At 34.9% G+C, this 138,685-nt stretch overlaps 4 protein-coding genes across 8 annotated transcripts; 2 read left to right on the top strand and 2 right to left on the bottom strand.

Annotated features, from left to right (window-relative positions):
- Positions 1–1,114: 1,114 nt before the first annotated feature.
- Positions 1,115–27,552, top strand: LOC149080087 (proton channel OtopLc-like). 2 transcript variants are annotated; one of them, XM_089239063.1, is made up of 7 exons: positions 1,115–1,329; positions 12,002–12,191; positions 12,546–12,669; positions 15,454–15,643; positions 18,638–18,792; positions 25,319–25,565; positions 26,496–27,552. In XM_089239063.1, exons 2-7 carry the CDS (start codon positions 12,013–12,015, stop codon positions 27,428–27,430), a joined length of 1,830 nt encoding a protein of 609 aa, XP_089095189.1. In that variant the 5' UTR covers positions 1,115–1,329; positions 12,002–12,012; the 3' UTR covers positions 27,431–27,552. The 2 variants fall into 2 exon arrangements, with proteins under 2 accessions (XP_089095189.1, XP_089095190.1); XM_089239064.1 differs by having other exon boundaries at positions 1,116–1,329; positions 11,988–12,191.
- Positions 27,553–28,246: 694 nt separating this feature from the next.
- On the bottom strand, positions 28,247–59,921 carry LOC149080086 (putative protein FAM10A4). Of its 2 annotated transcripts, none has more exons than XM_089239065.1 (12): positions 59,797–59,921; positions 58,548–58,672; positions 58,375–58,423; positions 50,392–50,485; positions 47,620–47,690; positions 43,027–43,093; positions 41,638–41,722; positions 38,616–38,726; positions 37,686–37,788; positions 36,915–37,028; positions 35,081–35,140; positions 28,247–28,666 (listed from the first exon to the last, which is right to left on the bottom strand). In XM_089239065.1, the coding sequence occupies exons 2-12, from the start codon at positions 58,667–58,669 to the stop codon at positions 28,508–28,510; spliced, it is 1,035 nt and encodes a 344-aa protein (XP_089095191.1). In that variant the 5' UTR covers positions 58,670–58,672; positions 59,797–59,921; the 3' UTR covers positions 28,247–28,507. The 2 variants fall into 2 exon arrangements, with proteins under 2 accessions (XP_089095191.1, XP_089095192.1); XM_089239066.1 differs by having other exon boundaries at positions 59,776–59,918.
- An 8,378-nt stretch (positions 59,922–68,299) lies between these two features.
- On the top strand, positions 68,300–100,769 carry LOC149080085 (uncharacterized). Of its 2 annotated transcripts, none has more exons than XM_089239058.1 (8): positions 68,300–69,453; positions 82,570–82,671; positions 83,076–83,143; positions 83,863–83,925; positions 90,176–90,306; positions 90,973–91,024; positions 93,552–93,620; positions 100,414–100,769. In XM_089239058.1, the coding sequence occupies exons 1-8, from the start codon at positions 68,559–68,561 to the stop codon at positions 100,561–100,563; spliced, it is 1,530 nt and encodes a 509-aa protein (XP_089095184.1). In that variant the 5' UTR covers positions 68,300–68,558; the 3' UTR covers positions 100,564–100,769. The 2 variants fall into 2 exon arrangements, with proteins under 2 accessions (XP_089095184.1, XP_089095185.1); XM_089239059.1 differs by having other exon boundaries at positions 68,462–69,453; positions 93,552–93,660; positions 100,414–100,551.
- LOC149080084 (zinc finger TRAF-type-containing protein 1 homolog) lies at positions 86,434–125,953 on the bottom strand. Of its 2 annotated transcripts, none has more exons than XM_089239060.1 (6): positions 125,532–125,953; positions 121,885–122,123; positions 117,572–117,783; positions 112,037–112,223; positions 108,086–108,278; positions 86,434–87,326 (listed from the first exon to the last, which is right to left on the bottom strand). In XM_089239060.1, exons 1-6 carry the CDS (start codon positions 125,739–125,741, stop codon positions 87,213–87,215), a joined length of 1,155 nt encoding a protein of 384 aa, XP_089095186.1. In that variant the 5' UTR covers positions 125,742–125,953; the 3' UTR covers positions 86,434–87,212. The 2 variants fall into 2 exon arrangements, with proteins under 2 accessions (XP_089095186.1, XP_089095188.1); XM_089239062.1 differs by lacking the exon at positions 86,434–87,326 and adding an exon at positions 101,868–104,680 and having other exon boundaries at positions 125,532–125,943.
- Between the last annotated feature and the right edge of the window lie 12,732 nt (positions 125,954–138,685).

Below are 138,685 nucleotides of genomic sequence, written 5' to 3'. Positions count from 1 at the left end.
CCTGTTCAAAGTTTTGAAGTAGTTCTTTGTTAAAGTATTCTGTGGAACCGCAGTTTGACTGAAGCAATTGAAAGCTGACTGAGGCAAGAAAGCCGCGGGTGGCAAAAGTTTAAAGATGAATCTTCAATGTAAAATGCTCTCCAGAAGTTATAAAATTATACCCTCAAATAAATATAGAATTCTATTTCATGAAACGACTGCATATCAGATAACGTGAGAAACGGCACTACTAAATATGAGGAACAAGAGAGGAATTGACAGAAGAACGCATTTGCGTTTAAAATGTTTTTGATCATTTTTCTCGCACCACGGTCATTTTCTGCACACGAGGATTAGTTAGATCGGGAACTGCAATTTATTGCCGATTCCGAATTTCCGCCTTTTTTTTTATACTCACTGAGAGGTTGGTGCGCTAATCCCTCGATGTGGGACTCCCTGATAGCAATCTTTTTCTGTGTCATGTCGCCGTTTCTGTTGTACCCGTGTCAGGAAAGTTTCTGTCAAGGACGAACCAGGTATCGAACTCGCAACACCTCTAAAAATCCTTTGGTACTTTAGGCGAGTATCTTATCGACCTAGACTACTGCGCCCATGATTTATTTTTTAAGAAACTATTTATGCAATTTGAAATTTATCCTCTGCCTACCTACAGCTTTAATTTTTTTCCGGGAGCTTCAAATAGTCTTAAACAGCAGTCATTGGCATTCACCGTCCTGGAACGCACTATTATAGGAGATTATCAATGAAGATCTTTCTCTAAAGCTAGAGAAAAGGCTATGGTCTCACGAAAAGTTTCTTTTTTAAGTAAACTATTTTCTCGTGAAATTCTGGGTTAATTAGGGCATAATTTCATGAATTACATTCTAATTCAGTGAGTGGTGATATATATATAGCATTCAAAGCCTGAGTGTGGGGAAACATGACTTTATTGCTTATATATAATTCCTTGTTATTTTTATATTTAGACTAGTAGGTTTTTCGTAATTTTTTTTTTGTTGAGAAAAGTTTAAAAAATCTGTCAAGATACATGTATATGTTCTTTTTCGCTTTCGTAAATTGCCAAGGTTGAATGTATCTACTCGTTTAAGAGTGTAACTGCGTTCGTTGATTGTTCCATTTGAAATGTCAGCAATTTTGGCGCGTGATGTGCCACTAAGATGATTATGTAACGTCACGTGACATATGAACTCTTAAGATTGACTTCTTAAAGAACTGGCGCGAATGTCGACTTGACATTTTGTTGTCAAAAATTTCCACGACTAGGAATAAATAAAAAAATATTCAGTACAGTTTTTCTTGTTCACATTGCAGCTGTAAAATTTGGAATGGGTAAGTTCGTTGCCTTTTCTTCTTTTTTGATGTATGAATTCTCAAACAATTTTTTGCGTAGCCTAATAGACCCATATAGGTAACTCTTCAACAGGCGGTTTAAAACTTTTGTAAGTAACTCAACTTTTTCAAGAATTCATTCCAAAAAAAAAAAAGTAATCTATATACAGTATATAAATAATCTAGTTATTTAGTATCTTGTTATTAAACGCGGCTTCGCTCGCGTCGATTTGGTAATCTGAAAATTACTCGGCGATGATTCCTCCATATAACATTTGAACCCCTCATGACTCTCTTGGGGGTTGAATTTTCAGAAATCCCGTCTTAGTGTGGGTCTCTACATTATAAAATATGATACTGACTGAATTTCATATTTATAGCTTCATTGTTTCCGGGTCAGCCATGATTACCACATATAACATTTGAACCGTCTTATGACCCCTCTTAGAGGTTGAAATTTGAAAAACTCCTCCTTAGGTCGCCTGGCAGTCGAGTAGTTAGGGAGCTAGCCTCTCAATGTGCAGATCTGGGTTCGAATCCCGGTTCGGGCATGTATGTCTACAAACACTAACAAATTCTCTGGATGGATCATGCTGATCCCTTGGAAATACGTGAGGATAAAGAAAATAAAATTTAAAAAATATATAGTCTCTGTATATTTACATCATATAAAAATAATATTACTGACTAAATAGTTTCAACAATTTCGGCTCAGCGATGATGAATCAATCAGTCAGGAAATGTTATTTGAAATACAGAGTGCCCTGTAAGTACTGATACGGCCTTCATCTCATCAACCGTCGGTCGTAGAGGCATGATTCCAATTCAAAAAATGCTCAAAAGGCATTAAAAAATTACCCTCTACCAGTTCTGAAAATACAGTGTGTCACTAAATAAAAAAAATCTAAATTTTTATGCGGTTCCCTCGTCCTCTAACTTTCAATCAGAAAGTTGTTGTGTCCTGTCTCTCCTTATACCAACAAAAAAATTTCAAGTTTCTAAGTACAATATTCGCTGGGAATAGATAGCATAAATGAGGGAAAAGAGCGTTGTCCGTTAGTTTTTGCTTTCTTTCATAACTTTTCTCAGATTTTTCAATTCAAATATCTTAGCGAATATTGCAATTAGAACAATGGAATTTTTCTGTTCAACTCAGGAGATACAGAGCAACAACTTTCTAATTGAAAGTTAGAAGACTAGGGGACCGTATAAAAATTTAGATTTTTTTATATTGTAACACACTGTATTTTCACTCTCAGAACTGGTAGAGGGTAATTTTTGAACGCCTTTGAGCATTTTTTGAATTGGAATCATACCTCTACGACATACGGTTGATGAGATAAAGGCCATATTAGCACTTACAGGACACCCTGTATATACACTGCTCAAAACAAGTAGGGGAAGCAAGCAAAAAAGTGAAGAAAACCGTGCGAGACAGCCACGTATTGGCATACAATGGATGGTACACGCGTATCAATGCGCAATACAGAAAAAAGACGTAAAAAAATTTGGAATTAAGCTTTAATTCTTTGAAAATATGGAAAAAACATGAAAAGATGATTTAGGGCAACAATTTGGTTACATGTAAACGATAAAAAAAAGTACTGTTTAGACATGATGCATGAGTTTTAATAGGGCGTGGGGTCTCCTCGAACAGCTAAGACTGCTGCACACCTGTTTGCCATGGATGCGATCAGGTTATCGATCAGACTTTGGGGAATACTGTTCCACTCCTCAAGAAGTGCAATCTGCAAGTCTCGGACAGTAACAGGCGGCCTTGGTCGCGAAGCAATGCGTCGTCCAGGAATCCTTCCGATTCAGGTCAGGAAAGCACGCTGGCCATTCCATACGCTGTATTGTTTCAGCTTCAAGCATGTTCTCCACCAGACGAGCTCTATGCGGTCGGGCATTATCATCCTGGAAAACAAAGGAATCTCCAATGGCTCCAGCGTAAGGGATGACATGAGGTCGCAGTATCTCGTCTGCATACCTTCGGGCCGTCAAAGTGCCATTCCGAATGATATGCAGGTCCGTACGTCCGCCTATGTTGATTCCACCCCATACCATCCAATCAGCTCGTCTGTATTGTGACCTTTCACGAACGAATGCGGGGTTATTTCGAGTGCCCCTGTCCCTCCATACCAGAACACGTCGGGTGTCACACTCCAGACTGAATCGGGACTCGTCTGTAAACAGCACTTGGCTCCAATCATGTTGCTCCCAATCTCGATGTTCAGCAGCCCGACTTCTTCGGGCCGCACGGTGGCGTGGGGTCAACGGAATGCAGATCATTGGCCTACGTGCATAGAGCCCTCCCTCATGAAGCCGATTACGTACTGTTTGGCTGGACACCCTTCGTCCTGTTGCCAAGAGCAACCGTCTTTGCAGCTGCGTAGCATTCTATGTTCTGTATCGACGGGCTGTTAACCGTATATACCGGTCATCAGTTGCTGTAGTGGCGCGTGGCCGACCTTGCCCTGGTCGACGTCTAACATTTCCTGTTTCTTGGAATCGATTCCACAGCCTTGCAACAACACTTCTGGCGACTCCAACAGCGTCCGCGACACTACGTTGTGTTTGCCCGGATTCCAGTCTGCCTATAACACGCCATGCCATGGTTTCCGGTAAATCACGTTGTTGAGACATCCTCAAGTCACTTTGTCTCAAAAAAAAAAAATACTGCGCAATCGAATTTCACAGTTACGGCAGTAAAACAGACGTTTCTGTAACATCCCGATTTCTGCCCTTATCTCCTTTTTCTGGTTTTTGACGTCATGAACTTTGATTTGCATATGAAGTTTTCTTCTTCCGTTTCCTGCTAGGCTTTAAATTATGGATGATTCATTTTATGTTACTTATCGGTATACATCTTTGCGTAATTTTGTGAAAACCATGTGCTCCCCTAATTGTTTTGAGCAGTGTAGATTGATATTACTGTTTATTTTCATAGCGCTCGAATTCAAAGCTACGCTGTTTGATCTCTGATCCAAGTTTTGATAAACGTCGATGAATACCGAAATTTTAAGCCGGTTATAATTTCTACTGCGAAAATTTTAAACGTCCAGAGCCGTCTAAATGCATGGACCTACCTGGGCATGGAGGTATTATAAAGCACGGTAGCATACGCGGAGGATTTTCTCACGGGAAGGAAGGGGATCGTTTTTACCATGAAAACATCATAATCTTAGCTCAGCGAGGGGGTGAACCCCAAATCTCCACCCCGAAGAAGAAACCGTATGCAAATCTGCATGACAGTGAATAAAAGGCGCTAATGCCAGCGTTTATTTACAGTGACGTAGATTTGCATACAATTTCTTCTTCCCCAGGTTGCATTTGCATGCATGGTGTTTTTTTTTCTCCCGATAAATTTCAACAGGAATGCCGTTTTAACGTTTGTGGAGCGGCAGTTTCGAAACGCGCTACTGCGTTTGCGTTTCATGTTAGACCATGCATTCTTTGATGACAATCGTTTGTATTGGTGTGTACTATCACGTCTTAAAGTTTTTCTCATCTTTTCTGAATTACCCTGTGTACATATATATACGTATATTCTATAAAATCAATCACTAAACTTGCCACACTGGGCTATAATCAGCACCTCCTTGGAGAAGATAGAGCGATAGTACTCTTAATTTCCAGGAGGTCTTGTTATAGCCCACTCAGTTCCCCCCCCCCCTCCTAAAAATACGTCTCTGAGAGTTTCATGAATGCATTGGTTACTGTCTGTTTTCTCATGAGACCAATAAAAGCTCAACCGTGCATATTTCCGAAGATGGTACCTGTAATGTAGTCGATCTAAAAGAAATTATGGCAACGGCCAAGTTTGTTGGACTGTTTTGGTGACATGTTAGTTTCATACTCATGTAGACCAGTGTTCCCCAAAGTGGACAATATCGCCCCTGTGAGCGATGGAAATGTCCAGGGAGACGGTAGAAGCTTTCGGTTTAGTATAAGATCCTATGGATTGGTGTGAATTGGGGGCGATAAGAAAAGCAAATTTTTGAAGAAGGGGATCGATGGGCCTAAAAGTTTAGGAAGCTATGATGTATAGACCAGTTAGTGTGTGTGTGTGTGTATGTGTTGAAATGGTATTTTATATACGAATATTTACAAATAGATAGGGTTGGGAATCGATTACAATTTTTAACTGGTTAATCAAAAAATTTTAATTGATTAATCGACTGATTCATTTCCGCACCTATTTGCTAGCTATAAACAAATATAGGAATAAAATGAAACGTAAGGAATAAAAATAATTAAAGATAAAGACTTCCCGCATGAAACGATTGAATATGCTGAACATATTTGTCAAATTCTGATTCACTTCAATCTGGTCGTTTCTCCAAAAATTCAGCTATTCTAGGTTGTGTGGTCATTGATTTCGGAAACTAATTTTGATCTTCATATTGTTGTTTGTTTCCCTTAGAAACTGCAGGAAAATATCTGAGGGGATTTATCTAAATATTTGAGGGGGAAAGAAAATACTATAATACTGGGGAAGCTGATACTTCCCGAATATGAAAACTGTTGCTCACAGTGGAGACAATAATACTGTCTTTGGTTTAGTCTTTCAAAACTCCCATCAAACTCAATCTGAAACTGATATCATCAGCAGTGTGCGTTGAATCGACTTGTATTTCCCCATGCAGAAAATTTTGATCGAAACATGAACATTTTAAGAGTACGAATTTGAGAAGACTGGCGTAAGAATTTAAAGGCAAATGAAAACAGAATTTTCCTACCAACTATCCCGCCAAACAATTCAATGAAAAGGTACGGAAATCGGACATATGCGTCTTTTTACGCTTAACTTTTTAAAAAATCACCCATGGACCTTACTCGCGGACTCATTATTTATCTTACGCTAGTTATCTGGGTGTATATATAGTTATACGACATTGAAACGTACAATATTGTGCGTTTTATGGTATGATGATACGTAAGTGCATCGATGAAAAATGCCCGTTCCTTATAAATATGGTCACTTATTTAGAATATTATGCATAGGAACGTAATTTAAGACGTAGACATCTAACCGTTTTCGTCCAATAAATCAAGTTAATTTACAAACATTTAATAAAAAATTGTAATCAAATTGATCGAGTTGATTAACGCAACTGAAATTTTTAAATGTGATTAACAATAGATAGATTAATCAGACCAGACCAGTCCTATAAATAGAGCAACTAAAACAAAACAAAAAGTAACTGAAGTTTGCCGCAGACGTTCTTTGTTATGTGAATCTACTTCCAGTTCACGAATATATCAATGAACAAACATTTTCAAATTTTTTTGCATCAAAATCTGCACATATGGCAGTGACAGTTTCAGGTTAAAATAATATCAGCCAACTGTGATGCGTGTGATATTTTGTAAATACAGTAATATTGTATATACAAGTAGGAAATGGCAATAATGTTCATGATTGCCAACTGGTATTAGTAATTAATCTATAGCAGTGTTTCATCAAAGTGTGCGTCGCGGCTCCTATGGGCGTCGCCAATCTTTTTTCGGGGGCGTTGTGACGAGCTGGAGATATTGATTTGTGTCCCTATGTTTATGCATCGAAGTGGTTCTTTTATAAGTGAAAATGTCTATTAAACTATTCTGGGGAGCCACAGATGGGCCATGAATTGGGCAAGGGAGCCGCGGATGACAAAAGTTTGAGAACCATCGGTCTACAGCATATATGCCTAATGCATGGCCCTTGGAGTCATCTGATCTAGCCCGCGACCTCAAACCTAATTTTATAAAAATGAACTACGTGGCGCATTTATAGATCTCTTCAATGAACTGTGGTACTATTGCAGATAACCCAAGCGGCCCACTGCATACTTCCACATGACTTAAGTGGGCCGCGGCACATTCTCAGACAACTGAAGTGACACGCGGCATATTTACATATCATTTTAGTGGCCCGCGACGATCACTTACAGATCACCTGAGTGAACCCGCGTGATACGTTTTCAAACCAATGAAGCACTCTCCTAAAGGTTGAGCACCCTTGGTGTACAAAGTATCCTGTAAGCTGGGCCGTATCTTGAATCCTGCGAACAGCGTGGCCACAGAAGGTGCCAACTGAAGGAGGGCGATTTTTTAGGACGCCAAGTGAAGGGGAGGGGCGATTTTTTATCACCAAAATATTATTCGTTTACTCTTGAAAAATGTCCACAAGTGGCCCTCCCTATATGCCCTAAGTCGGCCTTTATCTCATCAACCGTTCGTCGGAAAGGTATAGTTCCAATTTAAAAAATGTTCAAAATGTATTCAGAAATTGCTCTGTACCAGTTTTAAGAGAGAAAATACAGTGTGTCCCAAAACAAAAAAATTAAATTTTTGTACGGTCCCCCGTCCTTTAACTTTCAATGAGAAAGTTCTTGGCCTGCCTCCTCTGAGCCCAACAAAAAAAAAACATGTTTATAAGTTCAATATTCTCTGAGATATTTGAATTCAAGAGGCTGAGAGAGAGAAAAAGGGAAAGAACACCATTATATATATACATAAAACTAATGGACAAGCTCTCTCTCTCTCTCTCTCATTGTTCTTTCCCTTTTTCCCCTCTGTTTTTGAATTCAAATACATGTATTTCAGCCAGTGCCGTCTTAACGCATGGACTCACCCGGACACGGCCCGGGGGCCTCACAAAAATGAGATTTGGTTGAAATTTTCTAGAATTTACCCGGTAGGGCCTGAGAAAAACTACTTGGCCCGGGCGCCCGTGATGCTCTTAAGACGGCCCTGATTTCAGCGAATATTGCATTCAGAAACATGGGATATTTTTGTTGGCCTCAGGACATACAGGACAACAACTTTTAAACTGGAAATTAGAGGACGGGGTGGGACCGTGTAAAAATTTAGATTTTTTATTTTGTGACACACTGCATTCTCACTGTCAAGACTGGTACAGAGCGATTTCTGAACACATTTTCAGCATTTTTTAAATTGGAACCATACCTCTATGATGAAAGGTTAATGAGATAAACGCCGAGTTAGGACTTATAAGATACCCTGTATATTAGGTTGTTACTGCTTGCCATCATTTAGATTGCCGCAAGGAATTCGAAATTTTAATCTCATTTACTTTTTCCCACTTAACAAGACTGAGTGACCATTAACGAACATTACTTCAACTTGTTAACAAAATTTTCAGTTAATAAAAGCAATTTCACCGTTGCGCAAAAACGAAAAGATGCTTATATAGTTTCAGTTACTACTAATTTCTATTGATATCGTCTTTAAATAAATACACCCCTTTAACAGTCCTGCTTAAAGTTGTCCATAGATAAAATAATAAAAAAATGTAGACGTAATTTTTAGTCCGTTGATTTGTTTGTGAGTAATACGGTAACGAAGAACGTGTTTTATCAAGTTTCTTTCATCGTGCAATTAATCATCCATAATTTTCATTTGCTAGTCGCAACATAATACGCACAGAGCATTTTTAAAATCCAATTACTGTATATGTATTAAAAATAGAGCAAATTATTTCATACTGCTGAGAGATACCCATATTTTTTGAAACAAAGAAGTTTCTCTGATACAAAAATCAATATTATATACTTAATATTTCAGACATTCGTATAATTAACACCAAATAATAATTTAGATTGAAACTTGGAAAAAATAAGCTTTTAATAAAGAAGCTTACGACAGTTTGTAGGCCTATATGTGAAACATGGCCACATTTGTTTCGAAAACAACATCAGCCTAAATTTAATTTGAAGGTCGTAAGACGGATTGCTTAACTGGTAGGAAACGCTCCAAAGCGAATGATCAAATAAAATTTGTTTCTTTGTTGTGGGTGAGATAAAATTGTTCGGAGCTTTTGTGGCAAGGTCATTTTAATCATTTTACCAGAATTCCCCAATTGAAGATTAAAAGCGACTGAAGAAAAAAACTTCTTATGCTATTGGTGACGAAGATGTGCCCAATAATTGAGATTTAGTATCTTTAAACAGTTTTCTTAATTAAATGCATTTCTCACACACATTTTTTAGTGTTACTGCGTTTGAAAATACGGTTTTATTCCTGTTTGAAATGCAATCGCTCTATTCGGACGAATGAAAACTTTTAACTGAATTCGAAGGTCTAAAAATTTTGGCTGTTAAGTTAATAATGTATCATTCATATGACTTCTAGAACCGTTCGCATTTATGTTTTTAAAGTTCGTATAACTGAAGCATAACTCAAAAATTTTGAAATTGAAACTACCGCATTATGAATAATTACCTAATTTGAATATGAATTTGATTAGAAATAATTTATATCCCTCTATGATATGATCACGTAAAGCAAAATTGAGTTTTCAATTATGGTTCATGATTTCACTCGTTTTTATATAAGTGGTTAATTTTATTTATTTCCACAATTTCATTGTCAATCACGAGGAAATTGCATTTGTCTTTTACGAAGATATGATTGTTAGTTAATCGGTTTTCAGATGTGATTGCTAGACTTATCTGTTGTTTTGCGTTGTTTTAGGGTAAGTTTTAAAACAACCATCTAAATAGACTCTAGTTACTCATATTTTGTATAAGAATATCTTTCACGAAAAAATTGAGGAATTAGACTTTATACAGCTGAAAATGAAAATTCGTTTGGTATCATGAATCAAAATGAGAGTAATTAAACTATTCTGTCACTGATTTAATCATTTATCTACCACATTATGAAAAGTAGAATAAGGAGAAAAAATACATATAAATATATAACGATGGTAATAAATAATTATCGTGTGAATTATTTGGTAGGTCATTTTAGTTCTGATTGAAGACAAAAATAATACATATTTATAAAATACTGTTTTTCAAGCAATTAGTTAGTACGCACACAACAAATTATCCAACCTGGTACTTTTAAGGTACCGTCGATATATAAAGGATTAATATCATAGCGTTGAATATTTTTATGGGTTTTATTTTTATATTCGCCAGAAAGCCATTTTTTTTATTTTGTTTTTGCGATTGGATGCTATATTTCCATAATTAATATATATACTTGAGTATTCATACATTTTTAATAACAAGTTATTAATATAGAGACTAGCTCATTTTTCTCAACGCTAATGTGGGTCCAAGTTGTTACTCTTGCCGTCTTAACGCATGGGCCCACCCGGGCACGACCCATTGGCCTCAAGGGAAGAGGAAGGGGCTCACACAAAAATGAGATCTGGAAATTAGCCAGCTAGGGCCTCTGAAAAATCACTTGGCCCGGGGGGGGGGCCAATGATACTTTTAAGACGGCCCTGCTTGGCGTAACCCTATCCGTATATGGCAGTGGTTTTTTTCTCAAATATTTTCCCACCCGTTTCTCCCTTGCCTTAGTCAGTTTATCCCCGACTCCTCAGATTAGCTATTTTTTGACGGAACTTTGGAGCAATATGGTGAACCGGTCCTATGTCAAAGCATAAAATCAAGGGTAAGGAAAAAGATGTTTTGTCTGTTGCAAAATTCAAACTCTGAATGTAACATCGAATAAATTGCAGAGAAAACTGCAGTTTTTGATGCATGTGCATGGCGTAAACATATCTGTGAGTTTCTCGGATCATTTTACTGGTGCGGTTCATACGCCGAAGAGATGTTTCGCACGGCTGTGAGAATTTGGTCTCGAGCCATAGACGGATAAAGGAGGGTAATAAGGGCGATCGCCCCTTTCCATTCAGTGAAAAAATTGTATTATATTGGCATAGGTGATAAGGCGGAGGTGGGCATTTGCTCCCCGTTTACTACACACACCCTCGATGATTCGCCCCCCACGTACGAGGAGTCTGTGTTAGCTTATCTCTCGAGCCACCAACGGGCATCTTAGTTCTAAGACAATAAATGTACCGGGAAATTGTGTGGTGTGTATATATATCCTAACGAACCTTTATATTTATACTGTAAAAAAAAGATTTTGAAACGAAAAGTATTGTTGAATATTTATCATTTTAGACTAGAGCTGAGAAAGCACTTCGAGTGCTTTAAAATTCAGAAAAAAAATATTTTATTTATTTATACAATATTGTTAGCCCTAGGCCTATACAAGAGAATGCGGTTGAATGAGACAGATATTGTTTGATGTTGTGCAAAAAACTAGTGATAGTGGGGAAGTTCACAATAGAAAAACTCGGGAGTTCATTCCATTCACCAATGGTATAAGGAAAGAAGCTGTATTTAAAGCAGTCAGTGGAAGCAAAAATAGGTTTTATTTTAAGGGGATGGTCAAGTTCTGGAGATGCGGGTTGGTTTGGCTGGAATACCAGAAGCATCAAAGTTAAGATGACCATGAAAAATCTTATAAAACAGGGTTAGTCGAGAAATAAGACGAATAGTAGAAGTGGAGGAGATTAAGTTCGTTTTAAGTTCGAACGCGGGAACAAAAGGTGACTAGCAGATGTGGATCAAACGGGTGGATTCAGGGCAGTAACTGCCCTAAGGTCCCGAGTCAAACAAGGAGCTCCCAAAAAATTTGCACTTATTTTTCATAATAATAATAATCCTTTCAAGAAAGGCCCCCACAGAAAAGTCTTCCCCGGGCCCCGAAAAGGCACACTACTGCCCTGGGTGGATTTCTTTTGGATTGATTCCATTTTGTCTATATTACTAATAATATTACTAATAAAAATTATTACGATAATTTGTCATTCTTGCGAGAGTCTTTTTAGACAACGTTTTTAGTTCTTTTTTGTCAGGGTAAGTAATAATGGCGGAAGACTCGACTCTCAAAATGGGCAAAAGTTCCTTCAAACCTGGAACACACCAAGTAACCATCCGGGAGACGGTGGATGGAGAAGGAAAAGAAAACGTATCTAATATGACTTCAGCTGATAGTGAAGGTGAAGATAGCAACGGTGTGGAAAACCGACGAAGAGTTTTTCCCAGGTAAATTTTTTGGATAAATCCAAATCGCGCGGAAAACATCGAAGCTTTGATACGAGAAAATTTCACCTTTTCTTACACTGAAACAGTTGTACAACTTTAATTACTGCGTGTAGATTTTCATGAATGCAGAGGCGTCGGAAATGTTTGGAACCTGTGGGTGCTCGTCCTGGGCTTTATGTAAGATATTTTCATTTCCCAATCAATTCTGGGGGTGCTCAGACCCGTGATAAAAATTATCGTGGTGCTCGAGCACCCACAGCTCCAACGCCACTGCATGAATGAAACAATAACCCTTACAGGGTTAACAATTTACATTCACAAACTTTTCATTATGATTTCCTCTATCCATTCCAGATCAAACAACAATGGTACATTTCATGCTCTCAGTGGACTCTATGCACAGATAATAGTCGTAATAGCGGCGATTCTGGTATTTACCGAAGTTCTTCATGGTCCACTTCCCCTTCTTTTCTTTCACGTAAGTGCAAGTGCAAAGTCACTGTTGCTGAAGTTTTAAATATATAATTTTAAAAAATCCCGCGAAGCGTAAAAATAATTAATAATAAGCTATCGTGCACTGATGAAGAGATTTCGTGTGAAACTAATATTTTTCAAAATAACAAATAAAATATCTGTGAAAAAAATGTTTTGCAGGGTTCCGCTCTAATTTTAATCGGTATATTAAGAAAGGTGTAGATAAAATGCCTACATAATGTACTCGTAGATTCCAAAAGTCAGTTTTAATAAAAACAAAGGCAACTAATAAATAGATAATCATCTTTTAATTTTCTCATAACTTCTTTTAAATTACAATAAACATGTTTTCCGAAGGACACATCTTGTACAAGATAGAAACTAAGGAAAGGAATTTGTGATATAAGCCTATTTTCAAAACACGAAGAAGTAGTATCAAGGTGCAAAAATAAATATTTCATGGGAAAAATTGCATAGTGTTGGGCCGTAGTGTTGCGCATAAGCTTATTCAAAATCAATTGATTCAGATTATTCGCATCATATAGGAATGCAAAAGTATTTTATGAAATCTCAAAGTAACTTTCATTACTTGTATTATCAGTCGAAATGAGAGAAAATTTTCTTTATTATTTACCAAAAAATAGGCAACCTTTAATCATTTGAATTTTAATAGGGGGGGGGGGGAGAAATCGCGAAAAATATTGCGATGAATAGTTCGTGTGGAAACTAAAAACTAAGGAATTCTATTACAGTCGAATCCCGTTTTAACGAGTACCGTTATAGTGAAAATCTCGTTTTAACGAACACTTTTCTAATCCCTCAAATACGTTTACATAGAAACAATGCAAACAACCTGAAATTTCGTTATAACGAAGTGATTTCTCCGGTCTCTTGGAGTTCGTTACAGCGGGATTCGACTGTGTTTTCAGCATTATGATTATCTGGCTACCCAGGGCCGTAGCTAGAGAAGGGCAAAGGGGTCTGGTGCATTGAGCGCTGAATCAGGAGCGGCAATGAGTTTACTTTTTTTCCCGTTTAAAATAACGGAGAGGTTGCCACAAAATGGATTTTGGGGCCGGGCGACAGAGTAAATTTTCGTTTCTAGTTGCGGCCCTGTGGCCCCTTCTCTCTCTACCGCTGTTTTTATAATATCAAACAAAAAAAAACCTAATTACATGACCTATACAAGGTGATTCGAATCTCCTGGTACAATTTTAGGGGGGTGGGGTGGGGGGTAGAACATCCCCCTAAACTAATACGCCTATATTATCAAGAGCGGTATTTCCAGGAGCTCTAACTTCGACCTCTTAACAATCACTCTTTTCGCCATAGAATAATTTAGCAAAGGCGTTAGAGGTCGGGTCAAACCATTACCTCCTAGATGTATCTCCGGGAGGTAATGGTCAAACACGCATTTTGGCATCCCAGTGTGTGACAGGGCCGGCACCAGGTATGAGGCACGGTAGGCTTGCTTCTCTCCTACGATGCCCTGATCCATTCTGTCGCAACTTCTTGTGGGGGCAATTCGAGAGCTTTGTTCACAAGCCTTCATTCCACGTTTGTGTTTTACCATTTGGTCATTCATTCTAAAAAAAAAAAAAAAAATAATAATAAATTATTTATTACCCAGATGCAACTAGGGTCACCGATTCGGGAATTCTCATTGACGAGCGGCTAAGGTTTTCTGAACATTGTTCAGCGGTGGTCAAAAAAGCGAATAGAATGCTTGGTTTCATTTTCAAAAAGGTATCTTCGCGTTCTCCTAAAGTCATTCTTCCGCTTTTCCGAGGCCTACTTCGTCCTGGACTGGAGTATGCTGTAAGGTTTTAGAGACGATATTTACGGTGGGACTCAATCCATATTTATTATGGGCATTTTGTCTGTTGTGGCGTTGTATTTGTATATAAATAGACTTGGTTGAAGGGGTGCAGAGAAGAGCCACGCGTGTCCTTATTGGCACACCACTCAATGAACGCAGGTGTCAGGGAGATATGATCGAACTGTTCAACATTTTCAACGGGTTGGATAGGACGGACCATGAATTATTAGTACATCGTCAATCTACTGCTTTTACTAGGGAACACCAGTATCGATTGGTAAGAGACAATGCGAGGTTATGGTGTCGCAGGGAATTTTTCTCTAATAGGGTTAATAAATGGAATAGCTTACCCCGGAGGAAGTAAATTCTAACACAATTGACACGTTTAAAAAGAAATACGATAAACATGTGTTGGGGTAAATCGAGAAGTTATCCATACTTAGAATAAGACAACCATAAGTATTCTTATAGGCATTGTATATTTATTTCATCATGAATGTATATTTTGTTTGTAAGTTTGTAATTGCATTTTTAATTGGGTTGCCGTATTTTTGAAATATACGACATCCATATTTTTTATGGGCATTTTGCCTGTTGTGGCGTTGTATTTGTATATAAATAAATGCTTATTATTTAGGTGCATTCTGTCATCCATTACAGTTTATACCAAGAGTTTTGAATCACCCGGTATGAGGAATAATCCGAATTAACGGGAAAAAAAAATCCGAACTGGAATTTGAAATTTACCTGCACATCCGAACACTGGTGTGTGTTGGCCTCGTGACTACCAGGATATTTTTTTATGATACGAAGACGTTTTGTTGAATGGTTATAGGTTGAAACGAATGCACCCGATATTACAGCGGGCGACTAAGTGCTGTCATAGCTTAAATTGGGATTATTTTTTAGTGCATATATTAAAAAATCTATAAAACTTGCTCTAATATATAAATTGTATGTTTTTTTTAGGGATATCTGTTCACTTATCTTGTAGCAGGTGGTATAGTATGCATTATAAGTGTATACGTTGGTATGTTGCGGAGTAAATGTCCGAAACTTATTAACAGCGACAGTGAAGAAATGTCGAGCATATCAACACCATTTATACGCCATATACTAGCATCGGATATAAGCTTGTACTTACGTATAGGAGCTGCGGGTAAATATTGCATTCTTTATCATGTGATTTCATATTTTTCAAGAAAAGTTAAAATTGTATAAAACTGTATAAGAATTTTGAATATAAATATTACAGAAGATTTTAAACTATATTTTACAGGGCGCTAGCGTGCCTTTTTTAGGCAGACTTTTTCTTGGGGTGGGGCCCCTGAAAGAGTTATTATGCAAAATGCGTGTACATTTTCTGTGATGCCCCGGTTGTCCCAGCCTAACAGTTACGGGCCTGGTATTTTATCATGATCGTTATGAATCATCTAGACGGTGGAATGGATGTGTTTCAATTTCTTAACAAAAAAAAAAAAAAAAAAAATTTGCAACACTTTCAATAGCACCAATAAATAATCTTTTTTGATCGCATACGTATGTTAAAATAGGCTACTTGAAATAATTTTTCAAAGGTTTTTATTCCGTTTTTTTTTTGTTCCTGGACTGCTGATATAGCAGAAAAAAACATTTTTGCCTCATATGAGAGCATACGTATACGCTGTAGCTTGTTTGGATGATAATAACCGAATACAGTAAAACCTCGCTACAACGATGAATCCCTCTAAAACGATATTTTTTTAAGTCTAGTTCAGAAAGCCGAATGTTAAAATGCCGCTTCTCGATATAACGATGCTTCTACATTTTTTCTTGGTAAACAGCGTATCGTTATATTGAGATTTCACTGTATATCAATTGGGATCATGGGCGGAGTTACGCCCCCCCCCACCCCGTCAAATGGAAAGCCGACTGATCTAATGTATTAGCGTATACATGAATTGACATCATCGTGCCCTATCGGCAAGTCTATCTCCACCCATGATTGGGATCCTCTACTTCAAGTAACTATTAATACTCTTACTGTGTACAACAGATTTAAACTAAAAAAGGATTAAATAGTGGCACCAAGTATAATCAGGCTACAAATACTGTTTTTATCACCGTAGTAGCCCAAATTTAAAAAAAAAAGCAAAAAAAAAGATAGTCAAAGCAAAATTACAGTACTTAAAAATTTGTTATAGCTATGGTTGCTGCATTTCCGTTGTTGCCATGAGATGAGGTGTGTATTAACATTAATCTCTTATAACCCTTATATAGTGGCTATACTCAGAACGGTGTCCCCCCAACATCTTTCGTCGGAAGATCATGTGACTCAGCGAAAACACACACAATTCCCCCGTTATTTTCTTATGGCATCCACAGTAATTTAAAACAATAAATGAAAAAGTAATAATTTCAGCATCGATGAGATAATTCCAAAATTAATGTAAGAGCTAATTTCAGCATTAATGAAAGAGATAATTCCAAAATTAATGAAAAAATTCTAGAATTAGAGATAATTCCAGAATTAAGGAAAGAGAATTCCAAATTAATGAAAGAAAAAATTATAGAATTAATGGAAGAGAATTCCAAAATCAATGAAAAAGGTAATTCCAGCATTAATGAAGTGATAACTCCAGAATTAATGGAAGATCATTCGAGAATAAATGAAAGATAATTCCATAATTAAGGAAAGATAATTCCATAATTAACGAAAGATGATTCCAAAGTTAATGAAAGCAATAATTCCATAATTAAGGAAAAGATGATTCCAAAGTTAATGAAAGCGATAATTCCATAATTAAGGAAAAGATGATTCCAAAGTTAATGAAAGCGATAATTCCAGAATTAATGATATATAATTTCAGAATCAATGAAAGAAATAATTTCAGCATTCCAGAATTAATGGAAGATCATTCAAGAATAAATGAAAGATAATTCCATAATTAAGGAAAGATGATTCCAAAGTTAATGAAAGCGATAATTCCATAATTAAGGAAAAGATGATTCCAAAGTTAATGAAAGCGATAATTCTAAAAATTCAAGAATTGATGAAATTATTCCAGCATTAATGAAATAAATAATTTAATATTTTTTCATCATTAGATGAGTTCTCTATCCTTTTTTAAATTTTTAAAACCCAATATTTAGAGACCGAACTGCACGTTTCTATTTGCAAATTGCCCGGGGTGAACTTTAGTTTTCTCCCAGTCACGTGATTTCCTTGCATTTGATGTCGCTGCCGCTGCGGCGGCTGTGGATGCTCCCTCCAGTAATATAAGCTTGATTGTAACCACTCGTGGCATGCAAAATTTTCCTGTTCGTACTAACACGCCTATAAATAAGAGCAGAAAGCATCTCCCATCTTCGACCAAAAACACAGGTTTGTGCCTATCCAAGTGATTTCTCAGAAATCGGTGGAAAAAAACCAATATAGGTAAACAGCAAGCAGCTAAGGAACCTAGAGAGGCGGGCGGACACACCATCCTCCATCTTATAAGAAAAAACAGGTTTTCCCACTCCATGTGACTAATCGTCCAAAAACAGCAGGACAGAGAACCGCAATTGGCTAGGGCTCTTTGAAACCCCAGACTGATTAATCAGTAGGGCTCGAATTTTTATGCCCCTAAAGATTAAAAGTTATTGATTGGTAAATTCAGGTTTTTTAACCTATCAGCAACGACGTTTCAACTTTAGGGCATAAAAATTCGAGCCCTACTGATTAATCAGCCTTGTTTGAGTGAAGCGTAGTGTCAGAATTATTGCTAAAGCCAATTGCTGTTCACTATTTTCCTTTTTTTAGTGTCACTTCGAACAAAAAACTGATTTTGCTGTTCTACAATGAAGGACAATGAGTCCACTCAACTCTCTCTGGGCACCTTACAATTAGCTATAGCAATTATAATGGAGTCACATTGCCTGATAATTTAGCCAAGTATTTCATGGAGCTCTAGCAGACTAGAAAGCTAACAGACTATCATAGCAATACTAAATTTTTGAACAGTGTTGTAATAAAGCACCTGTGCATGTGTGCTGAACACTTCTCTGTCACAACAGAGTGCACATTTTTTTCGTTGTTTCTCTATTTGTTTTAACTTTTTTCTAAGGATTCTCTAAATATTTCATATTTTGGTATACATCCTATAGAATATAATTTTATTACTTTATCAAGTTTTTGGATTAGGAACATTGGTTTCAAACTGCCTGGAAATTGGATCAATTTTCACATCGAAATATACATGCATGGATGAATTGAACATGTCTCAGACGGTGCTTCGTTGCATTTTTACATTCATGCAACTCCACTTCTTATTCATGAATGCCAAAGTAAGTTGTAAACGAATGAACATTATTTTTGAGAAATATTTTAAAATACTGTATATAGTGGTTCATCCATAGCAAACATGCACAAATACCTCCAAAAAAATTCCCCCTACGGTGATTTTGCACTGAATTCAGATTGAACAGTATATGAAATAATTCTTACAGCAACATAATACAGTTGGACTCACTTATAACATGCAGCTCTTTTTAGCAAAAAATACTTGTTAAATACGGTCATTCCATAAATCTGTATTCAAGTGAAAGAAAACAAAATTTCTGAAATTAAGTGCTTGTAGCAAGTATACAGGGTGATTACTTGATTCCCCTTGCCACATTTTACTGGCAAAACTGTTGATCCTAGAGGCATAGTTCCCCTTAGAAAAAGTATTTAAATAATGTGCCGAACTCAGATACACCATTTTCGGATTCTGCCAAGAAGCTGGGGTGGAAGAGATCTCAGTAACAGGATAAGTCTAGTGGAAAGTTTTGCCATTCATTCATCCTGATACGCCATTCATGTTGCAAGGGGATGCATGGTTATTAAAAAGTTTAAAAAAATAACTTTTTATACGGGCAACCTGTCCAAAGAAACCCAATTAAGAAGTTGTTGCTTTGTCTCTCCTGAGGCAGACAAAAACTTCCACGTTTAAGTGCAATATTCGCAGAAATATTTGAATTAAAAAAACGAGGAAAGTTGGGACGAACAGCATAAATCAGCAAAACATTATCCATTAGTTTATGCAGTTTTTTTAATCTTTCTTCCAATTTTTGAATTAAAAAATATCTCGGTGAATATTGCACTTAGAAACGTGGAATTTTTTTAGGTCTCGGGAGAGACAGGGCAACAACTTTCTTATTGGGTTTTTATAAGGACAGGGTGCCTGTTATAAAAAGTTTTTTAAATTTTAATAACCATACAACCCCTTGCAACATGAATGATATATATCTGACTACTACACGCAGGGCTCAGCACAGATCGTGGTCTCAAAACTAGTGAAAATAGTGACCAAAATGTTTTAGAAAGTGACCAAATAGTGACCGAAACATTTTTAGAAAGAGACCAAATGGACAATAAATTTTGATTATCACCAAATCAAATGAATTGAAATTGAATTTAGTTTTTACTAAACTTTATATTTGAATGGAACTCTTCGAAATTGATTTTTTTACATAATAGTGTGAAATAATTAAATCAAACTCAAACCCATTCTGCTAACCAGAAAAGTTTTGAATAACTTATCAAATTTATCAACAACTATGTGTGAGAGAGTAACTACATTACGCCATTTATAAGTAACAGTTGCAATGCCTTTCACCATGTTGCTTTCCACAGCCCATTTTAAAATCAATTTAAGCAGGAAAAATTTCAAAACAGGAAAAAGTTTTCACATTCAAAGAAGGCGGAAAAAAAATATAACACAAAGTTTGATGAGAGAATTTGTCTCATCTACATTCTAGTGTATTTTTCATTGATGTTATGCTATGAATGACAGAATACAAAATATACTCAAACTTTTTTTAACTAGTACAAATTTTATTTACATACCTAGGTTTGTATAATGTTCGACAGATGTTTTTTTTTTAAAACTCTTTGAGCCATTACAGCACAATTAAGAGAAGCAAATATTTCTTATATTTACTGTTTGATCATCACTGATTCTATATCCCAAATCGGCTGTACATTCAACAATGACATTAGAATCTTTTAATGAACTGTTCAAACAATCTGCAAAAAATATTTCACGATTTAAAGTGTTTCAATCCAGGCTATCACTGCTAAACCATCTTTTGAAAATTCAGATTTGGTGGTAGAAATATATTTATTTTGTGAAGCAAAGTTTATTGTATCTATGTTAAGCACTCAAAAAGTAACGAAGATTGGTAATATCAGCAAAACAGATATATTCAACACTTATTAGCCATCTCCTGTTGAACATCAAGAATATTTTCACAAGAACTGCATGTATGATAACAATCCCATTTTTTTTTTTATTTACCCAACCCATATACAAATATACATAGGAAAGCCCTCTCTCTCTTTTGATGTCAAATAAACTGAAAGTGGAAGGAGCTACATACAGGGTGTTCTGTTAATGGGCCGACAAACCTAGAGGGTTGTTAGTAGACATGGAGAGGGTGAAAATCGCATACAGGCAATAAGTCCAGAGAAGACGAAACGAAAGGTGGATTCAGTTGATCGCTGAATACATTTGTGGGTTCCTATGGGATCACCTTAAATCACTCATTTATGCAACGCCTGTGGACACACTGGAGCATCTCATAGTGCAGATTGTTGTCACTGCGGCAGACATCAAAAGCATATCTGGTATCTTCGAGCGCATCCAGGAATCATTTTTACGTTGTTGTAGACTGTCCAATGACGCCATCGGCCGCCACTTCCACCAACTCTTGTTTTAATTAATCAAATAAATCCTTTTGTAGTTATTATTGTGTTTTTGTCATTCCAGCGTCCCGTCGAAATCTGCATGCATTTTTCGCGACACCATGTTCCATTGAAATCTTTGTTCCTCTTGATGTCTACTAACAACCCTGAGTTTGTCGGTCCATTAACAGAACACCCTGTACATGCAACTTAGATAACACTGGAGTAAAATGAGATAAAAGAAATTCTCAATTTAGAAATTTTAAAAAAATACTTCGTTTTGGTTGGATTTAAGAGAATGAGTGAAATGCTTCACTACACAAATGTCTAATTTTGAACACAAAATTAGAAACAGCTTAATACTTTAAGGCAATCAATTTTGGGCAAGAAAAAATTTTGTCAAGATTATGTTATAAATCACTGAAGCCTTTCATTCGTAGACAAAAAAGTACACAACTGCAGGGGAGGAAAATTAAAATTTGTAGGAGGAAAAATTTTGTTTTTGTAACAGCATTTATCAGTTTTGTAGCACTTTAAAATTTTGGCAGTAAACAAAATGCACAGCTTTTATATACATATATGCAGTATATAGCGTACACTGTATTACTTTACTCCAAAAAAACTGTGTTATCTCAGCTCAGAAGGGAGTGTCCCCCCCCCCCCAAGGCACAAAATAGATAAAACTTTCTAGAAAAATTTACTTTTTAAATTTTTATATCAAAAAAATTTAGAGATGCTTCTTGATAGGCCTATTTATATATGTTTACATTTTCTATAATAATCAACAAATGTAAACAAATGCTAACACATATGGCATTTCGGATTTCAAAAATAGTTACAACAAAGTGAGTGTTTTTAGATTAAGCTTAGAGATTTGGTAATCACTAATTTAAAAAAAAAATCGCTACAGGAGAGACTTGAAACACTCATTAGAAAAGTAATCTCATTTTTCTTTTTTACCACTGACGCAAGTCTAAGTTGCGCTTTTGTTCTCTTCAGCTTCAAGCATTTTTGAATGTTTGATTTTGCTTCTTTTACCAAAATTTACCCATTTCATATTTAGCAGAAGTTATTTCTGTTGAGAATTTCTAATTTAGCATAAGTGTTTCTTTTTGAGTTTGCTCTTGATCATTACCTCAGTTTGATTCAACATAATTTGAGATGACTTCTTTTGCTGGGTCATTCTTAGAATATTTATTAGAAATTTTAAGAAATTTAATATGTTAAAAAACTATCAAAAAAAAAGTTTTAACAATATTATTTTAAATTATTAAATTGAATAAAGTATTTAAATTATTAAATTGAATAAAGAATTTAAATTAAATTGAATAAAGAATTTAAATTAAATTGAATAAAGAATTTAAATTAAATTGAATAAAGAATTTAAATTAAATTGAATAAAGAATTTAAATTATTAAATTGAATAAAGTATTTAAATTATTAAATAAAAATTATTTTAATTATTATACATTGAGGAAGAGACAATCCACTCTCCCCTTATCGTCAATGGCAGAGCCTACTGATGTATATATATATGATGTATATTAATATATGAATTGACATACATCATTGTGTCACACCCCTAGGACCTTCAAGTCCATCTCCACCTATGGCTGGACTGGGAAGGGTGGCAAGTCTACTCTTTTCCTGATAAAAATTATGGGGGGGGGGGGATCATCAAAATAATAGTGTCTTAGGGTGAGGGAGAAAATAAACCAGTTTTGAAATTGTTTGGTTTTTGAGAGAACATTTTTTTTTCAAATATTTCTTTTTTCTTTTACACACAACCATACGGGCCTGCAAAGAAATTACTCTATCACCCAGAACCAGTATAATTTTAGCGAACCCCCCCCCCCCCCATAATTTTTAACAGAAAAAGACTCTGCAGTCTCCCCTGGTAAATTTCCCATTAACCATGTAAGCGACTTCGCGCCAAGGAATCTCAGTTTCGATTTCAGCATTAATGAAGTGATAATTCCAACATAGTTGAAAGCAACAACTCCAAAATTAAGGAAAGAAATAATTCCAAAATTAATGAGTGATAATTCCAGCATTAATAAAAGCTATTTCAGATTGATGAGTGATAATTAATTCCAAAATTAATGAAAGCGTTAATTCCAAAATTAAAGTAAGATAATTTCAGCATTGATGACAGTGATAATTTCAAAATTAATGAAAGAGATAATTCCAGAATTAAGGAAAGAGATAATTCCAAATTAATGAAAGAAAAATTATAAAATTAATGGAAGAGAATTCTAAAATTAATGAAAGTGATCTAAGTTTATCAAGCACATCTTATTTCCACTGTGAATAAATAAACTCAATAGGCTGCTGAATCACTTTTTGATGAAAGGGAAAAAAGTTTTTTTTTTTACGAAAATAGAAATATATATTTCTCTAGCTGGCGGATCCTGCCTATAAAATTTTTGAAAAAATCATCATGAAAACCATTTTTAGCGGAAAAATGCTTGAAATGGTGAAATCTTGAGTATTAGTATGAATAGGGACCTTGTACTAAGCTCTACAGGCTGTCCCAAATTGTTTGCACAGCAGATATCTCAGTAACAGTTGACTTTCGAAACATACTTTCAATTACAAAAAGTTTTCAAATGATGTGCAGTTACTTTTAAAATCTGAAAATTTATTTTAGGGGTTGTACACATAAGAAAATAAAGGAATAAACTTTTTATACAGTCCTTGTGTGCTCAATAACCCAATTAGAAAGTTGTTAAGTTGTTGCCCTATCTCTCCCGAGACCTACAAAATCTTTCATGTTTCTAAGTGCAATATTCGCAGATATTTGAAGTGAAAAATTGGAGGAAAGTTGGAAAAAAAGCAGTATAAACTAATGGATAATGTTTTACTGATTTATGCTAATCTTCCCACCTTTCCTCGATTTTTGAATTCAAATATCTGAGAATATTGCACTCAGAAATGTGGAATTTTTTTGATGACCTCAGAAGAGACCGGACAACAACTTTCTAATTGTTTTTGAGCACACGGACTGTATAAAAAGTTAATTTGTTTTTTTTTTTGTGTATATGACCCCTCAAACAAATTGAGATTTTAAGTACTGTATCATTTGAAAACTTTCAAACTTCAATGTAATTGGAAGTATGTTTCGAAAGTCAACAGTTACAGATATCCGCTGTGCAGACAATTTGAGACAGCCTGTATAGTCGTACTAAGTGGGAAAGTTATAGCATGAGACCACTGTATATGGCTTTAAACATATAAAAAGGGAACTCATTTTTCAAGTGATAGCTTTTTGCATCATTTTGTTGCTTTTGCTCAAATCTATTTATGTCCAAGACCTTTCACTATCAAGAATTAAATTTTTTCTGGCCTATGCAAATTTCCTAAATGAGGAAAAACTTGAATAATAACACTGAAAAGAAATACTACTTCAAAGAATTTTTCCCAGTCTTCAGAGGATTCTATCATGATTCAATTTTTATGAACACATAAATTGTTGGAAAAAAGAGTTGAAACCTGCAACAGTAAATATCTGGTTGCTTAAGCAAGAAACTTAACCCTACCAAGCGGCAGAGCAGAAATCACTAAACTCCCAATAAAATATCATATCCTTTTTAATGAGAAAGGTTTCCTTCTTATTTTCAGTGGGTGTAAAAGTAAGAAGTATAAGCGAAAAAGTGTTCTATTGAGAAAATAACTTTACAAAATATCTGGGCTTGCTAATGTTTAGATAAGAGACTTAACCCTTACAGGACCATGAGGTTGCTAAGAGTAAATATTAATATGTAACTGTTATTTTAGATTATTATTGAGAGAAAAAAAGATTTGACAGTCTTTTTTTCTAAACATTCCCGTTTACGTAATTGTGTTCGGCATATGTTCTATTTTGACATTCTGTATAAAAATGCAGATAAGGTTATAATTAAATACGACAATCACCAATTTTAAAATGGGGAAAAATGTTTCCCTTAGTCGTGAAAGGGTTAAGGAGATGAGATATGTCATCAGTGCCACTTAAAGGGTTAAGTTTGAATATCTTTTAACTGTAATTTTATGTTCATTAGCATCATTCTTATCTAGCTTCACCTTTGCTTTCACCTTTCATATATTTCTCCACTTATTCAAATTTATTATTTTCATTCCATGACACAAGTTTGTTTCTTCCCCCAGGAAATATTGTTCTATTTAGGCTGGTTTCGCCATGCAGCTTTAATGCATCTAGTAGCAACTAATGTAGCACTGTGGATTCGATTAGTTCTTTGGGAAAGTTCAAGAGACTGGCTGGAAGCAAACCATATCAATGTGAATGCAAGCGAGAAATATCCTCAAGATTATTATAATTTTACTTTACATACCATCACATCTGACATAAAGTCTCAAGACATAAATAAACACATTCCCAGACATATAACTCATAGTGAGTATAGCAGTATTTATACTGAATATGCATACATAAGTATTCAGACCTATTACCAGAGACTGGGGGATAAAATTTTTTTTAATACTATTGGGTTAACTGGAAAATTTGCAGTTAAATACAAATATAAAAGTGCAGTATTTTATCACCACCATATTACTAATGATTTATAATCCTCTAGTTAATATCACTTTTTTAAAACGAATATCATGTACAGACACCATTTGGATACAAGCACAAGTATCTAATTTTACGAGATGCTGGGTGAAACATTTGACACTTCATAGGAAAATAAATTTGTAAAATGTTCAGTAATTTTCAAATCCTTGAATCAAAATTCAATGACCTTCAATCAATAATAATTGATTTATGAATATTAATCCTTCAAGCCCGAAGGAAATTTAAATGAAACCCATCTCATAAATCAGAGATTTAAATGGAATTGCCAGTTTTCACTGATGTTTAATAAAATAATTATAACTTAAACTAATCATTGATATAATTTCAAATTTTTAATGTTTATAAAATGTCTTTTATTGCTATATTATTATATATTATCACTTGTGTTACCTAAAGTTTATATTTTCTTTGGTAAAACTGTTTTTCTTTTCTCGGCAAAAATCAGATTTTGCAATGACTACTACTAATCAGTAAAATAAACCTACATTTTCTCACGACAGTCATTTTCAGCCTTTACATTGACGGAAAATTTCAGCCCTGATTTCAAAGATTGTGTGTGCATTATTGTTGAAGTCAGGGCTGAACACCGAGGTAAAAAAATATTGAGAAAATAACAGCAAGAAAAAAACAACCCTCACTAGGGTCTTCCCAAATGCTCTGGGCATGAAAGTGATATATTAAGATTTAAATCTATGATATTCATATTTGTTCAATTACTATTTTATTTATTATTATTATTTTGTTTTGCAGCTGGAATGAGATGCTCCTGGTTCCTACCAGTAGAAGGAAACACTGAAGATTTGATTCAGCTTCATTTGTGCCTTCAAAATTCAACCATAGGATCAATATGGGAAAAGTCAATGCCATACTTGTATCCATTTGTTATACAATATTGCTTGGTTGCTGCAGCAGTGATCTATATCATTTGGTCTAGTTTGCATTCACCTAGATCTCATTTGCAACATCTAACAGCAGTTTCAGTTTATGGTAGAAACCCAGGTGCAAAAAATGAAAATTATTGCGCTGGCTCAAACAAAGGTCTCTTTTTAGGGCTCCTGACTCTTGTGGCAGGAATAATTTCACTAATTCTATTTTTTGTTTTAGCAGAAGCCAAAGATCAAAATGCAATCATCATTATTGGAGCACTGAGATGTGGAATATTAGGAGTATCAACCCTGACTCCTGCTCTGGGAGTATTGCAAATCAAAAAAATGAAAAGCAAGACTAAACGCCAAAGCCGTTTAGCTGAATTACTACAAAGAATTGGCATGCTGGCAGTTTATGTTATAGGTATATGCAACATGATAGTCGGTGGAATAGAAATACATGCTGCAAAGCATCTTGTACTGTTCCTTGATGGCATACTCATGGTGCTTCAAGCTTGCCTCCAATCCCTTTTCATTCACCAAATCTATAAGAAACGCTTGGGTCCTTCTAATGAAAATGATAAGCCAGGACGAAATGCAGTTATGTTTCTTGTTTTTAATAACATGGTACTTTGGATATTTGAATCCTTCAGTACACAGCATGAAATGAGTAACATTCTTCAAAGGAAATTCTATGGGGATATTGCATGGTCGGTAGTTAGCAGAATGTTTTTGCCCCTGGTCACATTTTACAGATTTCATTCAGCTGTTGCTCTTATGGAAGCTTGGCATAAGTCTTATAAAGTGAAACAGAACTAACAGAAGCTTTTAAAATTTCAGATTTAGTTCCACTTTAACATAAAAAGGATAAAAAAAAGATTGTTTGTCAAATTGAATCAACTCACAAAAATTGTAAAAAATAAATCATTTTCAGAGTAAAATATCTTTGTCTTGTATCAATCTTTTTTGTTGCTTATCTTTTAGTTAAAAAATACCTTTCTGAAAATATAAAAATAATCTAAAATGTACACAAATTGTATAAAAAACATATCACACTTAAGCCATGTTCCTCTCTTTTCACCAAGCATAGAATATTCCACTTGCACCAATGGTTGCTTAGTGCAAAATGCGAAACAATTTACGAGTTTTTCTTGAGGTAAAGAAAAATACTTAGACGTTATAGTTTAAATAGGTTTGAGTAATTCAAACAAGTTTAAACATCAGTTCTATTGTACTAAATTTCAATATTTACAAATTTCTTTTTCGTAACCAGATGTCATCAATGTATAGAACTGGTAGATAAAAATCTGTTTCATTATCGATGAATGGTAATACTGACCAACTGTGATCTTGGCATTTAAGCTAAGATCAGTTTTTTTTTTGCAGTAAAAACAAACACCCTCCCCCCTCTGAAAAAAAATTAACCTCTCCCATGGAGAAAATCCTTCATATGCCTATGATGAAGTGAATATTGTGTTTAGAGCCATATTGCAAATGAGTTGACAGAAATTAACTCATTCAAAAGTTTCCAATTCCTATGATCTTTTCAGGCAAAGAACATATTTTCAATAACGGCAACTTTCATATCAAAATAAATTCAATCTATGCAAAATAACTTACAAAAATTTACATTCATAAATATAAACATTTTTATATTGCAAACACTTTAATCAAAATATACCTCAAAACATCTTACATCCTCTTGTAACAAAGCAACTCATTTTTGGTTGAGTTGTATCCATCAATTTGAAAATAGGGGAAAAAATTACAAACTTGAGAACAAAAAAAAAAAACTGCACATTACAATTGGTTTACAATATGAATAACTAGAAATGACCTTTAAAAGGCAGAAAAAGTATATTTGGCTACTTGAAAATTTTTAAAAAGATGGAAAGCTCAAGCAACTCCAGCATCACTTTGATGTTCGTCAGACTTTTTTTCATCCATTTTTGCCCTGACTTTTGCCATAACTTCCGCAACTTTTGGATGGGAACAAAACCTGCTTATACCATCAGGTGAATTAAGTCCAGCAGACAATGCAGCTATTTCAGGGTCCTTATAAAAATGAGAACACATATGGATCGATATCAATTACAAGTAAATGTGATACATGAAGTGTTAAGTGGACATACACTTAACCATGATATTCTATACCATACAGGGTGCATAATGGGGGGGGGGGGCATCGTTCTATGTAATTTTTTTTTTTAATTTCTATCCAGCACAGCATGAAAAGGGTGCCAAATGATGTCTTTAGCTCACATATAAATTTTTTTAAGAATGGGTTATCTTCTGCCTCCGGATTGACTAAAGAATACATATTTTGAAAAAAAAACTTTTTTTGATGATTTGTCACAGTAAGGTTTTAAAATTTTTTTTGTGTGTCTATAAAACAAATACAAATCACATGAGTAACATTTATTACAAGAAAAAGTTAACAAAAGTGGCATTTATATTATCATATTTTGAATAGCGCAAAAATCCTTCTTACTGTTGAATTTCAGCACAGAGTTGAGACAGAGTTACTTATTAACCAAAACGGCGACCCAGTCCATATTCCAAACAATTTCTAACCGATAGGTCACCGCCGAGGTAAAAAAAAAAAAAAGAGTATGACAGTGGATCAGATATATTCTACTTCTACCAGTCAATGAGATCGATGTAAGATGATACATCAAATTTTACAATAGGGGAGGTTGAAACGGTCCGATTCAATTTTTCTGAATATGGAGGGCTGCTAATTCACGGATGTGCAGTTCAGAGTATATAGGGGATATATTTTGCCTTTCAGTTCGGTGGGCAAATACCTATTTGCAGCGATGAGCTTGAACAGGTGCTATGTTCTATCTTTACAGGAAGGGTGAGTTTTCATAGCAAACCAAGTTGGAGTGTGAAACTTGATGACACACATTGCTAGAATTATTAAATTTTCAGAAGGAGATTCCATAGAATGTACAAACATAGAATGATTAGCATGCCTTTAGCCATCGGGCACGAGACATTTTGCTTGGCGATTCGTTGATCATTTTTGTTGCACCATATATAGTCATTTATCTGCACACAAGGGCTAATTAGACCAGGACCTACAATTTATTGCTGATTTCAAACGGCAGGCTTGTCTTTTTACTCATCTAGAGGTTGGTGCGCTAACCCCTCGATGGAGGACTCTCTGCGGTAATGTCGCCGTTTTTGTTGTACCCATGTCAGGAAAGTTTTCTGACAAAAATGAACTGAATATCGAACTCGTGTCACCTCTAAACACTCTTCGGTTTTTTAGGTGAGTATCTTAGCGACCTGGGCTACAGCGCCCCCTGGCGATTTGTTTACTAAATCCTTAGGCCTTTTGAAACTGCTGAGACTATTCTTTACTAATGTTTGGTCTGTGCTAATACCTTGAACAAAAAACTTGTGTAACTCTGTTGAAATAACTTGTAACGAAACACTGTTTTTTTTTTTCACATATTTCTATATCTCTGCCAATTCTCCCTGAAAGTGTTCCGATGTGCTGCCGTCAATATGTATAAACAAGTTTTGGAAGGTAATTTGTTCATATGCAGTAAACAGATAATCCACCGCAACGACTTATCTAACCCTTTTCAAGCAGACGTATGAAACCTCCATATTTACCAATGTTCACATTAGTTCCATGTCACACCCAACTGCCACTAAAGACTCTATAGATATTTCATGGATTACTCCATGGATTCCAAGAAATCAAAGATTGCTTGTTCTATGCATTCAGATGTTCTAGAAGCCAGTGCTTTGACGATGGTTCCATTATCAATGGAATATGCTCTTCAAGAATATATAGTCGAGTCTATAATATATATAGTCGTGAAATATAAGAAGTCTATAGATTTCTCAGCCTTTTTCTGATATAATTAAAGTTTCATCCTTCCGTCCGTCGAAGTATAAAGCAGTTATTTGTAGGACTGATCATTCGTTGGTCAATTAGGAAGCTTTTCTCTCTTACAGGTATATTTTATATTTGGGGCAAATGCACTCTTCGATGTTCTTACACTTGCAGGATGAAATAAATGTCAAACAATAATTTACGGCAAAACTCTTCTAACTGCTTCTTCGATATTTTAGGGTGTGATTGTAAAAGATTTTTGTAGTTCGTACATGATACGCCTTTAACATAGCTTTCACTCGCTAATGTTGGACAGAAGGAATGGAAGCTATTGACCATATCTCTGCAATTTTTGCCCGACAATGTCCTCTAGTTCTTTATACACACACACGTGGGCTCTTTATCAGTTTCATTATCACGGTTCGACTCATAGAACTTCATAACATCTTCATAGGTTGGTAATATATTGCATTTATCGTCACTTGAATCATGAAATAATGGACATTTCCACTTTCAATGAGTACAATCCATGATGAAATGGCACAAACAAGCGCAACACAACCTCACCTTATTTCAGCTGGAGTTATACTGGAAAACATGGGGTCGCATGCACACATGTATAGTCTTCCTAGACTCTCCCCCACTCTACCCACCCCTTCACAACTACAATGTGCAAATTGTCTATGTTTGTAGAAAGTAACATAATTGGTGGAAACCCTAACTGAAACCTATCTTGAAAAAAAATCAAAAATATCAAAAAAATCCAAAAATCGATATCAATCTGGAGGCAGTTACACTAATCAGAACGTAAACAAAAATCACAAGTGTTATTTTGAGACCATTTAGCATCTTTTTATTGCTGTGCCCCTTAAAAAAAATGTGAATTTTATTTTTTTGACCCACCCTAGTGCATAGGTAACAGGGCAGTTGGTATTTTACTGGCAAACCATTAATCCTAGATGCACAATTCCAATTAGAAAAAGCACACAAATAACGTGTAGTACTCAGATATGCCATACATGTTGCAAGGGGTTGTATAGTTATTAAAATAAAAAAATTTTCTATGTATGCAAGAACCCAATTAAAAAGTTGCTGCCCTGTGTCTTCTGATGCCAACAAAAAATTCCATGTTTCTAACTGCAATATTTACTGAGATTATTACCCATATATTTTACATTTTTCCCCAAGTTTCCACTATTTTTTAAATTCAAATATCTCAGTGAATATTGCACTTAGAAATGTGGAATTCTTTTGTTGGCATCAGAAGAGACGGGCAACAACTCTGTAATTGGGTTCTTGAGTACAGGGTGTCCGTATAAAAATTTTTTACTTTAACCCCCTTTTACGATCTGGGACATATTGCATTCAAATGTCAGTGGAATAAATTCAATCCAGCTAACAGTTTTTTCAACATCTTTTTTCCTCATTGCAAAGCTTTACCATAAGAATATGAAATAAAGTTGTGTGTGCATTTTGCCCTCTGCTCTCCTCAGCTTCCCCCCCCCCCTCCTTGTTCTACATGGCATCCCCTACACATAAACAATTTATTATCTCAGAACTAATCCTTCTATTATATACCGTACATGGAAATGATAAAGAGGACACACATAGGTGAGGGTGAAAAGCAAGGCACTGTACATCTCTTTTCTTTTTTCTAATTATCTACTCTGTACTGTGTGTGTGTTCCTCCCAACCCTTACAGCTTTATTTTTCTTTCCCTTTCTTCCTTTTTTTAATGTGCGAACAAGTCTACCATATTTACTGCCTATACGTCTAATACAGATCATTCAAATTAATCGTCAACAGCTTGTACGCGAAGGGGTTAATAACATACACATTGCAACATGAATGACATCTGAGTACTATACATTGTTTGGACACTTCTAGGATCAACACGGTTTGCCAGTAAAATACCTTACGTCCTATGCACCCTGTGTATTGGTCATTCCCAAAAAATAGTACATTCCTCATTTTTAAAATGAAAAATTCAAAGTTGAGTTTTCAAAATAAAATTGATCTCAAATTATAGCAAATAAACTGAAGTTCAATATTTCATAAATATTTTTCACTTTTACTTTGTAATATTTTATTTTTTGGGTTTTATGACTGAACATGTATTTTGTCCACTCTGTTACGAAAAAAAAAATATTGCTGTAAAAAAAATAAATACTATTTCTGCCATTTTATATCTCTTAAAATAACAAGAAATCAACTTATTTTTTACTTATATTATGCTAGCAATTTTTTTTTTCAAATTTGTCGTTTTGATGGGTTTTCATGATTTTTTTGAAAGCACACAGAAAAATTTATTTTTTACTTATTATTTTTTACTTATTATTTATTATTTATTTTATTATTATTTTTTACGTATATTTAGCTACTTAAAATCATTTTTTTTTTATTTCTGACACATAATGGGTTGGTAATTTATAATTTAACATCTTAATTTAAAGTTTCCTTAAATTGTTTTGCCTGTGAACTTCAAAAATGCTTCCAGTGACTGAGTGCAAAGAAATTTTTTTACTGAGAGAATACCTCAAATATTCTAAATAGGCTATGCAAATACACTTTTATTGTCTCAAACATTATATACAAAACATGATAGGTGACCCAGAGACTCCTCCATAACCTTTGAAAAACATTCAATCCACAAGGAAATTCAAAACACACAGGACCCCAGTTTGAATTTTGGTCTGGTAAAATGTTTAAAATCTGGTCAAAGTAGACAACAAAAAACTTTTTGTTGAAATTGAATAGTAATTTGATGGTGGTATAAATCTCACATTTATGCCTCTCACATTAATGATCCAGAGTGGAGTGGGGGGAATGTAGCCTGGAAACCAAAATAATATAGGAAAATAATGTCCCATAAAATACAGAATGTATTGTCCATATAACAACCTTTACTAAAATGCCCCTTATGACACATTTCTCTAGATTTATGCCTGGCAGTGATTTTGATCTGTACTATTTAACTTCTGTATTTACCTGAAAAAATAATGTGATGGAGAATGTGGTAAAGGGTTTAAATTGAATACATAACTAATTAAATTTAACTTACAACTTCAAACCTCGTAACTAAGAAAGCTTTACTTTAAAACATAGATTCCATTCTGTTGTGTTACTTGAGTTTTTGGAAGATGTAACAGAGTGGACAAATTAACCTAAATTATTTTTTTATTATAAATTTAAATGATTGATGAAAACTTTTATTACATTTTGTAGCATATCTCCATGAAGTATCACTTAATGTTGATATAATGACGTAACAGAGTGGACATTCTATAGTGAAAAATCTGGTACTAAAGACCTAACATGTGAATCTTAAGTCGTTTTTCAAAAGTCAAATCCAAAAAAATTGATCAAGCATTAAAAATGAATCTTTCGATGAGCTCTAAAGTGTTATCAGATTTACTCTGGTATAAAAATATATTTTCCAAATGACCATAACACTTTAAGATGAGAAAAATTTTGGGACATGAACAAAAAAATTGTTTTTAATAAGAAAAACATTTTTTTTCTCAAAATTTTATTGTCAGTTTTATTCATCTATGGCACACATATAAGACATGATTCCAAGTTTTTGAAAAAAAATTCCAGATTTACACTGTCTTTTTGTTTGAAACTTTTTCAAGCTGGGACAGCCAGATTGAGGTTTTGCTACAAACAATGATTATTTTTAAAAAAAAATTAGATACCATCTGAAACAACTTAAGGAATACCATGACAGAGAATTAAATGAACTAGAAAAAAATTTAAAATTACTCCCAGAGTGCTATGTAAAATTTTGTAAAAAAAAATTATGAAGTCTCAGAAATGGTTTGCACACTTTTTTCAGGAATGACCCATATATATCATTTTCAAACATTTCAAAGATGCCAGGTAATTTTTTTCCCAAAGGCCATGATAAAAATTTCATATTCCTCCAGCATTTGTTCTGTCTTTCCAAGTCAGTGCACTAACCACTGAATTTCAGTGTAGACACTTTTTTCAGTAGCTAAGTATTATTTTAGTAAATATTTTTCTAGCACAAGTGGATGTAATACCTGTGTCAGGAAAGATTGATACAGACTGAGTGGCTTTCAAACACTCAAAGCCTCAGAACACCTTTTGCTACTGGTGGATGTCTTTATTGACCTCATAGCTCTCGTGCACTTAATTATAAGTTTCACAAGTAACACTGTATGATAACTAGGATAAACCTGTGTTTCAATTTAACACAGACAAGGCAACATGATTTTTCGATTCTCATGCCCATGCTTTTAAATTTTATACGGTAGTAGTTACTTGTAAAATATTATCCTTTTATTCACAAAACATTGTCTTCATTAAAATTAATCTTTTCAAAATTTAATGTCATCATTTGTCAATTCAGAGAGTTATTAAATCTTCAATTCTCAAAATTTAATATCAGTTGCCAATTTACTTGATAAAATACATACCTTTATAACTATTTTTAGTAGACATATGAATAATTATCAAGTTTCCACCTTTTGCATTCTGACATAAAACACCATCAAATTATTAATCTTTTTTCAATAACCCAAATTGTGTTCCTTTATTAGAGATATAATGCACAAAAAATTTGAAAAACTTTCAAAGCAAATAGAACTCACTTTTAAGAGCGCCACGAAGCCCGGATCATTCAAAAATTCAGAAACATCAGGTAGAATATCCTGTTTCAGCATGAAAATTTTTTAAATTCTACTGATAAACTATCTGAATACAGAAAAATTTCTATAAGAATATTAGTTTATTGTCAAATAAGGAAAATATATACATTTAAATAGGTCATAGTTTTTTTTAGATATTAGTAACATGACAAAATTAGTCATACAGGCATAAAATATTTTATATAACATTTAAAATAAAAATGGGACAGAAATGTCCCATAATAAGGGACAAGTGGCTCGTCGAGTTGTTTCAGCATATTACTGGTCCTTGGGTCGAGAAAGATTGAGAAATGCGGTTTTATATAATAAGAACAGCATACACTGCAAATTACTGGCAAACCATTGATTTTGGAGGTATACTTCCGATTAGAAAAAGTATCCAAATAACGTGTGAACCTCAGCTAAGTCATTTATATTGCAAGGAGTTTTATAGTTAATATAACTTTGATACGAACACCCCATGCTCGAAAACCCAATTAGAAAGTTGTTAACCTGTCTCTCCCAAGGACTACTAAAAAAATTCTGTTTTTAAATGCAATATTTGCTGAGGTATTTGAATTAAAAAAAATAGAGAAAAGTTAAGAAAAGACAGAATAAATGGGGGAAAACATTTTTTACCCCATTTATCCTGAGTAGGGGCACCAAGTTGTCTGTATAAAAAATTATTTTATTTTAATAACTATACAACTCCTTGCAATATGAATAACTTATGAGGTCTACAAATTATTTGGATACATTTTCCAATTGGAACTATGCTTCTAGGATCAACAGCTAGCCAGTAATTTGTGGTACATTGCTGTTAGCTGTGTGCCCAGTATAGGAAAAGCTGTCTAGGTTGGACACCTGTGATCCCATTAAAATTTGTCCGAACTAGAAACATGTTCAATATATAGAATATTGGGAATGTTATACAGAATTACATGTTTCTTTACTTGTTCCAATCAAATCACAGTCTAATATAAGGTGTAAATGACACAGAAATGCCCAATTTGGCACGTTTACTAGCACTAACATTAATGGTCATTCAATTATTTTTAGTCATTTTCTACGTATGAGGGCTAGTTAGACTGTGACTCACACTTTATAGGTTATTCTGAATGGCAATGTTTTTAAATTTTCTTCTTTGACATTGCTTACCTATTGGTTTGTGTGCTAACTGTTGTGAACTTTTGGTAGCGATGTGCTCTAGAGCCACTTTCTATTTTCGTCATAATTTTGCCAGGAAAGATTACAACAAAGAATAATAGGTATCTAACAACTGACACCTCTGAACATCTTTTGGCGCCATAGGCAAGTACTTTATCAACCTGTGCTACTATGTCTTTGTTATAGGAATTATACTTTTAAAGCTTGGAACACTCATGTTTATGTGACGCATATCATAAGCTTATATCTTTTGCTTGTTCTTTTTTCCAAAAAAAGCAGTTTCAGAGAAATAGACAAAAGAAAAGCTAAAGAATGAAATAATATGACAATGTTTTTTGACTCATCGCAAGTAGACTATGAATTTAGTATCCTGCTGATTTCAATTGATTTGGACGTAGAAAAAGAAAATTTTTCTCTTGCATGTGTGAAGAGGCACACCTGACTATTTGCGAAAGTTCAAGGGTTAAATATACATTATTCAAATTGGATTTTGGTTTAATTTCTAGAAAAATAGTTGAATTTGGAAATGATTTTCATTGTAATTATTTTTTACACTTTCTAATTAAAAGTTCTTTTATTTGGATTTGATGAAAAACATTATTTATATATAAAGTTGTGGAAAATCAAGTACCTCTGATTGAGTTCTTTTTCTACTTTCTGTTTTTGCCTTAGATTTTCTATGGCGATGCATTTTCTCTAAGCGTTTTCTTTCATACTTTCTCTCATGTTCTTGGAGTTTTCTAACCTGAATTAAACAGAAAATATAATAAAGTGAATAGTAATAAAAAAATTGTATCTAAACTACAAAAATAGGTCATAAACAGATTTTTCATTTTTATACAACAAGGGTTCAGGCTTCAGTAAGTAAACCTATTTGATTTCAGATACATAATGGTTCAAAACATGAGTGAATTTTTTGTTAAATTCAAATTTATTTTACTGCAGATTGGTTAGAAAAAAATAACAGATAATAAATATTTTTTCTGATCCTGTGGGACTATTATTAAACATCAATTAAAAAATACAAGTCACATTTATACTTAGAATAGAATTTTTGTATGCTTCCTAGAACTTAATTTTGATAAGTTTCTTATTAAAACATTATTTTCAAAATTGAACATAAAACTGAAACAAGAGTTATTTCTTACTCTTTTTAATTTGAACACTGAATGTTTTCAAATTAAAATATTTTTTTTTATGAAAACACAGTACAAGTCAATTCAATGGAAAACAAGAAAAAAAAATTTAAGTTAAAAATCATCGATATAATAGTTTCTTTCTGAAAATTATGTTAGAAGTCACAATTCATCCAAAAGATTAAATACTTCCCAGGTCACATTTTAAAAAGGCTAGCACAGTTATTGAGAATGAAATAAAATGAAAGAATATTAAAATAACACACATTAGGAGTAACTTCTTTCAGCCATTCATTTGCTTCTTCAGTATAATCAAGCTTACAAGCAAGTGATAAATCTTTTGCCGCAGCTTCCCAATTTCCAAGTAATCTAAAAAATATCAAATATTGTATATTCATTCATAATGCTATATAGTGAATGCATATTACATAATAAAACTTTTAAAGTATGCTGGCCTAAAAAAAAGTGCAGTTGAATAATGCAAAATGATTCCTTATTATAAAGGGATATATTAAATTTTGTTGATAAAAATTAAATATTTTTATACTGAAACATTTGGTTTAGTTCTTGGAACTCCTTGAAATTCCAGTCGACCTATTTTTTCTTTCATACGATATTTTTCTGATTTTTCATACAGAAATGATGTAAAGTTATTTTGGTGATGATGAAAATTAAGAATTTAACACGGTTTCTTGTAGAAAAATAAATAGAAACCACCAATGCCCAGAAAAATCTATTTATGAGAATCAAGGTCTCTCTTAATAAAGGTGTTAAAAAAGCTCAGCTAAACAGTACAAAATATCATTGAAGGGGAATTAAGTGAGGTTGGCTATATCTTCAATACTGGACATCAATATATTTTTGGCACCTCATTACAGTAAGATATGGCAAAATCTGATATGGAAACTAAAAGCTGCATTCACTTCAATAGTCCTCACCTTCAGGAAAAATGGTACTCATATTGCTTTTATTGAATAAAATTTTCATTGCATTTTTACATTTTCTCTCATATTTTTCATTAGTATAAAAACTGATTAATCAATCATGGGTCTAATATTTTATTTGCCAACTACTAGTGTATGTTAAATTTACATCTGTTTAATATAAAGCCATCTCAACAGCACTATTGATATAAGGGGGAAGAAATGCAAAAATAAACTTTTTAAAAAGAAATTAATAAGATTATTTGCACATACCTGTGAGCTCTTCCACGATATTTGTATGCTAATGCTTGATCTGGATTCAAAGCAAGAGCTTTATTACAGTCACGTATAACTGAATTTGGTTTATTCATAGCCAACAGAACACTGAAAAATGAAATGAAACATAGTTCTTTTGTATAAAAAAACCCAAAATTATAACATTGAATTCTAATCCTTAATTAAATTTCATCTCAGTTGGCCATGGTCTCAATTTACTTAATTATTAAGGATATCTACTGTATTTGATTTAAATTTATTGTATACTTTTGTATTAAAACATACTAAGTACTAAATCTTGAAAAAAACCTCTGTGAAATTGGCTATGAACAACAAAGAAACCACAAAAAACGGGAAAACAAAGAAAAATGTGTGAAAAAACTTAATACAAAGCATACGTGTTTATATAAATTTACATTTAACCATCACACCCCGCATATTGCAATCACATAAATTCAACATACACAATTGAAGATGATGGCCCTACTGTTTTAATTACACCATTGTGTTGATAACCAAAGCTATCTTAATCGTTTAAAGGCCAATGTTCCATAAATGGAATATATAGTTTTCATTTGCGAAAAATATGACAAAAATAAATTCAGACATTTCTAGTTTTTTATTGTATGTAGAGAAGAGTTCAAAGTATTTTTTATATGTTTGGAAACTTCAGGTTGATATAAACTTTTTGAAAAAATTTTGAAATTTGATTTTTTTAGCATTTTTCCCCTATTTTGATTAAATTTCTTCAAAATTTCAATTTTGAAGTAAATTGAAAATTATTTTGTGTGTACCACGTAATATATCAAAGTGAATCGATTAGTTTCTTTGTATTGTCGCGTGTCAAGAAGCTATGTGCATTCAAAAATGCATGTTCCATTTATGCAACATTGGCCTTTCAAGATTCTAGTGATATCTAATGTGCAGTGTGCGCTGCTTCGATTTTCCCATTCAAACCACAGGATGTTGTCATCATTCAACGTGTGTATAGGGGCAAATACAGGGTAATATGACAGAGGAATGTGCTTTCTGGGGTGGATTGTTTATATTGGGTGAGTACTTTATTATCACATTATTAGAACCGCATGTTTTTCCGAACCATAGACTAATCAAACCAAGATAGGCAATCGTAGAGAGTCTTGTTATATTCAGCTGTGTGTAACCATGTTGAAAAGATACCTCACATTAGAAGCTGTAGGATATTTTGTGAACTTTTTCAGATTCCAAATTAAAGGACGTAGATGTATGCGAATTACCTGCTAATGAACCTGGGAGCATCACGGATGAAGAAGATTTTGTTGAGAAAGTAGCAGTTCCAACTGATGTATATGGAATAATACATAGATATATTTTGCAACAACGATGAGTATGAGGTGTTAGAAACTCCTGAAACATGTTCTCCACAAGATGTAGGGCAGAAAACAGGAGGAAAACATAAGCAACACTCATGTGAAAATTTCAAGGGCAAGGTTTTGAGCAATCCGAAAAAAAACTATTACATGGGATTAAACAAAATTATTTCAAGAAAGCTGTGTATTCAATTAGAAAAAGATTAACCATGTGACCATTATAGACCATACATGACTGTTATAGTATGTTGGATAATTCATTCAGAGTTGCGAGAAGCAGATCATATTTCGCACTTGGAATTCCGAAGAGAAGTCACAATAAACCTTCAACGAAGGAAGGAGGGTTAACCATTCAGCCACGTCCACGTTGTCAACTGAAAAAAGATGCCAGGATATCTGATGGCCATTATATTGTGTCTGAGATGCAAGGACGGTATGCAGTTCGTTAAAAAAAAAAAGTTTGACACCATAATCATATAGCATAATAAAAAAATCCCCCCAAAAAAATCTTTTTTTTTCTTAGCACTATTTCAGTATCCTATAAGATTGACTCAAGCCAAAGCAAAATGACATAAATGACTTGGTTACAAAAACAATTTTTGGTCAAAACACAGATAATTCTTTTCTGTATCTCCTCATATTTACTACATTTTTTTTTTGGAGTCTTTTACAGTCCAGCCTGTCAACTCTCTTCGACAATGTACAGCAAATTATGAAGGCATGTAATTTTTTTTAAGAATGACTCTCGAGATCACTTCAAAAAAGCACAGTGGAAAATTTTTAAATTACAAGGCCCAATGTGTATGTGTGCAAATAAGTCAAAGTGACCCAGATAGTTTTACTGTATTGTCCATCCTTTTTTTAAAGGGTATTGTTCACATTTTACTGTTATGCCAGTGTAATCGTTTTTAACAAATGAGGCCCTTCATTTCTAGATCTTTGCGGAACATTGTAAATATTGTTTATGCCTCTTCATGCCTTAAAAATACAGAAGACAATTGAATGCTATTGGATAGCATCAGAATCACCAAACCTAGAATGAATGGGCTTATGTATCCAACTGCTTTGTCATGCAAACTGTTGTTTCACCTATACACAAAATGTGCACCATAATTTTGAATGAATGTTACTGTCCAAAGACCATGAAATAGAAAAATTATTTATTATTACATAAATACAAAATTACTTTTCCACCCAGACAGAAGTTTTTAATTTATCATGGACATTAGAAAAAAATTTGAATTTTCTGCACACAATTTTGTGTTTAAAAAAACCGGTATGTGTTGTGAATTTGAATTCGCAGTATAAAAAAAGAAAAATTTATGTGATAACTGTATTCCAGAAATAATCGTCAGACTATAGGTAATACCAGTTTCCACTTTCACCTCTCCCCAAGTGCCAATGTTCCATTTATGGAACATCGGAAAAAACAAATAAAATTTTTTTTCCCTCAAATTTCAAAGTTGATCTATGTATAGATATGTAAAAGGACCTCAAATTTCAAATAAGCGATTTTGTTCACAGTTCAGCCTTTAAATGGTCAATCAATACTTTTGATTATAACTTTGGATAAACAAATGGGCTTTATAACAAATGGACATTATAACTTTGCTTGAAGTCTGAAAATGTGAAAGAATGAATAATGCATATTTATAAATGTGAAATGTTACCCAGCTCTCTTGGCATAGCCAATTGCGCCTTGTGGGTTGGCAAGAATAGAGTCAGTAAGACATTTGATTGCTTCTTCTTTCTTTCCTATAGTCAGAAAAACACACTTTAATTTTTTTTTTGTCTTCTGTTCATTGAGAATATACTAAATTTTACTTGATAGAATAATTGTGGGTTAATTTTTAATCATCATAGTTTTATTAAACTTGTTAAGAATTGCCTTTAATCCAGAATCATGTATGTCCTTGGAGGAGTCTGAATTAGAGAGGTTCTACTGCATATCTACATAGGATGATGTGGAACTTGTGGGCAAAACTTTAGGGAATGATAGAGCAAATCTAAACAAACCATTTTCATCATACAATGCATGGTCGCAATGTAATAAGCATGAGCCACTATACGCTGCTGTTGTCAGACAGATAAAATGCGGGTTCTGTCACCTATCATTTCTATCCCTCTATTGGGGACTGCAGAATGAATGGTTGGTTTCACAAATCAGGAGAAGGCGGACATGTATTTTATGTAAACGTATGGTGCTACACATGGGAATGCTCTGGAAGTCTTAAGACACTGCCAGGAGCTTTATTCTTAATATGAAGATTCCTCATGTCACATTTCTCCCCATTAGGCAGCATGCCATAAACTCTGGGACACCAGCTTTTTGAATGGTGGAGACTGGTCAATTCCTGGAATACTGGGAAAAGCGAGATTTTATATGAGAATAAATACTTCACAATCCACTTTTGTTTCCATTCAACTCTAACCGAATGAATGTACTTTCTATCCAACATTTTTAATGAATCAAGATTTATGGTAAGAAAAGCATGAAGCTTGAATGATAAATGTATAAAACAGAAAGAATCCTAAAATATAGGGAACAGGTGATATAAAAACCAGCAAATTCAATTTTAGAGTGCAGATATCTAAAAATCACTCGAAATCAGTGATTCAAATTTACCGGCATACTAGCTTATGCAAGGGAATACAGTATCTTTAAGAATAGCTGTTTGTCAGCACTACTCCTCTCCTTATGGCTATGGTTGGAGAAAGGTTTTTGCCAGGGCATTGATTACTAGATTTGAATACATCATTCTACATCAAAATAACATTTCTGGCATTTTTTATTTGAAATATAATTATGATTGATATTGTGAAATTGGTATGATGCTCCAAAAATGACTGGTAAATGGCAGCAATAAATATCAATTATTAATGCAGTAAAGCTTTAATTACAATTCAGACTTACAACTTAGTTATCTTCATAAGTGTTTTGCTGACTGATACCATGGTAAGATATCAGGTGGTAGATCAGCATACGAAAAAGAATTCTTTGCTGAGAAATAAGGTGCACAATAATTCAAGAAATAAAGTACTAAAAAATCTTGAAATACCTTCATTTAGAAAATGCATTGCTTCAACACGTTTATCAGAACTTTCTGTTAACATTTCTTCTGTAACCTAAAACAAAGTCATACATAACTAACTACATTTTATGATAAAAAATTTAAGAATTGAGTCAATGAAAAACAAAATGACAATACACACACAACTTTTTTCAAACTCCAACTACTATTAGCATATTTTTTATATAAATAAAAAAACCTACATATGTGTACACTGTAATTTCTCTTTCAAAAGTCATTTAAAAAAAGCATAATTATTTGTTTTATCACCCTTTATAATTGATGTTAGTTTTTTCCAATATGGGTTCAAATAAAAATACCTTCATACTTGAGTTCAACATACATCATTGTGAAAAATGTTCCTTTTCAACTGAGCAGTTTTTATTAATAATACTTGCAAAACTATTTCACCAGATGTGCCAACTTTTCGAATCCAGAAATCCGAAGATTCTCCAGAGGTACCCCCCCCCCCCAACAGATCCAATCAAAAAAATTTATGGATTTTTTTTGGAAATGATTTTTAATCAATTCAGAAAAAGTACTCCCCCCTCCCCCACAGGTAGGTCCTGCATAGACCCTGAGCAGAATATAATCATAGCAGATGCTATTAGTGATGGATAATCTTCTGTATACCAACTCTTAAAAGCAGTTGTATATTTTCTTTTTGAAGACATTTGATCAAAGAAAACAATTTAAAAAAACTTCAAAATATAAGGCTACTGACAAAAAAAGTACTGGTAGTATCACATATCATGTGGTGTACAATCAATCCGTTATTGTGTTTGGCGCATGGTTATTAGCAGAATAAAATAATTATACAGAGTTGTCTGCAACCACGACCACCCCCCTGACAAATGGTTGACGATAAACGCTCAGTAAACAAACTCGCGCCGTACTGGAGTAAACAACGCCAGTTTGCTTAAATGCAGTCATCAAGACAATTTTTGATGGTTGCTTGACAGAAGTGACATCGTCAACTGAGTAGGTAGGTAGGTGAAAAGTAGTCATTGATGTCATGAAATCGTGATACCTCAGGAAAAATCAAAAAAAAATTCTATCTAAAAGAAATTGAAAAAAATTATCTTCTAAATCTAATTTTCTGCCAAAATCCAGAGAAATTTTTAACAAATCCAGAGAGTGGGAAGAAAGACAAAAAATCCAGAGTTGGCAGGTCTGTTGTATCAAACTACTATTCAATCATAAATTTTAATCAATGTTCTACTAAATCAGCATAACTGACATGTTATGCAAATGCAAAGTCATGGCCACAACAGGCAAATTGCCAAATGAGGAGGCCGATAGAAATAATTTTAATTGATTATGCCTCATAGTTTTGCATATATGAACTGAAAATTTGTGGCAAATGTATACCAAAACACCATATTTCATTCTAAATACCTAGCTAGACACAAGTAAATATGAACATTAGTGATTCTATTAAAAATGTCAGCAAATACGATGCTATAAGATAAGGACTACATTTCAAGGCTATGGCAATCAATCATTCCATCAAGTATCAGCAATATAAACAAAATTTATCAAGCAGAACTGTTAGAGTAAAAAAGGGTACTACTACTAACAGATGCCGCTGACGTGATATAGCACGTCAAATACTGGGAATTTTAAAAAAGGATGCATAAAAATTTGGTTCACGTGTCCTGTTTCCCAGTTCCAAGAAGAAAAAGTACAGAGAAAAACCTTCAACTTTTTTCTCCTCTTTCTACTATCATGATCATGTGACCTTGAAAAGTAGGTTTACTACTTTGAAGTACAAATAAAGCATTTTACTGCACTGTATCGATACAGCTGTTCCACAGGTTGTTGAAGGTGACAAGATATCTACTTGCATCCCTGAATGAGGGGCCGTATACCAAATTTTAAAATTTGAAAGTTTTTCCTCCTGCAGGTTACATACAGGAAATTACAGTACTTTCGCAGCTACCTACCGACATTCAAAGACAGCTGTGGTGGTTGAGTGGTCATAATGACAGACCTGCATCGTGGGGACCCGGGTTAAAGCCCCACCATTGCCACAATGGTGGTCGGCTGAAGTTGGTTTTCTGTAGTTCTCAACTTTGAGATGCAAATGAGAGCCGATCTCCCTGTTAAAAAGTCTAGCCGCAGAGAGCAACAGGCCTGCAAACAGTACAAATATTCAATCATTACACTTCACTTCAGAAATATAGATGGCAGCACTGAAAAATTAGACAACACTAGATACGCATTCAGACTGTTAGGTACACACACACGCTTTCTGCACAACTCACTATGTAGTAAATTGCCCATCTCGATAGACCTGAGTTGTGCTTGGTTTGAAAGAAAGGCATTCAAAGACAGCATCTCTCTACATGCCATAAATTTGCTTTGTTCCTACAAGATTGTGAATGGATATTTTTTTTGAAAAATCAAAGGATTGGATCGCCTGTTCAAATTGTAAAAAAATTCTAAGATCATTTGGGGGGGGGGGGGAAGAGAATCGAATCTGTAAAAACTTGAATATCTAATGATGGCTTGTCATCTAGTTGCTAGGGGGTGTGTACACACAATTGACCTTTGGAGGGAAACCGGAATTTCTTTCACAGAAATTCTGGGTCACTAACACTTAAAAAGAATTTTAAATTAACAGATAGTGAAGGAATGCATTTTTTTATAGTTTAATTTCTAAAAAAATATTTGAAAATGTATAATTTTTTATCTTCTTGGAAGGGGGGCCTCATACTTTCCTTGCATTTTGCCTTTGGCAAAAATCTGGGGTTGGAACCCGCGATTGTGCAATGGTAATCGACTATATACATTTTACACCACATACTATATACATTACATTATGCACTACATACTATATACATTACATTATACACTACATACTATATACATTACATTATACACTACATACTATATACTTTTACAAGATTTTCCAACTTTCAGTTGGCTATCCCTTTGAAAAAAAACTTGCCATGATCATCACACAGACCTACAACACAAATATGCATACATTGAACTTCAAATCCACACATTAGTAATTTGGAGGATAGATGGAACCACCTACTGAATACAAAACACACCAAATACTGGACATACACAAGCACGCTGTCAAGTTTCACCAACACAAATATGACAAAGCTCCCATATTCAGGTGTGAAAATATGTGGCAGTTAAATGGTGGTGGTTAAGAGTTGTGGATCATTGAGGGAAGGAAAAGAAAATCATTTCACCAGGAAATTGTTTTGTAAGGATTTATATGAATAGGGAATCAGAAGATAAGCGTCTCTCTCTCAGAATCATTTACTTTAAATTTAATCAATCTTACTGAAATGGTTTTTCGAAATGGTAAATAAATCAGCAGAAAATTAATAGATTGATTTATTAGTAAATATATAAATGTGCTAACTTAATTATATTTGTTTTAGATGTGTTAAATTCCATGTGTTAATTCTCAGTGTTAATGTGTTTCTTTGCAAGCTTTCTCTACTAGCAGATAATGAAAGTAAAAAAAGCTTAGTTATAAGCTGGGAAATTAACCTTTTCTTCAATGAATCTTTGGATTGAACATGCTTTTAGAAATAATTTGATTCACAAGGATACCAGTGAATGATTGGGGAAAGGGGCACACTTTAATTTTTTTTGAGAGGGACCCACTTTCACTCAAAAAAGACCCAGATTTGCCAATAACCTTGGTTCCAGGGCAATTAGAGTTTAGTGGCATCTCTGACTATTAACTATATAGATGCCACTTATAATGTACCCACTTCGAATATTTCAGCGCTTAGTACAATTCATTTTCATGGTTCCAACTCTTACTAATACAGTAAACCTCACTACAACAATACTCAATGTAATGATAAATCCTCTACAACGATATTTTTGCAAATCTTGTTTGGAAATACCTATATTCTAATCTTCAATTGTTGCCTTTCGATATAACGATAATCCCTCTACAATAATATTTTTTCTTGGTCCTTAAACTATTGTTATATGAAGATTTCACTGTACTCATGGAGATTTCCCATTTAAAGAGTTTTTCTGCTTACATTTTCCATGATGGTTTTTGAAAAATGTTATAAGCAAGAAATGAAGAGAACATTTTTTAATCTCCCCTTTTAATTGTCAGTTCAACTGACATTGAGAAATAGTCACAGCTATGTTTTTTTTTCATTCACATTTTGATAATAGAAAAGAAACACATTGAATTTTTTACTTTGTCTATGTCAAATTTAAGGTAGTGAAAGAATGTGTGAATATAGAAAACAGAGTATTTCTCTTCTGGGTTTATTTTTCTCTGAGTTGGGGGAAGACACTTGCACCTTCTGAAAATTGAAAGACTTCTTGAAAAAAGATGTGGCATTTTATAGAAGGTATAGTGATTTATACTATGCTATTTCTAACGTAGATCAGAAAAAAGAGTTATGCCAAAGAATAAGGTAAATCCCCGGAAAAATAATGAATAAAATTGAATGTCATATGAACAAAATGTTTTTCCATCAAAATGCACAGCCATGAATTGAAAAATAGATAACTCAAACTATGCACAAATGTGAAAAGATGTTAAATATAGGCAGCTGTTTCACAATATCAATTGATTACCTCAGTGTTTTCATCACCTATAGGAAGAGGTTCATCTGATTCTGCTTCAATAACTCCAGTAGTATCAAGTTCTTCAAGGAGAAAAAAAAGAAAAAAAAAATATGAATGGCAGGTGTGAAATTTTTTCTAAAATTTAAAAGCTAAATAAATGATCTCATTCCAACAATGGACATGCACATTAATTAAGACAAAATTTATTTTGCTACTCAACAACCATTCGAGAAGGCTAGAGTATTTTCATAATGATATAGAGTAGTAAGGGATTTTACTTGGGAATTCCTGTTCCCATTAGCCCTGCTACAAGAGAGCGAGACAGTCTGTCATAGGCTTGTGCTATGAATGTTCAATCCCATAGTCAGTGATGTCTTAGTAAATGGACCAAAATCAAACAAGGGCCCTCAAACTATTAAAGAGCTTAATTAATATACATAATATACACTATTTTTTCAATTGTGTCTTTCATTAAAATAACAAAAAGGAGCCTCAGGAAATGTTAGAGCCTGGCTCCATAACTTGTTCAGATGGCTTTGCTTGCAGTGACAGAAATGTGTTCTCAAGGTCTTCCACTTAGCTGTTGTATTCCGAGGATCAGCTGCCGAAGTGCTTCAGAAGCTGGCAGCCAAAAGATGATCCAGCTATCAAGCCCAGGCGAATGTGCTTGAGCTGAGGTTCAGATAAAACTACCTCAAGGACTTCCACCGGCTACAACTGAAGACTAGGCAGCAGAGAGAGAAGACCGGAGAAACCTTACAAGAACTGGCCATGGACATCAAGAAGCTCTTACAGTTGGTGAACCTCGCTTGCCCGCTAGATATCAGGGATGGATTGACCCTGCAATGCTTCGTGGATTCAGTCAAGGATCCAGACATTCAACAGGTGTTGTGTCTGGGAAAATACAAGGGTGTGAAGAGTGCCCTAGTCTGCACTATGAAGTTTGAAGCAGGCCAATAAAACTTTGAGGAGAGTGATGAGTAGCCCATAGTGCAGGACTCATCAAACATCAGAGAGATGAAAGAATCTGCCGGAAACAAATTTGGCAAAATGTTACTTCTTCCAGTCCGACAACCAAGAGATATTGGGTGCTATGGGACTACCTGGAAATAAGAAATAGCATTTTTCACTGCAAATGGAAGTCTGAGGACTTAGATATTCAGATGGAAACTCATCTTACCAAGAGGTTGAGTGAAAGAAGTTTTGAAAGAGTTGCATGGAAGCCTGACCAGTGGACATTTCGGCATAACCAACAGTCTCCAGATGGTCTGTGAATGATTCTGTTGGGACAAGTTCCAGGACTGATGTGGAAAAGTGGTGCAAGAATTGCAATACCTGCACCACTCGCAAAGGACCTCGGAAGCTCATCTGGGCCCCACGATGGTCACAAGTACAGTGGAACATCGGTTAATGAGTTTAATTAGTTCCATGAACATGCTCATTATCCGAATCGCTCGCATAATGAATCAAACTTTTCCAAGGAAATAATGTAAACTCTGATGATTCGTTCCACAATTATTCACATAAAAATGACTACCAAAAACAGCATTTTATCAATAAGACAATACAATAATAATTTATAAAACAATACAATAACACCATAATGCAAAAATACGATACAATAATGTTGCAAATTAACATACTCTAAATGACCAGAGAGAGGACTATTTTTAGGATTACATGTAATCTGCTGACTGTCCACTATTTCTTTTTGTGCGAATCTGAAAAGGAACTAATGCAATGATGCTTGCTTTCAACTCCTTTTCAGAATTTCGTGGAAATGGGAAATTACATTTTTATTGGACAAATTCATTGCTCGCATACTGTTTTCTACAAAATTTTGCTTGGCTTTCCTCATCTCTAATCTCATTTGAAGTGAGGGATTCCCTCTTCCTTTGAAGAGAAGCTGTCCATAAGCTCTTGCTGTTGCGTGCAATGGAGATCCATCAGTTCAACATTGGCTCAGAGATGATGAAAAACCGCTAAACTGCTACGATATGAAGGCCACATCTCATGACTTCAAGGAAGGAGACCTCGTCTGGCTCTGGAATCCGAAGCACCAAAAAGGACTGCCTAAAACTCCAGATGTCATGGGAAGGACCCTACACAATTGTGAAGGAACTGAATCATGTCATAGTTTAGATTCAAAGGACACTGTCTTCGAAGTGCAAGGTGGTCCACTTCCACAGGCTAACTCAGTCTGCCAAACTTTTTGTTTAAAACCCTTCTTTAGAAAATTTTTATTCCCATTGCCTCACGACTCAAGTCAGTCCATAGAATCCTATACTAAACCCATTTAGCTTCTAACGCCCCCTTGGACCAATCCAGCTCCAATAATTTGACATCATGATGCCAGAGGAAGGGATGGGATATCGTGAGTATATCAGAGAATGTTCTTGAAACATTTCCTGGTCTGTATAATAGCACCGACAGAGTGGAACTAAAAGCAGTTTGAGTTTTTAAAGATGAGATGCACATACCAGATCTCTGGTATGTGAGAAGTCACTTTCTGTTTAGCATTTTTCATCAAAAGCTCTGCTCATAAATACATGTAAATAACTGTTCTGTAAAAGAAATGTGTTGTCCTTCAAATTGCTTTGTACTTTGCCATCCCGAGAGCTTGTGAGGCATTGTCCCGAACAATATCAAATTATTTTTTATCAATGTCATGCTAAAAAGGATCAATGTCTCTCCACAGGCCAATTTCTTAGTATTGTCAAAAGTTTTGACACTGTGATATCAGTAGAAATTTATTAAAATTACACATATGTTTACGCTCACCAATTTCACTCTCATCTGATTCGTCAGAACTACTAGTTTCATAAGACTCTCCAGCTACTTCATCTTCTTCCATTTTTTCTGATTTGAATGTTTTCTGAGGGATATTTGAATTTTAACATCATTATCAAAACAATAAAAAACGATGTTATTTGTTTTAAATTACGTTACTGTATTTTTTATTAGGAAAATAAAAAAATACATAAAAAAATTAAATTTCCTATTTTAATGCATCACTATTAATTCAATTCAGTATTGTATCACTATTGTAATGGGACTGCAAATATAAATCATGCAAGATTGAATTTCAAAGCATATAAGCCCGCCGAGATCAGGCGGCGTTATTGCATACTTAAATAAAAAATATTCATTTTTCAGTACTATCTTGAATATGAATACAGCTGAAGGCTTATATTTGTACAGTGAAATGTTAGATCTATGCATAATTTTAATTTACAGATCCCATGATTTTTCTCGAATGGATTATACTAATGAGTTCAGATCAATTATTAGCAATTTAAGGTATAAAAATATTATCTATACTGGAGATATTAATATGGATATATTGAAGTCTGACACGGACAGTGATGAATACATGAGTCTCATGTCTGAATTTGGTTTTTTTCATACATAAATACACCAACAAGAAAGTCAGCGTGTTTAGATCACGTTTTCATTCGAAACGAGAGGCTAAATTATCAATTTGAAACAGCAGTATCAAAATTAGAGAACGGATCATTTACCACTGGTTATTAAATGTAATCTTGGAACTGATACAAAACTTTTAAATAATAATCAAAATAATAAAAATCGGTTTTGTCAAAATGTGGATTATGATAAGTTTGAAATATGTGTAAAAAATTATGAATTTGATGAAAACATTTTCAATGAGACTGATGCAAATGTATTATATGACAAATTTCTTGATATTGTGTTTAGGCATCGTAATTTCTGGACAAAACAGTCTAAATGCAAAACAGGAAATAATTTGAAAAGTGAATGGATTACATATGAATTGAAATGTATGGTCGATACTAAAGAAAGACTTTATAAAGTTTTTAAACGAAATTCTTCAGATCGTGATAAGGAAAATAATTACAAAAACTATAACAAACAGTTAAAAAAGAAGCTAAAAGCTGCAAAGGATGCTTTTCACTATAATAAATTTATAAAATGTGGTAACAACATCAAGAAACAATGGAAAGTTACTAATGATATCATAAATCAAAAAATAAAATAGTACTTCCAGTAAATACTAATTTAAAACAGTGAATGAAATGAATGAATTTTTTATTAATTCTGCAATAACTGAAGATTCTGAGTTAATAGATGCATTAGAGCTTCTAGTACCAAACCAGTATAATTCTATAGTTGTTACTGAGATAGAGGAAAGGAATGCAAAGAATTTAATAAACAAACTTGAGAATAATAAAGCGGTTGGTTATGATGGAATCACTCCAAAAATGCTAAAAATTGTCAGTAAATACCATTTAAAGTTTATAATCCACATTATAAACTCTTCAATTCTCAATGGAGTTTTTATTGATAAATTAAAATGTGCTCTTGTTATACCCATTCATAAATCAGGTAATGTCAATGATTTCAAAAACTATCGTCCGATCTCTATTTTGCCTGTTTTTTCGAAAATTTTGGAAAAGATAATGAAACAGAAAATTATAAATTTTCTAAATCAATTAAATTTCTTTTCGAGAAATCAGTTCAGTTTTCTTGAAAATAAGATTACCGAGATGGCAATTTTGAAATTTTCAGAAAAGTATATGAAAGTATTAATGAGAGCAAAAGAACCCTTGCTACGTTTTTAGATTTAAAAAAAGCCTTTGATAGTGTCGATCATCCAATTCTTATGCAAAAGTTATATTGTTCAGGTCTGAGAGGCAACACTTATCACTGGTTTAAAACTTATGTCAAATAGAATGCAAGCAGTTAAAATAAATGATACCATAGGTACATACAGGATTATTAAAACTGGCGTCCCACAGGGTTCTATTCTTGGACCAATTTTATTTCTAATCTTTGTTAATGATATCAACAACCTGGATCTACATGGTGATTTGATTAGCTATGCCGATGACACAGCTATTGTTTTGTCAGAACAAACGTATACCATGCTGAAATCTGATACTGAAGATTTAACAAAAATTAACACTTGGTTGAGGCATAATAAGTTAACCTTGAATCTCAACAAAACTAAATACATAAATTTTCAATTATATAATAGAAATATTGAAACACTTATAATTCGATGCCATGAGTTGGGATGTTCTGATGACCAATGTTTTTGTCCGATTGTCTCGGAAACTGAAGAGTATAAATATTTAGGGGTCACTATAAACAAAAATTTGAAATGGAACTCTCATGCAACTGCACTTAGTAACAAAATAAAATACATGAATGTTCGTTTATATTGCTTAAAAAATATTATATTTCCTCAATTTATTCATACACTTTATTTTGCTTGGTTCTACTCACTTATTCAGCATGCTATATGTGTTTGGGGAGGTGATTATGAGTCCAATTTAAATGTTTTAATAAGTGCTCTGAAAAAAACTATAAATATTATTTCCTCTCGTAACCCTACACCATCTGCCTATAATTATAAATCAGACTATAGATTTAATATTGAAAAATTGTATATATACCGAAGTCTAATGTTTATTCATAAAAATCCTACTTGGTTTGAAATCAAGCAATGCCCAACAAACACATGTCTACGTCGAGGTTTTCAATATAATATTATACAACCTAAAAAAACATTAACCCAAAAGCAATTCATATATTTGGCTCCATTATATTTTAATAACCTGCCAAATGAAATAAAATATGAAAATGAATTAAGAGCTTTCAAAAAATTATCAATTATATTAATATTTTACTACAATAGGAAGGTACTTCTCAGCCCCCAGTATACAGTGTTGTGTCACCTAGGCCTTTGAAATATTTGTCTATCTGTATACTTGTATTTTGCTTAGTACTTGTTAGTATATCAAAGTGTTTGCCACCACAGAAAAATTTATGTTTGTATACTCTGGACAGATCAAGCGATCCCTTGAGTAGAATACTGTATTTATATATATATATATATATATATATATTTGTTTTTTTTCCTTTTTTTTTTAATAATAAACTATTTCAATATAAAATTACTTAAAGGAAAAAAACTGGTCATGATAGAACCTTGAATGAGAATAAATTTCCTTATATTAGGATGAAAATTAAAGTAAAAAATTTGAAATTGAAACTATTCCAAAAAATAACAATTGCCTTTGTTCAAACCCTTATACCCTAAATTTTATGCAATATATTTGCAGCTAGTTTAATTTATGGGTGTATGAACTATTTGATAATTTTTCTACACAATGGGTCTTTTTAAGCACACAAGGACCAATTAGACAGAGACAGTCTGGGAATATGAATGACTGTTTAGAAACTAACAGGGCAAAGCCATGACTCGAACCCTGGTCTATCATACCAAACTCTAGGGCACCAATTATATTGACTGCTAGGCAGCTAAACAGCTCACAGATGTGTTTTTAAAACTATTGGCAAAATAAAGTTTACCCAGTAGCTATTGAACAGTATATTTGAAAGAATAAAACACAAAATTCTCTGATCAATGAATGATTCATTCTGTTCAACAATTTCTAAATGGAACAAGCAATCTGAGCAAATGAAAATTGAGTACGTTGTGATTTTCATCATAACCATATTATGCAAGAAAAGGTAAAAATTCATTTTGATATAACTATTGATTAAATTTAGTAATGATAAAATCAATAAATTATTTCTCCATTTTTTTAATGTTTATCCACATCTGGTACACAATTTATATAATTTTAGGATATATTAAACTATAGAGAATTTATTTCAGAAATATAATTTTAAATGTAAATTAATGAAAACATTTTCAGGTAAGAATAGTATTTCACAGAAATTGGATATTTGGAAAATTTGTTGTAGTTCTTAACAAAAAAATCTTTCCTGTGACAAATATTTATTTTGCAATACATATCATTAAAGCATTATTTATAACAGTGATTTTCAACCTGTGTGATAGCAAATTATGCAAAACATCACAATACACAGAATCGAATAAAAATCTATACTTCATGTATTTATCTATACATATAATTACATGTCCTGACCGATTCATCATCGCCGACTCTGAAGCTATATTTATGCAATTTGGTCAGTAGTTTTATTCCATGACGTAGACTCACTAAAAAGGTTTTTTTTTAGTTTGACCCTTACAGGGTTCATAAGGAGGTTCAAAGGTGACAGAGAAACTGCTGAAGCTATAATTATGAAATTTGGTGAGTAGTTTTATTTAACGACTCAATAAGTTTTTTGAAACTGAAGTTACAAATATGAAATTTGGTTATTAGTATAATTTCATGATGCAAAGACTCACTAAATAAAGGTTTTTCGAAATTTCACCCCAACAGGGTCACAAGCGGGTATCACACCGAACCTAAATTGCTGAAGTGAAAAATATGAAATTTGGTTAGTATTTTTATTTTGTAATGCAGACTTAGTGAAAAGGGATTTTTCGAAATTCAATCCCTAAGGGAAGGTATTTGAGGTTATATGGTAACAATTGTCGCTGAGCCAAAATTGTTGAAGCTGTAAATATGAAATTTAATCAGGTGTTTTATTTTACGATGTGAAGACTCACTAAGGAGAGACTTTTGAAATTTCAACCTGTAAGCGGGTCACGAGGTGGTTCTAAGGTCATATGAGGCAATCATGGAGCCAAGCTGAAACCGCTGAAACTATAAATACAAAATTTGATTAGTATTATATATTGTAATGTAGACACCTACTAAGAAGGGATTTCTGAAAATTCAAACCCCTAGGGGATCACGATAGGTTCAAATGCTATACAGGTGAATTGTTGCTCAATTTTAAGATTACCAAGTCCCCAGGATCAAAGTTGAGGGTAACATCTACTATACTGATATGTGTTTATATTACCTTGACAGACTATTCAAAATTTTACCAAATTACATAAGCCCAAAATATGTATGATTGCGCCTGTAACTTTTTACCTGTCTAACATGTTGGGCTGGGGCCCTCTTTTTTGGGGTTTTGTCATTTTAATTTGAGAGTTGTATACCTTTTAGACACCTGGGCCTCTCAGGTACAGAAACCCGGAAGGTCTGGCTATCGTATCATCACAGGCTAGCTTGTTAAGTACCTGAACTGAAAAGTGGGGTCTTCTAGCTAGACGAGAACGAGACTGGATGTAGGAATGCTGATGTTCCATCTAAATTAATCTCTCATTCCTCAGTAATTTCTCTAAGAACCCCCAGGTGAAATATCATATAGTCTTGTTGTTTGGTTAAATTGTTTTTTGTAGCATTTGTGTATGTGATATAATTGTCAAAATAATGTAAATTTACCTTTTTTTTCTTTGTGGTTGGCCGCAGACCTCAGCCAAGAACATAGACTTTTTTTTGAATATTTGATTCATCATGTAATAGGACTATTAAATGTATTGGGAGAGCCGGGCCAGTTTGCTCGGTACTGTTAGGTTGCTGCCATCTTGAAATTGAATTTTTCTTTAATGTTCAAAATGCTGTGAGAACATGCTAATTTTCTTGATATTTTCATTGTGACTTGAATCCATAGCTTCTGTCGGCCACAGGACCATTCCATCTCCCACCAGGGGTGATATTGCCCACTTTGGGAAACACTGGGTTACGTGTTTCTATTTTACTCACATGCAGGTATGGTCGACTGGAACTGGTGTCAAAGAACATCTTGGATGGTAATCATACTTCAATGACAGCTGTGAGGATTTGGTTTCCCAAAGGGGATCTATGTCAGTCCATAAGAATTTCCCCTATCCAGAGCTCGGGATTGCACTGATGCTTGGAAGCCATAGCGTGGAGGAATTTCAAAGCATAGAATTACTCAATCTAAGTCTATCATGTAGATTTCTACCATCAGGAGCTTGGACACGAAAGCCATGGAAAGTGTAGCATGGAATTATGCAATCCAAGTCCATCAAAAAAGGTGATTTCTTGGGACCAGTAAGCGCAAAAGCATTGCTAGGGAATGCTGTCTTTTTCAGTTTTTACATTATGGACCTACTTAATTTTTACTTTAATTTTTTGGAATAAATTATTGATTTGGTCATTAATGTTGAGTACTTGATCATGCTTGCCAACTCACTGTCTAGTGTCGAAAACCAGAAGACCAAAATGAAACTCTTTCTGCTTGTTTCATGAAAATAGGTTTCAGGTGCCAAACCAGCCTCCTGGTGACAGCGAGAACTTGTCTTGGCGAGGATTGTGGCCTCTTTATAACAATTATGTCTGAATGAAATTTGTTAGGAAAAGTGTTGTACAAAAAATTTAATTGTTAACGAGTACAGTCCAGACGTTTAGGCACTAAAAATGGTTGAAATAAGCAGGCAAAAAGGCACTAAAAATACCCAAAATAGGTACTAAAAAAAGGCATTTATAATTTTTGGAAGGAAGAAAAAATAACTGAAAACAAGGGTATTAAGAGTCCAAAAACTAGCTGAAGAATCGGTTGCACTTAATCCGTCTATTGCTTTAGTTATAGTTTATAATAACTGCATTATTATCAGAGTTAAATTGATTTCAAGTTGAAAATAAAATGTTACCAGACCCTCACACAGGATTAAGCGAATTCCAGGGCACCATTACCGGACGCGGAGCCCGTAAAGAAAATGTGTGGGGCTCCCTTGAGGTTCGAATAATTCTCATTTATTTTTTGTATTATTTATAATCATTTTTATTTCTATCGTTGAAACATAGCTATCTTGTTCTATTTTTGTAAAAAGAAAAAAATTAACTTTTTTTTATTCATATTACCACCTATCAGGAAATCCTTTAAGCCCAGGGAACTGTATGGCCACATCTGTGTCACACCCCTGAGAGCGACTCTTGTCAATTTAATCGAATACTAAATATATGTTTAATAAATGCATTATGGTTTTATGCATATTATTTTTGCATTTATGGTACAAAAAACAATCAAAACGTGGGCCTCAGAGCTCTGTCTGCTCCTACTCCACTTTATGTGAGCCATGACGTAAATTCAAGACCTATAGGGCCAATCATTGGTCCGCTATACACATACTACACAGTCCAATGTCTGAGCGAGACATCATGTGAAGCTAAACAAATTTCTAATTTTCCAACACGGGCTGCGTTCAACTGAAACAAAATCATTCATGTCTAACACCATCCCATCAAAGCAAAGTTGATGCATGGCAACATCAATCTCTCAGATCACTTGGCTGCGTCTAAATGGGGATGGAAGAGGACGGGCTTTCTGATGGTAAATTAATACAGAGTTTTCAAAAATTTTGAAAAGAGCAATTCTTTCGAAGTTTTCAATTCCCAAAATTTATAAGTTTTACAGATTAAGGCCTCCTGAAATTTACTAATAAACTTAAAACTGTCTTAAAATAGACATTTTATGACATGAAAATGTTGAAAGACATTTTTACCAAAAAAGTTTGAAAATAGGCAAAAAAAGGCATTTACGGCATTTTGCCTGAACTTCCGGGCTCTTTAATGAGTTTAGTTGTTATTGTTAATTGTAAAACTAACTAGGTAAATATTAAATGACTTGTGGTGGAAAAATTGTTTTTTGTTTTCGAATTTGTTGAACTTCAGATAAGTATTTAGGATCTGGGAATGTTGTGGTATGGCATCTGGACCTGTTGTTAGGTACTCGGCGCATACAATTTTGACATCTGCCCAGAATGTCAAAACCATGTGGTACCATACTATACAGCATATTTTCTTCTACAGGGTAAAAACTGTGTACTGAAGCAGTTTCAGCTGTGAGAAAAGTTTGAAAACGACATGCCCCCATCTTTCAGAAATAGCATTAGGTATATTTTGATTAATCTAAAAAATATTCAGCTTTTCAAATATTCACTTTGAATTAAGAGGTGTTAAAGAAATAATTAGATGCAAAACATACACCAGAGGCTTCATCACTTGATTCGGCAGATGGAATTGTTGCTCCAAGGCTAAGAAAAATAGAAAAACAAATTGGTTACATTTGAAAAACAGCACACGATGCCTGTACACATCACCCTTTAAAAGAAATGCATAAAAGTAAATAAATAAAACAAGGGAAAAAATACTATGTACCTGAGCAAATAGTCCTTGAAAAATTTCAACGAAGGATTATGAAGATGAGATGGGTCTTTATTACACATCTCAATGAAAGTCTTTAAAAGCACCACATATTCTTCAGATATTGGAGCACTCATTTTCTAAGACATGCAAAAATATTTGTCGCTTAAGCAAATAAAAACATCACAATCAACAATGAAATACATATATGGAACAAATACAGTAGTCCTACGCTGGTATTACACTACAAAAGTTTTATAATAGTTCTTTTATATATAGAACCTGACAAACACAACCCATGAGCTTATCACTTATATTCGAGCAAATGCAACAGCTCGTTGATTGCATTTGTCCAGTTTTATAAAACTTTGTAGTTTTTAATAAAACTACAAAAACTACTTTTATAAAACTTTTAATACTGGCCTTACTAATACGAGGGGCTGAAATTTCAATTTTTTTGTGAAGAGAATCTTTCTTCTCCTCCCTCCCCCCCCCCCCAAGTCAAAATAAAATCAGAATTTTTCTATAAAAGAAGAGTTCATATTCAATCTACTTTATCTTTCATATTTCTGTTAATTGAATTAGAGCAATTAGTAAGTGATCTATTTTCATAATAGTCATCAAATTCCTGGGCAAAACACATTTGCAACAGTGAAAAACTATTATTTTATACTCATTTATTCAATATTTAAGCTAAATTGATGTCTTTTGAATGTATTCTGTGATCCCTATAAAACTTCTCCTGGCATGACAAAATGGACAAGATTTCAACATTCAAAAAGCTGGTGTCACCCGATTTTTATAGCATGCCGGCTAATATGTTCAAATTGCAAATCTATCCTTTGAATTACTATTTGAAACTGAAAGTTAAATTTTCTGTTTTAAAATTGCAGAGTAAAGAAGGGAATATTTATTTCAAAGAATTGAGCTCACTTTGCAGTGAAACCAATGACATTGAATATTCAGAAACAAATTGCAACACATAAAACAAAATCCTACACAACAAACACAGTGTGATCGACTCTAATATCAAGCAACGTTAAATTAATGACATTATTTGTGTGAAAACAAATTAATTGGCGAGTTGTATGTGTCATCATTACACTGAATGATTTGTATTACAATTTTATGGGTGAACAAAATGTGGACCCCCATAACGAATAGCAAGTGCATTTTAAAATTTTCAAACATTCATAGAAACATTTGAATAATTCCCTCATATTATCAACGAAAAATTACTGACTATGACAAAAATTGCAATTACAGCAAAGAAAACAGAAATATAAACGCCGACACTAGAATTTCAACCACTATTATTTTGGAGTACAAATAATCGCCACTCTCATACTAAATTTCCGGCCATCTCGATAAACAGAAAGTTCTAGTAATGCTACTTTTGACTTGTCTTGACACCTTTTGCTCATCATCCACTAACCAAGAGATAAGAAGTTCTGAATTTCATGACCATACATCCCGTTTTTTGTTGTTTCTTTGACAATCTGGTTCTTTTAATTGAAGAACCACGCATATATAGAACATACCACCCATTCCATTTTAAGTGATAATATGACCCGTATTTTATTTTATGTACATACCCTTTACTTTCCGTACATGCTTTTCGCAACAAATTTGGATGATCTGCATATGAAGTATTGGCGATAAATCTAAAAAACTGGTTTCCTTGTTCGGATGTTAAAAACTGGAGGGGGAAAATATGAGTATGTCGATTTTTTTTCTCTTTCCTGTTTTTTGAGAAAAATAATAAGTCGAGTGGGAAGCATAAAAATATTTTTACAGCTCCACAAAGAATGACGATAAAAGGGGGAAATTGCTGAGGTGAACCATCGAGGAGAAATATAAGATATCTCTATTTCTCCTCCAAGACCCTAACGGGGAAAAAAATAATTTCTGTTCGTAGTACTACGAACGGAATTCATCATTGCGAAACTTAATTGTAACACGTGTTACTATTAAGTTTCGCAATGATGAGAAAAAGTTGTTTAAGATGCAAACTTTCGATGACAAACAACTACTATCAACGTTTGTTGTCATGATCAACGATTGAAAAAAGTTTGTAACTTCTTCATTAATACATAAGTGAAAATAGGCTTGGAAGTCTGGGGGGGCACGGCCATTATTGCTGGGAGGGGGGCAAGATTCCCTGGAGGGACAGAGCCTGGGTCGTGACTGGTTTGTCGGGGGGCAAGATGATGATGATGTCGATTCATCTATACATATATGCATTAGATCTGTCGACTTCACCTTTGATGCAGGGGGGGGGGGGGCAATGCCCCCCCCACGCCCCCCGTAATTCCGCCCATGCATTAATATAACTTCTTCATTAATATGACTTCTTCACTTCTTGCCCATTCACAATTTTTGACGTAAAAACGTTTTTAAAATAGATTCCTGTATAAAGAGACAATTGATGCGCCCAAATGAACGACAGTTCCTGTCGAAGTAATTTCAAACGTCAATAACTCAGCTAAAAATAAACATACTCATTTGGGTTTCGTTTTAACTAGTGTGACCATACGTCCCGTATTAACCGGGACAGTCCTGGTTTTTTTTGTTGTTTTGGACATCCCGACTTTTTAGCGAAACTGTCCCGGTTTTTCCCGTTTTTTACACGAAGCTTGAATTTTTATTCTTTATTGAAGTCAAGGCAAGGGCGTAGCCAGGGGGGGACTTGGGGGTCTGGTGCCCCCCCCCCCGAAATGTGAGAAAATGACCGAAAAAAGGGAAAAAGATGGCCAAATCTATTGTTCTGTCACTTTGGTCCCCCCCCCGAAATGAAAGTGGTCCCCCCCCGAACGAAATTTCTGGCTACGCCCCTGAGTCAAGGAATGAAATTATTTTACCACTCATAAATTATATTATGATAATTACAATTATAAATAAGAATATTAATGTCTCATATTTGTCTTGGTGAACGTTTTATTTCGTGGAATTCATTTAAATCCACTGCAATTTGCAGTAATCTCCAATTAATCTCCAATTCTCCAATATTCGGCAATTTTGTTCACCTTTGGCGTCATTTTTGGCGATAATTGGCGATGTCCCGTATTTTCCTGTATTTGGAGTCCCAATTTCCGTATTTCTTCCAAGGAAATATGGTCAGCTTAGTTTTAACTGAAAGTTTAATTTTTTTCGATGAAAGTTTGTGCGAGAGCAAATTGAACCCGCGATTTTCGACTTTCCTTTCCAGATTCGACATGTGTCCATAAATAGATCATATCTCAGACACGAATTATCCGAACCGAGTGGACCAAGTGGTATTTAAAAAAAAGGAGTGTATGTGTTACAACTTATTTTGGGTGTGAGGTCTGTATCTCAAAAACTCAAAAAGGCTGTAAATTTGAAAAAAGTTTGAAAATTTCCCGATTTTCTTAAAATGTCACGATATATCAGGGGGGCAAAGTGCAATTAGAATTACGAAAATTGGGCACGAATGCATAGAAAACAAAATTCCAAAGAGAATAACACCGAAAATGCCGGTACTGAACCCAAAACTAACGCTTAGTGCTACATGGAATATACAGGGTGATGCCTTAAGTCCCTTGGCCGCAAATTACTGGCGAACCGTTGATCCTCGAGGCATACTTCAAATCAGAAAACGTATACAAAAGACGTGTAGTTTTAAAACACGTCATTCATATAACAAGGGGTTGTATAGTTATTAATATTTCATATATGCGTGATTTTCAGCTACTATCATAAAACCGTTTTATTCTCGCTTCCTGGTGAAATTTTGGCACGATACTACAAATAGTGTAACCGTGTCCAGAAAAATATGGTTTTTTTTTCACTCATACACCCCCATCTTCGTCTTCTTGCTTTTTACCCTGATCTTATTCTCGTATTTTTTCCCCTCCATTTTTTTGTGGCTGATGTTCAATTTGGTAAATGAATGAGATTGTTCATGTGTGGGAGAGAAAAAAAAAAAGTTAGGCAGTGTGGAACACACTGCTGCAGTTTCATTTCTTGAAAATGTCAATACTTTATAGTAAATTTAAAATTATAATTTTTTTAATCGTTTAATTCATTTGCAACTTACATTTATTGAATACAGGGTAGTGATATGAGAATATGAGAATTAGGATACGCATGGCTTTTTTTTTTAAATATTTGAATACCTCTTGCAAATTTCAAATCTATACAAGTTCTACCCCACTTTGCTTGACTGATTTGTCCATATTGTTCCAGATAATTTCTCACAAGTCCTTGAAATAAGCAGAGGATGAAACAATTTGTAGGATTTCACAGATTTATTTCACAGAAAACAGTTATTTACACTTATTCACAATAAGCAGAGGAAATGCGTTAAACAGATAACGTCTCTTCTTCAGAATCCATTCTATAAACCGATCTCGTTTTTATTGACACATCGAATTTTCCAGAAATTCAGTCTGGTGGCGCCACGGTATGGAGGTCAGTGAAAGCTTTCTGGATCTTTCCACGCGATTCGAGTGTTTTATCTTTACACTTCCGGTTTGGCATCACCCCAACGCTGCGGTATTTCTCAAGGGATTTTTAACAAATTTTACTACCGATAATTTTCGTAACACTGCCCCTTCTATTATAATTGTTCGTCTCGACAATTGAATCTTCAAGTCGGCGGGTCGCATCTTGTCACCCACTGCGGTAGGGAACCAGTCTGTTGAGGTGGACCACCTTGCATTTTGACGATGGAATTCATTGAACCCGAATTACCACATCGTTCAATTTTATTTCTTCACGACTCTGTAGGGTCCTTCCCAAGATGTCTGGAGTTCCGGGCAAAGTCCTTTCCAGCACTTCGTGTTCCAGAGCCAGACGAGGTCTTTTTCCTTGAAGTCGTGAGACGTAGCCACATCGTAGCGGTTCTTCATCCTTTCTCTGGTAATTCAATGGACATCCTGGAGGCGCTCCTGGAGTCACTCGAAGTATTTTTTCTGTGCAAGAGGAGCATCTGACAGTCGCCCAAACAGCAGGTCACCTGGTAGTCGATTTCGTCCCATGAGCATCTGCGCTGGTGAAAATCCGGTGCTCTCGTGGACGGCCTGTTCGATAGTGCAGCAGGTTTGGCATCGCCCCAACTCAACAGTATTTCGAGGGTTTTTTTTAACAAATTTCACTACCAATAATTTTCGTAACAATATCATTCACTAGTTTAAGTTTAAAGAATTTCTGAAGGTATACACATAAGAGTTCTAAATTTTCGTCTAATGTAAGAGTCTAAATGTAAGTTGCAAAGGAATTAAACGATAAAAAAAATTATAATTTAAATTCACTATAAACCATTGACGGTTCCACGAAAATAACTGCGGCAGTGCCCGATACTGCCTGACCTTTGTTTAAAGTATACTTTAACAAAGGTTAGGCGACGACAAACCTAAGGTTAGGTTAGGCGACTGGGGACGACAACTCGGGCCCCCGCCGGCGCATTGGTAATGCCAAGTGGGTGCAAGGCCATAGCGAGAGAGGGGGACTTGGAGGTCTGGTTTCCCCCCACCCCGAAATGTGACCAAATGACTGAAAAAAGGGGGGAAAAGATAGCCAAATCTATTGTTCAACTACTTTGGTACCGCCGCCGAAATGCAAGTTGTCCCCCTCCGAACGAAAGTTCTGGCTACTGGCTTGAGTGGGTCCAATGGGTCTGGGTCGACATCTATTGCACTGCTCATTTCATCAGCAACGAAATTCACAGCCAAACTTGATCCAGCCCCGTCAGATGCCACCAGAGTTGCTTACATTCGCGGCAGTACTGCGCGTTGTTTTTGGGTTCGGGCCCGACGTTTTTGTGTGATTCTCTTCATCATTTTGTGTTCTATGCATTCGTTTCTGATTTTTCTGATTTTGTTTGTGCTTTGCGCTCATATATCGCGACAATTAAAAAATCTAAGAGATGTTCACACTTTTTAAAGTTTACAGCCTTGTATCTTTGTCTGTTTCAGTGTTTAAGATACAAAATGAAATTTTAAAATGAGTTATAGCGCATATACTCCTCTTCAAAACAACGCTTGGTTCATCGGAATAGGGTTAGTAGTTTCTGAGATATGATCCCGTTTATAAACACGTGTCGAATCCGAAAACTGGAAAATCGTTGGTTTACTTTGCGTGCTCGCAGTTTCTGACGTCAGGCTACCACAAATATCAAAATGATACTAGCGCAAACTTTCATCTTTCTTCTTTAACATGAAACCAAGATGGCTGCACTATGTCTATTCTTGATGGAATAATTGAAATTTGAAATTAATCAGACCCGTCATTTAGGGGAAGTCGGGGAGGGGGGGTGGTGGTGGTTGCCCCCGCTATGAAAAATACAATAGAAATGGAAAACAAGGTGAATTGTATATATATATATATAGCATAATATAACATAGCGACGGGCTCGCATCGCGAGGACTCGTGTTCGAATCCCACCGGCACCACAGTGATGGGCAGCTGAAGTTGGTTTTCTGTGGTTCAGAACTTCGAGGAGCAAATGCTGCCAATCTCCCCGTTAAAGTCTCGCCACAGAGAGCAACAGGCCTACAACGGTAGAAAGATCGAATCATTACACTTCACTCACAATTTGAAATATAGTTGGTAGCACTAAACGTTTGCACACAACACTAGATACCTGTTCAGGCTGTTAGGTACCCACATGCACTTCCGGCGCAACTCAATTGGTAGTAAATTGTCCGTAGACCGGATAATTGCGATAGACCGGAAGTGTGCTCGGTCAGTAAAAAAGACAGCCTGATGAGTATCCATATTAGTTTATGCTGTTCTTTCCCTCATTCTCAACGATTTTTTAATTAAAATATCTCAATAAATATTGCACTTAGAAACACAACATTGTTTTCGTTAACCTGAAAAAAGGCAGGGCATAAACTTTTTAATTGGGTTTTTTGGGACAAGGTAACCTGATGAAAAGTTATTTTTTTATTTTAATAACAATACAAACCCTTGCAATATCAATGGCGGATCTGAAATCTACACGTTATTTGGATAATTTTTCTAATTGGAAGTATTCCTCAACGGATGATCAGCAGTTTATGGCGAGAGGAGTTAGCTATGCACCCTGTATATAATATAATTTCAGGCATCGCCCTGTCTCAACTTAAGCGCACTCGGACAACTCAGGTGCCATCTCAGGGCCATATAACAATTACTGTCGCTAGGCCTTTCATTTGGGGAGGGAGGGGGAACATATATTGAGTATATGTTCTTTGCCCCCCTCCCCCGGAAAATGACGGGTCTGGCTGTCTCATGAGATGAGACAATACGCCAGAAAATATACAATATCTTTAGTGTGTTGTTGGATGAAGCACCGGAGTCGGTACCAGCTGATGTCACGCGTGATGTCATTCCCTTGGCTTTGGTATTTTGTTAATTACGACAGTTTGCACAATAACTACTGCCCACATTTTACTGAATTATTTCCAAAATTATCTTTTCGATTAGGCCATTAGTATTTGTATATTTATTTGCTTTCTTCATTAAACCGTTTAACATTTGAAATAAATACCGTATTTGCTTATGAGTAGGGTGACCATACGTCCCGTATTTCCCGGGACAGTCCCGGTATTTTCTGTTTTTTTGGCCGTCCCGACTTTTTGGCAAAAGTGTCCCGGTTTTACCCGTATTTTACACGAAGCCAACTTGAATTTTTATTCTTTATTGAAGTCAAAGATTGACATTATTTTTCAACTCATAAATTATTTTACGATAATTACAACTATATATGAGAATATTAATCTCCCACATTTGCCTTGAACATTTGTCTTTGGTGGAATACATTGTAATCCACTGCAATTTGCATCATTTCCCGCCATTGGGATTTTTCCGTAATTTCAACAATATTTGGCAATTTTGTTTGGTTTTGGCGATAACTGGCGATGTCCCGTATTTTCCCGTATTTGGAAACGCAATGTCCCGTATTTCTCTCGAGGAAATATGGTCAGCCTACTTATGAGGTAACTTCCACTAAGAATATTTTACTCGTATCTGTTTCAGTTGAATCACGTACGTTAGTTGACTTGTATTGGGTTAATTGAAAGCCAATTTGAGACAGAAAATTTCAATTATCCTTTGAACTTTCTCAGGATTTCAAGTATCTTTTTGTTTTCATTTCAAATAAGGTGTAACTTTAAGAAGAGTTGAGAGAGATTTCCTTGTTAACAATATAACTGCAACATAAAAACAGGGAAAGCCATTGACGTCGGAGCAGAGCACGTGCTCGAGCACTATTCGTTGGTAGCTTCTTAATATGGGTTGGTAAGTACCCAACTAAATTGATTCAGAAATCTAAATTTCCTGTGTAAAGATCAAGACGAGAAAGATCCACAACCATTGAAGCATTGCCGCAACTGGGAAAGCGGGGGGGGGGGGGAGAAGCAGGCGGATCTGGTGCTCCAGGCACTGGACCAGAAAAGGCGCCGAATTTACCCCTTAACTGCTTCTTCTACATGGCAAGGGGTGCCAAAATGCCGGTTTAGTCCCGGCTGACAATGTTTCTAGGTGCGGCCCTGCTCACAAGATCCAAACACTTCCGACGCACTTGGGAAGCAAATATAAAAATTTAATAATATACAATTTTCGAAGCTGTTACTATTATTTTGAATGCTAATATCAAAAGACCTTATAACTCACAAACTATTGATTGGATTTAAACCATTTCTGAGCTTTTAGATTATATTAAAATATTATAAAAATACTATATGTGCATACCTGGGACACCATCAGCACCATAAACGATATATATCTCAGGATGTGCTCATAGTGGAGTGAAGAGCTGCGAAATACAAGAACTGTTGCTAGGAAGAAAAAAAAAAGGCATAGGGGTGGAGGAAGAGATGTCCGCACGCAGTAAAAAAGGAGGAGGAATGAGAAAATGACCGGAGGAGTTCTGAAATGTAAAGGTGTGATGATAATGATCCCTCCGCAGAAGAGGAAAGAAAAAAAAGGAACAATCACAGCAGATAGCGGAAAATCATCAGATCAAGATGAAAACAAACAGGTTTGTTCAAATCGCGCACCTCGTTGAGTGGCTTCTTTTTCTCTTTTGCCTCGCTTGTCGGATATGCGTGGTATAGAACAAAATAGTACAATTATTTTTGTCACTAGTCTCTAGTATGCACTCCCGGATCTCTTGGTCACCGCACCATGTGCACGGCCTCAATCGTATGCTGATGTCGTCTGCTATAAAAACGTAGCAGTGTCGTGACCAGTGACGTCACACAGCACATACTTATCTGGGGTAGAACAATACCTTCTAGAGCAGGTATTGCTCTAGAAGGTATTGGGTATAACCCCTTAATACACGTATATGAAGGCGTCTTACCCCAGATTAAGACGCCTTCATATACGAGTAGAACCGCCATTTTGGTCCTCGCTGAGGTCCTACAGGGTTGCTGCACATAATCGTCGCTTGGAAAATGACCGCCAAACAGAATAAAAAAAAAAAATTGTGTCCGAGACTTGGCATGGCAACCGAACAAAATCGCCCCGCGCTGAAAATGAGGAGACAAATGAGTATGAAAAATTAAATTTAAGGGGGGAAATGATAAATTTCTGTGTGTATAGGGGTTCTAATATGGGGTAATCTGGGGGATTAGAAAAGTGTTCGTTAAAATCTTAGAGGAGAAATAAATAACCTTTATTTCTCCTCGATGGTTAAAACGAGATTTGAATTGTAGTACGAAAAATTTAATTTGTTTCTAATTTGGAAAACAGATGGCAGCACCACCTGATACATAATATTTCTGATAAACACGCTATTATATTCCACGAAAAATTTCAACACCATTCACGTTATTCGGGGGTAAAAGGTTTTGAATTGCCTCGAATGGACAGTTTTTTTGAAATAATTTACTATAATGTAATTTCTTATAATGTAAACAAAACACACCAACATCCGGCTTAAAACGCTCAGGGGATAGCCGGGTATTTGAAGCCCTGTATAATCCTGCCGAAATCTGACAAACGGCTGTAAATTTCGACACAGCGGTGAAGCATCATTTACGCAACTGATCTAGTGAAATTTTAAGAAGTGCAGATATGTCTAAAAGTTCGGAATCTGAGCCTTTATATTCTAATCTTATTCCAAGTAATGATATGTTCATTCATCCTCAAAATATTTCTTCACAACCAACCTCCGATACTGCTTATGGACGAATTTTGCCAAAACAGAGAAACGAAAATAAGTTAGTAAACACAACACATGATGTACAATCCACCATGTTACAGTACAATCCAACCGATGCTAATTGTACATCCCAAAGTCAGCGGTTTAGCAACAAGCAAACTATCAAGAAATCAGATTTGGGTTCATCCTCTTTAATCACTCATGAACATTTACTTGGTAACTATACAGGCGTAAGTGATGACAAAATGTTAAGTGAAGTTTATGAAAACATGAATGATTTAAAAATTGCATCTGATGGAAGTGCCATAAATAGGCGTTTACACAATCTCCATTCACATTCCCCTGTATCATGCTCAGTTGTTTCTCGTGTTGAATGTCCTATATATGCTAATATTAGTGATACTTCTCGCAATGTACACTCTCGTGGATCTCAAGATCAAATTCATTCCAGAGACAAAGCATTTCTTCCATCAACAGATCAAGGAAAACCATTTGATCATGAATGTGTATCCCAAACATTAGAGAATATGAAAAAATGTGATAGTTCCATTCGCGCTGAGGAATCAACATCAAGCATGTCGTTTCCGGAAACATTTTATGATAAGTGCAAAGGCTATGCTGAAGATGTCGTTAAAGAATCCACATCTGAAGTTTCTAAAGATTTTAAAGATACTGAGGAAAAAGAAGGAGAGTCTCTGTTCAATTACGGAGATTTGAGTCAACTGAGTGAAGCTGAAAAAAAAGTTGTAGCTCTCATGCAAGAGATTGAAAATGAACTAGATAGCAAAGATGAATCAGAAAGCTTTGGTATGATCATATTTAGAATTTTTTTTAAATAATACTGTAAAAGTTTGTTATGATAAGAGCTTAAATAGTGGGGGAAAATGTCCTGATGATAGTCTTGTTAAAGCAATAAATATCTTCGATATTAGCTTGTTGACATCAGACACAGATTTAGGGCCATGTGTTGGAAGGGGAGACTTATTTTGTAAGTTTGGTGGATCATTCCCCCTATTTTATGGAACAGACCAATTTTTCCCCATGTTATTTGGTTTTCTGGAGGGGTGATCACCCCCTTTCCCTGGATTCACACCTGGTTGACAGTACAACTCACTCGTAATTGTGAGATTCTTGTTATAAAAGCAATAGCCTACTCGTTATATCAGACTTTTACTGCATATATTTTTATCTTGTATTCTGCAGCAGTCACTCTTACAATTGTAAGAATATGTATTAATACATGTAATTAATTCACACATAATACACTGACCTATTGCTAACCCAAAATCATTGCTTGAAGCTCACACTCAATAGCCAAGTTAGTTATAAATGCTGTTATCATGATGTTATCACCTCATCCAAACTGGTAGCTTCAAGAAAAATGCTGACATATTTAAAGTAGGGGGTGCTAAGCAGATTATAGCCCAGGACGGCAAATTTTAGGAATAGTTGGTCAAAAAAAATTAGACTAATGAGACTAATTAGACAAAACGAAATGCTAAATGATAATTTGACAAATTATCACCCAATTTGTATTTACATAAGATATATGAAAACAAAATTCTTATTAAACCTGAACTGAAATATTCTTACCAGCAAAAGCATTTATTAAAGAGATAGGTTTTCTATTTGGTTAATTTTCATAAGCGTGATCAGCGCCAACGTGGCAACTGTTTTTTCACACCAAAATTGGCAACCTTGATGGGCTAATACAGTGTTTGCTAGTTTTGGCAACCCTGTATGAAATATATATCATGTTGATTCCCTTCCCATCTTGATTCCCTTCATACATTAATTAACCTCATATTTTGTTAACTCAAATTTTTTTGTATAATTTCATCATAGTTTGCCGCTTTTCCTGCATATTTTGATTATTGCACGCCATAGGCGGAGATAGACGTGAAACTTAAAGGTCTGGGGGCACGGTCATTATTGCTGGGGGGCACGATGATGATGTCAATTCATATATACATTAGATCAGTCGACTCCATCTTTGACGCTGGGGGTGGAGGGGGCATGCCCATGTCACACACTACCGCATATTAGATTCATTTCATGTAATAAATTGAATTTTTTGTGCAATTGTATGTGTTCTTTGTTGGCCATCTTGAATTGGCCACTTTTGCGGCAGATTGCTTGGTGCAAAAAACAAGTCACCACGCTTATGGAAAATTAACCTTCTATTTTTCTAACATATATGTGAAAACTCAATATTAAATCTCATCAAACGGTGGATGGAAAAACTTATGTATTTCAGTTAAAAGCACTAAGGCATTAATGCAGTGGCTCTCTAAGTATGTGTTGTGGCTCTGAGTGCTCTTAATTGTTTCTGCTCATGTGATAAAAAAAAAGAGAACAAAAAAATTTAATTAATGTAAATATGGTAGTTACTTGAACAGTCGAATTATTTGTCTTCATATTCAGGCAAAACCGTAATGAGAGGGGCTAAAATCTAAGAAAATGACTGATGCAAACAGAATCACATAACTAAGTTTACTGTACTATTAGTTTGGCTTCCCCTCTCGTAAAATAACACACACACATTTTTCAAACGAAATTTTTGACTATGGCACCCTGTATTCAAAAGTTCCTTAGGTTTTTTAACACATAAATTTTTGAGAATTTCCTGAATGAATTTCTTGGACATTTGAATATTTAATTTGTTTCATTAGTGTAGATTTTGGTACTACTTTTGTTAGCATTCTTGAAATACTCTGTAGTTGATAATTGATCTTCCTTAGCTAGGTATTCTATGTTTTGCATTGTACATGTTTGTTTTTTTTTGCATACAGCTGACATTTTTCTTAGTTCTTTTCTTGAGGAATATTTTTGTTGAAATATAATTCTGTATGCGCCAGAGGTAAAGGGCACCATGTCATAAAAGCAGGGATGAATTAAGGCTGCTCGAGTCCCCAGGCACAGAAGAAAATACTGGGCCCCTTAAATTAGAAAAAAGGTGTAAAGAGTTAAAGTTGGGGTTTTTCGGGGCACTTTAGAAGTTTGGTCCCAGGGTGCACTCACCATTAAATCCACCTGTGGACAAAAGGGAAGAGCCATTTAAAGCTTTTCTCATTTTCAGTATGTCTTTCTATGGACCTCACTTGTTTTATAGAATGAATATCTCTTGTTATTTATTGAAATACCTATACCTATGTGTAGTGTAATGAAATTACTGCAATTGATAGCCCTATCTCAATGTTGACAAAAATGGACATAGCACCTTTTACCTCTGTCAGACCAGACAAGACCTGGGCTCTGTCCCTTCCGGAATAAAAGCACTTTACCCATGTGGGTTGGGTCATGCTGGGAAGCCCTTTACCTCCGGCAAACAGAGTTAGTATTTATGTTAAAAATAGCTTGTTTATGGTTGATTACATAGGTCTTTTCCTTATTATTTTTTATCTTTTGTAAAAATGTATTCGAAAATTCAGTTTCTTGGAGACAGAGCTAGACAGGCAGGTCTAGTGCCCCCCTGGGTGCAGGGACTGAGGGAGCAATTGAATTTCACTGTTTAAACGCTCCTTCAACATTACACAGGCGTTAAAATGTGTGGTTGCCCCCATGACCCTCCACATGGGGAGGTGGGGAATGACAGGGATCCAGACCTGGGGCCGGGATGATTCTCGTCATTTTTTTGTTTTTTCACACCATAAATTCACTATAAAGGGCCCATAAAAAGTCTGGTCTGGGGCCCCTTCTCCAGGATGTGGGAGCCATGGTTGCCCCGACTAACCAAGTATGTTGTTTTGTCACTGTTTAAGTAAGAGCATTGGATAACAACTTTAGTAATGCAGTCAAATGGTGGTTATCAAACTTTTGTCACCTGGCACAGGGTCATCTTAAGATCATAATGTGCCCCCGGGCCACGCGATTTTTCTGAGGCCCTATCAGTCAAATTCTCAAAAATTTCAAAATCTAATTTTTGTGAGGCCCCGAGCCTGGAGACAGCATTGACCCATGGCTCCCTTGTTCTGGTCAATGTCTCTCTGAGGCTCCCAACAATGGTCTAACAAAGAAAAAGAACTATAATCCTCAAAGCACCAAACCGGCACATACTAATATCGACAGCTCACCACGACGCCCCTGACAATGGTTGGTGACGCCCCTAGGAACCGCGATGCACACTTTGAGAACCATTCAGGTAGCATGATGTACCTTGTGGCATTCAGGATCTTCCTCTTAGGCCGGGATTACACTATAAAAGTTTTGTAAAGCTCTTTGATAGAACTGGAAAAATGCAACCAATAAGCGTACCGGTTCCATTCGAACAAATTCAACCAAGAGGCCTATAGGTTATTTTATAAAAGATCTTTTATCAAATTTTTAGTGTAATACAAGCCTTAGGCATGAGACAGCCAGGCCAGTGATCATCTCTGTGATCATATTTTATTAAAACAGTTATGGGACATTGGAGTAGTCAATTCATTGGATATCGCCGGTTGCTACCACAAATATCACCCATTGTTGCTAAAACTGCCGAAAATCATCAAAGTTCTTCAATAAGATCGCCAAGTTACGCAAAGAAAAAGGCTTAAACCTTTATTTAAACTCTATAACAAAATCTTGGAGCGAATCTACAGCCAATTCGAATGTAATAGGTGTGTTCAAATGAAACCTGTTTAAGTGAATTTATTAAGATGGGCAAAAAGAAAAAAACTCATGATGTGGCAGAATTAAATAAAGCAATCTGTAAGGAAGCCAGAACGCATCATAGACATTTCACTTATTTTTGAGGAGATAGCCGTCCATAACGATGTTTTTCCTAGATCATGGTCCCCCACAAGGGCGTAGCCAGGGGGGGGGGGGACTTGGGGGTCTGGTCCCCCCCTCGAAATGTGAGAAAATGACCGAAAAAAGGGAAAAAGATGGCCAAATCCATTGTTCTGTCACTTTGGTCCCCTCCCCCGAAATGAAAGTGGTCCCCCCCCCCCGAACGAAATTTCTGGCTACGCCCCTGGTCCCCCACCAGCTAAAGCAACACCTGCCCGTTGTTCTTTCATCGTTATGAAATGCCAAACAACAGACAGGGGATAGCCCTCAGGCATAAGGACTTGCATAATTGAAGAAGAAGAGAAAACAACATCATATGGAAAGGAACGCCGCCCTCTTAAGCCAGTTCCACACCTGCAGAATTCTGCAGCGCAAAATTCTGATTTGAGGTGTGTCTACACAAAATCGACTATTTAAATCGCCCGCGCTGTGCTAGTCACACCTCAAAACCGGCAGAATCTGCGGAGTTCTGCTCGTGTGGATCCGGCTTTAATTACGCGACCAGCTGCAGCCAGAAGCGAACATGGAGAGACTGCACTGATAACTCCAGTCAAAGATGTGTGGTGGTTGTCGAAGATGAAAAAGAAGACCGTGATCACGTGATAGGCGAATGATCACACTTTTCAGTTGGTCACACTTTTCCCACATCCTGGAGCAGGACTTTGACGGGCCCCCAAGACAAACTTTTCACGGGCAAGTGAATTTCACAGTGAATTTATAGCATGAAAAAACAAAAAAATGATAGTAATTGTCCTGGGCCCTGTCAGCCCCGCCCTTGTAGGCGCCATGCATGAGAGACACGTGGATCTAGGGCTATAATAGCAGTTATAGCTACAGCAACGGCTGAGGAGTGAATTTTACGTTCTTATTTTTTTTGATATATATATTTGACTAGATTCATTGAGATGCCGTTCTAACGGGAAACCGCAGCAATGAAGCTTTCCTTTGTCAATTTTCGAATTTTTCTTGCAAGTTTTTCACTTTTAGACACCTTTAAACAACAGTCTTGTATAAATATTTTCAGAAGCTCCAGAAAAACTTTTAGGAGGATTTTTTAAACGTTTATTTAACACGTACAACTTATTTTGTTCCGATACGGGAATTATTACCTCAACAGTGTTTTCCAGAAAAACTAGGAAAGAGACCGCGAATACCGAGAGCCGACTGCAGTTTTAACGGAAATTGAACTATCTGGTACACCACCCCAGCAATGGGTGTCAGAGATGTCACTGTACTCTAATTTACCTGGGTATTCAAAAAATCTGGGTCCCTTTGGAGTGAAAGTGAGTGCCTCTCGAAAAAAATTATCTTGAAGTATCCCCCTTCCCCCATAATTCACTGGTATATCTATGAATTTTTTCCAGCATGCCCCAGGTCTTTGATTACCTGCTTATATCTCTTCGTTGAGACAGAGCAGTGGGCCATGTTCTGGGTAGGAGAAGAAAGTATCTCTGTGAATCAAATAAATAATTCATTTCTAAAAACATGTTCTATCCAAAGGTTCATTTACTTTTATTGTCTACTAGTAGGAAAAGCCTCTGAGAATTGAACATGTAGAATTTAGCACATGTAATAAATCTAAAACAAATATAAAGTCCATCCCGCTTATAACGTTCCAATTCAGAACATTTTTCCATTTAGTACAACAACAACTTATTTTCGGCGTCCCAACTCTAAATAATTCTCATTAAGATTTCCTGTTTAAAGTATTTTCCTGCTTACAACGTTTTTTATATGAATTTTTTGAAAAACGTTATAAGCAGGATCCACTGTAATTATAAAAGTTAGAGGCGCACATTTATATATACTAATAGATTGATTTATTAATTCCCTTCTGTGTGTGTGATTGATTTTCCATTTTTTTTAAAAAAAATCTTAGCTCTTTCAATAATATCTTCTGATTAAATTTAAAGCAAATGAGATCCTCTCTCTATCTCAGACACTTATCTTCCGATTCTCTATTCATATAAATACTTCTGATGCGATTTCCTGGTAGAATGACTTTATTTCCCCTTCCTGATGGTCCACCACTCTGATCTGCCGCCATTTAACTGCCAAATATTTTCACACCTGAATATGGGAGCTATGTCAGATTTGTGTTGGTGAAACTCAAATGTGTTTGTGTGCCCAACATTCAGCGTGTTTCGTGTTCAGTAGGTGGTGCCATCTGTCTAGGGCTGCAACTAGTTACTTTCTAAATGGAGCAAAATCGCCCCCCGCCCCAAGAAAATTAAAATATTGGGGAAAATATATAGTATTATACTATGTTAACTCGAAATTCTTTTTGAGCGACCCACAATTTCTGTGGAAGAAATCCTTCTGCCCCTCCAAAAGCCGATTCTGCTACCAGTGATTTTCGCGGTGCGAAACGGTGACTACCACATAGCTAGATGACAAAACTGGTTATTTAAGGTAGAGTTTTTAGTTTTCTTTTTTTCTGAACGATCTCTCGGAAAACGTTTTACACTTTGAACAGGCGTTCCAGATCCTTTACGATTTTTCAAAATTTGAAAGTTCTGGACACGGCGCCTCATTAAGGGAAGCAGCTAAATACAGGGTGGGCAAAAAGTCCGTAGAAACTTATAATTTAAATTTCATTTTTTTTTATTTAATTTTATTAAAAATAATAAAATGGTTTGCAGGTTTAGCATCGCTTGGTCACGGGAAATTTGTTAAGACGGGGGAAAAAACCCTCAAAAATAGCCACTAGGGGGCGCTGGTACGAGCGACTTCGGTGGAAATATGCAAATGAGATGGTTGTAAGAACTTGCGCTCCTAATCCACCGTTGTAAACCGTGTGAGTGAATTTGCTGCACTCTGCCGTTGCTGGATTTGTGACTCGCCTGCAATGTGTTATCAGTTGTGGTGGTGGTGGTGGTCATGTTGAACACATATTGCTGTAATAAACGATTTCGAGACATTCTGTTCGTTATTTGCGTATCTTTTCTTTGACTTGTGTACCTCAGCGTCACCTATCGGCTGTTTTTTGTTTCCTCCCGTCTTAAAAAAATTCCCGTGACTTAGCGGTGCTAAATCTGCAGTTTTTTATTTCGGTTATTTTTCCGGTTTTTATGATTTAAAGTTTCTACGGACTTTTTGCCCACCCTGTATCGTCAACAACCCGCTTGTATATCAATACAATATAGTATACAAAGTAGTAAAACCACTTTTTCAAGGTCGCGCGATCGTGATGGACTGAAAAGAAGAAAAAAAAGAAAGGGGGGAAAAAAACCAAATTTTTATACGTCCTTTTCCGAAATTCCGGGTTAGCGACAGATGCCATGAAAAAATTCAATCAAGTGTCAAAGAAATAAAGTTGTGCTTACGCACACAAATAATTTAAAGTTAGTTGTTGCGGCTGGAATCAGTGAAGTCAGTTAGTGAATCTTTTTTTGTAAATCTAAAAGAAATGTTGAAAAATAGTAAGTTTTTTTAGTTTCTGTTTTGAATTAATTTTCAAAAAAATGAAGCCAAAATTAAAAATTAGCCATAGCTGAAAAGACATTAAACAATCAGTAAAATAATTCATAGAAATTAATTATTGATAGTTAATGTAATCAATTACAGAAAAAAAAACCAGAATTTTCTAACAGATAAAAAAGTATTATCCAAGGGTGTGCGGGAATTAAGAAAGGTTGGGAACTGCTGATGTAAAGACTACACAATAGGGCTTATAGGCGTACGCAGTATCTTCTCGGGGTGGGGGGGGGGGGTGGTGATTAAAATTTCTTCTTTGAGGGGAGGTAACGTTTTTTGCTGCAAAATAACACTATAATCTCGGCTCGGGGGTTAGAGCCCTAAACCCTTCCCCCTTTGCGTGCGCCAGTGTAGGCTGCACTTGTGTCTATTAAAGTGTAATATTTCAGGTAGATCTCTCTCTCGATGAAAAAAAAAGACCGGGATCGGCTTGTTCAGCGGATGTTTCCCTACTGCTACCGCTACCGGCAGCAGTATAATATGAAACAATGATACTACAGTAGTACATTGCCGGTATGCTAATTTCGCAAATGCACCGCTTTCCGCGATTACACGATTTCAGCCAATCACGTCTCTTTTTGGTTTACGATAATTCCCAATACTTTAATATCGTAAGATCTGTTGTGCTTTCGGTCACAAGGTGGCTTCCTTATGTAATCACTCGAATGTATTCTAAAATATTAACACGCTGTTATGCCAAACAAACATTCTTTATTTTAATTCGCGTAAGGGAAGGATTAAAATTCCACACATGGTTGATGATAGCGAGTGATGAGTGGTATTAAATTTCGAAAAAAAAAATTTCACTAAAAGTATATGCTTTTGGTGACAGTTTTAGGACCTTTTTCGTCAGCCGAGTTAGTGTAGGTGATAGTGTATCGGACAGCGAACCTGAAGACGAAGGTTCGAATCCAGTTCGCGAAAGTTATTTTTTAAGTCCTCGTCCGAAAATGATTTAAACATTTTTATTCTTTTTGCTGATGCAATACATTTTACAATATATTTTACGGACTCTTAAAATACAAGTACTGTAAATTAGTTAAATATTATAACAAAAGCATGCAGAAGAAATTAAGACCAATAATGTTATAAAAAAACGTATAGTTGTCTTTTAGTGTCTTTTCTTTTCCTAAGTTCCAATTTTTAAATATTTTATAGCTGTTTACGACTAATTAACGTGCATAATATATATATATATTTATACAATAATTTTTCTGTTTATTTTTAGTCGATTTGCTATCGAAAAATGCATTGGTAAATTGGATCAAAATATTTTACCAAAATTTGAAAAGATTTTCGTGATCTGCGCCTTTAGCTGTTCGAATATTTTAGTTTGTACCGAATTTATAATGAATTTTATTTTGCCGAATCTTAAAACTTTGGTACATAATAAATCAATTAAATATTATAACAAAAAATATGTAGAAAAAATTATCAAGACCAATAATAATTCTCTAAAAAATGTAATTCCTTTTAGCATGCTTTACTCTTCTGAAGTTCTGATATTTAAATATATGTTTAAATATTTTATAGTTGTTTGCGATTATTAACATGCACGATATATTTTTTCATACTATAATTTATCAGTTTATTTTTAGTCGATTTACTATCGAAAAATGCATTGATTTAATTGGAGAAATTTTTTACTAAAATTTACAAGGATTTTCTATCACATTTTCAGAAATTTGAAGTCGTTATCCTCCTTTAACTGTTTGAATATTTAAGTTTGCTTTCAATGCATAAATTTGTTGGTTTAAAAAATAAAATCGTTTTTATTGAAAATGGTGCGATTGCACATTTGAAATGCCTCGCGGAACATCTGGAAATGTCTACCTTATTTGCACCACTGTTCCGCGATCAGATACGAAATGATGATATCGTAGAGTTACGCAAATTATCGTAGAGGCTGAAGCAACGTGATTGGCTGTGTGGAAAAAAATACGAAAAAAAATCGTGTAATCGCGGAATAGCGGTGCATTTGCGAAATATGCTGCTGGCATAGTAGTGGTATAATTAGGAGGAGGATGACCCTATAAATAGTATTTTATAAGGATATTAACGTAATATATTTTTCCTTAACTTAGCCGTCCAGAATTAGAAAAAAATAATCCCGAAAACAAGAATTAAGATAATATTTTCTCAACTTATAAATCACCATGATTTTACTATGAATTTAAATACAATATTCATGTCAAATGTTTGTCGGACTAAATTTTTTTTCCGTGCAATATGCGATATTTATTAGTTGATGTCCCATATTTATGATACCGCATTTTCTCGTGAAAATATGGTCAGGATATAACGAAAAGTCGATAAAATATCTTTCCTTTTAATTTGAGAATATTTTATCAGTTTTATGAATAAAGTTCATAAATAAACTTTTACTTTCTTAAAATAACAATTGACATTTTTCTCATTACACGCGCTCCCCCCCCCCCCGTCACACATTTGCAGCAGTCCATCCTCGCACGTGCAACGTATAATATAATTGTTTGAATAATATAAACAATGGCATGTTCATTTTAATACTCTTTTAAATGAATCAAAATTAACATTAAACTGATAAATAATTAAAATGCCGATTGACTTGATGGCATAATGGAAAATTTTTGAAGGATAATTGAAATATTTTTTTCCTTTTCCGGAAAAACATCCTGTGGTTGGCTATGGTTTCTAGCTTGTTTATGTTTACATCTTTTCGGGTGGCGTAGTTGCATGGTATTTCTAGTTAATTTGAAGATATGATGTTCCTAATAGCATCTAAGAGTATGTGATTTGAATGCTCTTCAGATTTTTGTTTTAAATGTTAAAGTGAAACGTACTTAGATGTCCCCATGCTTACAAGCAATGCGACCATGATGGAAAGTAAGTTGATATTTGCATATCATTTATGGTTGCTAAAAATATATTTCGTGGTGATGGACCTGTTGTAAACATGGTTCTCAAAGGCTAGGTCGAGGGTTATTCTAGGTCTATAGGTCATGACCCGTGATTCTCAACCTGCGGGGCGCGGCTTGTTCAGGGGACGTGCTAAAATGAAAAGGGGAAAACGAAGCCATAAACAACCCCCCCCCCCCCTGCCGCAAAAAAATTGTTAACCCAATTGCTAAAATTTTAATTTAAAAAAAATTCTGAAATTTATTTTTTTAATTTAAAAGATGTTATTTTTATTCCTACAGTTGAGCTATACAGTTGGGGTATAAAGTCCATTGGCTTTGAAATAATCCCACTTAAAATGTCAGTTTTTAAAGTTCCTGCCATTATAATAAATTGGGTTTATCTGTTATCAAGACATCCTGCTTATGAAATCATTTCTAATTAAGTCCCCAGAGGTGCAGTATAGGCTTTCAGCATGGGCGTAAACTTGTATCTTGCCCATGGACCCCTCCCAATATTTTTTGAATCCTCCCAATATTTACATTTTACAAAATTTTTATACGTATGAATATTAAAAAATTGAAGTTATTAAAAATTCAACAACAAATTATTGGCTTCTTAAAGTCTGTCTCGCAGAACAAGAAAACTATTGAACATTGTGAACAAACTTTTCACAAGAAGGCTTTCAGAGCGTTCATTCTGCCCATAGGCAGACATAGACTTGAAAGTCTGGGGGGGATGGGACGGGCACGATGATGTCAGTTTATATATACACATATACATTAGATCAGTCGGTTGACTGCACCTTTGATGCTGGGGTGAGGGGGGGGGGCGTATGTCAGCCCATGATTCTGCTGTTGAGTTCCTTGCAGCAAATATTGCTACCAGTACCTTTGCACAGCTGTGTCTGAAGAGTGTAGGTGGTGGCCTATTGCTCAATATCACCAATCAACTTCATACATCCTGATGATGTGGCCTCGTTTGAAGTCATCCAGTTGGGGATAGGTCCTTGGCAACGTCGTAAAAGAATTATTGTTCTGTCATCGAGGAAATTCATTGCTAACAATGAGAGAAAAGATAAACTGTTTGCAATTATTACCTGGTTTCCCCAAAGCAGAATATGCCAAAATGTGACGTATGTTGCAGAACAATCTGGAAGAATTTTAAGAAAAGTGTAGAAAACGCTATTATGTATATGTAAATTTTTACTGCAGAACATTTTCAGTCAGCTGAGGGTTTGTTTCAGAACAATGCAAAACATTCTGCTTTGGGGCCTGGTTTATGAGATTCCAGTTGTGCAGTAGAAACACTCGCTATGTACAAAGTTAACACTTATTGGCTGTGAAAATTTAATCATCTGCAAACTTGATGTGAAAGAATCTGTATGTGAAATTTTGAGATCAGATTATTTTTTAGGGGTGCTTCATTTTTTTTTTTGCAAAAGAGTAAATTAGAAAGAACAAACCATAAGTTTCATTGTGGGAGCACCATTGCCTTCTTCCATTTAACACTTTTAGTTATCAGGGGTATTTCCAGCCAAAATTTGAGTCCGATTTCCAGACACTTCACAAAATTCCTGATCTGAAAAATGGACCCTTCATAAAAATATGGATCTGAAAAACGAATTAAAAATTAATGAAACCATAAATTTGGTGTTTCATTTCTTTTGTGATAAATTAACTAGGTTATTTTGCTTCCCACAAAATTAATGACTTTTTTCACAAAAATAAGAAACATTTTCACAAAAACGACCCTATAAAAAAAGTGCATGGACCTTTGGCTATGCTCATGGAGAGCTTGGATCAGATTCTTTGTGTAGAAAGAAACCAAAGAATGGTATGTTGAGTGTTGCAACAATAAATAATTTAACATTTGGGCTCATGTGTCAGAATTATGTTTAGGAGGAGGAGACGTGATTTGGTGTAACTTATTCAGTGTATGTAGGTAAAGGTATGTTGTAAATGGTATAGTTTTAAGAGGTGCACCCTAAATCAGAAACACTCTGGCAAAGTGGTGTATATTTCGATGAGAGTAATTTTAATGATGTGAGTCTACTGCTCACTCCGGTGTGGAGGAAAAAGGAGATAAAGCCAATATTTGCACCTTGGAAAACCAACTTCAGCTGACATGTAACCGAATGAAAAAAAAAATCCATCAAACTAAACAAAAATGAACTTCATGCTGCTTCATTAATCCCCTTCCTTGAAAAAAAATTTGGTTTCATTTGTGCTCAGTTAAATAAATTACCTTTCAGTTGTAAGACTGGAACAAATTTATAAAAATATATCAACTTTCAGTCAGACATTTACAAAGCTTGTTACATTTGTAAATGTCAAATGTTTGTTATAGCTACACTTATAAAATAATATTACAAGTATAGAGCAAATCTAGCAGAACTGAGAAGTTTGTTTTATCTGAGGTTTGGTGAAGTTCAATTTGCTATAGCAGGATTTGACAGTATAATGTTATTATGGGTTTTATTAGATATATACATATTTATTTTTCATTCATACACAATCAGACGAAAATACGAAGACACAGTGTACGACTAAATACAAAACGCTAAAAAAGAAAACAGAAGGAAACAAAGAAAAATTAACATAGGCCTACTTCTTTTATACATGCATATTTAGTGTTTCAAATGTTTTTTCCTTTTTCATATGGATTAATAGTTAAATACTCTAAAAAATTGACTTTTTAATTTGAAAATTTTATTAATTTTGAATAAATACGTGTATTATACATTATTTTGATGTTCTGAAGAATATGTTTAGATAAATATTATCTATGCTTATATAGGCACATGTCTAGCTTGTGCTGAAAAAGTGACAGGAGCTGGCCAAGCATGTCAAGCAATGGGAAATTTATACCACACATCTTGTTTCATTTGTTGTTCTTGTGGTAAGAATAATTGTTTAATATTGATTAGTTGACCATTCACAATTTTGCATTTATAAAACATATTTTCATCTCAGAAATTCTAATTATTTTTGAACTCATAGGCTATGTTTCGAGCATTAAAAAAAACTGATACATCTTTTGAAAACTAAAAATAAGTTATAGACAGATAAGTGGGATTCCTATACCCATAAGAGTGAAGTCACACAGAGAAAATATAATGTTAGATTTAAATATATCTTGGATTTGCATAGAAGCTCGAATTGGAATTTCAGATGATTTTTCAAAATACATGAATGCAAACATGAGCTAAAGCAGTGTTTCTTAAAGTAGGCTATATATCGTGTCTAGATTCTTGAGTCGTAAAATTTTTCATTGATGAATCATTTAGTTTGTGTTCTTTTCAGGCCGTCCTTTGAAAGGCAAAGCTTTTTATAATGTTCAAAACAAGGTGTATTGTGAAGAAGACTATTTAGTGAGTATAATTTTTTTTGATTTAAACAAAAACATTTCCAATGACATTTCTGTTGAAATTCTTTTTTTTTCTTGTCATAATTTTCAAAAATTTCTCTCGAGACCTATACCCGGAAACAGATGAAATATTGGTAGGCCTATACAGCCACTCCATGACTTATTAAGAAGTTATATTTCGAGCATCAGTCTCAAATCATTTGCAAACTGGAATCATGCCAGACAAAAAAATCACTAATTTGAGATCAGAAATTGGGACAGTCTCGCTCAAAATTAAATGTAGGCTACATCCTAAGTTGAAGAAATATAATGTAGTAATTCATTTATTCCTAGTTTATAAGGCTAGTTAATGAGATTTATTTTCCAAGTTTTATTGGAATCTTAAGTTTTTGAAGATATTACTTGTTTTCCAAAAAGTGAATTTTTCCCTATATTTCACAGATTTTTGCTCACTAGATGGGCGAGCAAAACGTGCGCTCTGACCTGCAAAAAATATTTTAATGAAATATTTTCAACAGACGATTTCATTTTTTTAATTTTAACATTTTCTAATTATTTTAATATTTGAACTATTTTCAAAGACACATAGCTATTAAAATAATGATCAATTTTTATATCAGTTCCCATTTGTTTGAATACTTACTATAAAATTCCATATTCCTTAATATTTACATTTTAAAGGCCATTTCATATGTTAAAATTTTATTATTTCTGTTCATTTAGTATTCTGGCTTTCAGCAGACTGCAGAAAAATGTGCTGCATGTGGGCATTTAATTATGGAAATGGTATGTAAGAATTTGTTTTCATTGATATATTAAAAGAATACATCATAAATGTAATATTAATTTTCAACCAATCCTCAAAATTTTTTTTTACATTGAACTTGTAAAAAAGTGGTCTAGCTTATTGTTTCACTATTCATTACGGTGCTTAAAGAAAGATGTTTTCTCTCACTTGGTGGGAAAGAAAACCCATCTTGAAAACAGAACCACAGCTGAGAGAACAGCTTCATGCAGGAAGGAAACAAATTTTCTGCAATTCTTTTGGACTGGGTTATGTAAAAGACATTTTATGCAAATGGAATCTCTCTCCAAAAGCAGGGGTCATATGAAAGGGGGTGAGGTATTTCAAGGGTGGTGCCAGCCTTATCTAACCTTATCTTATGCCAGCTGGAGCCTGGCATAAAAGTTTAGTAATGGTATGGCCCCTGTTGTGATCTGGCAACACTCCTAACCAATTTGCATATCAAAAATGAGCATGTGTGGCTAGTGCCATACCCACCTGAAGTATACATATTGTTGCAAGTCAAGAATGTGATCGCTATTACTTCTGCTTAGCTATGTAGCCTATACACTTGTTATCATTTTATTCTAATGTTAATCATGTAATAAATTCTAGTGAGTTACCAGCATGGTCTTGTGCTGTGTTTTGATCTTTCCCCCACTACATTTGTGGTGACGTAAATGTTATCGAATCAACAGAATTTCTACAACATGGAAAAACTTTCGTTCACACCATCGGTTGAAAATGCAGATTTTCGCTCAACTTTGTGATCATCGATGTCTTCTCATCCAAATGTGGTTTGTTGATCTACAATCGTTCAAGTGAATGGAATTCGTGATTTAGTTTGCAATGTTCAGATCGCCGAAGTTTTGATGTTGAACTGACAATTTTGATGCATTTTGGCTGTGCTTTCCTGGAATGTTTCGGACGCTGGTATGCATTTAGAATGGATCTCTATTATTTTTTTGGAATATATTTAGGTAATTATATTATATACTTTATTTTTAGTTTTACTAATTTTTCCAAATTGTGTTTATGCCAAAATTTATTTTTTTTAGAATTTCTGTAAATTTTGTTTCCCATTCCCTTGAAATGGCTGATGTCGGATCGATTCAGAAATTTGACATTTCCGATCCAAATTCTTTCAAACTTTATGCTGAGAAACTAAAATTTTTTCTTGAGGCAAATTACGTAGATGATCTGGGTAAGAAGCATGCCACTCTGTTTGCTATTTGTGGCATTAACACCTTGGGCATTATTCAGATCTTAGTTTCTCTGAGAAAGATCTCGGATGTCTCTTTTGATGAAATTTTAAGCTAGCTCCAAAATTATTTTTGTCCGAAATCATCTGAAATTTTAACATTTCATAAATGAGTTGAGAGTAAACATTAAAATGTTAATGCTTATGTTACTGAACTGCATAAACTTACAGAGGAGTGTAATTTTGGGGATGTCCCCCCCCCCAAACACTTGAGGGGACTAATTTGTCTGTCACAAAGGACACACACATCGATGTTAAAAAAAACTCTTAGCCAAGTATAAATTGACTTTAGAAACTGTGCAGATGTGGCCAAAACCGCAGCTTTTCAGTCTGGGCATATGCATTTTCAGAATTTATCCGAGGCTGCCGATTGTGTCGATCATGTCAGACCCAATCGCAAAGAGAAAAATTAATTAAAAAAAAATTCATCTGGGAATAGGGACCGGGGGTTTGAAAGAAAAATCGGAAAAACTGGTTTGTTTCGGTTGCAGCAATCATAATCGATCAGATTGTCAATTCCGAACAGCGGTATGTCATTCCTGTGGCATTAAAGGTCACATAAAAAAGTGCCGAAAAAATCAAAACGGGGGGGGGGGTCACGTCATACTAATGAAGTCGAAGTTCAGGGGGAGTATGCGAACTCATTAAAAAACTGTAATTCTCCTTTTAAGCAAAATATATCCATTAATGTTGAGGGTAAAAAATTACAAATCGGGGTATGATTCGGGAAGTTGTTATTCCATTATTTAAAATCATACCTTTAAGAACCTTTTTCTGAAATCCAAAAGACCCATACTTCGTAAAACAACCATAAGGTTGAGAGATTTTCAAAAAAAATTGTATTTCCTTCATCGAAAAATGTGAGGTTGAAGTTGAGTATAGTTTTCGCCGGGGGAAACTTCAATTGCTAGTTTCAAAATTTCATTGCACTAATATGGGATTTTTGTGGTTTAACCCGCTATGTACATAGCGTATTTTTTTAAGGAAGTACCGTTTTGAAATAAAAAGAAAACAAGTTGAAAACAAAACAAAACTTTCCTTAATAATTTTTTTTACATGAAAGCCCTGTACCTTAATCTACTTCTCAACATAATTTCCACCAATATTAAGGCATTTATTGTATTGTACAACCAGCTTTTGAACCCCATCCTCATAAAAGTCTTTAAAGACTTAGAAACTTCTACTGAAATTGGCAACAATAATAATTCAAAATGGCGACGGGATCAGGATCGAACATTTTTCCAAATTATGAACGAAGAAAATAGAGTAATTTAATCAACCGTGCACTCGAATATAAAAAGTAAGACAACTTGTATATAAAAATGGCTAGAATAGGACTGTTTTCTGCCGGGGGTCTATGGGTAATGTTACACATGAACATTTGTGCGGCTATCTTTAAAAACTCTAACCCATTTCCGTACCATTCCATCACTCGTAATGTTTCTTCCATACACTTCACTGATCTCGCAATGAATTTCAGCTGCTTTCATGCCTTTAGCACTAAGAAAACGAATCACAGTGCATATTTCACAGTTGGAGGCATTTTAAATACTCACAAACAAACTTAAACATGGTCGAATGCTTCCTTAATGGCGTCTGTGGTTTGCCAGCAGATGTAGGTACACAGCGCACGTGTGTGGAATGCTGACTGCAGTGGCAGAATTTCAAAGCGGTACTTACTAAAAAAAACATGCCTTGTATTTGTTTCGATGGCATAAATGAGATAAAAGGGAGATTAATTGATTAAGTACTTTTCAAGTACAAAGATATTCTTGAGGAAGGTCTAGGCATCTACACAGGCCCTCCAGTTTCTTTACCTCTCAATTCAGATTTTCCGCCCATTTTCTTTAAATCTTGTAATGTGCCTTTAGCAATGCAACCCAAAATTGAAGATGCTTTAAATAAGCTTTTCAAAGATAGGTTTATCGAGGAAATTTTTTCAAATCCTAAATGGTCGACTCCTATGATGCTTTTCAATCCTTAAAACTTCTGATATCAGAGGATGTGCTCGTCTCTTTTGATGAGAAACTACTCGTCACCTTGGTATGTGATGCCTCTCCATTTGGTGTTGGGACATACTGAATCACGTTTTTCCTGATGGTCATGAAGCTCCCATTGCCTTCGCTTCTTGAACATTCTCACCTAGAGAGAGAAAATATGCTGATTGCTAATGAAGCATTGGGCATTATTTTTTGAGTTAAAAAATTTCACTTTTTTTATATGGATGTCAGTTTTCTATAATTACAGATCATAAACCTCTATTAGGGATTTTCACAAAGGATAAACCTACCAGCAGGTGAGGATCTATGGCAAGCAAAATGTGAATATGATAATATTGCATTTAATAAATCCGTTGAAAATTACTTGTATCAATGTTTTTGATTAAATAACAAATTCAAGAAAACTTCGACTAAAGAAAAAGGAAAAACCATACATTTTTTTTTCAAAAAAAGTTGGGACAGAGGAAACCATGACTACTGTGGAAAATGTGGGACATATGGTCACCCTATCTACAGTGTGGGAAAAAATCACCCCTCCCAACAGTGAGTTCTAGATTCGCTCCTGCCTACCAGAGATATTATATCGCCTCATATGCTACAGTGGTACATTTTATTGAATGCAATATGACTTCTCGTATTCATAGGCCAGGAAAAAAAATTCAAAATGCAGATTCCCTTAGTTAGATTACCCTGAGAAATCAGAAATCTCTTAGTGTTCCCCCTCTGAAGTCCTTTTCACTGAGGAATTAGACCCTCCTTTACATGCTAAAGAAATATCTAAAATGACTTTACATCATGGGCGGAGATACGGGGTGTGGGGGGCAATGCCCCCCCACCCAGCGTCAAAGGTGGAGTCGACTGATCTAATGTATATATGAATTGACATCATCATCGTGCCCCCCCAGCAATAATGGCCGTGTCCCCAGACTTCCAGGTCTATCTCCGCCTATGCTTCCAGTACTATCAAGAGTACTCAATTGGGTTCTAAGGGGTTGGCCAAATGAAAAATCAGATTTTAAATTTCAGAATTTTTTTTCAAAAAAGAATGAATTGTCTGTCCATAGAAATTGTCTTTTGTGGGGCAACTGCATGGTCATACCAGTCTCCGGGAGATTCTGTGTGTTGCATGCCTTGCATCTTTGTCATCCAGGAATAGAGAGCATGAAAGCGCTCACTCGTTCCTATGTATAGCAGCAAGGAAGTGATGACAACGACCATTTCATAAAGCGTTGCAGTTCTGTCAACAGACTCATTATTTCCCTCCAAAAGCTCCTGTACATCCATGGGAGATTCCAAGCAAACCATGGACTCGTTTACACATGAGCTTTGTATGAAGAAACCTGACGTTGGCCTAGTGTGCCAATGGGTACATGCGATGAGGCATGGAATTCTGTTTCCACCAAAATTATCATCCGATCCTTCAAAAAGTTTTACATCAACAATGCAATGGACGGAACTAAAGATGATATTCTGTTTGAAAGTGACACTGGCGATGAGATAGACAGCCCAGATGAAGATAAAAACGAAGATGCCGCACCCCTTATGATTTGATGGATTACGATGAGCTTGGAGACTCAGAAGAAACGGATTAAAAAGTTTGAATCATTTTCTATTGTAAATTTCCGCAAGCTATTCATTTTGCATGAAAATATAAGAATTTTTTTTCTCTGAAATGCACAGATTTTTTTGGGTCGGCTTATACACGGGTTTTCAATTTATTGCGGTTTTGGTGGTCCTGAAGTGAGGGGGGTCGGCTTATACACGAGTATATATGGTACATTGTCGAGAGTTGAAAAAGATCACTATTACTTCTGCTTAACTATGTAGCCTAATCTAATAATTAATCTATGTAGTTTAATCTAATGTTAATCATGTAAAAAATTCTAGTCAATTACCAGCATGGCCTTGCTGTGTTTAGATCTTTCCTCCACTACATTCCCCCCCCCCCCATATTAACTAGTGAAGTGAAACGAGAAGAAGAGCATTACACTATAACAACAGTAGGCAACCCATTGATCACGACCCTTATATTTCAATCAGTTGCTGAACGTTTTTTTCTGTTGATTCTTAGAAAATGATCATAATATAGATTTATTGAAGGTATAAATTGGAAAGATATTAGCATATTTGGCTATATTCACATTAAAAGTAAGAGACAATTTTTTGGTGAAAATTGTCAAACACAGTTATATAACCAAACTTCAAGAGACCAAAAATTTGGTTTGCTATATTGGATTTGCTGATATCATCTTATTATGATATGGTAAGGGGCCACAAATTTTATTTATTTCCAGAGGTTTGCTATAAAAGAACTGTACGTAACAAGACAAAATAGCAGGGACTTGCTTCATACATGAGATTGCCTTTGGTAAACAATAACATCAAGTAGCTCACCACTATCTCGCAATTTACTTGAGTCTGTGACCATTATTTTATTAATCTTACTGGTGAAAGATGTTCAGATATGCTGGTAAACACAATAACTGTCATACTTTGTAAATTTATCACTTTTCCTGGGCAACGCACGATATTTATGGTAGTTTCACATAAAACTAGGTATAACTGTAGCAATTCATTCATTGATAATTATATTTGTTTCTATATAGAGTGAAAGTTTGCTATAATGATAAATCTCTATACAAAAATATTCTTTCAAATCTTATTTGGAATTGTCTTTAATCTGATGTTAAACTCTTCTCACAACGCAATGATATCCTTTTCTAATATAAATATCTTTGCAAAGACATTTTATACGTTAAAGTTAATTTTTTTTACTTTAATAACTGTGCAACCTCTTACAATATGAATGATATATCTGAGATTTACACATTATTTGGATACTTTTTTCCAATTGTAAGCTGCCTCTAGAATCAACGTTAGCTAGTAATTTGCGTCCAAAGGACCTGAGTAATCTCTGGTATAGAACCTTTACAGTGATTGAAAAAATTTTAAACTGTTCAAGTAATTATATACATATTATTGATTCTGTAGATACTACAAGCCATGGGACAGTCGTATCATCCTGGTTGTTTCAGATGCAATGTCTGTAACGAGTGTTTAGATGGTGTAAAATTTACTGTTGATATGGACAACAAAGTTTATTGTGTAGAAGACTATCACAAGTAAGACAGCATGAATTACTAACTTATCTCATTTAGTAATAGAAGTAGCCATAAATATGTTTAGTTCTTGGTAGGTAGAAAAATTATTTGGCACAGAGTAACAGCTAATGTTGCTAATTATTAAACATAATTTACATTTGGCTGCAGCTTTTAATATCCAAGGTGAGATCAAAGGGTTGGAATGTACATTATACAATAAAGTAATCTCTTTGGGACTGAATACACTGCTTTCAGTGATTTTGCCACTGATTGAATGCCTTCAGATAAATGGCATTTGACAGGGTGTTCCATGCAGCGTCTGAACTTTCTTGAATTTCTTATGAAGTAAAAAATCCAGATACTTTGAACTATTCCAGCACATATTGAAAAGTCACAAATATCCAGATGAGATGAACAGGAAGGATGGAGTACAGCAGCAATATTGCTTCTTTACTTAAAAAAACAATATATATATATATATATATATATATAACAATCATCCAAAATTTCAATTTTAAAACCAGTTTGGGGAATAGTTGTTTTATTGCTTTTTAATTTGTTTTAACTATAGATTACACTTTAAATCATGTTTTTGGGACATTTAAATTAAAATGTTTATAGAAAGTCAAAAACACTTTTGTCATGACTATTACTGAAATAATTATTGAAATTATTTGCTTGTTTTAGGATTTATGCTCCAAAATGTGTAGCATGTGGAAATCCCATAACACCTGTGGAGGTATTTATTGCTTATATTTAGTTCCATTACTATTACCATACTTCACTACTTAAAGAAAAAATGGGTCGTCTCCGAAAGTTCTTGTTTTTTTATGATTATCATTGATCATTTTTGTCGCACCACAGTAATTTCCTGCACACCAGGGCTAATTAGACCGGGACCCCCCAAAGCAGAATGTGCCAAAATCTGCGACATACGTCGCAGAACAATTAGCGCTGCTGCAGAACAATTTGGAAGAATTTAAGAAAAAGAGCAAAAAAACACTATTACATGTATGGGAGTTTTTATTGCAGAACATTTCCAGTCAGAAGGGCTTGTCGCAGAACAGTGCTAAATATTCTGCTTTGGGGCCGGGACCTACAATTTATTGCAGATTCTGAACGGCAGACTTGTTTTTTTATACTCGTCGAGAGGTTGGTGCGCTAACCCCTTGATGGGAGACTCCCTGCGGTAGCAATTTTTTCTGCGGTCATGTCGCCGTTTCAGTTGTACCTCTGTGTCAGGAAAGTTTTCTGACAAGGGGTCGAACCGGGTATCGAACTCGTGACACCTCTAAACATCCTTTGGTACTTTAGGCAAGTATTTTATCGACCTGGGCAACCGCACCCTTTATGATTATCAAACAAATTTAATTTCAATGCAATCTATTTCAACTTTTATGATTAGTTTCTTATTGATTTCTGGGCTTTTCCAGCATCTGGTATTACATTCTGTACAATGGCTATTCAGCCCCTCTAACTTGTTCAGCATTTGAAATTTTTTGTCAGGCAATATCATAGAATGGAGAGTAAAGCACTGGCAAGTGTTGATACTGCTACAAATCTATTACAATAAATCATAAATGTCCAGTCAAGAAACTATTGATATACATATATCAGTGTTTTCTTACTTTTTCATTTTTTTTGCCCTTATAAAATAAATTTAATAGAAACTGTCATTTCGTACAAAATGAGCTTGGTGGCCAACGGGCTACAATGTTTATTGCAGTATTAGATGTGCTACTTAATTATAGGTTCTTTTCATTTTAATACGAATTTATATACGAGAATTGAATTCTCATTTAATCTCTGGAATTTTATGTGGCCTATCAAAATTAAATTGCGCTCACAATAGTCATTTTTGATTTGCAAACATTACTGACACAATATAGTCAGACTGGTTGGCTCTGAGTGGTTAGGGAGCTAGCCCCTGACTGTGCAGGTCTGGGTTTGAATCCCAGCTCAGGAATGGATGTCCAAAAACATTTAACACTAACAAATTCCCTAGACAGATCATAGATTGCTTGGGAATATGTGAGGATCACATTATTTATTTAATTTTTGATAAGTTAAATATCTTTTTGAGTTGAAGTTTTCATGTAGCTGCAGAACCTTTAATGTTATAGGGTTGGTTTAATAAATGAAACTAAATCCTAACTCATAGTTTTATGTGGATGCTGAACATTACACTAATCAAGATTTAACTGTATTTAGCTATACTTTGTTAAATATAAAAAATTCTATCAAATCTTATTATAAATAGTCTTTGAATTATCATATGATGTGATGAGATTTCAGCTTTTATATCCTGTGATGGTGGTTTTTAGAAATGTTGATATTTATCAGATTCCTGAAACTCCATACACAGACGTGCCAACTTTTGAATTCCGGAAATCCTGAGATTCTCCCGAGGGCGCCCCCCCCCCAGCACTCACAGACTCGATCAAAAAAAAAAAAAAATAATGAAATAATATAATGGGCAAAAAAAAATTATAAGATTGTAGTTGGCCGCCACTGTGAAGTCTGGGCCTGACGTTCAGAGTATGTTGCTCGATGTTAAGGAGTTAAATAACAGTATGGAATTTAAATCTTTATATGGTGGGGTGCAGTAGCCTAGGTTGATAAGATACCTGCCTACTTTGCCCAAGGATGTTCAGAGATGTTGAGAGTTCAATATCCAATTAGTCAGTGTCTTTCCTAACTCGGAAGTATGCTGTGACAACAAGTCCTCTGACAGAGGAGCTCAGCACACCAACACCTTGGTAAGTATGTTAAAGAAAAATTTGCAGAATGTTACTGTTTGATTTTACTTGTTTAAAAAGTTTATCTTTCGTTATGGTGGCCTTTTCACAATGTTTTTTTGGCGTTACAGTCGAACCTCTTGATAACTGATGCCATTTAACCAAAGTTTTTTGTCCACTAACAGGGAGTGTCTATTAATATATAGGGAAATACATTGGGGGGGGGGCTATTTTCACACATTTCAAAAGTATCCATTAAACATTTAAAGGACAGACATTTTTCTAAAACCCATAGAAAATAATGCAAACAGGTGGGGGACGCCATGCCAGAAAGAGTAAACAGGAGGTGTCCACTAACGTGGACTGCTCATTATGGAGGTTCTATTGTATTTTTTTTTAAATTTTCTGCTGAGTTTTTATATGGTAGAAATCAACTAATAATTATCGTATTTATATTGTCATACTCTATCTTTCAGATAAGAAATTTATGAATGTCTTTTGTTTAATTTAATTTCATTATAATTTTAGGGTACAGATGAAACTGTAAGAGTAGTTTCTATGGACAAAGATTTTCATATTGATTGCTATATATGTGAGGTAATATGGAAGTACTTATCAGGAAAACTTTTTCAAAAATGTTTGTTTCAAATTCATTATTAAAAAATTTGCTTACTTCTTCATATATCAAAAGCACTTTATGAACTTTTGAAGATTGTTTGAGTGTTTCAAAGTATTTAAACGGAAGTCATCTTAAATATTTTTTAGCAAACTTTTTCGATCCAAATAAAGCTTTCTGGTGATATGCCTTACCCTTTGCGGTCGATGGTGCCACAGTGGCAGCATTCGCAAGTTGACTTAGAAGTCTGTGCCGCCATTACGTCATTCATGATTGCCTAGCGAGCAGCACAGCGAACAAGGCTAGCAGTGATGGCAACTCATGGGAAATTTCCCATATTCTTGGGAAAATTTGTCCAAGTGGGAAATTTTGAGAGTTCGTCAAACAAAAGAATTTTTTGAAAAAAATAAAGAAATTAATGCAGTGCAATACTTTTTTATTGTAAAATACTTGATTATGTATTTTCGCCACTAGATGGCTGCACATATTTTGGAATGCGTTGGGAAAATTTAAGTCAAAAGGGAAATTTTGCTGAAAGAGTTACCATCACTGGAGGCTAGCGATAATGAAAGAAAACTATCCACCCGATGCCATATGCAAATGTTTGGGTCAACTTACAGATATCAATGTTTGTTGACCTCTTTGGAGGGGAGAGATTTCCGGGCAGTCAGTTTCGAATGAGCTCTCGAGAAACATTGAAATCAGTAAAAAGCAACCATTCTCCACGTCACACGTTATTTTATGATCAAAAAGTACTGTATATATCATAAAATTTGTGTTCAAAATTTAAAGGAATAAACAGTGTAATTCCCAAAATGGAGGGGTTTAGGAATGATTCTCAAGATAATGAGAGTAGTGATGATGGATTGGAAGTATATAATGAAAATATGAACAATTCAATGTATGATTCAGTACGTGACAATGAAAGTGACAGTAGTGATGATTACATAGTTCCTCCTAAGACATGGAATTTACTAAGAATTGACAGTGACATGGAGAATAGTGAAGGTGATGAACATTTAGAACAAATAGAGGACAAGTAAAAGTGATGGATGGGAGGACATAACAGAAAAAGACGATTTGCCTTTTAGTTTCACGTTCAAAACTTCTCCGTGAATCGTAGGACCACAAATATCTCAAAATATAACAAGATCATTGGACTTATGTATATATTTGTAATTCACTGATATTCACTTCACCAGATTATATTTCACCAATATATTGATAGATCAAATAGTAAAAACGACTAATGAATATGCACAAATGAAGACACGTGAGAAACAGTTGGCCAACAAGTCTATTTGGCATTCGTGGATGGATGTTACACATGAAGAATTTTTGGCCTTCATCAGTGTAATTCTATAAATATAGGAACAATGCCACTTGCAAGCAGATCGGAATATTGGAGAACTAGGAGCAACAGCAGAATTCCTTTCTATTCGGAGGTATTCAGAAGAGACAGATTCCGTCAAATTTTCTGGATGTTACATCTACAAGACAATGCTAATAACATCTAATGCTCTAATATATGCTCTAATACATCTTTGAGAACCCAGATTGGAAAGGCAAACAACTTTTTGCAATATATCGACTATAAGTTTTGGAACATTTTATACTTGGTAAGCATATTTGTGTTTATGAATCAATCGTCAAGTTCAAGGGAAAAATTGTGTTTATATCATATAATCCAAAAATTGACTGAATGGGGCATAAAAATTTACGTATTAGCTGCTGGGGAAACCGGATATGTATACTTGATTTTGCCCTATTATGGAAGTTTGACAACTGGGGGTTTAGAGAAACCAGAACTTTCGGTTAGCTCTCGAATTCCATTGACCCTAGTTAAAAAACTTCTGGACAACATTCCAAATGCAGAGGGCTATCATTTGTATACTGATAGATACTTTACAAGTATCCCACTTGCCAATGAACTTCAAAAGTAAAGGTCAATTTAACTAGTACAGTAATGCCAAATTGTAAATACTTGCCAGCTGCAATTAAGAAACAAATTTTCAACAAAGTCGACTGTGGCTTGTAAGAAGCAAAATGCATTAGTCCTTGCATGGAAAAGCAAATGAATTGTAACTTTCCTGATCACCAGCGATGTGGCATCCCTCGAATCGGTTACAATGAGAACACACAGTGGTAAAACAATAAATTTATTGAAACCAATTGTGGCTATACATTGTACCAAAAAAATGAGAGCAGTTGATCACGTGGACCGATATGCTGCAATGTATTGTTTCCTTCAAAAATCCCTCAAATGGTGGTGGAAATTATTTTTTTGGGGCATGGATTCATACATAAGTATAGCGTCATCAATTCATACATAATGCATAAAATAAGACAACAGAACAACGAAAGACCACTAACGCACTTCAATTTTGTGAAATGTTTAGGTGATGAGTTAGTAGGAAATTTCTGGCACCAAACACCATCTACAGCGCAACCTTCAACGTCATTCATAGACATTAGATTAAATAATCAGCTTTATATAATTCGTTCAGGAACCAAGAAAGACTGTGCAGTATGTTCCAACAGGAGAAACATGCATGTACTGTGTACAAGTATACCTGTACTCGGAAGCCAGGACTTCATATCGGTGATTGTTTTGCAAAATATCACACTTCGGAAAATTACAAAAAATTCCGACTAGCTGGTACTCCCATCAGAGAAATTTGCCCATCTCGCAAAGGGTTAAATCACCATTCTATATAAATTTTTAAAAAATACATATGTAAAAATCAACTGAACATTGTGATAAGTTTTTAAAAAATATTAACATGTAAAACTGAACCTTATATTCTTTATCCTCTCATGATGCTTTCTTTGTATTTAACCCTTTCGTGTATAAATTTTAAAACTTATCAAAAAATATTGCATTATGTTGCAATACCAACCTCTGAGATATTTGCTGATGGGGATAACACAGAAATAGAGTGTTTAATTATGACTAAGGGGCCATTCAAGTATTACATCAGCACTGATTGGGGATTCAGATTCACTGGCCAACATTTTTTTCTTTAATAATAACATGATCCTCACATATTCCCAAGGGATCAGAATGATCCGTCCAGGGAATTTGTTAGTGTTAGTAAACATCCATGTCCAAACCGGGATTCGAACCCAGACCTGCACAGTGAGAAGCTAGTTCCCTAACCACTCGACTGCCAGACGGGAGTGGAGTGGATGGAGGCTGTCAGTAGCAATGCATGTTAACCAGCCGGGGGTGCTCAGTCGACATGACCCCCCACCCCAATAACTTTTTTTTTGCAACTTGCAATATTTTTTCCAATTTCATTTGAATTCAGTTCCCACGAATGTTGAAAATATCATTAAATCCGTCTAAAATAAGTATTTGCCATTTTGCATTTCGTTTTTATTTTTTTAAATTCAATGGAGTGTCATACTGAGAAGCAACATATTGCTTTTACAGTATGACACTTTCCCTACTATAAGGGAGAAGGTTATATTAATAAATATAACATTTGATTCATTAACTTAATTATCAATATGCTTAGTAATACAATCTAGTTTTAATTAAAGTTTTCTTAGTGATCAAGTTCATTCATCTGCTAAATAAAATTTATTAAATCTCGGAAAACAAAATAGGAACATATAGAACTTAAAAATTCGCTTTTGCAACTTACCTAAAATAATAGTTGATCAAGATTTAGTTGATTTGCAGTTTTATGTTATTGAATCCATATGAACTATGAATAAGTAAGAAATATGTACAAATTTTGAGTTGAATGGAAAAATCCAAGTTTATCAGCACTGATGAAGCTCTTTATAGCAAGCATTTTTATAAGTCTGCAATTAGAATTCACTTGAAGTTTTCTGATGTTTCCATGTTCAGTTTTTCTATTAACACACTTTTAATGGGAACAAACTATTTTTGGTGTTAAGAGAGGTTCTAGAAGTACCTTTTACTGTCTTTGCCTTCTCAACACTATTGATGCTGATGACCCATAGCATGGTGTCCTCGGACAACATTTACCCCCCTCATCCTTAGTGTGCTACCAATTGCTCTTCAGGGATTTGCTGAGCTCCCTTTTAATGTGAAGGGAATGATAAGTTATGATGATATAGGAGAGAAGACAGGAAATGACGAACAGAGCATCCCAAAGCATCAGTAAATCAGAGGGACTTGCATCCCTCCTCCTCTGGGATCTTGTACAGTCGCTGGGATAGCCACTTGTTGCTGTGTGGGTGGAGGATAACAAAGGGCAAAAGTCAACCTGCATATTTATTACTTTCCCCCCTCCATGGAAAACCATCAGATTACTTTTATATAGACCAGTGGTTTCCAACCTTTATTGACTCGTGGAGCCCTTTTCAGTGTATAATTTTTATGGCGTAGCCCTGTTTGACTCGAGGAGCTCTTTTTAGATTTAATTTAAATGGCGTAACCCTTTAGGCCTCATTTTTAATTTATCAAATTGACTGATTTTATTTTCTGTGAGTGGTTGCACAGAGCGCCAATTAAGAATCGCTGATGTAGACCATAATGGGAGCAAATTTTTCCCGGAAAACACCCTTTCCATAGAAGAGCTGAATGTTTCAAGTAGCTATTTTTGGCAATAAATCAAGCACTTGCACCCATCCTAGTAGAAGACTTCAGGAGCGAGCAGGGGCTTTTGTACTCTATACCATTACCATACCTCCCCCCAAGCTAAGTTTTTCCATCAGATTTATGATCTTCCTTGATTTATTTGCATTTATGGAATGTATAAAAATAGCTTCCGTAATATCGGGGGTACTTTCTGTAACTCTTTATTTTAATAAGTTCAACCGTAGAAACTATGGACATGATGAAAACAAGAGCTTAATGCTTGGTACTTTGCACCAACTAGCAACGACAAACTATACCACTGCTTTAATTAATGATTAACTTAAACCAGTAATTATAACAAACCTAAAACACACAAGCTAAAAATATAGTGTGTTCAGTAATCCCAGTCCATACATAGCATAGTTCACTACAGCAGTGCCAAATGGCAGTGGTCAGACTCCCTATGTATATTTTTGAAAGGCAATCCAATTAGAAGCGTATGCTGGATTAGCTTTTGTAGGGGGTACAAAAGACTTAGGTTGCAATGAATTTCTTATAGACAAATTTTGAGTTATTAGCCTTCAAATAGCATTAAAATTCCAACATTGATTATAATAACAAGAAAGGTATTTTCAAGAAAATTTTTGATTGTGTGGGGAGGAGGCAGAGAGAGCATAGGAGCTTGTGCCCCCCATCTACGTCTATGATCCCAGTATGCGTTTAGAGGTAGGAAGCACAGCTGACAAAATTTTGCTGGTGGGGGGGAATCTGGTCAAAAATTCCCAAAAGTCTGCTAATGTAATACTTGAATTGCTCGTAAGGAAAAATACTCATATACAGACATGCCAACATTAACATGAAGCCTCTCAGTAGCGACGAATGTTGAGCTTTGCAATGGGGTGGGTACCTCCCCCTCTGGGACAACATAATCATAATCCAATAAAAAAAAAATCACTCAAAAATAAAAATTATTTAAAAAAAAATTACAATTGAATGTTCATTTAAATATAGCACCTGGTAGGCCCGGGAACCTAGGCCACATGACCCCCCCCTTTCCCAAGCAACTTCGTGAGGTCGCAGAGTTCTTTAGTAATTCAAGAAGATTCAATACCATCCCACTCTATACATGCCCTTGTGGGTCATATATATGGACATCTAACAAGCATAGTGTGTTTCCTTTCCTGTTTTCTTTTATCAGAGCACCCCCCCCCCATGACAAAATATCCACCCCATAACAAGTTCTATGGGCTCGATCAGGCACTATCAGTGCAAATAAACTTGGGTCCAGACTCCCCATGCTTAACTACTTAAAAAGCTTGCTTTTAGCCCACAGCACTGGGCAATTTTGACTGTGAAAACAATTTTTTGCATGTTGGGGCATTCAGTAGTGTGGATGAAAAACCGCCTTTACCAGATGTGGGGGGCCAACCACAGGTCCTTTCAGAAAAATGTTTTCACATATATTCCTTATACCAGCGGTTCTCAACCTTTTTTGACTCTCAGAGCGCTTTTTCGTAAAAATTTTTTTATGGCGGAGCCCCGTATTCTTATTTGTTATGTATCAGAATTACCAATTTATTTTTAGAATTTAAAAATATTTTTTTTAAATCAAATTTACTATCTTTTTATTTTTCTCGAGCGGCCACAGAGTCCCTGGAGAGCGCTTACAGATCCCTTGTGGAGCACTTCTGCCTTGTACTATTCAGATTTTCCGAAGTCCGATATTAGGTACTTATTATTTGCCCTATCGTCATACTCAGATATCAGCCTAGATCACAATTTTGTCATTGTATCCCTCTAACCTTCCAGCGAGCGCGTAGGTAGGATAGGTGCTCTTCTTTCCTCTATGTATCTCCTACATAAGGGCCTGCTGAAAAGCAAAATTTGATCACTGACCATTTTTAAGTCCAAGTTTGCCTTCTCTCTTATATGAATTTACTGTTTTGGTAAAGATTTCCGCAATAAATTTTCAAGAAATAAAATAAATGAGAATTTTTTTTTTGGAAAAAAATACAATTTTAAGAAAAAACTATGTCCGTAGTACTGAGAGCATCCATCCATAGAAACTAGGGACAATCCATAGCAGTTGGCAACTCTGCTCGTACATGTTCTCCTGTGCCTGAGGGTTGAGAATTTTTTGTTTTGTAAAAATATTTTAGTTTCTTATACACATTTATCAATATAATTTGAGCAAAGTGAATATTCATATTATATTTTAGGATTGTGGACAACAGCTTACTGATGAACCAGATAAGCGCTGCTACCCATTAGATGGACACCTTCTATGTCAGCATTGTCATTTGAGTCGGTTAGAACAGTTTGGTCGGAGTACCAACATTGATGTACAGAAGGCTGTTACAGATTTATAAGTCAAGACTAACAAGAGAAATTCATCATAATAAAATCATACTAATAAATAAAATAATCATACTTTGGATATAATGTGTACCAATGATGCTTAGCAGGATACATTAGATTCAGTAAGTGTAATTAGAGCATTTAAATGTACTTCTGCAAGCTTTTGTACATGTTTGCTTTTGCAAACATTTTGCCAATAAAATAGTGCCAAAACTTATATATCCATGCTTTTTTATTAAATGAATTTAAGGTAACATTGAAAAAAAAGTGTGAAATTGCACACAGTGTTTTTCACCGTGTAATCTTTCCTTTGAGTGAATGAGTCAGAAAAGCATCCATGTCTGAACTAGAATTTGAACTCAGACAACCAAAGACTGGCATTGCTCACTTTAAAATATGAACTAAATTATAATAAAGTAAGATAAATTGACCTGAACCTTTATGTTTGAAAAGATTGTTGTGGAACGAATCACAAATGTTTCCATTATTTCATGGGGAAGCTTACTTTGTTATGCAAGTATTTTGGATTGTGTGCACATTAATAAAGAATGAATTATGCTCATAACCCTTCCAGACCCGAGCCTTCATTTTTTGGAATTTTCAAGATGTTTTTACATTTTTGATTTAAAAAAAAATTAAAAACATGTTCATTAAATTTTTCACTTTGTTCAAATTTTTTTAACCAAGATGATGCAGGATATATTCATACTCGTTATGCAATTTTTTTTCCAGAATTTTATTGCTAAATCACACTTTTCCCAGAGGCACTTTCTCCTGGAAGCCATCTCAAAAAAAGCCCCTGAAAGTTAACTTTAAGTGCTGCCTTCTGATGAGAGCTCCCAAAGTTCATATTTCTAACTCAAAACGTGCATGCAATTTCACTATATGCTGAACTGATTTTTTAATTTTATAATTTTTCAAACAAAAATTAACATACATGAGTGCAGTATTTATTACATCATTTTTTTAAATTTTCTTCTCATCTTACACACAAAGTTTTTTTAAATTCCGATCAAATCATTCAGAGGGTAGTTAGAAAGCAAACTAAAAAAATGTGAAATCCTCAAACTTCCTATCTTGTGATTTGTCTTTTGCATATAGTAATCATCGTTTAAAAAAAGATTTGTGTTTAGATTTAACATCACATTGTTTGTTATTATGAAGCAGGTGGGTGGTTCATTGAGTAATAAGAAATTTAGATGTTTCTTAAAACTTGTCTTTTCCCACATTAATTTTAGGAACCACAGACTTAGAGGGAACATTGCTTATGACCCTGCTTTTTTTTGGAAATTTCAAAGCAAAAAAAAGAAAAAAGTGCTTAACACAAGAAACTTTAATGTAGGTTTCAGTCACATAACACATGGCTATGAAAAATTCATTACACAATAGTTTATTTTCTCAAATAAAACAGAGGAAACCGGGGAACTTCAAGTGCCTGTGTGTGTATATACAGGGTGTCCACTCTTATAGTTATTTAAAAGCTAATTTCTAAATTTTAATGACAATTCCTAAATACAAAAATTGTTTAAAAAATGTGCATCATCCCAAAAGCTGTTTAAGTAAAAATAAGCTATGAAATTTAAATTTTTATACAGTTCTCACAAATCTTGTAAAAGTTTATTCAGTAAAAAAATATTCATGAGCTGATGTGTTAAAGTAAAACAAACCATTTTGGTTGTAAAAGGAATTTTTTTTTTTATTTCACATTTCAGCATATGAAGATTTGTTGAGCTTATAGCTTTAGCCCCAGAGATGGAATAAAAATTTAAATTTTGTAACTTTTTCAATATTAAGTTTTTCTTTGACTTGAACAGCTTCTCAGATGATGCATGAGCATGACAGCATTTTCTGTAATTGTAAGATACTTCTAAGACTAACAATTTACATATGAATTAGCTGTTGGGTAACAATAAAGGTGGACACCTTATATTTATGCACATACATACAGAGTGATTCCATAATCTTCCCTGCTGCATTTAACTGGTGAGCTGTTGATCCTAGAGCAGACCTGCTAATGTTCAAAAGGCAGAAATCTGGCAGTTCACTCAAAAATCCAACAAGTGTACTGTCGCATGTCATATATTTGTCATTGCCATAACAACCTACACATAGATGTGCCACCTTTTGGAATTCAGAAATTATCCTCCCGTGACCCCATAAAAAAAAAATCAATTGAGAAAAAGTGCCTCAGGAAGGTCCTGGGTAGCCCCTGAGCATAAGATAATCATCATGGATGTTATGTGATGGGTAACCTTAGGTTTGCAAAAGCAGCTGCATATTTTTTGAAGATATTTGTGATCAGAGAAAACAAGATATAAGCCTGCTGACGAAAAAGCTCTGGTGGTATCAGATAATCTCTCTCTGTTATTGTGTTTGTGACGTGCTTATTAATATAGTACAATAATTACACAGGGTTGTCGGCAACCAAGACTACCCCGATAATTGGTTGCTGATAAATGTAATCACACATAATCAGTCACATAATTGCCAGTTCGCTTACATGCAGTCACCAAGACGTTTTTTGATGGCCACTCAATGAAAGTGACGTCTTCAACTGAACTGAGCAGGTAGGTTCCATGAACTATGGCTGCCCTTTGTAGGTGTTTTCTCCAACGGCATCTGTAGTCATTGATGTCATGACATCGTGAAAGCTGCTTAGGAGATATATCCTATACCTATTCTAAGGAAAGCTCAGGGAAAATATAAATTTCTATCTAAAAGAAATAAAAAAAAACTTTCTTCTAAATCTAATTTTCTGCTGAAATCCGGTGAACTTTTTTAAAAAATTTGGAGAGCTGGAGGAAAAGCAAAAAATCTGGAGACATACTTCCAATTAGAAAAAGTATCTAAATAAGATGTAGAACTCAGATATGCCATTCATATTGCAAGGGGTTGTATAGTTGCATAAAAAAAAAAAAGATTTTCTATACAGATACTATCCTAAATAACCCACTTAGGAAGTTGTCGCCCTGTCTTTCCTGAGCCCAAAAAAAAGTTCCATGTTTCTAAGTGCAATATTTGCTGATATACTTGAATTAGAAATTCAGAGAAAAGTTGAGAGAGTAACAACATAAACTACAGACAACACACACTTTCCCTTGTTTATGCTGTTCTTTACTAACTTTCCTCTAATTTTTTAATTCAAATATGTTAGCGAATATTGTACTTATGAACTTCCTAATTGGGTTTATGAGGACAGTGTACGTATAAAAAAAAAACCCCAATTTTTAAAAATTTTAATAACTACATAACCCATTTAAATATGTATAATATATATGTCAATCATATTTAGAGTTCCATACATTATTTAAATACTTTTTCTAATTGGAAGTATGCCTTTACAATCAATGGTTCACCAGTAAAATGTGGAAAGACAAATGGTATCACCCTGTATACACACACAGACTAATCAGTGAAAATTTAGCATGAACACAAATTTAAAGATTGGGTATTAACACATCCTGGTTTGTCAAAGAACTGTTTCCAGGAAATGGGTTCTTTTTGGAATCAATCACAAATACCAAATCTTAGGAAGCACTGTCATAGTACACTTTAAAAGTAATTACAGCAAAACCTGTATGAAACGGAATGTCAAGGGACAGAAATAATTTTCTGTTTTTGACTTGTTTCAGTTTTATAAAGGTGCACATCAAAGCACTAGCCTCTAGGGCTTCTTGAAACCCCAGGCCGACTCATTTGCCATCATTGAGCATACGTGTGATGTCACTTTTTATCACTATAGTTAATCACTGTTCATTCTCTCATTTCTTTTAAACGATTAGATGTCACTTGAAGTGGCAAAGCCAGTCAAAGATGGAGGATGATAAGTTTGCCCTGCTTTCTAGGCACCTTAGACAGCACTATGTTTTGATTCCGTTCAAGATAGGTTTCTGTCTCATAGAGGTCTATCTCAGGTATTTGTGTCATAGGGGTCTGTCTTAGGTTTTTCGTCTCATAGAGGTCCGTCTTAGACAGGTTTCACTGTATTGATTTCTTATACAGAATAATGTGCATATATGAAATGAGAAATGCAATGTACACAAATGTTTTGGATCAGACCCACAGCTACTACACCAAATTCTTCATTTTTCTCAGGTCTTCCATTTTCTTAGCTTATGACAACTTTTTCTGCATAAACATGGGGGGGGGGGTGTTTTTAAATATTATCTTCAAAAAAAATTAATAAAGTTAGTAATCACTTGAAAATGCAACAAAGCATTTCATAATTATAAAACACAAGTATTAAAAGATGTCAGAGGAGTAAATTTCAGCCTTGACAGAATTCACAAAAGATGTTTTTTTTTGTGTGTGTGCGTGTTTATTTTCACATGGTTCTTTACATACATATTCAGAACTAAAGTTTGGATATTTAATGGTTATCAATGTAATGACCTATTAGTGACTCTTAATTGCCAAGGTAGCATACTATTGAATAGAAGCATAAACTAAAAGCAGTACAGAAATACGAAATTATGAAGACACAAAAATGAACAAATTTAGTGAACATATGTAGTTTGGCACACGACACAGATAATATTTGAAATTGATACGATGTATGTGTTTAGGAACATACAGTAGTGGTAGTGAGTAAGCATGAGTAAAGGGCTGTAAAAATAAAAACCCTAATGCTATAAACAGCATTTATCGTTGTTTAGTATTCTTTTTTCATTGTGACAATTTTGTCCTGAAGTTACTTGTAAAGATTGATGCTCAGCAACTAGATAAAGTTACATTGACATCCCCCTTTTTTGATGGAAGGCAATGAGAAGTTTTGTATGAGTTGCAGAAGGGGTGAGCAATTAAAAAGATTCACCTCTAAAACCCCATAAGATGTCGTTTATCTTCTGAAAATTGAGGCACTTTTACCTGAGCAATATCTTATAGATGATATTATGAAATGTCTATTTTTCTGTGAGTTGAGATTGCTGAATAATAATCTCAATCTCAAAAATAATTACTAAGCAAATTTAAAATTATAATTTAAATGTGTGCTGAATTTATAAATAACAAGGCCACAACAGGCAAAATGCCCAAAACAATGGGCCTATATGACAGCATATCTGTGATATATTTTTTTCTAAATTTATGCCAAACTTTGCCTGGACTATGTTCTTAAACATTATTACCAAAAGACATCCATACATATAAAATAACATGTCCTGACTGATTCATCATTGTCGAGCCAAAACGGCTGAAGCTATAAATATGAAATTTGCAAGTAGTTTTATTTATAATGTAGAGACTTACTAACAAGTTATTTTTCAAAATTAAATCCCTAAAGGGTCTTACGGAAGCATTTTAAGATTACCAAATCCAAGCGACCAAAGCCGCGGTTAATAGCTGGTGGCAAATAAAAATAGAGAGGTTTATATTTCTCTGGAATTTGAACCATTCTGGTTTGCCATTTCTGTTCATATACTTTTTTCTTCCTAAAGTTTTAACATAACCAGTCAATGAATGATGCAGAGATGCCTTTGACGCGTTATACCCGGAATTTCGGAAAAGGATGCATAAACATTTTTTTACACATCCTACGGGACGTGTAATTTCCCAGTTCTAAGAAGAAAAAAGTAGAGAGAGAAACCTCCCAACTTTTTTTCCCATGTATCATGATTGAGCGACCTTGAAAAAGTGGTTTTACTACTTTGTACACTGCACTCTATTGATATACAAGCGGGTTGTTGAAGAATAAGATGAGGGATATCTCTAGTTGCTTCCCTGAATGAGGGGCCGTGTAATTGTCAAATTTTGGAGTCTTTATTCCCTGTGGATTTTCTCCCTTCTGGTTGCATACTGGAAATTACCGTACTTTCACAGCTATCTGCTGGCATTCAAAGACAGTGTCTATATGGTGTAAATTCGCCTTGTTCCTACAATATTGCGAATGCACATTTTTTTATTTAAATCATAAAGCATTGGAATGCCCATTACAATTATAAAACATTCCAGAGAGTGTGGAGAAATATCAGAATCTGTAAAAACTCTACCTTGAATACCCACAGTTTTGTCATCGATCTGCTATGTGGTAGTCACCGTTTCGCATCGCGAAAATCATGAGTGTGTACGCAGAATCGGCTTTTGGAGGGGCACAAGGATCTAATTCTTCACAGAAGTTTAGGTCACTAACACTCGAAAACAATTTTAAATTAACAGATAGTATGAAAAAAATTATTTTATTCCAATATTTTAATTCTCTACAAAAATATTTTTAATTTTTGATCTTCGGGGGAAGGGGGGGGGGGCGAAGAGGCTTCTTATAGCCCCCAAAATTTTGCTTTTGGTGAAAATCCGGGTTTTGAACCCGCGATTGTGCAATGGTAATCGGCTAAAAATGTGATTTTCTAAGGTTTTCAAATTTTGAGTTGGCTATTCCTTTGAAAAAACGTCTGGTTGCCACGGCGATCACACAGATCTGCAACACAAATATGTATACATTAAACTTCAAATGCATGCATTACCAGTTTGAGAAAGTATCTAGTTGCTGCTGGCACCATCTACTGAACACAAAACACTCCAAATGCTGGGCGCGCGCACACATAAGCATACTGTTAAGTTTCTCCAACACAAATCTGACATAGCTTCCATATTTAGGTGCGAAAATATGTGGCAGTTAAATGGCGACACATCAGAATGGTGGACCATCAGGAAAGAAAAATAAAAACATTTTACCAGGAAAACCAAAGTATGAATAGGGAATCAGAAGATAAGTGTTTGAGAGAGGAGAGAATCTAATTTGCTTTAAATCTGATCAGAAGATATTTAAAGTGCTAAGATTTTCTTAAAGAAATGTAAAATCAATCAGAAGGGAATTTATAGATTGACTTAGTAAATAAATAAATGTGTGCCTTCAACTGTTAATTAAAGTGGATCCTACTTATAACGTTTTTCAAAAAACCATCATAAAAAATGTTGTAAACAGGAAATCTTAATGAGAATTACTTATTGTTAGGACCACAAAAATAAGTTTACTAAGTGGAAAAACGTCCTAAATGGAAGGAACATTATAAGCAGGATCAACTGTATATTTGTTTTAGATTAATTACGTGTGCGGAATTCCATACATTAAATTGTCAGTGTTAATAAGCTTCTTTGCAATCTTTTCCTACTGGTAGACAATGAAAGTAAATGAACCTTTGGATAGGACATGTTTTTAGAAATGAATTACTCGATTCACAGATACCTTCTCCTACCCAGAACATGGCCCACCGCTCCGTCTCAACGAAGAAATAAAAGCAGATAATCAAAGACCTGGGGCATGTTGAAAGAAAATTCATAGAGATACCAGTGAATTATGGGGGTGGGGGGCATAATTATTTTTAAGAGGGACCCACTTTCACTCAAAAAGGATCCAGATTTTTTGAGTGGCATCCATGATGATGAATAATGAAGTAAAAATTATTATGAAAAAAAAATTATGAACCTCTTATCGCAAACATTCATGACAAAAAAAGGCATTAATATTTAAAATGCAAGGGGCAAGCACGCACATACTTACTTGCAAAATTTGTAATTTGCTTTGCATGAATTACTTACTTGAAACATTATTAGCCTGCAATTGATGATTTTGGCTGAAAGAAGCTTATTACATTCAGCAGTGTCTCGTAAAGTTAACACTTGGTAGTAACTCTCAGTATCACCTTCACTGAACTCATAGTGGTATAACTGAGGAAGAACCTTCATGTCCCCATATGGTCCTTTCAAAATTATGTAATGCATCATCATTGGGCTGAAAGACATGCATTAAAATGACAATTATTAATTTTAACAATAGTGTATATACAACATTTTGAGCATTAATTTTAAAACATTGAAAAGTTGAGCTAATTTAAAAAAATGTATTCTTCAATAATTTACAGAGAATTTTCTTTAATTTATTTGGACAGACTTTTCAAATATAAGTGTTTTACAATAAATTTTCCTGCTTGAACAAAACAGACACAACACGAAAGTTATTGATTTTATAGAAACTGATGCCTACAAGGGAGGAACATGATATGCTTCCTAAAAAGGCTGTTACCTGTTCCTGACATTACAGAAGTTGAAACATGAAAGAGAAGGAAAGAAAAGCTGATGGGGGGAACAGATCATACATTGAAATTCAAGAAACTGAGAATGAAAGCTGAAAAGGGTATAATTCAAACAATGCAGTCACAATAAACAGAGACCCTCTTTTAGAACTTTGGTTCATAAATGCAATGTCTAACAATGAAATTTTGTTATTTCTCATCTTATTTGAATTGATAAAACCAAAAGAAAATTGTGTCTTTATAAAATTAAAACTATTCTCATGAATGCTCCACTCTAGAATCCACCCAGTAAACTTGCATTAGGATTAGGCACTCATGAAGATGCAGCGAGTACTAACTGAAAAAAAAATTACCAACCTAACAATATAAGTTAGGACAGTACTAACAAAAAAAAAGACCATTGTTCATGTATGTTGAAATAAAACATTAAAAAAAACATTGTTCATGTATGTTGAAATAAAACATTAAAAAAAACATTGTTCATGTATGTTGAAATAAAACATTAAAAAAAACATTGTTCATGTATGTTGAAATAAAACATTAAAAAAAACATTGTTCATGTATGTTGAAATAAAACATTAAAAAAAACATTGTTCATGTATGTTGAAATAAAACATTAAAAAAAAAAAAAACTTTTGGATTAAAAGAAGAAAATTTGTCACTAAAACATTTCTTGAAGACGAACAGAAGAGTCCCACAACTATAGAAATGATAAGCATCAAAGTATTAATCGCTATGGATGTGGGTTCTCCTACAATTGTTGAAGCTAAATGAACAAAATATATAATCATGAAAAAATTAAAAAAAACAACTGCCAGTTGAAAATTGTTTCATTGCAACAACATATGTGACACTGTTGGAAATTCTTATTCATGATGAATGAGGGTACTGCTTGAACAGACAGTGGTACTATGCATAGTATAGTGAGTGACACATCACACTATACCATACTTTGAAAGAAAAACCTCAGACAAAATTCTAACTTTCAATTAAAAAACAGTTGACACGAGCCTTGCAAATGATCAAAATCCAATTATTGATTCACTCACAACTGCCATTTTGGGCAACATGTAAGAACAAGAAGTTATGATGAAATTCTTTATTCGACCAGAGGAGACAGGAAATAGATCTCTTAAAAGAGACGTACTCTCTTTTAACCTGTCAGCTGTAAAATTAATTTCTCTTTTTCCCCTTTTTTAAAAGTTTGAAGCTAATAAAATAAATTTTCCTGGTTAAAATTTTTTATAAATGCATTTAAACTGACTTCCTCATGTTCTTAACTGTTTTGTAAATCATCAAGAATAAAAAATTATAATTGAAATAATTACTAGTTAGTTTTCAAAACTGAAATAATTAGATTAAAGGTCGGCATGACAGCATACACTGTTGCAACCAGCTGACTGGTTAAGAGAAAGTTTGACTTTCTAGAAGAAGCTAGAACAGTGTTGGATAACCATTCTAAATGTATGTTCCTTGAAAGTACTTCTAGTTTACCAATATGATGAATATTGAACCTCTGTGTCAAGAGTAAATTATTGCTAGCTGTAATATAAGAAAGGACAAGAAATTCACTATTAAATTTTGGTAACGCATGGCGCCTGTCAGTATAATGATGATTTCCTTACACAATTTTTTTAATTGGTCCGTAAAATATGATTGAATTGAGATTTCACTATAATTTAGAAAAAAATTTAAAAGTTTCTTTTGTGTTCTTTGTATTACGTTTTTCTATAAACTGTATAGATTAGTTAGTTTTCAAAAAGTGTTTTGCTGATCACAGCGAGTGAGAGTCTGCAAAGTGGTTGCTGAGGGGTGTGTAGGATGTAAATTAGAACAAAGCAAAAATTGAAATGAAAATATAGTGACTGACTATGGCGAGAGCACAGAGTGCCTTTGGTTCCTTCTGTGTTTAACCAAGGGATCTTTGAGCGATTCTAATTGAAAAACAATAAATAAGTTTTTTCTCAGAACATGTAAGCTTTCCAAACATTAACTGCCAATAAAATAGGTTTGGTGATCAGTTTTGAGCTGAACTTACCAGACTATCAGAGGTTGTTTAAGGACCTTCTAAGACTTTTTAATTCCATGATTTTCCCACTAATACTTGTAGATAATCGGCAGAGTTGTAATGCACAAACTTTTCATTAGATTCATGTTCTTCTGCAGATGTAACTGTTTCCCTTTTGACTGTAAAACATTTTTTGAAACACCTGAATGGAACAAATGGTGTCCTGATACCAAAACTTTGTGTAGTTTGTAAAGTTTCACACAGCTTTCATAGTGAATCAAATAATTTCTTTTACAAAAAAAGTTCAAAAGTGTTGATTTTACTATGATACAGCAGTGATTTGAATTGCTTCTTAGCACACTGATTTTAAAAACTGGCTGTTTTAACAAGTAATTTTGACAGCCGCAGGTAATATAATACTATGTTGTTAGAAGGTGGTTTTTCTCAAAATAGGATAATAGCCCTTGTGAATAAAAGGGTTTCTCACTCTAAAAAAATTGTTCTGTAAAAATATTCAAGTCCACACAAGCTTTCATGTTCCATAAGCATGCATTGACATTTGATATTTACATTCTTTTTCTGTTGTAGTGAGGGACCCCTTAACAATTGTCAGCCTGGAGAAAGTCCACAGATGAAGTTTAAAAACCACTTAGTATATTACATCTATTATATAAGTGTATTCAAAATAGAAAGCTTTACTTTTTTTTTGGAACTTTTAAATTTTATAAAGAACACATATACTCACAAAAAATTCCAAAAAAAAAGTTTGTAAAAACTGAACTTTTCATTTAAGTGCCAATGCAATCAGATATCAAACCAAAGCTGGCTTAGAAGATGCTCATATTAGCCATCTCTTATTTACCATGCTAACATTAAATGAGTTTGAACGTATATAGTTAAACCAAGACCGTAACTAGGAGACAGACCATTTTTGTCGGGCATATATATGGGGTGGTGAACATAATTTTGCCCCTCCTGTCCGCTGTTAAAGTCTATGTTATAATAGTAATTTTTTTCTCCTAGAATTGGCCACTCAGGACAATCACCTCCCCAGTTCCGGCCCCAAGTTAAATTTAATTATTAGCTCAATTTAATGATGAAATTATTAAGTCATAATTGAAATTTACTGTTTGTTCCTCAATTTAGCAACTTATTTAAAAGTCTGACATTTTAAACAATGCACTGGAACATAGCTTTTCAACACCAACTTCGTTTATTTTTAATGTACAAACCATGACTATTCAGGAAAAAAGTTTTGAATAATGAAAAGGGGATGAATTTTATACTATTTTTTTTAGCATCCTTGATTTGATAATATTTCCAATTGGAAAATAGTTTTAGCTGGTCTGGACAACCCTTCGATCGGGGCTTCACTGTATCTATAGCACTCAAGTGCAAATAATGACAGACGATTAAACAAAGAGAACAAAACACAATATCAGCATATACCTGCCAATCTTTGTTTTCAAGACCAGTTGATAGCTTAAACTTCTTTCACATGATTGTGCTGGGTCACGTTGGTTACCGTTTACTGTTGCTTTAACAACCCACTGATTATTAAATGCAACAAATCGAGAAGTTTCATAATACAACTTGTTGATGAATTCATCAGTACGATATGGTTTGAATTGGATATCTGAAAATGATTAAAATTAAGATAAACAGATGGATTAAAATACATATTAAAAAGATAGAAATTATGTTGACTTCATGCATTTAAATAGTGCATAAATTGGGATATGTATGAGCAGCTAGCCATGAAATTATTGAGACTTCAAGGCCAAGTTCCAAGGATTAAATTAGATTTATTAAGATTCCAGATTTCTGTGGGGCACAACTGAATGCATAGTTTTTTTCCTACCTAATTCACTAACTAAATTCACCGATGAATCCCCAAATTTCCCTGAATAACATATTTTTTAGAGAAACACAAAAAAAACTGATGGTCTCTAATTATGTGATTGTGTTTGTTCAGCTTTATGAATGCAATAAAAGCATAATTTTTTTAATGTTTCACAAATACTTAATTATTTAAACAAGTGTAGATACAAAAAATATGAATAAAATATATGAAAAAAATCTACTAACACAAATAAATATATGATGTACAATATATGGTAGTAGTCATCCCAAAAGCAGAAATCCCAAAAAATTGTGACATACATCTCAGAACAATTAGTGCTTCTGCAAAACAATCTTGGGAAGAATTATAAGAAAAGAAGGGAAAACAAATCTTCTGTGCAGAAAATACTATTATTGAATTGAAGAACATTGGAACAAGAGTGGACTCATGGACTCATCATCCCTCACCTTAAAAAAAACAGCAAGTGAAGTGTAATCATTAACCTTAAAAGCAGTTTTTAAAATTTCCCCAATATGCATGTGGCGCTGCGATCGTCACGAGAAAGCGTGCGCTTCCGTGGAGGAAAAAAATAAATTATTGGTCTCTCTTCCCACGCTCGACAAGGTTGTAACACCTCTGTGTGAATAAATTTCTCTTTATCTATTTTGTTGTTTTTGTGAAGTAATAGTTTGGTGACCTGGCATCCAACGATAACGATGTCCAATCCATCGGAGCAACCAACGATGTCCAATCCATCAGAGCAACTAACGATATTCAATCCATCGGAGCAACCAACGATGCCCAATCCATCAGAGCAACCACCTGCAATGTTCCGGGTCGCTGTCAAAGCCCCACTGTTTTGAGCCAAACAACCCCATCTATGGTTCAATAAATTGGATTCTCAGTTCCTGGCGAGTGGAATTACCTCCGATGCCACTAAATACCACACAGCCGTTGCAGCCATGGATACGAGTGTTTTGGCACATGTGAGTGATCTCATCATGAATCCACCGGCAGCAAACATGTACGACGCACTAAAAAGACGCCTCCAAGCTGAATTCGCTGAACCAGATGAGCGACGCTTACAATGTTTGATGTATGAAGTCGAGCTGGGGGATCGTCGACCTTCGGCATTACTCCGAGAAAAGCGGGATCTATCCAGTGGCTGTCTCAGCAATGAAATACTTCGAAGTCTATGGATACAACGGTTACCATATCAAGTTCAAGCAATTCTCTCCACAAGTTCAGAAACTTTGGAAAAGTTATCGGAGATGGCAGACAAGATCCTCAGCGTCAGCGGGAAAGCAGAAGTACAGAATATTTCACCAAATCTCGAACACCCACAACAACTTGACGTGCAGCAGTTGATGGCCCCTATGAAGTGGTCGCAAGGCGCAATAACACTATCACCATCAAATGCAAAGGAAGAAACGTATGTGTGAACATTGCACGAGTGAAACTAGCGCACATTGCCACTAACAGTGACAGTACAAACAGGGAACCCATTGTGACCCGTTACGGCAGAGCAAGTCGTTCCCCGAATCGTCTCATTTTATGAGTGCATGCATAATTTCGTCCTTATAAGTGTATATATATATTTTTTCTTTCTTTTGTTGTCAATAATTAGTTCGTGGGATCCGCACTGGAGGGGGAGGGTACTGTGGCGCTGCAATCGTCATGAGAAAGCGTGTGCTTTCGTGGAGGAAAAAAAGAAATTATTGGTCTTTCTTCCCGTGCTCGACAAGGTTGTAACACCTCTGTGTGAATAAATTTCTCTTTTATCTATTTTGTTGTTTTTGTGAAGCAATACGCATAATACATGCCACAGTGGAAATCACTGAACCCTCTGCAAAATGCTACACCCTTTTTCAAGAAGAATATATATATAAATATATTTACGATTTTGTGCATATATCATATTGTTTTCCCCCCAGCTGCTAAAATAACGGGGGGGGGGGAGGGGAAGAGAAAGCGAGACACTCTGGCTTTTTCTTTATTTATGTATGCATATTCCTTTACTACTCCAAAGGGAAGGAAAAAAAACACTCTCTCTCCAGTACCGAACGTTTTAAACAAAAATGGCTGACTTCGTCCACTGGCAGTTGATCTGATGGGTTCAGAGGGGGGAAAACAGAAAAAATTTCAACAAAAAAAGCCTGCTTTACAGAGCACCTGGGCTCAGCATTGCCAAAATAAGAGGGTTTTAAGGAGGTAAGATATCTCATCAATGCCGCTGTAAGGTTTTTTAAAAGCAAGATATAGAGAGGAGGAACAGCGATTGGCTATAGCAATAATACTGATGTCACACTTGCCCTCAAAGATGGCGAATGAGTTGGGCTGGGCTTGAAGGAGCCCTAGGCAGACCTGTAAATGCTCTAAAATTATTAGGAACATTATAAACACATGCACCAGCCACTTTCACTCCCAATTAAGAAGGCAGATGGCAATACTTTGAAATACACAACATACATATCCCAAACAATCATAAATCTGGTGTTAAAGGCAGCACACATAAGGGGTGCTGGGATTGTGAATTAGCTTCTGTGAGTTGTCTTGATCTGTTTTCAAGGCACACGTGTGCCTGATTAATGGATTAAATTGCCATAAGATCCCTATATGTACGGCACATTGTTCAAATCCACTTTACTGTTAGTCTGTCATGTGTGGGTGCTCAACATGTTCATTGCTCAGAGCATGATACTATGGTCAAAATGGTCCATGCAGCAAGATATGTAACTCTCTGCCTTCCCTGCTGTTTTTAGCACAATGATAAGGTTTACTCAAAATATGTAGGGCTAAACTGAGATTGACATCACTGGTTAATAATACCAGACATCAAGACTATAACTAGGGATGGGGCTAGGACAAAGGTTTTCAGAAAGCTGTCTGTAAGCAACTGCTAGGGAATCAACAGGATTGGTGAATGCACATGCTCAGAGCTGCTGTGCAAGACAACTTTCTCTCTGGGGGGTCAACAGGCTTCAGAACAAAGCAAGCAATTAAGTAATTGAAATCAATAGGCTTTCTGGATATCATGTCAAGGTGAACTTGGAAAAAAATTTTGTTTTGCTCCACTGGGAATCAAACGAAGGATTTCTTACATACTGGGCAAGCGTATTGACCATTATACCATAGAGAGATGATATTTTTTTCCTCTTAAAGCACCTTGTAGCGTGATTTGTTGAATAGAGACATTACAGCTTCTTTTTAACTTCAGATAATTGCCTCCAGGTGGCGGCAGTGAAGATGGATGACAATTTTTTGCTTGGCATTTAATCAATAGGCTTTCTGGATATTATGTTCAAGGTAGGATTCTGAATATTATATCAAGTTCACCTTGGCATAATATCCAGAAAGCCTATTGATTTCATGTATCTTAGCTGAGAAAAAAAACATCATCCAATAAAGTAATTGTTTGTCTGGGTAGAAGCTTTGGATATAATATACACTAATGCTCAAAAGTTAAGCAACAGAATCAAAAATGCTTATAAAAGCAAATGTTTTAATTCTTTTTTCTTGGAGTTTACACAGATCATAAGGTGAAAGAAACAAAGCACACTGTCTGGTGCAATTACAAAGAAAATAGAAAATCAAAAATCAAATAACTGGTGTGTAAAATAACAATCATATATCGAACCATAAGAAGTTCAATGGAGAAGGTCAACCAATATGGGATATGACCATCTATGCTGGATGCACAGGCTCGACAATGTCGATCCATACTAATAATAAGATTATCAATGGCCTTTTGCAGTATCTGGGTCCATTTAAATCATAGTCTCCCAAACTTTTTGTTCCATCGCCCCCTTCATCAGAAATTTTTTCCTCTCATCGCCCCTGAACTCACGTAAACCCATAGGATCCTATGTTAAATCAGTAGGTTCTATCGCCCCCTTGGACCATTCCATCGCCCACCAGGGGGCGATATTGCCCACTTTGGGAAACACTGATTTAAATGAAAGACTTGTTCGCAGCTCATTGAGGCTTTGCGAAGGATCATGGAGAGTAGTTGAATATTTTCCACAGATGTTCTAGTATATTCTCTATTGGGTTTGAGTCAAAAGAAATGGGTGGCTATTCCATACGAATCAGCATTTCAGACTGAACACAATGCTTGGCAACACAAACTGTGTTAACTTTTGAATAATCATCCATAAACATGGCACCAGGTCCTGTGATAGAAAGAAATGGTGCAAGGATATCATATTGATAGAGCACTACCATCTCTGAACTTCTAGTGAAGGCACGAAGGTCAATGCGGCCATCAATAGCAATTTCTGTTCAGATCATCGTACCGTTACAATGGAGAATTATCAGTTTACCACTTAAATTTTCAGCATGCGTGTAGGATCATGTGGGTTGGATTAAGTTGGAGGGGGAGGGGCGATGAGAACAAAATAATTTCTGAAGGGGATGGTATGACAAAAAATTTGGGAAACTGGTTTAACAGAAAAAGGGAAACTTCATAATTTATGAATAAATTTAAGGAGTTGAAATAGCTGATCAAAATGGCGTTTGAAGGTGCCATTGCGTAGTTTGGTAAAGGAAAGATAGTTATGCCCTCTCATAGATCTGAATTGTATGCTATGCTTTTCATGGATTGGTTGTCAATTACTTTAGCATTAGGTGTTTTTTGATATTACTATTTTCTGAATGATTAAGTGGATTGTGACCCTGGCTTTTATAGCAGAAATTGTTTGTCTTGATGCATACTATCACCTCCCAGTAAGTATTTTGGTAGAGTAGACCCCCTTGTGAGTGCAATCAAATTAACAGAATCACAAGATTTGAATAAATAGATCAGTAGGTAGATAATGATATCTTAATAGAAAAGATGATTAGAAAATACATAGAACATGAAAGCACTCATAAGATATCTTCATACACCAATATACAACATACTTTTTACTAAAATAAACTTACCATGATACAATATACTTTTACTGGAATAGACTCACCTTCCAGAGCAGAATGTGCCGAAATCTGCGACATTACTGCTACTGCAGAACAATTTGGAAGAATTTTAAGAAAAAGTGCAAAAAACACTATTACATGTATGGGGATTTTTACCGCAGAACATTTCCAGTCAGCCGAGGGCTCGTCGCAGAACAGTACTAAACATTCTGCTTTGGGGGACTTACCATTAAATGATATACTTTCATAAGAAAGCAGATCATATATTCTTGCTGATACAAGCAATTCATCTTCTTTCTTTTTGTCAATAATTTTTAGAGCCTCCATCACTTCTACACCATTTTTTGATGGGTGCACACAGGATTCCTCATGATATTTTTGTTCATAGAGTGGTCCATGCCACTGACATCCAATACGTGAATAACGACATTCAGTCAACCTGATAAGAAAAGAAATTATTTGGGCTGTAAAATACATAAGCAGTTTTCAGCCCCGTTCACATGTACAATGAAACATCCCGGGAAGTTCCCGGTAACAGGGATTTTCGCTACAAACCGTTCACATGACGTTAAGTTTATGCCGGTAATTCCCCTCTTCTTTCCGGAAGTCGTCATCACTGGTTACGTAGGTTGAACGGAAGTGATTGATTCAAGATGGTTGATGAAGGAGCTTATAGCAGTTTCCGCGGCGCAAAAGATTATGGGAGAGAAGGTCGGTGTCGACCTCCAATCCACCCCAAGAAAGATGGGCTTTTTTGATGAGCTTCTCTCCCACCTTTTTCTTCCCTACGAGGGGAAAAAAGTTGTCATGCCGGTAATTACCACCAAAGCGACCCCCAATCTTGCACATGTGAACGGGGCTATAGAGATTGGGAAGGGGTAGAAGCAGAGATGAAAACAGTAACATAAAGCAAAATCTTTGTCTGTTCTTCTGTTCTTTAGTATATATTAATGTAGCCTATATAAAATAGAAACTCAAAATCTGAGTATTTTTTCTTCTCAGTAAGATTAAAAAAAAAACATATATTCAAGCTCATTTTAAACAAAAATCAACTAATGCTTTGTATATATCTGTATGCCAGAAGTAAGGGGCACCATGTCACAAAAGATAAATTTTACACAAGAGCGGTTTAAACATTTTTTTTATGTGTATCTTTCTATACAGCTTGCTTGTTTTATAAAGTGAATATCTGTTATTTATTGAAATAAAAGACTTTTAGGAGTGTCCTATACCTCTGTGTAATACAACAAAAGTACAGCAAATTAATAGCGTTATTCCAATATATAAAAAAAGACAGTGCTCTTTATGTTCTGCATACAAATATATTTTAATTGAAAAAAATTAATTTAATCCATTTTCTTTTCCAAATTTGCATTCTTGATATTCAGTGTAAGATTTTGGATTCTTTCATCAATTATACTCATTAGTGATAGTTGAAATGCGAAATTGTGTGCAATAAGTTTGATGGACATCAAACTAATCCAATTAATAGATAACTTGATTTTGATGTCCTAAAATGCATACTAGATGATTCAAATTTGGAATATTAGCATAGTGAATAGGGGGGATGGACAAGAGGATACAGAAAAAGACGGCTGCAACTAAAGGGGAGCAGGTGGGTCTGGTGTCCCAGGTGCCGGACAAGAGAGCATTCAAATTTTACCCTTTATATACATATATAACCTCTCTTTCAAAATTTTAACACTAGAAAGATGAACAAGGTCTGTGTGACACTGCATGCTCTTTCTGCTCCCATATCTCAAGTAAAAATGAACCAAAAGTTTTTTAAAATTTCTCAACTTTTCCTGAATTATCATGTTCTTATTATATACACCAAAGCTTTTTTCATTATCTTTCTTAGCAACAGAGATAAGACTGGATATACCTAGAAAGATGGAAGGGCGTCACACTGATCCGCCCATATATTTTAGAACACATTTGTCATATAATACTACCAACATTGCCAGAATTGATTTTGTAAGGTAAAAATTCATTTGATTAGTCTCTTTGTGCATCTAATACGGTATAATCCCCATTTGTGAGACTTTTTTTAATCTTCCTTCTTATCCACAGATGTCGGTCAGCAGGTGTCTCAGCTTTTGTTGTCAAGTATTTTTGTTATTGCGTCTAATAAATTGTTTGTTCTGCAAAGTAGAAATATCCACATGCTTGTGATTGCTGTAGAAATGGCAAAAAGATATATATATTCACAGAAGATAAAACTTTTCAGAAGCTGGTAAAGATTGTGTGTGAAAAGCAGTAATGCTGATGATGAGAATTCAGAGGAGAGAAAGAATGAAAACTCCCGATACAAAATCTTAGTGAAGTGAGTGACAGTGTTGATGATGGATGTGTGAATCAGAATGAAAAATTATACCCCCGAAAATGCCTCAGCTGATGCAAAATGAAATGTTACGAGAAGGAATCAATGCAAACCTCAAGCCTTGAAGCCACAAATGAAAACCTAGAACTACACCAAAATGTCATCTGATTTCCATAAATATCAGAGATCTTAATAATATCCCATTTATCATTAGCGAATAAACTGCTGCAGATGAAAGTGAACAAAATATTGTGGGACCTTCCTCGCCAATAAAACGTCAAGGATTCCAAAATATTTTACAAGAAACTCATTGCTTATTCCCCCATTCAAACTGATTCCCCCATTATTGGAATTATGTGAAAAAATTTTTCAAATCTAAATCAAAAAACTTTGTTGAAACCCTTTGAAAAGATTATCGTCAGGTGCTTCCAACCATGAAAAAAATATAGCACACACATTCATTGATTATATTCACAACCTAGAAGCGATGTAACACTGAAATTCTATCGGGAATATAGAAAAAACACAGATCCCCAGTTTCCTCCACTCTGATGCTTATCAAGAGAGGTCGTTTGCGCACACGCACGCCAGAATCCTTTGAAATTAAATAATGATAAAATATATTAACACGTCAATGGTTTTACCCACTAATTCTTTCTGTTATAACTACATTCTGTCATAAAAATATTATATAATGCTATGTAAAATACTAAAATGTTCGAAAATAGCCAGAAAAAGCAATGGGGTTGCACAGACGTCTTCCCGTCTTTCTAGGTACAGTCCCCGACCCATCTTTCTAGTGTTAAGGGAGGCACCAAAATGTGTGCCTGCTCCGGTTGACCATGTATCTAGTTGTGGCTGTGGGAAAAGTATGATAGAGATATGCTCTAATCATCAACTAATTATAATGATGAAATAAACCTGGATATGTAGGAAATGCTTTAATTAACAGTTGCTTAATTTAAGTATACACATAAATTTTGAAACCAGCATCAATTTTTTTCCCTAGATATATTTTGATAATTATTATCAAATTTTTATCAATAATTTTTACGACAGCCCTGGACATATATAGATTACTGGTTAATCAAATCAGCTAAAGTAGCAGTTCTCAACCAGTGCATTATTTTTACATTGATAATTTTTGTTGCAACACAGTAATTTCCCCCATGTGAGGGCTACTTAGACAGGGTCCTACTTATTGCTGATTTTTTGTAGATATCTATTATTGAAGATCGAGTCAGGAGAAATTGGCTACAGAAAGGAAGAAGATAGACTTTAAATTACTTTAGCTCAGCAGTTTTCAATATTTATTGACTTGCTGAGCCTTTTTTCGTTTTTCGTTTCTATAGCAGAACTCTGTATGCCTCTTTTTTTTTTAAATTTATCAAATTCACTGATTTATTTTTCTTTTGCAGCCACGGAACCTCTGAAAAGTACACGCATAGCCCCAAGGGCTTCATGGAGCACTGTTGAGAACTGCTACTTCAGCTGATTTGATTAACCAGTAATCTATATATGTCCAGGGTTGTCGTAAAGCATGGAACCTTTTAGTGCATGAGAGGGTAATGATATATATAATCTTGCATAGTGTTATCAATTGTGGTTGGCACAGGTGTCCCAGTGCAAAGCTCAGTCTAGGAGCCTATTGTTATCTTAAGATGGCTCAAAGTAATTCATGGCTTAATGTTAAGTGTGCTTAGAAAATTGGGAATAAAATAGAAACAGCTGAATCCAAAATCTGGATAATTCAGAAATCCTTGCTCATGTAGATTGGCTAACTCCCTTACGAATTTTGGCGAGTGAAAAAAATATTGTTTTTTCCATCACACAGTCAGTACTTTTCCTCTTTTCTTCCCTATGAATACAATTAATAAGCGTTTTTGTATAAACCAGTCTCTAGCAAAGAAAAAGAGGTGCTGAAATACATTTCCCAGTGTAAAGAAGAAAAAGTATTAGTGGTTAGTGGTAGAAAAAAAATTAACTCTCAAACTAACACTTCAAATATTAAAAAAAATGTTTTTTTTCCTGCCTTTCAAGTAATAGGTAGAAATAAAATAATTTGATATATGTCTTGCAAGCAATATAACATATACGACACAAAAACTCCTTTATATCTAATTTATCTAAATTGTTTCAGTATTTTTTTTTTCCATTTCAGGATTTATTTTTTTTCACTTATGTGACAAAATCTATTTAGAAAAGGGGGAAACAAACCTGTCAAGACATAAATTTGTTTCATGGTAATCAAGTTGAGAACGTGGTAGCTCTTTAAAACAGAATCGACATGCAGCTGGCAATTCAGAAACTGCTTTTTCTGCAGCTAAATTTCGAGAGCAAATATCTTTGCTGATAAGAGTACGACAATTTGGACAAAGTGGAGTTTCATCTCGTAATCGAGCATCAGCAAGAAGATGTGTAAAACACCCAGCACACATCAAATGACCATTAGCACACTGTGATAGATAGGATAAAAATAATTACAAGAAATACATGCATCAAACTTTAAAATCACCCAAAAAATGAGTCATCAAAAAAGACCATAACTGGTGAAAATTTAGGATAATCATATCACAACACTACTTACTATAACTCCCTGGTACACAATGCAAATTCACATAAACTTCATAACACAAATGCTTATTTAAGATTTTTAAATGCAAGGGAAAGCATGACTTATGAACATGTATCTGTGAAAATTAGGATTACAGCATTGGCAGAACTGGAGGAAAACACTAGGTTTTATATCAAAAACATTGGCATCTTCAAAATTTTTAAGATGCATATAATTTTATATCATTATGCCACTCTAATTTCTCATGGGGACTTATATTATGACTCACACATAAACTTTGTTAACCCTATATGGTTCACCCCCAAAAAAGTATAGAATTTTTTCATATAAATTACTGATGCAAATGAGTGGTGTTTTAGCATATTTTTAATTGAAACAATATATTATTACAACAATTTAATTAATTAGAGTGGGTTTTTTAATTAGCTAAACAAATCAGAAAAAAAATTTAGGCATCAGTCAAATACCTTAAGAGGCATAAGCATGGTTTTTTTTGCAAGAAAAACCAGTTTTAAATAATATATTTTTTTACTTTTCTAAGACTTGAAGACTCCTTCCCGTGTCGGAAGGCATTTAATTATAGATAAATACTAAATATGCTTGATTCTATGACGTAGATGAATAAATTGGAATTTGAATCAGAAAATTTTCAGTCATCCCCAGACTGATTTAGCAATTACATATAGAAAATTTTGGGTGCAAATAAAGATTTTCTACTTGTTATGGTAAGCTGGCACCCAAGATTTGGCAAGTCTGAGCAAAACTGGTTAATTGTGGTTAAAATGTACAATTTGTCTTTATTTAAATGTTATTTATAAACAGCTAAAATCTTAGCAAAGTAGAATAGTTTTACCTTGAATTTTATTTTCAATTCCCTAATTTTGTGTAATTTTATAAATCTTTGCACACATAAAATTTCAGCAACTCTAAAAAAAGTAGTACCCACAAGGAATTAACTCTCTCCAGATGTAAAAGTATTATACTCAGGTCTATACAGTTATTTTGTACTAAAATGACACTAAAAGATCTACTTTCTACAATGAAAAATAAAACTGAGAAAAGAAATAGGTATAATAGGTTTTTTGACTGTATATACACGTATATTCAAATATACATGGGACCATAGAGGGTTAACATTCCCTGAAGAACCTATGTCGATGATGACCTATAATGAATGATGATGCATCACCACACAGATATGTTAGCAATGACAGTTGCCTATTTACTACTTTTTTTGCACCACAAAAAAAGTGAGATCATATAAAAAGTGAAAACGCATCTCTAAATTGACACAACTAAGAATAATTTTTATTAAAAAAAATGCTGTTTGGTAACATTCAAATTTCTAACATTCTGTTAAGTAACATCTGTTTGGTTACATTCCAAATTGTTGCAAAAATTTCATCTGTGAATATGGTTTTAATTAATATTTAAGTAGAACTTAAGCAATTAAACCCATTCTTGAAATAAATTGATGGTTTAAATTAACTAAAAAAATAGTTTTTTCAACCAAATCAATTTTCATTGAATCAAAAAGCTTTTAATTCACATAAATATTAAAACTAAAACAGTTTGGCAGCATTGTGATGAACACAAAAACATCTACCATAATTTTCTGCCTATATCCCATGCATCTATAAGTCTACAATGAAAAAAAAAAATCAGAAAAATTATGTAAAAAAACCCAACTAAATTTTGTGTTTACAGATTATAGAGCATTAGGTTATAGGATAACTTTTTTTTTCAATGTAACAAAATTTATGTGTGGAATACACATCGATACAGCAGATCTGCTGATAATATACTATAGCTTCATCATTAAGATTTCTAAATTGTGTGCAACAGGGCTGGACAAAGTTGAGGCGCCAGGTTGCTATGGTGACTAAAAAATTGATATTGGCACCTAAAATTTTCTTGGTGTAATTACGAAATTGCTGGCTGAGAGCAGTACAAAATGTTTCAAATTTATAGTAGCATATCTGCCTACATGAAAAAAGGTCACTATGCCCTGATAAAGTCAAAAGCAGCATTATTTTGGACCTTTTTCTTTAGGTAAAACTTTTTGATGTCTGAAAAATTATTCTGGTGGCTAGATTTTTTTGCGATTTGTCCAGCACTGTTCATGTACTTGACTGCTTCAGTTGCTTGGCCAAGACAAAGATATTTCTTAAAACTGAAGCCTATTTAAATTACCTTAGAAGTTCAAATTTAAGAAATACTGAGGGTTGGCTTTATTGTCCATCAAAAATGAAAGAGCCAGGAAAAACTGATATCAACACAATTGATCAGTTTTCCCCCTCAAAATGCAGAAAGATGTTTTATAGTTGAGGTAAATATAATAGAGTCGACAGTAAGTGAATGGGACCTAGACCACTTTCCGATTAGTGAAAACTCTGCTTATCCAAAAAACCATACGAAAGATTTCAAGTTTTGTATCAAACCATTGATGCCCAGTGACTTATAAATAGGACAGCTAGATTTTTATCCACCACAAAATTTTCAACATTCACTTGCATCTCAACATTCCTTGCATTATCTCCATTCTTTCTTCAACCAGTTTATACCAATTTTCATACCCTGTATTGGACTTGGAACTTTGCCACTTCGCAATATTTGGCATAGTCAGTTAAGATAAACTTTTGTCAGTTAAGATAAACTTTTGTCAGTTTAGATAAAATTTGGAAAGTATGAATATTGTATGAATTTATGATTATAAAATTGAGTTCAAGTAGCAAGTGTTTGCCAGTGATGAAAATTGTTTTGTGGCTTGATCGTAGACAGATCATTTAGATCTCTTTGATCACTACCAGGAATATTTACGTTTATTTACATCCCTCCATAAAATTGTGTTTTTCCCTAATCATGTTTTGCCATTGAAGCTCTTTTTGTATGTTTGTATCAATAAGTAAATTAAACAATTGATTTGCACCTGTTTCTAGGGCTCTCTCTAAAGTAGGTTCCAGAGTGTTGGAAGTTACAAATAGTTTAACAACAGGTTTTTAGCAAACAGATCTTTTAATTATTAAAATCTCACCTTTGTGTTACACCCATCAAAATGAAGTTTTCACAAAAATCTTTTTTATGTCAGTCATGGTTGTTGACTGAAATTCTGATTGGATATTTATATTTGAAATTTTGTAAGTAGCATTAAGTATTGGGGATATTCTACAACTGGGATACGAAAGATTTAAAAGAACAATTTTGCTGACTAGAAATAAATCTCCATCTAACAGAAACATTTGGAAAATTTTTTCAAATTTAATTTTAGGAAATTTAGAAAAGCAATTACTTGATAAATAGCTGTTTTAGGCAAATCTAAGCAAACTGCACAACACAAAATTCCACCGAGCCTGTCCTCTAACTTTTCAGATTTATCCTCTTTTTTTCTTTTGCAAGCTGGAGCAGATGAGTCAGTTTTGGAATCCATGTAATCTGACGCACCACTTTCATACACCAAAGGGCTAGGTACAGAATCGAAATCATCATCAGGATCCATCATGGAATGATTAAATGGCAGATACGATCAGACCAAGGGGATATTTGAAAGAAAAATCGAAAGTTCTCCTCAATCAAATTAAAACATCTCACACATAGATGTTCTGTACAAAACTCTTAAGCTTAGTTAATCATCATTTGTGGTAACTTAAAGACAGTCAATACTACCACAAGCCACGACCAGCTGTTGTTGTTATGTGTATTGCAGCATGGTTTGAGATTATGTTCACAGCATCAACGCGCGACCGCACGGATGACGCGTTCGTGCGTCTTGAAAACCATAATTAGGTCGATTGTCGTACCCAAAATAATTTCCGATTATTTGTAAAATTGCCAAAACGTGCCAACCTTTCTTCAATCAGCTGGAAATAAGGGGCTAAAATAGAATTAAAAAAGACATCCCCATTTATGAGGACATGTCCTCATTTTTACGTCACTTTTAGTGTCCTCATACGGTTTTTATGTTTCTAGATTTCGTCCTCATTTTCTGAGGGGGGGGGGTTTCTGGAATTATTTTTCTCTTTTTTCTTCCTACGAAAAATATTGCAATGATAAGCAAAAACCATCGGTGGAGATACGGGGGGCATTGACTCCCCAGCGTCAAAGGTGGAGCCGACTGATCTAATGTATATGCGTATATATGAACTGACATCATCACCATCATCAGGCCCCAGCCGCCTATGGGATAAAAAGTCACGTGATCTCTAGCTTCGTTGGCCGGCCTTGAATTGAGCCGGTCGGGGCTCGAGCACGACCACCTAGATAACCTAGGTGGCACGACCACCTACCTAACTAGGTTATATAGGAGGTCGTGGCTCGAGTGGGCACATATGTGCTGAGATGGCACCGGGCCGTGGCTAGAATAGCCTCTGTCATGCTTGGAGCCAAATTGAGTTTTCGTTTTCTGTGAATTTTGACAACGATCGATCAAAGTATATGAATAAATACGTGCGGAAAAACCGAATAAACACACACTTATGAATGGGTTTTTGTCATATAGGCAGGGATAGACCTCAAAGTCGGAGGGGGCACGATGATGATTGCTGGGGGGGGGGAGCAGGATGATGATTTCAGTTCATATATACGCGTATACATTAGATCAGTGGGCTCCACCTTTGACGCTGGGGAGGCAATGCTCCCCCCCCCCCGTATCTCCACCCGTGCTATACCAAAGCCGCTTGAAAGTTCAAGCAGCTTTGTAAGTACCCGTCTGACTCTTAATGCAGCTTTGTAAGTTACCCGTCTGACTTCGGGCATAACCAACTGGATGTCTTTGGTCACGCGACTAGATGACGCGCTGGTGATGAACGTAGGAAAGATACGGTATTTATATACATTTCTATTCATATTCGTAGGGAATACTTTCCCTAGGTCAGACGGATAAAGCCACTTGATCTCTAGCTTCGATGGCCTTGTGTTGAGTCTGCCTCATAGTCCTTAGTCCATAGTCACACCCTCTGCAAGGGGTCTAACCAAAGCCTCCTAGATACTACAAGCCTGAAACATATCTTCGTGACGTCACAACCCGGGTCCTACCACGTACACGCTTCGCATTTAAAACTTGCAACCAACATGTATTTTTTGACAATTGGGAGGAAAAATTGACGAATTTAAATTTTTTTATTAGAATTATTTCCTAGTATGGTATAAGTAAAACACTGAATGTTAAATTAATGAATAATAAAAAAGAGACTTATTACTACGACTTATTAGAATTTGCATTAAAAATAAAAGGATACACAGGCAATGTACGAAAATGTGTCAAGCAATAGATCACTCTCTTTTTCAAACCATCCCGAAATTAAGCAGCACCTCTTAGAGATAGAAGGCCTCCGCAGTCTGTTTGTGACGTCAGTAGGTAGTTTTATTGTCTTTTATGTGCCGTTTCGGTAGTGAATCATGAGCTGAACGATAATTATTAACTAATTTATTACGGAACAATATTTACAACTGATTCCCGCCATGTTGTCATTCCCTTTTAAGTGTTGCCGCCTTCGTACAACATAATACTGCTTATTTTCTGGTGTTGCCAGATACATAACAGTAGTCCATTTTCCCTCAGAATATTCAGTTAAAAAAAAATCCCTGCTCGTGCCAGTATCATCGTTGTGAGGAAAAGAAATGATCGGGTTCAGAATTGGCGATTTCTATGCCCCACATCCAATCACTACGCGGTATTTGTGAGCCAATCAGGAAGATTCTACGCCAAAATAAGAAGAAACGAAATAGGATGCTGTGTTTCAAAATGTGGCAATCTTGCTAATTGTCTGAATGACGTTTATGGCAAACAGTGCAGAGGTCTTCTATCTCTAGGAGGTGATGGTTGAGCGCACAGAACTTCAGTTGCTTTTCGAGGAGGTTTGTCTTTAATTTTGTAAAGGCTGCATACTTGTGAACAGAGCCATAGAATCGGGTGAACATATGTACATGAGACATAACTAACGCATGCGTATCACCATTGGCGTACGCAAAGGGGGGGGGGGGGTTGGGGTTCTAACCCCCCCCCTCAAGTCGAGATTATAGTGTTATTTTGCAGGAAAAAATGTAAAAAACCCCTCCTTGAGAAGAAAAAAAATTGAAACTCCCCGTTGAGAAAATTCTGCGTACGCCTATGCGTATCACTATACTAACAAAGACTTGAATAGTTTTTCGAAACAGAATATGCTGTTCATTGTTTCTGTCTCAACGAACAGGCCGTATCCTTGTTCTAGTGATTCATAAAGGGTTGCCATGGCACGGTCTGAGGTGCCATGAGATCGGTCAGGGTTGCCACGCGATACTTCACGGATAAAATAATATCGAACGTAGAACTGTAATAGGGGTTCGATTCCCGATCAGTGTATTCAGCGCTTAATACTTCGTCAGTTCGGGCAGGGCCGGAACATGAGGGGGGTGAACTTCCCGGGTGGAAAAATTTAGGGGGATGGCAGTTTTAGGTGGGAACAAAGAACACCGTTATATAATTATCGAATTTCAAAGTTGGGGGGGGGGGCGGCGGCAAAATCATATTTGCCCCTGGTGACAAAAATCCTGGTTATGGCCCTGAGTTCGGGGCAGGCATGGCCCCCACATCTTCGAGCAGGGTCCTAGGCTGAGATCTTTTGTGGGCCCCCAGACCAGACTTTTACGGGCCCTTTTATGATTAATTTATAGCGTGAAAAAACGAAAAACGATGAGAATCCTCCCGGGCTCCAGGGCTGGAGCCCTGTCAGACCTACCCTAGTGGGGCCACGTGGACAGGCAAGCGTTTTTGGTCGCCCTTCCCTCTGTCATGTTGAACGAGCACCAAAAAAAGATTTATATGTTGCTTTCAACACTTTCCTGATCAGGCACCTGAGGCGCTGTGGTCACACTTGCTCCCACTTTATTTTTTGACGTGAAAACGCTTTCAAAATCGATGCCGCGTGTGGAGAGGTAATCGCGTGTAAATGAGCGACAGCTTTTGTCGAAGTAATTTCCAACTTCAATAACTCAATCAAAAATAGACATAGTTCTGCCATCTTGGTCTTATTTTATAGAACAAAAATGAAAGTTTTGCTGGTACCATTTTGATATTTGTGCCAGATTAACGTAAGGAACTGCGTACGCGCAAAGTGAACCAATGATATGTGTCTATAAATGGGATCATAACTCTCTCTCAGAAACTATTTATCCAATCCCAGTAAACCAAAAGTTGTTTTGAAGAGGAGTATATGAGCTATCACTCATTTTGAAGTTTGAGTGTGTATATATATATCTTGAGCATTTGAAAAGAAACAAGGCTGTAAATTTAAAAAAGTGAACATTTCCAGATTTTTTAAAAATGTTACGATATATTAAAGTAAAGTACAACCAAAATAAGAAAAATTGGGCACGAATGCGTAGAACACAAATGACACCAAAAATGCTGTACCTGAACCCAAAATAACCAAGGGGAAAAACGACCAAAACCACCAAGGGGTGGGGCTGTGCAGGGTGGGGGGCGTCTCTATTCTCAAATAAGACTAAAGATGGCCCTGGACTGGGGCGTATTTGATTAAAATAAAGAAATTTACAGAAGGAACACAAAAATAAGCAAATGGCGTGTAAACGGAAGCATACGTATATAGAAATGAATAGCCAGCAGACCTAAAAGATACAAAATTTTGTGTAAGAAGTGAGGACATTGAGCCATGTGAAGTAAATAAAATTTTTTATTTCAAAGAAATCGAATATATCAATTAGCTTTTGAACTTCCAATTTTTATTTACTTGGTGTCAAATCAATTGTTGTTAACCGTACACAGCCGCGATTCTATCCTCTGAAGTTAAGTTTCACTAATTCGTTTTAGAAGGAAAAACTCACACAATTTATTATTAATAAATGTATATTGTATTATAAGCGTATATGTTTTTTATGAGCAATGCTTCGATCACAGGATTTTTTTGCGATCACAATGATTAGTTTGAAACTCAATAGCTTACAAATAAAATAACTTTCCTTTCCAATGAAATCACTGAGCACATTTTGTTTTCCATTCTTAATTCCATTCAGAGTCCCGTAAGAGTATTTATAGACACTATCAAAAAGAAAAAAAAGATAAAGGAAACAACACATGTGTTTATAAGCCTTAACGGACATCTAACGGATAGAACACAGAGCACTTTCCGAGTAAAAGTGGTCTTTTTAACAGTCTCTTTCTTTGAAAACGATGATAACACTTTAATAAACGTTTTACTTTACTCATAATTTGCGAGTTTATCTTTCCCTTGGAGTTCTATAAACATTACGCTTGCTTGGGATGTTTGGTTAAACGCCAACCAATGAAAGAAAAACTTCTCTTTGGAAACCTAGAAATGTGTATACACTTGTATGTCAATTTGATCTCGTTAGCAATTATTGTTGAGATCGACCGCTCCCTTCTTCGGAATGAAGTGAGAAAGTTCGTATATTCACCTCTAATAGAAAAATAAGAGATTTTTATCTACCCCTTAGTCATCTAACAATTTATAGGCAGTTTCAGATTATTTAATTTTTATTTTCTACGTCTATTGTTAGGCAAATATCTATATATCTATATGGGCAAAATATGTAATAACCATTATTCTAGTCACTTTTAAAATTGTATAGGAATATTCCGAACAGAATAAAATATAAAATTAAATCCAGGCCTATATGAATTATGTCATATTTTATAAAAAAAAACTTATTTAAAGATAGAAAATATCAACAAATTCATGATTCCCCCTAAAATTTAAAAGGCCTTTTTTGTGATCACTTTTGCCTTCTCGAATAATGTTCGAGCAATAGGGGGCAGCAGGACATCATCACTGGCTACAATTTCCTCACTGTGTATATTTTTTTCTCCCGCTTTCCATCAATGTTGAGACCAAATCTTTCTTTTGTAAAGGGGATTTCTGTCTTGGCTACACCGACTCGCATAGAAAACATTCATATTTGGTCTAGCTTGATTGCATACACAATGTCATGAAACAACTTTCAAATCACCGCATATTTTTCATTCATGCTCATTGTATTTCACTAATTCGAGCATATTTTTCAAAATATCATATGACTCTTTAGTCATATTCGCATAGGGAATTGCGACAGAAGAGACATGGAGAACGTCCTTTAGAGCCCATATATTGTTGAAACCTTGCTTTAGACTATATTTTGAGGCATCTATTTGCAAACATAATTGCAGAACCGCATCATGTTGTCATTTTCAAAATGAAGAAGGAAAATTTTCTCTATATTCCTATGTTCAGCAATTTTTGTGTTTGACTGCAATATAGTTTACATTTTTGCAATCTTGATCTTAAAAGTTCTGTTTTTTTTTGTTTAGTTACTGGGGAAGTGGATGAGGTGTCAGCCGCCGATTTTGACAAAACATATTGTTGGAAAGGTCTCATCATGGGTGGTGAAAAAGCCGACAGACTACCCGTTAAAGTTTCGCCATTTCTGAGACAGAGGCCAATTTATCTTACTAATTTATATATATTGCAAAAACACCTGCTTTTACAAATGAAATCAAACAAAACTTATGCAACTTTGATATGAAAACCAATACAAAATAACTTATACATACATATTCCTTACAAAATGTACATAAGGATATTGCAATGACAATGCAACAATACAATCAATTCACAAAATAAACAAAAAAAAAGTTAAATTGACATGACTTTTTTGTTTTACTGATTTTTGTTAAAATTTCATGCAAAAGTAGGTAGTCTCATCAGTTCTTGTGTTTTAGTTATTTTGTGCAATTTCAAAATGACGCATAATATTTAAATCGGGTGCAACCTAAATTAAATAAATTGGTGAGATTAGTTGGCCCCTATCTTGAAAACAGTGCAACTCTGATGGGTAATTCTATTGGCTTTTTTACTATCCAGGACAAGGCTTTTCCAACGATGCCACTTTTGGCAAAATTGGCGGCTGACATCTCGTGCACTTTCCTAGATCCTAGATCAAAGTCACGAACAAAGCCGTTCAGATATGCTTAAAACTGAATAACTAAAACACTGTGCCTGATAGCAAATTTCTATCTCCAGATTTGAATTTCCCACACCATAAACCTTTAGAAACAGATATTTCCATAGAAGAAAATTTTTCCTTCTAGAACAGTATTATGACATGGTTGTTCTTCGTACATGATTCTATTTTAAAGCCATTGTCTAAGCGTAAACTTGTATTGCTCCCATGAGCCCAAGTCCCCCCCCCCTCCACCGCAATTTCTCAAAACCTTGATAATATTCAATAGATATCTTGGAATGCGGCACCTCCCGCCCCGACTGATTTTTTTAATCATTCCCCATACATTCAATAACTTTGTGTCTATAGCAGTGGTTCCAACCTTTTTCAGTCCGCGTATCCCCAGCTGGCTCGGTTTCTTTCCACGTACCCCCAACCCCGAATCCTCCAGACTCCCTTCCCCTCCTATCTGTTTCACCTATTTCAGTTTTCGAAAAACTTCCAAAAAGTTACATGCTGAATTAAATTAAATGGTCTATTTTTCCATTACTTAGCTTTTTTATTTTTCAAGTAAGCAAACAAATTAACACAAAGCTTGTGAAAGAAATTAATGCGATGTTTGGGACTGTATTGAATAACAAAGTTTTGAAATATTAAACTCAAAAGAGGATTAATACAAACTCAAGTCCGGAGGCGTTCAATTTGCTTCTGTATTTATTTTTTATGTAAGTATACGAAGAAAACGCCCATCAACAAACTCAACGGCTAACAAACGGCAACAAAAACATTATGACTTTTCTAGAAAGTTCACTGTATTCGTCACGGCGACGAGCCCAAAAACTGACTAGGTTCACCATTTCACCATTGAAGAGAATCTTCAGAGTGGTATCTGATGTGAGCTCTAGCAATTTCTCCTTTTCTGGAATCGACAATGAAGCCGGTTCTGGCTCATGACGTGGCTTATGACTGTGCTCTCAACATCGTCTCTGACATGCCCTGTATTCTTCGAGACACCGTGTGGTATTTGACAGAGATATTAAACTCATTATAAGAGCATTTTCCTCTGCAAACATGCATCTGACAGCATATTTTCACCAATAGCGTGATTTTTTCCTCGTCTCTCAATACGATAACTAATGCAGTAAGAGGTTTGTAGCATTGGCAGAATCACTTTTGGAAGATTCAAAATATGTTTTCACGTTTACAGGTGCACGGTATTTCATTTTTGTGTTTCAGTCCGCTTCCGCACAGATCTAGTTTTTAGCCACTGATCCATAGCGCAAATCACGTGAGTAGTAGGTGCTTGGTAGACAAGTTGACGTAGAAAATTGTGAGATTAACACGCACACGCCTCAATACACACGCCCACACAACAAAAGTTAAACACAACACGAATTAATTTTTTGTTTTTATGCAGAGTCAGGCATGCATCAACAATCAAATCTAAAACGCCGAAGAAAAGTGAGCCGAGCGGAAGGAGTTCACGAATCCGGTTCATAGTTTGGGTGCGGGCGAGAGGAGGGAAGGCCGAACCCTCCAGCGGACGCAACCCCTCTGTTATAGAAGATTTTATTGATAGGGAAGAAGAAGTCAATATATTACAACTGACAATATTAGTAAAAACCTCTACCTACTTTTAAAAATTCTTTTTAATATTTTTAATTATTTTGATCTTTTTTCGATGGGTGGCCGCCATTACCATTTTCTTTTCGCGTACCCCCCTTTGGGAACCTCTGGTCTATGGTCTTCATATTTAATTATTCATTCTCGTGTGTGTGTGTTTCACTCGAAAATAAAATTTAAAAACTCACTCAAACATATTTAAATGAATGATCTAATTTAAAAAAAATTTATATGTATTTCTTATTATTCAATTATCAGGTTGTGAAATGCAGATGTGCCAACAAACGTAAATTTTACGTACCTATATCATTCGTTTTGGAAAAAAATAATAAACTCTATGCCACTCGCTTGATGGAAATTATTTATTTCTAACTCTACTAATTTTATCCGATCTCAATCTGGTGACTCCGAAACATCACATAATTCCACAAACAGCGCTATATTTGCAAAACTAAGCTGATTTTCATAGAAAAAATTTGTAAATTTCAAGTGACTTTCCCAGCAGTTTTCGTAGTACTTTCCATGGTACCTTTTCCACACAGCTTCGTCATTGCTTTGAAAAGTAAGGTGACAAAATTGAATTAGTTTTGATTAGAAAACTGCCGTTATTGTTTTCAGTGATCTCTTAATCAATTTAAAGTTAGTCGTTTTTATCAAAAGGGAACATATCCGCCTTTTCATACACTTCGGTATTTTTCATCTCTCGATAACGGACACCCATGGGACCGAAAATTTAGGACCGAATTCCACTAACGAGTAGTGCCCGTTAATGGATAGTGAGATACATTGAGTCCCGTCAATGTAATTCAAAATTGTGTCCGTCAGTGGAGGTGTCCGCTAACGGGAGTGTCCGTTATGGAAGGTTCCACTGTAAAATGATCGTGTTTCTTATGAGCAGTGAGAGTGCCTTCCTAGGCTAGGTAAAACATTCTGGTGATCAACAGGTAACGTAGAAATTTCCAATTTTTCAGGCTTTACCAGCTTAAATTTCAATCAAAAGGTAACATTTCCACTAACTTTTTTTCAAAACGGAACATTTCCAAAACTCAAATGGGAACAATTCTCTTGAATGTTGATCAAGAAACATAGTATTTGAATATTCTTCTGCCATTCCTATATGCCACCTGTTGGGTTATTTTCTACTTTTTCGAAGCGGTCCATTCCGTAGGAATGCATTCTTTACTTCTACTGTAAATTTAGAGAAGAAAATGTGTTTCATTAGAGAAGAAAATGTGTTTCATTAGAGAAGAAAATGTTTGAATCATGAAGAGAATATGAAAGATATGAGGAATTGATAAAATGTTTTTTTTTGAATTATCATCGTATAAATAATAATAAAAAAGAAGTGGGGAAACATATATCTGCTCACCCATAAAAGCGAAGAATTATCCAAATAATACCATTAAAAAAACTTAAAGAAAATCTTGTTTTTTCATCACAGAAACAAAAAAAAGTTAATTAAAGTCAATAGCCGACTCAAAAATTGAGGGGGGAGGATAAACAGAGGTAAGAAGCTACTTTGTAAAAAAATCTTCTGAGTAAAATAATTAATTGAGTCTTCGGTAAGGTAATTAAAGAATGAAAGATAATGAGCAGTATGTTTCGAGTTTGTTGGAAAGCTAAGATGAGGGGTAAAGGCCATTTTTTGTTACACAACTTCAAAAATCCAAAGGTTTTCTGACTTACCTGTCAATATCAAATGCCATGGTAATTAATCGATAGTGGATTACGCCTGCGATGAAATAACAATAAAATAGCTAGCTATTAAGCCTCAACTATTCACATAATGCTTTTCACATCATTTCTTATTCCTCTGAGGAAAAAAGGAAAGAAAGTTACAGAATACTAACGGGTAACTAATTTGGGTTTAAGTTGACTTCTTCCATGATGCAGCCAGAAAAGATAAAAACTCTCAATCATTTTATTTTTTAAATTCTGAAGCACGAAGACTTTCTCAAAATTTCTTATATATTTACATTTTGATTTCTAGGTAATTTAAAATTATCATGAATACGGTAAATAATGAATAATTAATCTGCTTTGGTGTTGATATTGATGTGTGTATTCATGATTTAATGATTATGAATTCCCAATCTCAAGACAATATTGTTGAAAGAAAAATTACCTTATTGTGCAGTCTACTGAGTTTGGGATATTTTATAGCACGCATAGTCCGAATTTTTGAAAAATGAGGAATGGAAGTTCACTTACATCGGTACCAAAATATACCGATCTTGTCACACCCTCATATTTGGAAACAACTGCGAGAAAATGAGAATAGTATATACACCAGTGGTTCTCAAATACATTCAGTCGTGGACTCCCGGAAATCTTGGTGTTTGCCATGGACACCCATTTATAGCAGCAGACACTACAGAAATTTAACAACGAAAATGTTCTCGAACAATGGAGGACATTCTATACAGCACGATATACTATACTGGACTGCAAAAGAACTAAAACAATGCTTCATACTGCTATCGAGAGATGTCATCACAACTACAATTTTTCTCAAATCATAACAATATTACTACTGCAGTCAATATCAAATGCCAGTATCAAATTCAGCGGTGCTTTTGCACGTTAATTTAATTAAAATATTTTAGATAATTTATTTATATTCTCTTTTTCCCTTCAATTTGGCACTAATGTTTTTAGAATTACACAATTGGGCCATGGACCCCAGTGAACAGGCACCCACCTCAATCGGGAACCACTGGTATACACAAAAGAAAAAGCGAAAAATAAATGATAAGCTTTGATTTGTCATTGATTTTCTTCAGTCGATCTCACGTATAGTCAACATGTTTTTTTCCATTTTTTCGCATAAAATCAAAATAAAATACAATTTTTTGAAACTAAATGTGTGGGAGCGTACAAAAATTCCAATTTTTGACAAGGGGAATATGAGTTTTATAATTTTTAAAGCAAATTTTTTTTTTCTGATTCGAATACCTCACGAAAAATAGAATTGCTAATTTTTTCGAGTTTACAGCACACGTGTTTATGTACATATGCGTTTGCATTCGATTGTGTTCAGGGGTACGACTAGATGAGAAAATATTGATTGAAGTTCAGGCAAACCATTCTGATATATTCTTCAATATTTGAAATGATCCAGACGAAGGTTGCTCCAAAACAGTGTCGTAAAATTAAATGATAGCGAAGAAAGAAGAAAGGAATGACAAGGGTAGAAAACGGTAATTATATAACCCATGGGCGGAGATACAGGGGGCGTGGGGGCCATTGCCCCCCCCCCTCCGCGTCAAAAGTGGAGTCGACTAATCTAATGTATATATGTATATATGAATTGACATCGTCATCATCGTGCCCCCCCCAGACTTCCAAGTCTATACCCGCCTATGATATAACCTCTTCTTGATGAGGTTAAAAAAAATCGAGCCACCATAGTTGAAAAATATGCATTTAAGCTACTATACTCTTTCCCTTTGGAACGGAATCAAGAGAAGAGCTCAATAAACCAATAAACGAAAAAAATATATTTTGTCTATTCACTTGAATCATTTTTAATATGCAAGGTGATTCTAAATTCATGGGTCAAACTTTAATAGAGGTGATGTATAAAGCACCTAAGCAAGCATTTTGATTATAGAATGTGTGGTCGAGGGCGAATCGCAATAACAAAGGCGGTAAAGGGTGTTTTTAGAGAGTGCTTTTCAATAAAAACAAATGTTATAGTTTCCCGACGGATTTACTGCGATATGTGTTATCAACCATTCGAGGAGGCATATGCACCTTCGGATTGGATTGAAGTTTATATTTTATTGGAGCAAGGACCATCACGGTTATTTTGCGCCAAACAATGATCAAGAGGTATAATGACTTGTGGTAGAATTTGCGTTACCCAAGGTTGCACCATGAGAAAACCTACCACATTACAATACCCTGCACCCTCGAATGTTGATTACACTTATTGCAGCAAATCCATCAGAAAAATATGATATTTGCTTTTGGTGAAGTGCTGTTGTGCACTCTAAAAAAGACCCTCTACCGCCTTTGCTATAGCGATTCGACTACACATTCCATGACAAAAATGCTTGTTTAGAAGTCTCATATTGCCTCTTAAAGTTTGTCCTATGAATTTAAAATCACCCTGTATAATTTAATTAGGGCTGGGAATCGATTACAATTTTTAACTGATTAATCAAAATTTTTTATTCGATTAATCGAGTGATTCATCGAATTTTAATCTAATTTTTTAAATGAAATTTTCAAGTGCTACTTCTTTATAACAAACTTATTAGGTAACTTTTTTGTTGTTAAGTAAGTGCTACAAAAATATATTTTATTCATTTCTCACCCACCTATTCGTTAGATGCAAACAATTATCGGAATAGATTAAGAAATTTATTCTACGCTTAAATAATATTGAACATTTTTGACAGATCCTGGAATTTCTTCACTAGGATCTTGTTGCTTTTTTTAAATCATTAATTTATGTTAGTCACTGATTTTGAAAGTACTTTCGATCTTCCTACTGTTACTTTTCTCCCTATAACATGCTCAAAAATAGTACTGAAGGAGGGGGTGTTTTCGATTACGGAAACTGCTATTGACAGTGGAGACAACAAATGTTGGTCTTATCTATTGAAATTTCCATCGAACCCAATTTGAAACTGAAATCATTACCAGTTTTCGTTGACTCGAGTTGTATTTCTCCTATGTTAAAAAATTTGATCAAAATATTGATTCAAATATTTTTAAATATAGTTACTTATTTGAAATGTTATAAGTATAAATGTCTAGAAGTATAATTTATAAGACATCTAGTCAGTTTCATCAAACAAATCAAATTAAATTATGAACTTTTATTAAAAATTTTAATCGAGTTTTCATCGGATTGATTGAGTCGATTAACTCAACTAAAAC

The sequence above is a fragment of the Pholcus phalangioides genome, unplaced genomic scaffold (genome assembly GCF_987345545.1).
Source record: "Pholcus phalangioides strain wild (caught in Gottingen) unplaced genomic scaffold, Ppha-v1.0 ptg000011l_1, whole genome shotgun sequence".
In the NCBI taxonomy this organism is placed as follows: Eukaryota; Metazoa; Arthropoda; class Arachnida; order Araneae; family Pholcidae; genus Pholcus; species Pholcus phalangioides.
The sequence above is the reverse complement of the archived record's forward strand: the minus strand, read 5'-3'. Positions and strand labels throughout refer to the sequence as shown.

Excerpts from the sequence above, each read along its gene's own strand:
- LOC149080087 (XM_089239063.1), top strand. The coding sequence starts at position 12,013 with ATGGCGGAAGACTCGACTCTCAAAATGGGCAAAAGTTCCTTCAAACCT. Across the intron at positions 12,670-15,453 it reads TTCCCCTTCTTTTCTTTCAC|GGATATCTGTTCACTTATCT; the intron begins GTAAGTGCAAGT and ends TGTTTTTTTTAG. Across the intron at positions 18,793-25,318 it reads TCTTATTCATGAATGCCAAA|GAAATATTGTTCTATTTAGG; the intron begins GTAAGTTGTAAA and ends TTCTTCCCCCAG.
- LOC149080086 (XM_089239065.1), bottom strand. The coding sequence starts at position 58,669 with ATGAGTGCTCCAATATCTGAAGAATATGTGGTGCTTTTAAAGACTTTC. Across the intron at positions 50,486-58,374 it reads CAAGTGATGAAGCCTCTGGT|AAAACATTCAAATCAGAAAA; the intron begins GTATGTTTTGCA and ends AATATCCCTCAG. Across the intron at positions 28,667-35,080 it reads GCTTCGTGGCGCTCTTAAAA|GACCCTGAAATAGCTGCATT; the intron begins GTGAGTTCTATT and ends CATTTTTATAAG.
- LOC149080085 (XM_089239058.1), top strand. The coding sequence starts at position 68,559 with ATGTCTAAAAGTTCGGAATCTGAGCCTTTATATTCTAATCTTATTCCA. Across the intron at positions 69,454-82,569 it reads AGATGAATCAGAAAGCTTTG|GCACATGTCTAGCTTGTGCT; the intron begins GTATGATCATAT and ends ATGCTTATATAG. Across the intron at positions 90,307-90,972 it reads TGTGTAGAAGACTATCACAA|GATTTATGCTCCAAAATGTG; the intron begins GTAAGACAGCAT and ends TGCTTGTTTTAG.
- LOC149080084 (XM_089239060.1), bottom strand. The coding sequence starts at position 125,741 with ATGATGGATCCTGATGATGATTTCGATTCTGTACCTAGCCCTTTGGTG. Across the intron at positions 122,124-125,531 it reads CTAAAACAGCTATTTATCAA|TGTGCTAATGGTCATTTGAT; the intron begins GTAATTGCTTTT and ends TATCTATCACAG. Across the intron at positions 117,784-121,884 it reads ACAAATTTATGTCTTGACAG|GTTGACTGAATGTCGTTATT; the intron begins GTTTGTTTCCCC and ends TTTTCTTATCAG.